The sequence below is a fragment of the Bufo bufo genome (genome assembly GCF_905171765.1).
Source record: "Bufo bufo chromosome 1 unlocalized genomic scaffold, aBufBuf1.1 SUPER_1_unloc_1, whole genome shotgun sequence".
NCBI classification, from domain to species: domain Eukaryota; kingdom Metazoa; phylum Chordata; class Amphibia; order Anura; family Bufonidae; genus Bufo; species Bufo bufo.
In genome coordinates this window covers 119,335-239,011 of record NW_024399963.1, presented here as the reverse complement: position 1 = coordinate 239,011, position 119,677 = coordinate 119,335, and the positions used below count along the sequence as shown (strand labels likewise).

General features: G+C 49.9%; 9 protein-coding genes across 9 annotated transcripts; 3 read left to right on the top strand and 6 right to left on the bottom strand.

Annotated features, from left to right (window-relative positions):
* Window positions 1-16,443: 16,443 nt before the first annotated feature.
* Window positions 16,444-82,923, top strand: LOC120982704. The gene is made up of 4 exons (XM_040412961.1): window positions 16,444-16,743; window positions 18,778-19,308; window positions 21,919-22,302; window positions 82,609-82,923. Exons 1-4 carry the CDS (start codon window positions 16,444-16,446, stop codon window positions 82,921-82,923), a joined length of 1,530 nt encoding a protein of 509 aa, XP_040268895.1.
* Window positions 17,444-17,845, bottom strand: LOC120982684 (histone H2B 1.1). The gene has a single exon (XM_040412941.1). The coding sequence runs from the start codon at window positions 17,824-17,826 to the stop codon at window positions 17,446-17,448; it is 381 nt and encodes a 126-aa protein (XP_040268875.1). The 5' UTR covers window positions 17,827-17,845; the 3' UTR covers window positions 17,444-17,445.
* Window positions 23,705-24,343, bottom strand: LOC120982658 (histone H1B-like). Its single transcript, XM_040412915.1, has one exon. It carries the CDS (start codon window positions 24,341-24,343, stop codon window positions 23,705-23,707), a length of 639 nt encoding a protein of 212 aa, XP_040268849.1.
* Window positions 82,924-83,623: 700 nt separating the features above from the next.
* On the bottom strand, window positions 83,624-84,006 carry LOC120982694 (histone H2B 1.1). The gene has a single exon (XM_040412950.1). It carries the CDS (start codon window positions 84,004-84,006, stop codon window positions 83,626-83,628), a length of 381 nt encoding a protein of 126 aa, XP_040268884.1. The 3' UTR covers window positions 83,624-83,625.
* Window positions 84,007-89,387: 5,381 nt separating this feature from the next.
* Window positions 89,388-89,811, top strand: LOC120982670 (histone H2A type 1-like). The gene has a single exon (XM_040412927.1). The coding sequence runs from the start codon at window positions 89,413-89,415 to the stop codon at window positions 89,803-89,805; it is 393 nt and encodes a 130-aa protein (XP_040268861.1). The 5' UTR covers window positions 89,388-89,412; the 3' UTR covers window positions 89,806-89,811.
* Window positions 89,812-90,483: 672 nt separating this feature from the next.
* Window positions 90,484-91,140, bottom strand: LOC120982664 (histone H3). The gene has a single exon (XM_040412922.1). It carries the CDS (start codon window positions 91,001-91,003, stop codon window positions 90,593-90,595), a length of 411 nt encoding a protein of 136 aa, XP_040268856.1. The 5' UTR covers window positions 91,004-91,140; the 3' UTR covers window positions 90,484-90,592.
* A 1,627-nt stretch (window positions 91,141-92,767) lies between these two features.
* Window positions 92,768-93,200, top strand: LOC120982693 (histone H2B 1.1). Its single transcript, XM_040412949.1, has one exon. It carries the CDS (start codon window positions 92,787-92,789, stop codon window positions 93,165-93,167), a length of 381 nt encoding a protein of 126 aa, XP_040268883.1. The 5' UTR covers window positions 92,768-92,786; the 3' UTR covers window positions 93,168-93,200.
* Window positions 93,201-93,809: 609 nt separating this feature from the next.
* Window positions 93,810-94,148, bottom strand: LOC120982699 (histone H4). Its single transcript, XM_040412956.1, has one exon. The coding sequence runs from the start codon at window positions 94,134-94,136 to the stop codon at window positions 93,825-93,827; it is 312 nt and encodes a 103-aa protein (XP_040268890.1). The 5' UTR covers window positions 94,137-94,148; the 3' UTR covers window positions 93,810-93,824.
* Window positions 94,149-107,881: 13,733 nt separating this feature from the next.
* On the bottom strand, window positions 107,882-108,280 carry LOC120982680 (histone H2A type 1-like). Its single transcript, XM_040412937.1, has one exon. The coding sequence runs from the start codon at window positions 108,278-108,280 to the stop codon at window positions 107,888-107,890; it is 393 nt and encodes a 130-aa protein (XP_040268871.1). The 3' UTR covers window positions 107,882-107,887.
* Window positions 108,281-119,677: the final 11,397 nt, after the last annotated feature.

Genomic DNA, 119,677 nt, shown 5'->3' with positions numbered 1-119,677 from the left:
AGCCTGACATCAATAGTGGGGAAACTAATGGAAACCATACTTAAGGAGAGGATTGTGGAACATCTAAAATCCCATGGATTGAAAGATGAAAAATAGCCTGGGTTTACTTCAGGGAGATCATGTCAAACTAATCTTATTGCTTTTTTTGATTGGGTGACTAAAACAATAGATGGCGGAGGTGCAGTAGACATCGCTTATCTAGACTTCAGTAAGGCTTTTGATACCGTCCCACATAGAAGGCTTATCAATAAATTGCAGTCTTTGGGCTTGGACTCCCATATTGTTGAATGGATTAGGCAGTGGCTGAGGGACAGACAGCAGAGGGTTGTAGTCAATGGAGTATATTCAGACCAAGGTCTTGTTACCAGTGGGGTACCTCAGGGGTCTGTTCTGGGACCCATATTGTTTAATATCTTTATCAGAAAAATTGCAGAAGGCCTCGATGGTAAGGTGTGTCTTTTTGCTGATGACACAAAGATTTGTAACAGGGTTGATGTTCCTGGAGGAATACACCAAATGGAAAAGGATTTAGGAAAACTAGAGGAATGGTCAAAAATCTGGCAACTAAAATGTAATGTTGATAAGTGCAAGATAATGCACCTGGGGCGTAAAAACCCAAGAGCAGAATATACAATCAGTGATACAGTCCTAACCTCAGTATCTGAGGAAAGGGTTTTAGGGGTCATTATTTCAGAAGACTTAAAGGAAGGCAGACAATGTCATAAAGCAGCAGGAAATGCTAGCAGAATGCTGGGTGTATAGGGAGAGGCATTACCAGTAGACAGAGGGGGGGCGCTCATGCCGCTCTACAGAGCACTAGTCAGACCTCATCTGGAGTATTGTGCTCAGTACTGGAGACCATATCTCCAGAAGGATATTGATACTTTGGAGAGAGTTCAGAGAAGAGCTACTAAACTGGTCCATGGATTGCAGGATAAAATTTACCAGGAAAGGTTAAAGGACCTTAACATGTATAGCTTGGAAGAAAGACGAGACAGAGGGGAGATGAGAAAAACTGCTAAATACATAAAGGGAATCAACAAGGTAAAAGAGGAGAGAAGATTTACAAGAAGAAAAACTGCTACAAGGGGATATAGTGTTAAATTAGAGGGGCAAAGGTTTAACAGTAATATCAGGAAGTATTACTTTACTGAGAGAGTAGTGGATGCATGGAATAGCCTTCCGGCAGAAGTGGTAGCTGCAAATACAGTGAAGCAGGTTAAGCATGCATGGGATAGGCATAAGGCCATCCTTCATATAAGATAGGGCCGGGGGCTATCCATAGTATTCAGTATATTGGGCAGACTAGATGGGCCAAATGGTTCTTATCTGCCGACACATTCTAGGTTTCTGTTTCTATCCTAGTTGCCCCCTCCCGCGGCAGTCCCCTCAACTTCCCGCTGCCCCTCTCCAGGTAGGGTTCTCAGCACCCCCTATAGTTCCCCCGCACACTTCATCCCTGAGAACATCAGGAAGGACATTTTGGCAGGGAAAGACATAAATCTGGCCTCCATACTTATCACCACTCATAATACTACAGAGAACAAGACCATCACCTGCGGCGACGTGTCCGTAGTCCTTAAATCTAAGGACGCCCATCTCAACAAGAAGCTTTCTATCCTAGAAATTGTCCTGGTTTTTAGCCTTTTCCGGGACATCATCTGTTCCGGCCAGCCGGGGAGACGGGAGGAGCTGGACACGTAGATCTATAGGGTCACCGACCTGGGCTATAAGTATGGCGGCTTCGCCTTTTACGATTACCATCGCTCCTTCTCAGCGAAAGGCGCCGCAGCAACCGCACAGTTCAATCATGTCACCAACTCGGCTGTGCTAGACATGGAACTCTTTTGCCGGCATTTCGCAGGTCTTAAAGCCCCTTCCTGTGCTTCCTGCCAGTCTATACTCCATACATCTGACTGGTGTCCTAATTTAGCCTCCACTTTCTCGGCCACTCCTGTTCCTGGCCGGTCAGGCCTCCCAGGCAGGTACCAAATTTAGATAAGCTGGGTAGACCCATAGTCCTGCTGGGCAGGAATCAGATATGTAATAATTACAATCTGTCAGCTTCCAACTACAATAAGTGCCGAGCCCTCCATATTTGTACAATCTGTTTCAGGGCCCACCCCAAAACTACCTGCCCCCAGAGATCCAAGCAGTCCTGACTAGGCAGGGTTAACGTAGAGTTGCTCGCAACTCTACTGCAGGACCACCACGAGCCCTCCTGTAATGTAACGCCTAGCACCCCGACCAGGTACCTCCGTCGATAGATGCTCCTAGTGCTTTCCGAGGACTACAAGCACTCCCCTTGACACCGTCAGCACTGCAGACCCCACGAACCGCCGAAGCTTGGTGGAGGTCTCGCCGTCTCCTACCCACCCTGGACCTACGACAAGGCTCCAGGCTCCAGTGGGTGAACCTCTCCTAAATCCAGAGACAGGAACCAGGAGCAAGCTCTTACAAGAGCTTATACTCAGGGGAGTATTGTGATATAGCAATCCCCAAGAGTGTTGTTATTCCATCCCCCAAACATGAGCCAAGACTTCATGAAGGTATAAAACAGGAACACTTAATTGAGGGCTACCCACCCGTATTTATGCAGGTCCACATCTGGTGGACACGCCCCTAGTGGACCAGAAGGAAGACTGTGACACAGGACAGATATGCAGCAACTCAGGATACACAGACACAACACATCCCCACAATGCATCATGGTTTCCTCCTCTCTGCCCTGGAGACACCCGAGGAGTAATCCAATCATCTCTCAAGACAAAGGGAAATCGCCAATACACATGTGGGGACAACCGGACAGAAATCACCACCCAAACACACAATGTCACACCCCCACAGCAAACACAGACATTTAACATATCCCAGATAGCTCAAGTCTGAGTGCATATCATTAGGTGAATGGCACTCAGAATACACAAATACAATAAAATTAGCTATCTGGGTACCCTCACATAACAAAATACAATTGCAAAGACAGATTTAAGCTGTGCGGCCGGTCTGTCTGCTCCTTTAAAGTTAGTATGGGCCATAATCCTGAGGCAAGAGGCTGATAAACAGGACTCTCCGAAACCCAGTGGCGAGGTTGGTTTCGCCACACCTCCTTCATCCAGTTCCTCATTTCTGGCTTCACAGAAGGGTTCCACACAGGGCTAGTAGCTTTGCCCCAGTCTACTTGGGAAGGGGACAACCTCTTATCCGCAGTTAGGGATCCCGACTCTGTAACTTCCTTGCTCCAATCCGAGCTTCAAAAAGGTTTCCTGATCGTCCCTTTTTCCTCAGTGCCTTTCGATTACTGGAGAGTCAGTCCCATCGGGAAAAATTTACAAATAAAAAGCGTTTAATCTACGACCTGTCCGCTCCTGATGGTTCTCATATACCCAGCCTCAACTCCCTAATTCCATCCGAGGAGTTTTCTATGCGTTATTCCTCAGTGGATGAAGCCATTCAGCTGATCCTGCTGGCAGGCAGGGGAGCTTGGTTAACAAAAGTCGATATCGCTGATGCCTTCAAGCTGCTGCCTGTCCAGGCTCAGCTCTGGAAATTTTACGGTATCAAGTGGCAGGATAAGTATTATTTCGCCAACAGGTTGACCTTCGGTTCCAAGAGCAGTCCTTGGTTGTTCGACCAGTTCGCCCAAGCGCTGCACTGGATGTTGGTTAACCATTGCCACTGCCCAATGGTTATCCACTATCTGGATGATTTTCTCTTAGTCGAAGCACTGGGTCGTCTACCTGACAGGCTAGCGTTCCTTTTACAATGAATTTCAAATCTAAATGTCCCAGTTGCAACTTCAAAAACAGAGGGCCCCGCCACGGCTGTAACCATCCTAGGCATCTTCCTGGACTCCATAAAAATGGAGGCACGGCTGCCAGAGGAGAAACTCACAAAAATCAAAGATGACATCTCCAAATCGCTAGTTTCTAATACCCTCACTAAAACAGAGTTACAATCCTTGCTAGGCATGCTAAACTTTGCCACAAGAGTTATGCCCCAAGGTAGGGCCTTCATCTCCAGGTTGCTTCAGCTATTGCCCACGGCCATAGATCAGGGCTCCCCAGTGCACTTGGACTCCCAGGCCCTAGCCGACCTGTCCATGTGGGACGAATTCTTGTCCCAATGGAAAGGTGTTTCCCTGTTTGTGCCACAATGAAATCCCGCCTTTCCTACTGTCTTTTCGGACGCGCAGCTTCCAGCGGTTTCGCCGCAATTTTCAACAAACATTAGTTCACAGGTCCATGGCCGTCCGAAATCCTGTCAGACAAGGAAGCCCTTAGATCTTCGCCCCTCTTGGAAATTTACCTCATATTTGCAACCGCTCAGCTATGGGGCAGTTGTTGGGCCAATTCCCCAGTTGTTTTTGTGACTGATAATCAGTCCTTAGTAGAAATCCTCGCCAAAGGTACGTCCAAATCCCCCAGACCAGTTTGTATGCAAACTGGTCTGGCTTTCCATGTGTCACAACTTCCATTTCCTCTGTCAACATATTCAGGGTTCCAAGAATCTAGCAGCCGATGCTCTGTCACGATTCAACTTTCCCGCTTTCTTTCAGGTGGTGCCAGAAGCAGACCGAATAGGATTAACCCCGCCAGCCTTCTACACACTGACAATGGACTGAGCATGCACCCCGCAGCCGCCAAGGCCCTCATCCACAAATCGGGAGTACAGCATTATTCCATGCTCGAGTGTCCTGGTAGTGCGTCAATATTCTCTTCCCACGCAGTTAAAGCTACCCTCAGGGGTATTCAGAAATCTACTAAGGAGACCGCCCCCGTCAGGCAGCCGGTATCAGGTGACCTTTTCAGGAAATTGTCCACCTCACTAGACGGGAATCCTTTTGGGCCATACCCTAGCATCATCATCAAAGCCACCATATATTTAAGTTTTTACGGCTTCCTGAGACCAGGAGAGTTTACCAGCACCTCCTCTAGAAACAGGGGTCCATCAAAGGGCCAGCTAGAATGGCAGCACAACCACTTTATCTTCCGTCTCCCGTCTTCAAAAGCCTCCCAAACAGGTCCTCCAGTGATCATTAAGTATTTCGAAACTCTCAACACTTGGTGCCCAGTCCAAGTCCTCAGAAAACTTCTTACGGTATTGGGCGACGCTCCGGCCGACAGTCCCATGCTTCCTTTCAAGAACAGTCCTTTAACCTCTTCCCAATTCATTTTCCACGTACGGTCCTTAGCCTCCGGCCTAGGCTTTGATCCTGCCGCCATATCCGGGCATTCCTTCAGAATCGGAGCTGCCTCCACGGCTTCGAAGCACGGGGTGCCCGGACATGTCATTAATAGAGTTCAGCGAACCAGAACTGTAAAGTTCAGGTTCGTACCGAACTTTAGGTTTTTCGGCACCCGGACCCGAACCCGAACATTTACGTAAAAGTTCGGTGTTCGGCGATTTTTATGGCGCTTTTTGAAAGGCTGAAAAGCAGCCAATCAACAAGCGTCATACTACTTGCCCCAAAAGGCCATCACAGCCATGCCTACTATTGGCATGGCTGTGATTGGCCAAATGCAGCATGTGACCCAGCCTCTATTTAAGCTGGAGTCACGTAGCGCCGCCCGTCACTCTGCTCGGATTAGTGTAGGGAGAGGCTGCAGCTGCTGTGAGGGAGAGATCAGGGAGAAATCAAGAACTGGTTTATGTACTCAGCGATCTACAGAAAAAGTGTTTTGTGGGTGCAGTGCACTATTTTTTTAAGCCTGCCCTGAGCCAACTACAGCTGAAAACGGACTTTTTTTTCTTCATTTCATCAATATCAATACCTGATCGGCAGCCATTTTATGCAACGATAGTGCACCAGCTTAGGCTATCTGCAAGTCCAGAAATACAGCTTTGGCATACTGGGGTGAAAAAACCCTCTAATATATTGCACATCTGGGATAAGACGTGCATAAGTGACTGTCACATTTAGGCCACAAATACCGCTGTCGTATTGAGTTAAAAAAAAAATTTTTTAGTGCAATAACCTACATCAAGGTTTTTATTGGCGGTAATTTTTTTTTAACAGACTTAACCACTTTTTACTTTGCTTGGTAAACGCTAACGATGAGGCAAACATCTAATAAGGGACGCGGTCATGGTCGTAGTGGTGGTGGAGCCTCTGGTGCAGAGAGAGGACGTGGCCGTTCTGCCACAGCTACACGTCCTATTGAACCTACTATTTCAGGTCCCAGTAGCCGCCAGAATCTACAGCGATATTTGGTCAGGCCCAATGCCGTTCTAAGGATGGTAAGGCCTGAGCAGGTACAGGCGCTAGTCAATTGGGTGGCAGACAGTGGATCCAGCACGTTCACATTATCTCCCACCCAGTTTTCTGCAGAAAGCACACAGGTGGCGCCTGAAACCCTATGCCCATCAGTCTGTCACATCACCCCCATGCATATCGGGGAACCTGTCTGAGCCTCAAGTCATGCAGCAGTCTCTTATGCTGTTTGAAGAGTCTGCTGGCAGGGTTTCCCAAGGGCATCCACCTAGCCCTTCCCCAGGGGTGGAAGACATAGAATGCACTGACGCACAACCACTTATGTTTCCTGATAAGGACATGGGAATACCACCTCAGCACGTCTCTGATGATGATGAAACACAGGTGCCAACTGCTGCGTCTTTCTGCAGTGTGCAGACCGAAAAGGAGGTCAGGGAGGAAGACTGGGTGGAAGACGATGAGGTCCTAGACCCCACATGGAATGAAGGTCGTGCCACTGACTTTCAGAGTTCGGAGGAAGAGGCAGTGGTGAGACCGAGCCAACAGCGTAGCAAAAGCGGGAGCAGTGGGCAAAAGCAGAGCAGCCTTCGCCAAAACAGTTCGCCTGCTACTGGCCACCGCCACCAGGGACCGAGCACCCCAAAGGCAGCTTCAAGGAGTTCCCTGGCGTGGCAGTTCTTCAAACAATGTGCTGACGACAAGACCCGAGTGGTTTGCACGCTGTGCCATCAGAGCCTGAAGCGAGGCATTAACGTTCTGAACCTTAGCACAACCTGCATGACCAGGCATCTACATGCAAAGCATGAACTGCAGTGGAGTAAACACCTTAAAAACAAGGAAGTCACTCAGGCTCCCCCTGCTACCTCTTCTGCTGCTGCCGCCTCGGCCTCTTCTGCTGCTGCCGCCGCCTCGGCCTCTTCTGCTGCTGCCGCCTCGGCCTCTTCTGCTGCTGCCGCCTCGGCCTCTTCTGCTGCTGCCGCCGCCTCGGCCTCTTCTGCTGCTGCCGCCTCGGCCTCTTCTGCTGCTGCCGCCTCGGCCTCTTCCTCCGCCTCTGGAGGAACGTGGCACCTGCCGCCCAGCAAACATGGGATGTACCACCAACACCACCACCTGCGTCACCAAGCATCTCAACCATGTCACACGGCAGCGTTCAGCTCTCCATCTCACAAACATTTGAGAGAAAGCGTAAATTCCCACCTAGCCACCCTCGATCCCTGGCCCTGAATGCCAGCATTTCTAAACTACTGGCCTATGAAATGCTGTCATTTAGGCTGGTGGACACAGACAGCTTCAAACAGCTCATGTCACTTTCTGTCCCACAGTATGTTGTTCCCAGCCGCCACTACTTCTCCAGGAGAGCCGTGCCTTCCCTGCACAACCAAGTGTCCGATAAAATCAAGTGTGCACTGCGCAACGCCATCTGTGGCAAGGTCCACCTAACCACAGATACGTGGACCAGTAAGCACGGCCAGAGACGCTATATCTCCCTGTGGCGAAACCAACCTCGCCACTGGGTTTTGGAGGGGCCTGGCTACTAGCCTATTGCCCCAGGATTATGGGCCCTCTCATCAGCCAGGCCTCATTTGTTCACAAAGGACTAAGACTAACTTGAACCCTGGTCTAATTCGTGCCATTTTGGGATGTTGAATGTCTATGTGTATTGAAAAGGGTGGGACATTGTATACGTTGAGTAGGGAGGTCTGTTCCATTGTCTCTCTGTGTGTATTGGCGATGTCCTTTGTCCTGAGAGATAATTGAATTACTTCTCGGTTGTCTCCAGGACAGAGGATATTGTGTATTCGCCTGCCTGTGATGATGGCATCAACCCAGAGTGAGGTAATTCTATCACTGGCAGAGGGGAGGATTTTGTGTGGGAGTGTCTGAGTGTATTGTACGTGGTTATTGGCTGTTTTTACAAAACCCTGTGGGTGGTAACATTGTTGGGAAATGTGTATAAAATGCTTGTGTGTTAAAATAAAGAGAGTTCCTGTTTTATACCTTCATGAAGTCTTGGCTCATGTTTGGGGAATGGGATAACTACACTCTTGGGGATTGCTATATCATAATACTCCCCTGAGTATAAGCTCTTGTAAGAGCTTGTTCATGGTTCCTGCTCTCTGCAATTAGGAGAGGTTCACCCACTGGAGCCTGGAGCCTTGTCGTAGGTCAAGGGTGGGTAGGAGACGGCGAGACCTCCACCAAGGGCCTACAGGTGAGCAGACCATATGAAACATTGGAGGTGAGGGCCTACAGCTGAGCAGACCATATGAAACATTGGAGGTGAGGGCCTACAGGTGAGTAGACCGTGTGAAACATTGGAGGTGAGGGCCTACAGGTGAGTAGACCGTGTGAAACATTGGAGGTGAGGACCTACAGGTGAGCAGAACGTATAAAACATTGGAGGTGAGGGCCTACAGGTGAGTAGACCGTGTGAAACATTGGAGGTGAGGGCCTACAGGTGAGCAGACCGTAGTAAACATTGGAGGTGAGGACCTACAGGTGAGCAGAACGTATAAAACATTGGAGGTGAGGGCCTACAGGTGAGCAGAACGTATAAAACATTGTACTGAGGGCCTACAGCTGAGCAGACCGTATGAAACATTGTACTGAGGGCATATATACTGTATGGAACAGGAGGAGAAGGAGGAGTAAACAAGATTCAAACATATACCCTTTTTTTGGAGGTGAAAAAGTGCATCTGAATCTTGTGGATTGAGTACATTGTAAAGCATACATTTCAATTGCGTGTTTGTTCCTCCATTAGCTCAGCGTTCCTCTGGTGGAGTGGAGAAGTCAGGGGCAATCCAGGCCACGTTTATTTTTATCTGAGTCAACCTGTCAGCATTGCCAGTGGACAAGCGGATACGCTTACCTGTTATGATGCCACCAGCAGCACTAAATACCCGCTCAGACAAAACGCTAGCGGCAGGGCAGGCCAGCACCTCCAAGGCGTAGAGCGCAAGTTCGTGCCACATGTCCAGCTTGGACACCCAGTAGTTGTAAGGCACTGAGGGATCATTTTGGACGCTGACACGGTCTGCTATGTATTCCTTCACCATTTTCCAAAACTTTTCCCTCCTTGTACCACTAGGCCGTGCTTCAGGGTGAGGGTGCTGGCGGGGTGTCCTGAAAGTGTCCCAGGCCTTGGAGAGTGTTGCCCTGCCTTTGTTGGAACTGCTGTGTGTTCCCCTGAGGGTGGTCCGGGTATCACCCTGTGAGATGTCCTCCCCCAGTTCCTCGTCTGCCACATTCAGAGCGTCGTCCTTAATTGTGGGCAGCGATCGTTTGAGTAGACACAGCAGTGGGATGGTGACGCTGATAATAGCGTTAGCGCCGCTCACCATCTGTGTTGATTCCTCAAAGTTTCTTAAAACCTCACACAGGTCAGACGTCCATGCCCACTCCTCGCTTGTGAATAGTGGCAGTTGACTTGAAAGGCGACGACCGTGTTGCAGCTGGTATTCCACAACTGCCCTCTGCTGCTCACAAAGCCTGGCCAACATGTGGAACGTGGAGTTCCAGCGCGTGCTCACGTGGCACAACAGTCGGTGAGCTGGAAGCCGCAAGCGCTACAGCAGCGTTGACAGGCCATCTGAAGCTGTGGACGACTTGCGGAAATGGGCACACACGTGGCGCACTCTCCTTCCTATGATCCTCTCAGTATCTCGGATATTTAGATCGAGTAGGTATTAAACTGTATCCTGAGAGTCCAGTGAATAGATACTTAGACTGTCCAGATGATACGTTGATCCAATGTCCAGATTCCTGAGTCCCATTTCCGCAAACAGACAATAAAATAACTTATGGAGGAGTGTTCCCACTATTCTCGTGGGGCTCTTGCGTTTCTTCCTCTTCCATCCAACCAGTTAGTGGCTTCCTCAGGGCTGTTGAAGAACCGGCTCACATCGCCATCCGCTACTCTTAGGCGAGCAGGATATACCATAGAATACGGCAAATTCTTCTCACGTAGCCTCCTTTTCACGACGCTGAACGTGGCTCTGCGCTTTTGTAGCTCGGATGAGAAATCCGGAAAGATGATTACAGTGCTGTTTCCATATTTAAGCTCTTGTTTTGTACGCGCCATCTGCAATATATGATCTCTGTCCATAGAGTTCAATAACCTTGCAAGCAAGGGTCTTGGAGGAGCCCCCGGTAGAGGAGGTTTGGCGGGAACGCGATGTGCTCGTTCAATAATAAATGCTGCCGAAAATGCCGCATCCGGGAAGGAATCTCGGAGCCAGGTAGTGACAAACGCACATGGGTTATTACCCTCAGCTTTCTCCGGCATGCCGATAATCCGCAAGTTGTTGCGTCTTGTGCGATTCTCATAATCGTCACATTTCTGCTGCCAAAAGTTTATTTTTTGCTCCAATTCCTGTACCTTATCGGGAAGCGGTTGCAGGCGGTCTTCCACATCAGAAATCCTGTTTTCAGTCTCCTTAACGCGGTCTCGGATGGCCTGCATATCATGGCGGAGTAGGCCGATATCCACCTTCACCTCCTCTAGCTTGCCCACCATGGACGTGCGGCATACAGAAATCGCCTGTAACAGCTGTTCAGTTACTTGCTTGAGAGAGGGTTCACTGGCTGCGGCTCCCGTCTCCTCAGACACCGCATCCTCCTTCGTCCTCTCCACTGGCAATGCACTTGATCCCGCGCCATCTTGGTCTTCCACACGTGCAAACTCGCGGAGCCTGTCCACTGCAGATTGCGCCTTATTACGAGCCATACTCGGGTCGCGGGTCTTTCCCGACCTCCTGCCGGTTCTAGATGGAATGTTTGATGAATTAACAGGATAATGTGGAAGTTAGGTAAACTGGGCCCGGAGCTCTTCTACATGCGTCCTCACATACCAGCTTCCGGCCACGCCCCCCCGCTGGGTACGGTTTTATTACTTCTTTTTGGTGCCCGGCAGCGGGCACAGTGTCATTGCGCCCAGTGCCACGACCTCTGCCTGACCCATCAGCATAACGCCCACTCCCCTGTCCCTTAGTGCTGGCCTTCTTCATACTGACGGACTTTTTACTGCCCACAACAGACCGTCCTCAGGTGCAGGGCGGTATATGACACGGCACAGATCCGGGACAGTATTACTGTCATCTGCAGACACTGCTGTATGATGGCGGTTATATCTAGGACTATGTTACTCCCAATATATGGCCTGAAGCGCTCAGACGGGGCAGAGATGCAATGCGCGGCCATTAACGGTTTCTGGCGCAGACAAGAAAACTGGGTGCAGATTCAGTGGAATTTGTGTCTATGCTGATCCTCACTTTCTCCCAATATATGGCCTGAAGCGCTCAGACGGTATTCTAATGCAGAGCACGGAGATGAATGGGTTAAACAGCTGACAGCAGCAATGTGGTCAGATTCTGGGGCACAACCGGCTGTTTTCAGGGCTCTTCTTCCGCTCTCTGCCGGATACACAGAAGGTGCTGCACAGACGGCAGAAGTCAGACGCCTTCTAGTAGGAGAGACAATGGAGAGGGGTTTGTGTCAATTAGAAATATATAAAAAGTGCAAATCTGCCCTTGAAATTGCTGCCAATTAAAAGGACTTTTGGGTCTTGGAAAGGTCTTGAGAAGAGTAATGTGCGACCCCGATCTCCCTGACCGGCAATGAGCCGACCCCGTGACCGGGGGCCATATAGCAGGACGCGCTCCGGCCAGCCAATCACTGTGATGCCAGGAGAGAACATGGCTGATGGCGATACTTACCTGCATGGTTATTGGCTGCTAAGAAGGCGCCAGACGTGCGGGGAGGAGACTGGAGCATGGCGCTACTCGGCCGAGCGCTCGCTCATCACTGCGCGGCTCGCGGCTTCTGATGCTTTGTCTCCATGAGCAGAGAAGGAAGGCTTCACAGACGTAGAGATGGCAGCAGAATGGCAGCGGGGCAGCTGTGAGCGGTGGAGGCTGCCGCCAGGGATGGTGGGTCTCCTGCTGGACTGCTGGGATCTGACAGTCTCTCTGCCTATGGAGATCAGCTATCCTCTGGCCGCGGCTTTGTCTGCTTCCCATACTACTGGTGCCGGGATATCAGGGGACCGTTCTGTTGGAGGAGGACTTCTAGAGGTCAGCGCTCTGGGCTAGCCTTACAGACACAGAAGGCATCGTCCTCCAATAATGCCGTAAAGAGACATCTCAGCCTCCTCCTCAATAGGCAGCACGGGGTCCTCCACCGGCAGCGCACGCGCTAATCCACATCTGTCCACCACTGGTATGAATGTGCGCCATGGAACGTCGCCCTGGCAGCCATCCTCCAGTAGATGAAGGCCACAAACGGTGACCCCCCATCTCAATGGGCAGGGGATTGGCAAAATATGCATTACATGGAGACTGTAATGTAGAGGCCGGTAATACGGAGGCTGTAATATAATGTGGAGGCTGGTGATGTAACATGGAGGCTGGTAATATAGAGGCTGTAATATATTGTGGAGGCCGGTAATGTAATGTAGAGGCTGTAATATGTTGTTGAGGTTGATAATATACTATGGAGGCTGTGATTTAATGTGGAGGCTGGTAATATGGAGGCTGTAATATAATGTAGAGGCTGTAATGTAATGTTTAGGATGTAATGTAGAGGACGGTAATATGGAGTCTGTAATATAATGTGGAGGCCGGTAATGTAACATGGAGACTGTAATGTAGAGGCCGGTAATACGGAGGCTGTAATATAATGTGGAGGCTGGTGATGTAACATGGAGGCTGGTAATATAGAGGCTGTAATATAATGTGGAGGCCGGTAATGTAATGTAGAGGCTGTAATATGTTGTTGAGGTTGATAATATACTATGGAGGCTGTGATTTAATGTGGAGGCTGGTAATATGGAGGCTGTAATATAATGCATAGGCTGGAAATATGAAGGCTGTAATATAATGTAGAGGCTGTAATGTAATGTTTAGGATGTAATGTAGAGGACGGTAATATGGAGTCTGTAATATAATGTGGAGGCCGGTAATGTAACATGGAGACTGTAATGTAGAGGCCGGTAATACGGAGGCTGTAATATAATGTGGAGGCCGGTGATGTAACATGGAGGCTGGTAATATAGAGGCTGTAATATAATGTGGAGGCCGGTGATGTAACATGGAGGCTGGTAATATTTAGGCTGTAATATAATGTGGAGGCTATAATGTAATGTAGAGGCTGATAATATACTATGCAGGCTGTGATGTAATGTGGAGGCTGGTAATATGAAGGCTGTAATATAATGTAGAGGCTGTGATGTAATGTGGAGGCTGTTAGTATGGAGGCTGTAATGTAATGTTTAGGATGTGAAGTAATGTAGAGGACGGTAATATGGAGTCTGTAATATAATGTGGAGGCCAGTGATGTAACATGGAGGCTGGTAATATAGAGGCTGTAATATAATGTGGAGGCCGGTAATGTAACATGGAGGCTGGTAATATAGAGGCTGTAATATAATGTGGAGGCCCGTGATGTAACATGGAGGCTGTAATATAATGTGGAGGCTATAATGTAATGTAGAGGCTGTAATATGTTGTTGAGGTTGATAATATACTATGGAGGCTGTTAATATGGAGGCTTTAATATAATGCATAGGCTGGAAATATGAAGGCTGTAATATAATGTAGAGGCTGTGATGTAATGTGGAGGCTGGTAGTATGGAGGCTGTAATGTTTAGGATGTGATGTAATGTAGAGGACGGTAATATGGAGTCTGTAACATAATGTGGAGGCCGGTAATGTAACATGGAGACTGTAATGTAGAGGCCGGTAATATGGAGGCTGTAATATAATATGGAGGCCGGTAATGTAACATGGAGGCTGTAATGTATTGTGGAGGCTGGTAATATTTAGGCTGTAATATAATGTGGAGGCTATAATGTAATGTAGAGGCTGTAATATGTTGTTGAGGTTGATAATATAATATGGAGGCTGTGATGTAATGTAGAGGCCGTTAATATAGAGGCTGTAATTTAATATAGATGCTGTAAATATGGAGGCTGTAATATAATGTTGAGGTTGATAATATAGAGGCTGTGATGTAATGTGGAGGCTATAATGTAATGTTGAGGCTTTAAATATGGAGGCTGTAATATAATATGGAGGCTGTAATGTAATATAGAGGCTGTAATATCATGTGAAGGCTGGAAAATAATGTGGAAGCTGTAATATTATGTGTAGGCTGTAATATAATGTGGAGCCTGATAATGTAATGTGGAGGCTGTAATGTAATGTGGAGGCTGGTAGTATGGAGGCTGTAATGTAATGTAGAGGCTGGTAATATTGAGGCTGTAATATAATGTGGAGGAAGGTAATGTAATATGGAGGCTGTAATAGAAACATAGATGTAATGTGGAGGCTGTAATGTAAGGTGGAGGCTATAATGTAATGCAGAGGCTGGTAATATAGAGGCTGTAATATAATGTAGAGGCTGTGATGTAATGTGGAGGCTTGTAGTATGGAGGCTGTAATGTAATGTTTAGGATGTGATGTAATTTAGAGGACGATAATATGGAGTCTGTAATATAATGTGGAGGCCGATAATACGAAGGCTGTAATATAATGTGGAGGCCGGTAATGTAACATGGAGGCTGGCAATATTTAGCCTGTAATATAATGTGGAGGCTATAATGTAATGTAGAGGCTGTAATATGTTGTTGAGGTTGACAATATACTATGGAGGCTGTGATGTAATGTGGAGGCTGGTAAAATGGAAGCTGTAATATAATTTGGAGGCTATAATGTAATACATAGGCTGGTAATATGAAGGCTGTAATATAATGTGATGTAATGTGGAGGCTGGTAGTATGGAGGCTGTAATGTAATTTTTAGGATGTGATGTAATGTAGAGGACGGTAATATGAAGACTGTAATATAATGTGGAGGCCGGTAATGTAACATGGAGGCTGTAATATAATGTGGAGGCTGGTAATGTAACATGGAGGCTGTAATGTAATGTGGAGGCTGGTAATGTAACATGGAGGCTGTAATGTAATGTGGAGGCTGGTAATATTTAGGCTATAATGTAATGTAGAGGCTGTAATATGTTGTTGAGGTTGATAATATAATATGGAGGCTGTGATGTAATGTGGAGGCTGTTAATATGGAGGCTGTAATATAATGAAGATGCTGTAAATATGGAGTCTGTAATATAATGTTGAAGTTGATAATATAGAGGCTGTGATGCAATGTGGAGGCTATAATGTAATATGGAGGCTGTAATATAATGTTGAAGTTGATAATATAATATGGAGACTGTAATATCATGTGTATGCTGTAATAGAATGTGGGGGCTGTAATGTAATATGGAGGCTGTAATAGAAACATAGATGTAATGTGGAGGCTGTAATGTAAGGTGGAGGCTACAATGTAATGCAGAGGCTGGTAGTATGGAGGCTGTAATAGAATGTAAAGGCTATAATGTAATATGGAGGCTGTACTATAATGTTGAGGTTGATAATATAATATAGAGCCTTTAATATAATGTAATTTACAGGCTGGTAATATGGAGGCTGTAATATAAGGTGGAGGCTATAATGTAATGCAGAGGCTGTAATAGAATGTGGAGGCTGGTAGTATGGAGGCTGTAATGTAAGGTGGAGGCTATAATGCAGAGGCTGTAATAGAATGTGGAGGCTGGTAGTATGGAGGCTGTAATATTATGTGGAGCCTGGTAATGTAATGTGGAGGCTGTAATGTAATGTAGAGGCTAGTAGTATGGAGGCTGTAATGTAATGTAGAGGCTGTAATATAATGTGGAGGAAGATAATGTAATATGGAGGCTGTAATAGAAACATAGATGTAATATGGAGGCTGTAATGTAAGGTGGAGGCTATAATGTAATGCAGAGGCTGTAATAGAATGTGAAGGCTGGTAGTATGGAGGCTGGAATATAATGTGGAGGCTGTGATGTAATGCGGAGGCTGTAATATAAGGTGGAGGCTGTGATGTAATGTAGAGGCTGTAATAGAATGTGGAGGCTGGTAGTATGGAGGCTGTAATATAATGTGGAGGTTGATAATATAATATAGAGACTTTATTTTAATGCAAAGGATATGATGTAATTTACAGGCTGGTAACATGGAGGCTGGAAAATGAAAACCACCAGCACTTCTGAGCTCAGCCAATCAGAGGTGGAGGGCGGGGCCTGGAGTTCAGGAACAGCCCCGCCCCCAGTTCTCTTTCAGGTCCGCCCATGCTCCATATAAAGGAGGGCTCTGGGCTGAGCAGTCACTGCTCTCTGCTCCTCACACCTAGAAGATGTCTGGTCGCGGTAAAGGAGGGAAAGGGCTCGGGAAAGGCGGCGCCAAGCGGCACAGGAAGGTGCTCCGTGATAACATCCAGGGCATCACCAAGCCTGCCATCCGCCGCCTAGCTCGCAGGGGAGGCGTCAAGCGCATCTCCGGCCTCATCTATGAGGAGACTCGCGGGGTGCTGAAAGTCTTCCTGGAGAACGTCATCCGGGACGCCGTCACCTACACCGAGCACGCCAAGAGGAAGACCGTCACCGCCATGGACGTGGTCTACGCGCTCAAGCGCCAGGGCCGCACTCTCTACGGCTTCGGGGGTTAATGCTGCCGCCGCCTCCTCCGTCCTCACAGCACAAAGGCTCTTCTCAGAGCCGCCCACATCTTCCCGGGGAGGAGCTACAATTCCACTGAGGGGTTAACACCGCCCGCCCATCAGGAGATCAGCGGCGCCCTGTGCTCAGTACAGCCGGAGGTCTACATTACAGAAACCCCCCAATAATCTGTAAATCCCGAGCCCCGGGTGTTCTCCACCGCAGCTACGAGCCGAGCTGTGCTCGGAGACTGAGGGGTTAATCCGTCCCGCCAATGAGCGGCGCTGGTACAGGTCACATGACCGGCTCCACCGGTAAATCAGCAGCTCAACTATAGGCGGGAAATTCAAACGAGGGACGAGATCCTGATCTCTCCCAGCCAATAGGAGCAGAGCTCGGAGACCCCGCAGCCGTTATGTGCCCGTAGGAGCCTCGTCCTCCTGTCCTGCACTGAGCAGCCGCACAGCCTCTCCCCAGGGAGCGCCACACTGAGGAGGATGATGGGAGTAGTGATCGGGCATGGAGGAGGAGGAGGATGAGGGGAGCTTGTATTGTAACTTCCGATAGCGTTACCGCATCTCATCTAGCTGACAGGGAGGAAAACCGCAGCCACTGTGAGAACAACGGGGAGACCCGGGAGCAGCTCCGCTGGAGACAGGGTGGGGGCTCTGAGAAGAGCCTTTGGGTGCGGGGGGCGGCGCTCACTTGGCGCTGGTGTACTTGGTGACGGCCTTGGTGCCCTCGGAGACGGCGTGCTTGGCCAGCTCTCCGGGCAGCAGCAGGCGCACGGCGGTCTGGATCTCCCGGGAGGTGATGGTGGAGCGCTTGTTGTAGTGAGCCAGGCGGGAGGCTTCCCCTGCGATGCGCTCGAAGATGTCGTTGACGAAGGAGTTCATGATGCCCATGGCCTTGGAGGAGATGCCGGTGTCGGGGTGGACCTGCTTCAGCACCTTGTAGACGTAGATGGCATAGCTCTCCTTCCTGCTCTTCCTCCGCTTCTTGCCGTCCTTCTTCTGGACCTTGGTGACGGCTTTCTTGGAGCCCTTCTTGGGCGCTGGGGCGGACTTGGCTGGCTCGGGCATTCTGACTGAAGACAAAATCTCGTCTGTTCTCCACCTGCCACCGCGGCGGTATTTATACAAGGGCCATGCAAATGAGCTGCTGCTGACTGCGCGCCGATCTACTGGAGGAGAGGGTCACGTGGTGTCTCCACTGCTCCTAATTGGCAGCCTCACATCCATCCGGCTGAGCCGGGGGCGGAGCAAACAGAGGGGCGGGGCTCACATACATCCATTCAGAAGAGCCGGGGGCGGAGCAACAGGAGAGGCGTGGCTCACATACATCCATTCAGCGGAGCAACAGGAGAGGCGGGGCTCACATACATCCATTCAGAAGAGCCGGGGGCGGAGCAACAGGAGAGGCGTGGCTCCAGGAGAGGCGTGTCTCACATCCATCCATTCAGCAGAGCTGGGGGCGGAGCAACAGGAGAGGCGGGGCTCACATACATCCTTTCAGCTGAGCCGGGGGACGGAGCAGCAAGAAGGGAGGGGCTCACATCCATTCATGATTTGAGTCGGAGGGCGGAGCAGCAGGAGGGGCTGGGCTCATAGCCATCTATTCTGCTAAACCGGGGGGCGGAGCAGAACTCACATCCATCCATTCAGATGAGCCGGGGGCGGAGCAGTAGGGCGGGCAGGGCTCGCATACATCCATTCAGCTGAGCCGGGGGGCGGGGCTAACATCTCTCTTCAGTCTATCAGGGCCTCGCTGCTCGGCTGATAACCGCCCCGCCCCTCACTAGCGGGAGAAGGCGACCACTGACGGGTTAATACTGAGCAGGCTATGGGGGCGGAGCTACAGAACAAGTACATTACAGTGATTGGCTGATCTCTGGCTTTTGAAATTCCCGTTCTGCGGCCGTGGAGGAGCAGTCCATTACACACAGGGGACGAACCCTCTACAGCAGCAATGTCTGCCCGTACTCGCAGCAGGTCAGGAGCGGTAAGTGGCCCTGTGTGACGCCTCCTCCACAGCGGAGATCAGCGGCATCGCCAGCTCAGTCGTACAGACCATGTGGGCGGCTCTTAGAAGAGCCTTTGGTTCCGGGGGGCACAGCAGCAGCAGCAGAGCCGGGCTCACTTGCTCTTGGCCGACTTGGTGCTCTCGGTCTTCTTGGGCAGCAGCACGGCCTGGATGTTGGGCAGGACGCCTCCCTGGGCGATGGTGACGCCGCCCAGCAGCTTGTTGAGCTCCTCGTCGTTGCGCACGGCCAGCTGCAGGTGGCGGGGGATGATGCGGGTCTTCTTGTTGTCGCGGGCGGCATTGCCGGCCAGCTCCAGGATCTCGGCGGTGAGATACTCGAGCACAGCGGCCAAGTAGACGGGAGCGCCGGCGCCCACCCTCTGGGCGTAGTTGCCCTTGCGGAGGAGCCTGTGCACTCGGCCGACCGGGAACTGGAGCCCTGCCCGGGAGGAGCGGGTCTTGGCCTTAGCCCGGACTTTGCCTCCTTGTTTGCCGCGTCCAGACATCGTCCTCTACAGCAGAACAGCGAGGAAGACTCTGATGTGTGTGATCCGGAGGAGCCGCCTCCTGCCGCCTTTATAGGCTGCTGCTCCGCCCCCAGCGCCGCTCATTGGGTGGATTAGAAGCCTCCAACGGAGACAAGACTCGTGAAGAAGCCAATGAGCGGCGCTGGGCGTGGCTTATGACGCGGGTACAGGTCACATGACTGGCTCCTCCTGTAGATCAGCAGCTCATTTGCAGTTGGGGACTATAGGCGGGAAATTCAAATGAGCGACGAGATCCTGAGCTCTCCCAGCCAATAGGAGCAGAGCTCTGGACCCCGCAGCCGTTATGTGCCCGTAGGAGCGGAGCCTCGTCCTCCCGCCCTGCACTGAGCAGCTGCACAGCTCGCTGATCCGCAGCCATTCATAGCGGGAGCAGAGCTCAGCTGAAGTGTATAAGGGGAGCAGTGATCTGCCAGAGAGGAGGATGAGGGGAGTAGTGATCGGGCACTAAGTATGAGGGGAGTAGTGATCGGGCACTAAGGATGAGGGAAGTAGTTATATGCTATTGAGGATGATGAGGGGAGTAGTGATATGGTACTGAGGAGGATGAGGGGAGTAGTGATATGGTCCTGAGGAGGATGAGGGGAGTAGTGATCTGCCAGAGAGGAGGATGAGGGGAGTAGTGATCTGCCAGAGAGGATGATGAGGGGAGTAGTGATCGGGCACTAAGTATGAGGGGAGTAGTGATATGCCAGAGAGGAGGATGAGGGGAGTAGTGATCGGGCACTAAGTATGAGGGGAGTAGTTATATGCTTTTGAGGATGATGAGGGGAGTAGTGATCTGCCAGAGAGGAGGATGAGGGGAGTAGTGATCGGGCACTAAGTATGAGGGGAGTAGTTATATGGTACTGAGGAGGATGAGGGGAGTAGTGATTGGGCAATAAGGAGAATGAGTGAAGTAGTTATATGGTATTGAGGAGGATGAGGGGAGTAGTGATCTGCCAGAGAGGAGGATGAGGGGAGTAGTGATCTGCCAGAGAGGAGGATGAGGGGAGTAGTGATCTGCTATTGAGGATGATGAGGGGAGTAGTGGTCAGCCAGTGAGGAGAATGAGGGAAGTAGTGATCTGCTATTAATGAGGGGAGTGGTGATTGGGCACTGGGGAGGATAAGGGGAGTAGTGGTAATATAATGTGTAGGCTGTAATATAATATTGAGGCTATAATGTAATGTGGAGGCTGTTATATAATGTTAAGGTTGATAATATAGAGGCTTTAATATAATGCGGAGGATATAATGTAATTTACAGGCTGGTAATATGGAGGCTGTGATGTAATGTGGAGGTTGTAACATAATGTTTAAGCTGTGATGTAATGTAGAGGGCGGTAATACGGAGGCTGTAATATAATGTGCAGGCCGGTAATGTAATATAGAGGCTGTATTGTAATGCAGAGACTGTAATATAATTTTGAGCCTGTAATGCAGAGGCTGGTAATATGGAGGTAATGTAGAGGCCGGTAATATAATGTGGAGGCTGGTAATTTAACATGGAGACTAATGTAGAGGCCGTTAATACGGAGGCTGGTAATATTTAGGCTGTAAAATAATGTGGAGGCTATAATCTAATGTAGAGGCTGTAATATGTTGTTGAGGTTGATAATAGAATGTGGAGGCTGTGATGTTTAGGATGTGATGTAAGAATTCAGCGGCCATGGAGAAGCTCCGCCCCCGGCTCAGTGAATAAATGGATGATGTGAGCCCCGCCCCTCCTGCTGCTCCGCCCCCCGCTCTTCTCAGAGCCCCCACCTTCTCTAGGACGGAGCTGCCGCATTGTGTGAATACATGGAAGCCTCATGTCCGAGGCGGATTATTCCCTCATTATAGACCACTGATCGGGAGGATGAGGGGAGTAGTGATCGTATACTCGGGAGGATGAGGGGAGTAGTGATCGTATACTCGGGAGGATGAGGGGAGTAGTGATCGGCCAAAGAGAAGGATGGGAGAGTAGTGATCAGACAGTGAGGAGAATGAGGGGAGTAGTGATCAGACAGTGAGGATGGGGGGGAGGAATGATCGCCCAGAGAGAAGTTGGGCGATGAGGAGAATGAGTGAAGTAGTTATATGGTACTGAGGATGATTAGGGGAGTAGTGGTCAGCCAGTGAGGAGGATGGGGGAGTAGTGATCTGCTAATGGATGGATGTGAGCCCCGCCGTGCGCTCTATCCCCGGACACCAGCGCAGAGAAGGGGGCGGAGCTATAGAACAAGTGCTTTACAGTGATTGGCTGATCTCTGGCTTTTGAAATTCCCGCTCAATTACAGTCCGGTCAGAATCCAGCGGCCGTGGAGGAGCAGTCCATTACACACAGGGGCGCTGATGGTCCGGGCGTCACACAGGGGCACTTACCGCTCCTGACATGCTGCGAGAACGGGCAGACATTGGCTGATCTCAGGGGACGAACCCTCTACAGCAGCAATCACTATAACATACTTATTCTGTAGCTCCACCTCTTCTTCCGCTTGGGCTCCGCCTCTTGTGAACGATGATTGGTAACGGAAGTTTTGGCGGGCACATCACTGTACGAATAAACCAATAGGGATGTAGGGGTGTGGTTTACATGAGCCAATGAGGACGAGGCCTGGAGTATAAATGATCTGCACGGTCCGTTCCTCGCCTCATTCTCTTGCTGTGTACAGATCTCTGCAGAGCCATGGCCAGAACCAAGCAGACAGCCCGTAAGTCCACCGGCGGGAAAGCTCCCCGCAAGCAGCTGGCCACTAAGGCCGCCAGGAAGAGCGCCCCCGCCACTGGCGGAGTCAAGAAGCCTCACCGCTACCGGCCCGGGACCGTCGCTCTCCGGGAAATCCGGCGCTACCAGAAGTCCACCGAGCTGCTCATCCGGAAGCTGCCCTTCCAGCGCCTGGTGAGAGAGATCGCCCAGGACTTCAAGACCGACCTTCGCTTCCAGAGCTCGGCCGTCATGGCCCTGCAGGAGGCCAGCGAGGCTTACCTGGTCGGGCTCTTCGAGGACACCAACCTCTGCGCCATCCACGCCAAGCGGGTCACCATCATGCCCAAGGATATCCAGCTGGCCCGCAGGATCCGAGGGGAGAGGGCTTAGATCTGCGCCCCGCACCCAACAAAGGCTCTTCTCAGAGCCACCACCTCCTCCAGAGACGAGCTCCACTCCGCCCTCCATTCTCCACCTCTGCTCACAGGAGGCGGGTTAACCCTTTCAGCGCTCTAATTAGTAAGAGCAGTTCCTTTATTCTAAAAGCGCTCTCTGTATCTCCCCCCGTCTATCAGGGACTCGCTGAACGTGACCGATAACCGCCTCCATCCTCCCTGCCCCCCCGCCATCTCCACTCAGCGCTGCTGGGGGCGGGGCTATAGGACAAGTGCTTTACAGTGATTGGCTGATCTCCTGGCTTTTGAAATTCCCGCTCAATTACAGTCCGGGTAGAATTCAGCGGCCAAACCCTCTACAGCAGCAATGTCTGCCCGGACTTCCTGCTCTTCCCTTCCGTCTCTTTGTCACAGACGTCCCCGCATTCTCCGCCATGTCCTGAGCTGGGGGCCCCGGGCTCCAATCCTATCCCCGCCCCCTTAGCACCGGTGTATCCCCGAGTGCCCGGCTCTGTGGACCCATCCAGCCGCTCGTCCTTCACCACCTCCTGCTCCTCAAGTCTCCAATCACTACTCCCCCCATCCTTCTCTCTGGCCGATCACTACTCCCCTCATCCTCCCGATCAGTGGTCTATAATGAGGGAATAATCCGCCTCGGACATGAGGCTTCCATGTATTAACACAATGCGGCAGCTCCGTCCTAGAGAAGGTGGGGGCTCTGAGAAGAGCGGGGGGCGGGGCTCACAGCCATCTAATCAGCGGAGCAGCAGGGCTCATTTACATTCATTTGAGCCAGGGGGGGGCGGAGCAGGAGGGGCTCACATCATCCATTCAGATGAGACGGGGGCGGAGCTTCTTCACGGCCGCTGAATTCTAATTGAGCGGGAATTTCAAAAGCCTTGGTACTAGTTCTATAGCCCCGCCCCCATAGCCTGCTCAGTATTAACCCGTCAGTGGCCGTCTTCTCCCGCTCCCCACCGGAGAAGGGGAGAACAGTCCCGTAGTCACTGTGCGGAGAAGAGCGGCTCCATCGCTGCGCTGGTGTCCAGGGATAGAGCGCACGACACCCCTGCAGGCACAGTACACTCAGCGGCGGCATCACTACCAGCAGGGGGCGGGGCGCAGTGAGGGGCGGTTATCAGCCGAGCAGCGAGGCCCTGATAGACGGAAGAGAGCGGCGCTGACAGGGTTAACCCGCCCGCAGAGGAGCCGGAGCCCCCGCCCGCTGTGAGCGGAGAACGAGGGCAGAAGGGCGGAGTGGAGCTCGTCTGAGGAGGAGGTGGCGGCTCTGAGAAGAGCCTTTGGGGGAGAAGTGCGGGCGGCGCCGGTTACTTCTTGGCCGCGCTCTTCTTGGCTTTCGCCGCTTTCTTAGCCGGACTCTTGGCAGCCTTGGGTTTCGCCGCTTTCTTAGCCGGACTCTTGGCCAGCTTCTTGGGCTTGGGGGCAGCCTTCGGCTTCTTGGGGCTCTTGGCTGGTTTCTTAGCCTTTTTCGGGCTCTTGGCCGGAGCCTTCTTGGGCTTCTTCGGGGATTTAGCGGGTTTCTTGGCCGCAGTAGCTGCAGGTTTCTTGGCCGCCGCTGGCTTCTTCTTGGCCGCCGCCTTGTCCTTGGTCTCCTGCTGCTTCTTGTTGAGCTTGAAGGAGCCGGAGGCGCCGCTGCCCTTCACCTGGGTGAGGGTCCCCTTGGTGACCAGAGCCCTGATGGCCACCTTGATGCGGCTATTGTTCTTCTCTACATCGCATCCTCCGGCAGCCAGAGCCTTCTTCAGGGCGGCCAGAGACACCCCGCTGCGCTCCTTGGAGGCGGACACGGCTGTGACCAGGAGCTCGGACACGCTGGGACCGGACGGCTTCTTGCTTTTCTTGGCGCCCCCTGCTGCCGCGGCGGATTTCCTCGGCTGCTTCTTGGACTTGGCGGCCGCTTCGGCGGGAGGAGGAGGAGCGGCGGCTGCTGGCGCGGTCTCTGCCATCGTGTGAGACGTGGGGAGGAAACACAAAGACTTCTCCTGGAGAAAACACTGAGGCCGGAGCCGGGGCCGCCTCTTATATGTGCAGCGCTGCGCAGTGATTGGCTGCCGAGCTCCGCCCTCCTGCGCGTCTATTGGCTGACACTGGACACAGGCCCCGCCTTCACCCCTCTCAGCCCGGCTGCAGCTCCGCTCTGCCCTTGTGCTTCCCTGCCCGGGAGAAGAGCCCTTTAGCGGCTAGAACCGGACAGGAGAGGCCGCCTTCTCCGCGCCTTCCTCCTCCCGGACATCCCCCCTCACCGTGTGTCGCCGTCTGTGGCGGAGGAGGCCGGAGCAGGCCCCGGGATCTCCGCCACAGTCCTCCCGCTCTGCCTGCCGTTCTGCACATCCGGCTGGATCCGGCCCGATGGCTCCGCTGCGGGGGCTCGTTCCCTCTCTTCCCGGCCCTCGTCCCCATCCCAGGGCTCTTTCCCACAAGGTGGGGCCGCAGGAAGCTGCTTGGACGCTGCGGGGAGGAGCTGGAGCCGCGGAGAGCCCGGGAGGGTAACACAGGCGGCGGCCTCCGCTCCCTGCCGGCTCCAGTGCTCCGTGTCCCCGCACATTCCCCGCCGCAGTGATGCCGCCTCATGTGTGTACAGGGCTCTCAGGGAGCAGAGATGCGTCTTGTGGTCAGGGCTCCGCAGATGACAGAGGACTTCTCTCCTGGGCTCCTGGCTGCAGCAGAGGGGGTGCCGGTACAATGGGGCAGAGTATGGCCCCGCCCCCCAGAAGTGTGGACCCCGCTTTACTGACCCCCGGAAACATTCTGGGGAGTAAGAAAAGTAGAGAAAACTGCCCCTATAATCCCCCTCATTGCATCTCCGTAATCTCAGTACAATACGGCAAAGTATAGTATATTATAGTATAGTACAGTATAGGACAGTATATTATAGTATAGTGCAGTATATTATAATATAGTGCAGTATATTATAGTACAGTATAGTATAGTGCAGTATATTATAGTATAGTACAGTATATTATAGTATAGTGCAGTATAGTACAGTATATTATAGTATAGTACAGTATATTATAGTATAGTGCAGTATATTATAGTACAGTATATCATAGTATAGTACAGTATATAATAGTACAGTTTAGTATAGTATAGGACAGTGTAGTATAGTATAGCACAGTATAGTATAGTACAGTATATTATAGTGCAGGATAGTATAGTATAGTACAGGACAGTATTGTATAGTACAGTATATTATAGTACGGTATAGTACATTACAGTAGTACAGTACGGTATAGTACAGGACAGTATTGTTTAGTACAGTATATTATACTACAGTATATTATACTACAGTATAGTACAGCATAGTATATTATAATACAGTATATTACAGCACAAAATATTATAGTACAGCATAGTACAGTATATTATAGTACAGGACAGCACAGTATATTATAGTACAGCACAGTATATTATAGTACAGTATAGTATAGCACAGTATACTATAGTATAGCACAGTGTAGTACAGCACAGTATAGTATATTATAGCACAGCATAGTACAGTATATTATAGTACAGTTTAGTACAGTATATTATAGTTCAGTATAGTACAGTACAGTATATTATAGTACAGCACAGTATAGTATATTATAGTACAGTATATTATAGTACTGCATAGTACAGTATTGTATAGTACATTATATTATAGTACAGTATTGTACAGCACAGTATATTATAGTACAGCATAGTATAGTACAGCACAGTACAGTGTAGTACAGCATAGTATAGTACAGTATATTATAGTACAGTATATTACACCACAGTATATTATAGTACAGCATAGTACAGTATATTATAGTACAGGACAGTATATTATATTACAGCACAGGATAGTATAGGACAGTATAGCACAGTATACTATAGTATAGTACAGTGTAGTACAGCATAGTATAGTACAGTATAGTATAGTACAGTATAGTATATTATAGTACAGTACAGTATAGTATAGCACAGTATATTATAGCACAGTATATTATAGTACAGTATAGTATAGTACAGTATAGTACAGCATAGTATAGTACAGTATATTATAGTATAGTACATTACACCACAGTATATTATAGTACAGCATAGTACAGTATATTACAGTACAGGACAGTATATTATATTACAGCACAGGATAGTATAGGACAGTATAGCACAGTATACTATAGTATAGTACAGTGTAGTACAGCATAGTATAGTACAGTATATTTAGTACAGCACAGTATATTATAGTATAGTACAGTATATTATAGTTCAGTATAGTATAGTACAGTATATTATAGTACAGCACAGTATAGTATAGCACAGTATAGTACAGCACATTATTGTATATTATAGTACAGTATATTATAGTACTGCATAGTATAGTACAGTATCGTATAGTAAATTATATTATAGTACAGTATTGTATAGCACAGTATAATATAGTACAGCATAGTATAGTACAGCATAGTATATTACAGTATTGTATAGTATAGCACAGTATATTATAGTACTGTACAGTATAGTACAGCACAGTATATTATAGTACAGCACAGTATAGTACAGTATACTACAACACAGTACAGTATAGCACAGTATATTATGGTACAGCACAATAGAGTCCAGTATATTATAGTACAGTACAGTACAATATATTATAGTACAGTATTATACAGCATAGTATAGTACAGTATCAGTATACTACAACACAGTACAGTATAGCACAGTATATTATAGTACAGCACAGTTGAGTCCAGTATATTATAGTACAGTATAGTACAGCACAGTATAGTACAGTATATTATAGTACAGTACAATATATGATAGTACAGTATTATATAGTATAGTACAGTATATTATAGTACAGTATAGTATATTATAGTACATTATAATACAGCACAGTATAGTACAGTATATTATAGTATAGTATAGTATAGTACAGTATATTATATTATAGTACAGCACAGTATTGTATAGTACAGTACAGTATATTATAGTACAGTATATTATAATACAGTATAGTACAGTATATTATAGTATGGCACAGTATAGTACAGTATATTATAGTTTAGTACAGTATATTATAGTACAGTATAATACAGCATAGTATAGTACAGTAGAGTACAGTATATTATAGTACAGCATAGTACAGTACAGTATATTACAGCACAGTATATTATAGTATAGTACAGCATAATATAGTACAGTATATTATAGTACAGCATAGTACAGTACAGTATATTACAGCACAGTATATTATAGTATAGTACAGCATAATATAGTACAGTATATTATAGTACAGCACAGTATAGTACATTATATTATAGTACAGTATAGTACAGCACAGTATAGTACAGTATAGTATAGCACAGTATAGTACAGAGCATTATAGTATAGCATAGTATAGTACAGTATATTATAGTACAGTATAGTACAGCACAGTATAGTACAGCACAGCATAATATATTATAGTACAGCATAGTAAAGTATAGTATAGCACAGTATAGTACATTATAGTATGGTACAGTATAGTATAGCACAGTATAGTACAGCACAGTATAGTATGGTTCAGTATAGTACAGCACAGTATGGTACAGTATAGTACAGCACAGCATAGTACAGTATATTATAGTACAGTATAGTACAGTATATTATAGTACCGTATAGTACAGTATATTATAGTACAGCACAGTATATTATAGTACAGTATATTATAGTATAGTACAGTATAGTGCAGCATACAGGGAGTGCAATTTATTATTGAACAACAACCATGTTCTCAATGAACCCAAAAAACTCATTAATATCAAAGCTGAATATTTTTGGAAGTAGTTTTTAGTTTGTTTTTAGTTTTAGCTATTTTAGGGGGATATCTGTGTGTGCAGGTGACTATTACTGTGCATAATTATTAGGCAACTTAACAAAAAACAAATATATACCCATTTCAATTATTTATTTTTACCAGTGAAACCAATATAACATCTCAACATTCACAAATATACATTTCTGACATTCAAAAACAAAACAAAAACAAATCAGTGACCAATATAGCCACCTTTCTTTGCAAGGACACTCAAAAGCCTGCCATCCATGGATTCTGTCAGTGTTTTGATCTGTTCACCATCAACATTGCTTGCAGCAGCAACCACAGCCTCCCAGACACTGTTCAGAGAGGTGTACTGTTTTCCCTCCTTGTAAATCTCACATTTGATGATGGACCACAGGTTCTCAATGGGGTTCAGATCAGGTGAACAAGGAGGCCATGTCATTAGATTTTCTTCTTTTATACCCTTTCTTGCCAGCCACGCTGTGGTGTACTTGGACGCGTGTGATGGAGCATTGTCCTGCATGAAAATCATGTTTTTCTTGAAGGATGCAGACTTCTTCCTGTACCACTGCTTGAAGAAGGTGTCTTCCAGAAACTGGCAGTAGGACTGGGAGTTGAGCTTGACTCCATCCTCAACCCGAAAAGGCCCCACAAGCTCATCTTTGATGATACCAGCCCAAACCAGTACTCCACCTCCACCTTGCTGGCGTCTGAGTCGGACTGGAGCTCTCTGCCCTTTACCAATCCAACCACGGGCCCATCCATCTGGCCCATCAAGACTCACTCTCATTTCATCAGTCCATAAAACCTTAGAAAAATCAGTCTTGAGATATTTCTTGGCCCAGTCTTGACGTTTCAGCTTGTGTGTCTTGTTCAGTGGTGGTCGTCTTTCAGCCTTTCTTACCTTGGCCATGTCTCTGAGTATTGCACACCTTGTGCTTTTGGGCACTCCAGTGATGTTGCAGCTCTGAAATATGGCCAAACTGGTGGCAAGTGGCATCTTGGCAGCTGCACGCTTGACTTTTCTCAGTTCATGGGCAGTTATTTTGCGCCTTGGTTTTTCCACACGCTTATTGCGACCCTGTTGACTATTTTGAATGAAACGCTTGATTGTTCGATGATCACGCTTCAGAAGCTTTGCCATTTTAAGAGTGCTGCATCCCTCTGCAAGATATCTCACTATTTTTGACTTTTCTGAGCCTGTCAAGTCCTTCTTTTGACCCATTTTGCCAAAGGAAAGGAAGTTGCCTAATAATTATGCACACCTGATATAGGGTGTTGATGTCATTAGACCACACCCCTTCTCATTACAGAGATGCACATCACCTAATATGCTTAATTGGTAGTAGGCTTTCGAGCCTATACAGCTTGGAGTAAGACAACATGCATACAGAGGATGATGTGGTCAAAATACTCATTTGCCTAATAATTCTGTACAGGGTGTAGTATAATACAGTATAGTGCAGCATAGTACAGTATAGTACAACACATTATAGTACAGCACAGTATAGTACAGTACAGTATAGTACAACACATTATAGTACATCACAGTATAGTACAGCACAGAATAGTGTAGTACAGTATATTATAGTACAGTATAGTACAGCACAGTATAGTATAGTATAGTACAGTATATTATAGCACAGTATAGTACAGCATAGTATAGTATAGTACAGCACAGTATAGTACAGCACAGTATAGTACAGCACAGCATAGTACAGTATAGTACAGCACAGTATAGTACAGTATAGTACAGCACAGTATAGTACAGCACAGTATAGTACAGCACAGCATAGTACAGTATAGTACAGCACAGTATAGTACAGTATAGTACAGCACAGTATAGTACAGCACAGTATAGTACAGCACAGCATAGTACAGTATAGTACAGCACAGTATAGTACAGTACAGTATATTATAGTACAGTATAGTACAGTATATTATAGTACAGCATAGTACAGTATAGTATAGTACAGCACAGTATAGTATAGCACATTATAGTACAGCACAGCATAGTATAGTACAGTATAGTATAGTACAGCACAGTATAGTACAGCACAGTATAGTACAGCACAGCATAGTATAGTACAGTATAGTATAGTACAGCACAGTATAGTACAGCATAGTATAGTACAGCACAGTACAGTACAGCATAGTATAGTACAGAATAGTATTGTAACGGATCTCCTAGCACCCCGACTGGGTACCTCCGTTGATGGATGCTCCTGGTGCTTCCCGAGGGCTCCACATAATAAATGGAATAGGACAGCACCACTTCCTGGAACACATAGTCCGTGGTATGGCGGCGCTGCTCGTGGCGTCAGCTCCCGGCCTCAGGGACCCCTCAAACGTACAAAAAACTTCAGAAAAGTCGCGGCCCTCTTGTTCTTGAATCAAAGCTTAGCGTTTAATCACACTGAAAGGATACAGCAACGTCTGGACACCCAGGTCTTTCTCAGCTACATGTGGTTTACAAGTGAAGCTCAATACTTATATAGGTGTAACATTCAATCCGGATTGGTTGAGGGGTTGTCCCCCAGAAAGGTCACATCCCCCCCTTACATATTCACCCAATCGTGTTCTAAAGTGATAATAACATTCAGTAATAAAACTGCATAACCATCTCAGCTGTGTATATAAAATCGTTAATTTCTAACGATAATACTATAACGAGTACATTATATTATAGTACAGTATAGTACAGCATAGTATAGTACAGTACAGTATATTACAGCACAGTATATTATAGTATAGTACAGCACAGTATAGTACAGCATAATATAGTACAGTATATTATAGTACAGCACAGTATAGTACATCATATTATATTATAGTACAGTATAGTACAGCACAGTACAGTATAGTACAGTATAGTATAGCACAGTATAGTACAGAGCATTATAGTATAGTATAGTACAGTATATTATAGTACAGTATAGTACAGTATAGCACAGTATAGTACAGAGCATTATAGTATAGCATAGTATAGTACAGTATATTATAGTACAGCACAGTATAGTACAGCACAGCATAATATATTATAGTACAGTATAGCACAGTATAGTACATTATAGTATGGTACAGTATAGTATAGTACAGTATAGTACAGTATAGTATAGCACAGTATAGTACAGCACAGTATAGTACAGTATAGTACAGTATAGTATAGCACAGTATAGTACAGCACAGTATAGTATAGTACAGTATATTATAGTACAGTACAGCACAGTATAGTACAGCACAGTATAGTACAGCAGAAAATAGTACAGTATAGTACAGTATATTATAGTACAGTATAGTACAGTACAGTATATTATAGTACAGCACAGTATATTATAGTATAGGACAGTATATTATAGTACAGTATAGTACAGCACAGTATATTATAGTACAGTATAGTACAGTATAGTACAGCACAGCATAGTATAGTGCAGTATAGTACAGCACAGTATAGTGCAGTATAGTACAGCACAGTATAGTACAGTATAGTATTGTGCAGCATAGTATAGTATAGTATTGTAACGGATCTCCTAGCACCCCGACTGGGTACCTCCATTGATGGATGCTCCTAGTGCTTCCCGAGGGCTCCACATAATAAATGGAATAGGACAGCACCACTTCCTGGAACACATAGTCCGTGGTATGGCGGCGCTGCTCGTGGCGTCAGCTCCCGGCCTCAGGGACCCCTCAAACGTAGAAAAAACTTCAGAAAAGTCGCGGCCCTCTTGTTCTTGAATCAAAGCTTAGCGTTTAATCACACTGAAAGGATACAGCAACGTCTGGACACCCAGGTCTTTCTCAGCTACATGTGGTTTACAAGTGAAGTTCAATACTTATATAGGTGTAACATTCAATCCGGATTGGTTGAGGGGTTGTCCCCCAGAAAGGTCAAATCCCCCCCTTACATATTCACCCAATCGTGTTCTAAAGTGATAATAACATTCAGTAATAAAACAGCATAACCATCTCAGCTGTGTATATAAAATCGTTAATTTCTAACGATAATACTATAACGAGTACATTATATTATAGTACAGTATAGTACAGCATAGTATAGTACAGTACAGTATATTACAGCACAGTATATTATAGTACAGCACAGTATAGTACAGCATAATATAGTACAGTATATTATAGTACAGCACAGTATAGTACATTATATTATAGTACAGCACAGTACAGTATAGTACAGTATAGTATAGCACAGTATAGTACAGAGCATTATAGTATAGTATAGTACAGTATATTATAGTACAGTATAGTACAGTATAGCACAGTATAGTACAGAGCATTATAGTATAGCACAGTATAGTACAGAGCATTATAGTATAGTATAGTACAGTATATTATAGTACAGTATAGTACAGTATAGCACAGTATAGTACAGAGCATTATAGTATAGCATAGTATAGTACAGAGCATTATAGTATAGTATAGTACAGTATATTATAGTACAGTATAGTACAGTATAGCACAGTATAGTACAGAGCATTATAGTATAGCACAGTATAGTACAGAGCATTATAGTATAGTATAGTACAGTATATTATAGTACAGTATAGTACAGTATAGCACAGTATAGTACAGAGCATTATAGTATAGCATAGTATAGTACAGTATATTATAGTACAGCACAGTATAGTACAGCACAGAATAATATATTATAGTACAGTATAGCACAGTATAGTACATTATAGTATGGTACAGTATAGTATAGTACAGTATAGTACAGTATAGTATAGCACAGTATAGTACAGTATAGTATGGTTCAGTATAGTACAGCACAGTATGGTACAGTATAGTACAGCACAGTATAGTATAGTACAGTATATTATAGTACAGTACAGCACAGTATAGTACAGCACAGCATAGTACAGTATAGTACAGTATATTATAGTACAGTATAGTACAGTACAGTATATTATAGTACAGTATATTATAGTACAGCACAGTATATTATAGTATAGGACAGTATATTATAGTACAGTATAGTACAGCACAGTATATTATAGTACAGTATAGTACAGTATATTATAGTATAGTATAGTACAGCACAGTATAGTGCAGCATAGTATAGTACAGTATAGTATAACACATTATAGTACAGCACAGAATAGTGTAGTACAGTATATTATAGTACAGTATAGTACAGAAAAGCATAGTATAGTACAGTATAGTACGGTATAGTACAGCACAGTATAGTATAGTACAGTATATTATAGCACAGTATAGTACAGCATAGTATAGTATAGTACAGCACAGTATAGTACAGCACAGCACAGCATAGTATAGTACAGTATAGTATAGCACAGTATAGTACAGCATAGTATAGTATAGTACAGCACAGTATAATACAGCACAGCACAGTATAGTATAGTACAGTATAGTATAGTACAGTATAGTACAGTATAGTACAGTATAGTATAGTACAGCACAGTATAGTACAGCATAGTATAGTACAGCACAGTACAGTACAGCATAGTATAGTACAGAATAGTATTGTAACGGGTCTCCTAGCACCCCGACTGGGTACCTCCGTTGATGGATGCTCCTAGTGCTTCCCGAGGGCTCCACATAATAAATGGAATAGGACAGCACCACTTCCTGGAACACATAGTCCGTGGTATGGCGGCGCTGCTCGTGGCGTCAGCTCCCGGCCTCAGGGACCCCTCAAACGTAGAAAAAACTTCAGAAAAGTCGCGGCCCTCTTGTTCTTGAATCAAAGCTTAGCGTTTAATCACACTGAAAGGATACAGCAACGTCTGGACACCCAGGTCTTTCTCAGCTACATGTGGTTTACAAGTGAAGCTCAATACTTATATAGGTGTAACATTCAATCCGGATTGGTTGAGGGGTTGTCCCCCAGAAAGGTCACATCCCCCCCCCTTACATATTCACCCAATCGTGTTCTAAAGTGATAATAACATTCAGTAATAAAACTGCATAACCATCTCAGCTGTGTATATAAAATCGTTAATTTCTAACGATAATACTATAACGAGTACAGTATATTATAGTACAGTATAGTACAGCATAGTATAGTACAGTACAGTATATTATAGTATAGCACAGTTTATTATAGTACAGCACAGTATAGTACAGCATAGTATAGTACAGCACAGTATAGTACAGCACAGTATAGTACAGCACAGTAGAGTCCAGTATAGTACAGTATATTATATTATAGTACAGTATTATACAGCATAGTACAGTATTATAGTACAGCACAGTATAGTACAGTATATTATAGTACAGCACAGTATAGTACAGCACAGTATAGTACAGCACAGTATAGTACAGTATATTATAGTACAGCACAGTATAGTACAGTATAGTACAGTATATAATAGTACAGCACAGTATAGTACAGTATAGTACAGCATAGTATAGTACAGTATATTATAGTACAGTATATTATAGTACAGTATATTATAGTACAGCACAGCATAGTATAGTACAGCACAGTATAGTACAGTACAGCATAGTATAGTACAGTATATTATAGTACAGTATATTATAGCATAGTATAGTACAGTATCGTATAGTACAGCACAGTATAGTACAGCATAGTATAGTACAGTATATTATAGTACAGTATATTATAGCATAGTATAGTACAGTATCGTATAGTACAGCACAGTATAGTACAGCATAGTATAGTACAGCACAGTACAGTACAGCATAGTATAGTACAGAATAGTATTGTAACGGATCTCCTAGCACCCCGACTGGGTACCTCCGTTGATGGATGCTCCTGGTGCTTCCCGAGGGCTCCACATAATAAATGGAATAGGACAGCACCACTTCCTGGAACACATAGTCCGTGGTATGGCGGCGCTGCTCGTGGCGTCAGCTCCCGGCCTCAGGGACCCCTCAAACGTAGAAAAAACTTCAGAAAAGTCGCGGCCCTCTTGTTCTTGAATCAAAGCTTAGCGTTTAATCACACTGAAAGGATACAGCAACGTCTGGACACCCAGGTCTTTCTCAGCTACATGTGGTTTACAAGTGAAGCTCAATACTTATATAGGTGTAACATTCAATCCGGATTGGTTGAGGGGTTGTCCCCCAGAAAGGTCACATCCCCCCCCTTACATATTCACCCAATCGTGTTCTAAAGTGATAATAACATTCAGTAATAAAACAGCATAACAATCTCAGCTGTGTATATAAAATCGTTAATTTCTAACGATAATTTGTTTTCCCTAAGTCCTAACCAGTGGCACAGATGGGGTATTCTGCCCCTGTGGACTGGTTAGGACAGCTGGAAGTTTTAATGAAATAATAAAAAACTGACATATACACGCCCTCCCTGCCCCTAATAAAGAGGGGAGTGACCTTTAGGACATCGTGTAATTACAAGTAGACAATAATAACCACAATTACTAAAAAAAAGGGGGGGGGGGGAATTTGTGTGCCACTGTTAGGACTAAGGGAAAACAAATTATCGTTAGAAATTAATGATTCCCTTACATCCTAACTAGGGATGAGCGAACCCGAACTGGAGCTTTCTTGGTGCTTTTTGAAAGGCTGCAAAGCAGCCAATCAACAAGCGTCATACTACTTGCCCCAAGAGGCCATTACAGTCTTGCCTACTATTGGCATGGCTGTGATTGGCCAGTGCACCATGTGACCCAGCCTCTATATAAGCTTGGGTCACGTAGCGCCGCACATCACTCTGCTGATACAAGTGTAGGGAGAGGTTGCAGCTGCGACGTTAGGGCGAGATTAGGCAGATTAACTCCTCCAAAAGACTTAATTCAGTGATCGATCTACAGCTGTGGATCATTGAACTGCTGCTATTCAATTGCTCACTGTTTTTAGGCTGCCCAGAGCGTTTTTCAGTCACTTTTTTCTGGGGTGATCGGCAGCCATTTTGTGTCTTGTGGTGCGCCAGCACAAGCTACCACCAAGTACATTTAACCATCAATAGTGTGATTATTTTTTGCTATATCCTACATCAGGGGCAAGCTTTCATCAAGTGCATTTAACCATCAATAGTGTGGTTATTTTTTGGCTATATCCTACATCAGGGGCAAGCTGCCACAAAGTCCATTTAACCATCAATAGTGTGGTTATTTAAATCTATCCCTAAAAGGGTATATTAGATTCAAGGTGCTGATAGGGTCATTCTCAAGAACTTCACACACACGCTACTGTGCATATCCAAGTCTAATTCTGTCCGTAAACGTATACCTGTCACCCAGCGCCTAAATAATAGGCCTCAAATTTATATTCAGCTAAATCTGTGGCTATTGCTGTAGCTGGTCAAGTTATTTTGTGTCCGTCAAAGCACAGTTTTTGTTCTGGGTTGAAATACAATTGAAGATTATGCTAGCTTTAGTGTACTAATAATCTTAATTTTAATAAAGACAGGAGGCGAGTATTTTGCATTAACTCTCTTTACTAACTCCACAGCAGTAAAGAAAAAAAAAATGTAAAGAGTAACAAGTAGATCACTGCGCCGCATAGTATATAAGGGTCATGCTGCCTGTACACTTCCTCTTTCTAAAAGCGACATCAAAGTCCAGGTTGAGCTCGAACATCCAGAAATTCAACGAAAACTGTAACAGCGGTTTCTGGCGAGCAGAACTTGAGGAGACTTCTGGTAAACGAGGTTGGAGGTAAGACCGAACGAAGCTCTCATCTCATCCTATGGGGTCGTAAGGACCAGTGGAGGACCTGAAGAGGGTTACGCTGAAAGGAGAGTATAAAATAGGTTAGGTATAGAATCGTAACTATTCACGCTTATGGGCTTTAACGGAATAGTGTAGAATTAAATCATTACAAATAGCGTGCAAATTATCTAGTGGCTAAATGTATGGTAGGTGTAAGTATGTAATACAACTAAGAACTGCCCGTCAGGTAGGCAATACTTAGGGTGAGAAATTCTGAATATGTCCCAAAACAGAGAGATTATTAAAATCGAGCCCCATATCCGACACCTTGAGATTCACTCCCCCAAAGAGTCAGGGTAGGGAATAGAAGGAAGGGAAAATACTCGCCTCCTGTCTTTATTAAAATTAAGATTATTAGTACACTAAAGCTAGCATAATCTTCAATTTTAAAACATGACAGGAGGCTTCCTATTTTGCAATTTTAACGCTGAAGAAGAGATGTCCCAGCAGAAGGCGGAGTGCGAAAATAAAAGGTACGGAAAGTAGATTCCCTAGACCAGTCCGCCGTTCGGAGAATATCAGAATGGGACGCCCCTGCCATTAGGGCTGCTGAAGCCGCCGCTCCGCGAACGGAGTGGGCGCCGAAAGCGGGGTCTATACCTGTGAGGGAAAGGATCCAGCGGATCCAACAGGCCAGCGTGGTGACAGAGACTGGGGCGTAAGGGCGCACGTAGGAAACTAGGAGTTGACCCGACGTAGAGGAACGGAGTGAGGAGGTAACCGAAACATAACTGCGAAGGGTGGACACAACACAGAGCTGCGGGTCGTCTGGAAAAAAGGGATAAGAGACCGACGTCGAACCTGATTTAGTGCGACGAGAGATATGGAAAGTGACTCCTTCAGGGGTCACCTCAAAGGCATCGACATCGAAGGCCCGAACGTCCGACACCCGTCGGAAAGACACAAGACAGAGGAGAAAAGCGCACTTAGCGGATAGTTGGCGAAGGGAGAGGTGGTCATTCGGAGGCCAATCCCTGAAAAAATGGAGAACCAGTCCCACGTCCCATAGGTGATGGTATTTGGGGGCTGGGGGGCGGCGGAGCCGCATGCCGTGGAGTAGGCGACAGACCAGAGGATCTTTGCCGACCGGGAGGTCCCCGACGGGAGTATGGGCTGCCGAAATCGCGGAGCGAACGACGTTGATAGAGCGATAAGAGCGGCCAGAAGAAAACAAGGAGGAAAGAAAATTGAGAATCATGGGAACAGGTGCCGTAAATGGATCGGAGTCCCGTTCCATGCACCAAGTAGACCAGGAGGCCCAAGCTGAAAGGTAGCAGCGTCTAGTTCCCGGGGCCCATGAGTCCCATAAGAGGTCCCTAGCAGTCTGCGATAGTCCGCTGACTCGCCAGGAACCCCGGAAAGAGACCAAGCCACCAGGGGTAGTCGATCTTCCAGGATGAGCGGGTGGAGACATCCTTTGGGATCCGTGAGCAGGTCCTGGAAGGATGGAAGGAGGAGAGGATCCATGTAGGAGGAGGCCAGGAGGTCCGGGAACCATGGTTGACTCTGCCACAAGGGCGTTATGAGAACCAGTTTGATTTGCTGTGTCCGCATCTGGTGTAGTGTTCTCGCAATCATGGAGAATGGGGGAAAAGCGTAGGCTCCTGCCGCCGGCCATTGTTAGAGAAAAGCGTCTGTCGCCTTGCTCTCCGGGTCCGGAAGCCAGCTGAAGAACTCCGGGGTCTGGTGATTGTTGCGAGAGGCGAACAGATCCAGGTGAAAGGGACCCCTCCGGGCTGCCAGGGCCCTGAAGATTCTCGTGTTCAGCTTCCAGTCGCTGACGTCTCTCCAGTGGCGAGAGAACCAGTCGGCTGTGAGGTTGATTTCTCCCGGCAAGTATTCCGCTTGTAACGTGATGTTGCGAGGGAGGCAGTAGTCGAAGATGTTCCTCGTGATATCCGACAGTAGGCGTGAGCGAGCGCCTCCTAGGCGGTTGATGTACTGGACTGCGGAGATGTTGTCCATGCGAAGGAGGATGCAACAATTGGAGCTCTCCCGAGCCAGGCTGCGAATCGCGAAGGATCCTGCTAGGAGTTTGAGGCAATTGATATGCATGGAGAGCTCCTGCGTCGTCCATGCTCCTCCCGTGGAGATGGTTCCGTTGGTGGCACCCCATCCCCACAAGCTGGCGTCTGATTCTAAAACGAAATCTGGAGTGTCTCCGAATATGGCCTTGCCGTTCCAGGCTTGCATGCTGTCCAGCCACCATGACAGCTCTTCACGAACTTCTGTCGTCACCGGGATTGATCGTAGGTAGGTCTGTGGCGAAGGTATTTTGCCTTGAGTCGTTGCATGGCCCTGTAGTGGAGAGGACCCGGAAATATGGCTTGAATGGAAGCTGAGAGGAGTCCCACAATCCTGGCCAGGTTGCGTAGAGGGATGGAATCGAGTCGGAGAACTCTGCGAATCTCCTTGCGAATGGTTGCGATCTTTGAGGTTGGTAGCCTCAGAGTGCACGTCGTCGAGTCGATCTCTAAGCCGAGGAATTGTATCGTCTGGGTAGGGGTCAGCTCCGATTTCTGTTGGTTTACCACGAAGCCCAGAGATTCCAGTAGGGATACTGCCAGGTGAATGTGTTGGCGTAGTCTGCGTTCGTCGGAGCAGAACAGGAGGAGGTCGTCCAAGTAGATGATGCATCGAATGCCCCTGGACCTCAGGTGGGCCACCACCGGTTTTAGGAGTTTGGTGAAACACCATGGGGCTGAGCTGAGCCCGAAAGGGAGGCAAGTGAATTGCCAAGGGCGACCATGCCAGAGGAAACGTAGGAGTGCTCGACAGTCCGGGTGCACCGGGACTGACAGGTATGCATCTTTTAGATCGAGCCTGGCGAACCAGTCGTTGCTGCGAAGAAGGTCCCGCAGGAGGTGGATGCCCTCCATCTTGAAGTGGCGATAGACCACGTACGCGTTGAAGGCGCGAATATTGATAACTGGGCGGTATTCTCCCGACTTCTTCCGCACGAGGAAGATGTTGCTGAAGTAACCTCCCTGTTCGTGGACTGGTTGAATAGCCCCTTTGTCCCTAAGCTCGCGTAGCTCCGCGTTGACGAGGTTGTGGTCGAAAGACGACATGTGGATGGGGTGAGGGGGCTGAACCTGAAAGGGGGTTCCCACTAGGTCTATGATATATCCCTGCACTGTTTGTAGAATCCAAGCGTCTGAGCAAAGGGCGGCCCAATTGTGGAAAGAAAGGGAAATACGGCCCGCAGTGCGGGTACATGGTAACAACGGAGGAATATGGGTCCTTACCTGCAGTAAAGCGGGAACGTCCGCGGATTCCACGGCCTCTATCCGAGCCTCTGGAAAAGGGTCGTTGCTGATAATCCCTTGTCGGATAAAATGGTGTTGGTTGAGTACGGGGGCCTGAAGGCCAAAATCGGCAGGCGGCACGGCCCCGTTGCCGGCCAGCCCTTCCAAAAACCCCTCTGGTAGGGTTGCTCCTGAAGACACTGCGCATTGAGGATTGCGCCTTATTAAGGGAGGTGAACACGTTGACATGTTTGTTTAATTCCTTGAGGAATGGTTCACCGAAAAGTTTCCCTTGTGCCTGGGGCCCAATCTCTTTTGTGCCAAGGTCTGCCAATTTACCGTTAATACGGAATAATGCTGCTTTTCGTCTCTCCGAAGAGAGCGTAACATTGTCGTTTCCGATGAAACAAAAACAACGTTGTGCCCACTCACGAATGTCATGTGCCCATTCCCTGAAGTCCTCGGTGGATAAGGAATCGGCTTTGGCGTAGGCATCATCCGCCAGATACATAATGCGAGCCAGGGGGCCTACGGAATCCAGTAGGTTATCTTGGGCGCCCCATAGGCCTTTCTCTACCCCCTGTCGAGGGTCTCTGCCACTGCGCATCATAAAGGTCGTCATAACTTTGTCAAATTCTGGGGTCTGAGCGACCTTATCCGGCAGGGAAGGGCGTGGGCATTCAGACCTGAGTCGGTTGCGGACCTCTTTCTCCAGAGGTTTGCGGAGCCACAGGTGCATGAACCTGGAAAGGTGTTCCGGAGGCGACCATTCACCCGATCTGGGGTGTCGTATGTTGCGAGGATCGAACATCGCCTGACCTGAGGGGTCCATAATGGTGTCTGAGTCAAGAGGAGGTTCTGCGTCAGCAGTGTCTTCGATACCTCTTGCCTGGGCCGCACCCAGGAGGGTCTCCTGCATGAAAGCGGAAACAGACTTCTCGTCCGAGCCCCATGCGTCGTAATCCGACTCTGAAGCGTCAGCTTGCCACTCATCTAGCACTGACATGGAGTGGGTAGGGTCCTGTTCTTCTTCTGAAGAGTACTCCTGACGCGGGGCCGGAGTGTGAAGTTTGGCAGGTTTACGTTTGGCAGGTGCCTTACCCTTGGGTGGTTTGGGTGTATAGTCCTCGCCTTTGTCATGGCGTTTCGTAGGGCGGGATTCATCCCCTGTCTGATAGTCGGACAGGTCGGAGTCCGACTCGTGTCGTGGACGTCTGCGAGTTTTAGGTACGTCAGGAGCCGAAGCTCGGGCCTTGGAGAGTGCCTTCTCCACAGAGGCAGTGACAGCTGCGTTAATCATAGCCTGGAAGTCTACAGGGACATTCTGGGAATTCTCCATGATAAGGGTCGGCTGGTATGTCACTGAAAGGCACAGTAATAAACGGGCACCCAGGTCTTGAGAACAGGCGTATGGTCAGTTTTAATAGTATGGGAACAAAGCCCAGTATAAACCCCAGCAGGGTAAAGTAGTGACCTTATAAACTGGGGCTCACCCAGTTAGAGAGAACTGCAACAGCTAGTCTCCCAATAAGCAGCGTATTAATAGTGGGGGCTCACCCCGGTCGCACAGGGTTGAAACCCTTAAGTGCAGGTCACAATAATAAACAGGCAGCAGCACTGACCTGACTGACCCAGCCACATGAGGCACAGAGAGAACTGAATAGTAGTCTGAGATAGGCACAGGAGTGAAAACCAGTAATGAGGGAGTAACAGCTAATTACTACAGTCACACTGAATCCCCAATGAGATGTTATGAGGTAAAATTAAGATGGCTGCGAAATCCCGCGATGTCCGCAATCCAAAATGGCGGCCACGAGTGTAGGCCGTAAGCCGGGGACTACATTTTTTGGGGCCAGCCGTGATTTGGAAGCGGGCCGGCACGAAAACGGCGGGAAAACGGCCGCGAAAATGGCGGGAAAACGGCTGCGAAAATAACGGGAAAACGGCCGCGAAAATGAGGGAGCCAGGAGGCACTCCAGGCTAGAGGGGGACCTGAGGAACCCGAGGTAAATGATAATAATACGATATAGTAAGAAATAAATGCACAAGAAGTAATATAACTCCAGGGGAGCAAAAAGTCTGACCTGTCTGCTGATGGAGCAGTAAAGAAAGAGGAAGTGTACAGGCAGCATGACCCTTATATACTATGCGGCGCAGTGATCTACTTGTTACTCTTTACATTTTTTTTTTCTTTACTGCTGTGGAGTTAGTAAAGAGAGTTAATGCAAAATACTCGCCTCCTGTCATGTTTTAAAATTCCCAACCTAGCAATTTCCTAAATTAGCGGTTTCTGCTGTATCAGGCCTACTTTAAATCTATCCCTAAAAGGGTATATTAGATTCAAGGTGCTGATAGGGTCATTCTCAAGAACTTCACACACACGCTACTGTGCATATCCAAGTCTAATTCTGTGATTAAACGTATACCTGTCACCCAGCGCCTAAATAATAGGCCTCAAATTTATATTCAGCTAAATCTGTGGTTACTGGTGTGCCTGTATTAGTGTAATACGGTACCTAAATAGATAGCCAGACAGTGTTAGGTGTCTGTAAAAAAAGGCCTGAATTTGAATTCAATACATTGGCCCGAATAATTTTTTTCTTATTGTGGTGAACGGTAACAATGAGGAAAACATCTAATAAGGGACGCGGACGCGGACATGGTCGTGGTGGTGTTAGTGGACCCTCTGGTGCTGGGAGAGGACGTGGCCGTTCTGCCACAGCCACACGTCCTAGTGAACCAACTACCTCAGGTCCCAGTAGCCAGCAGAATTTACAGCGATATTTGGTGGGGCCCAATGCCGTTCTAAGGATGGTAAGGCCTGAGCAGGTACAGGCATTAGTCAATTGGGTGGCCAACAGTGGATCCAGCACGTTCACATTATCTCCCACCCAGTCTTCTGCAGAAAGCGCACAGGTGGCGCATGAAAACCAAGCCCATCAGTCTGTCACATTACCCCCATGCATATCAGGGAAACTGTCTGAGCCTCAAGTTATGCAGCAGTCTCTTATGCTGTTTGAAGACTCTGCTGGCAGGGTTTCCCAAGGGCATCCACCTAGCCCTTCGCCAGCGGTGGAAGACATAGAATGCACTAACGCACAACCACTTATGTTTCCTGATGATGAGGACATGGAAATACCACCTCAGCACGTCTCTGATGATGACGAAACACAGGTGCCAACTGCTGCGTCTTTCTGCAGTGTGCAGACTGAACAGGAGGTCAGGGATCAAGACTGGGTGGAAGACGATGCAGGGGACGATGAGGTCCTAGACCCCACATGGAATGAAGGTCGTGCCACTGACTTTCACAGTTCGGAGGAAGAGGCAGTGGTGAGACCGAGCCAACAGCGTAGCAAAAGACAAAGAGGGAGCAGTGGGCAAAAGCAGAACACCCGCCGCCAAGAGACTCCGCCTGCTACTGACCGCCGCCATCTGGGACCGAGCACCCCAAAGGCAGCTTCAAGGAGTTCCCTGGCGTGGCAGTTCTTCAAACAATGTGCTGACGACAAGACCCGAGTGGTTTGCACGCTGTGCCATCAGAGCCTGAAGCGAGGCATTAACGTTCTGAACCTTAGCACAACCTGCATGACCAGGCACCTGCATGCAAAGCATGAACTGCAGTGGAGTAAACACCTTAAAAACAAAGAAGTCACTCAGGCTCCCCCTGCTACCTCTTCTGCTGCTGCCACCTCGGCCTCTTCTGCTGCTGCTGCCTCGGCCTCTTCCTCCGCCTCTGGAGGAACGTTGGCACCTGCCGCCCAGCAAACATGGGATGTACCACCAACACCACCACCTGCGTCACCAAGCATCTCAACCATGTCACACGGCAGCGTTCAGCTCTCCATCTCACAAACATTTGAGAGAAAGCGTAAATTCCCACCTAGCCACCATCGATCCCTGGCCCTGAATGCCAGCATTTCTAAACTACTGGCCTATGAAATGCTGTCATTTAGGCTGGTGGACACAGACAGCTTCAAACAGCTCATGTCGCTTGCTGTCCCACAGTATGTTGTTCCCAGCCGCCACTACTTCTCCAAGAGAGCCGTGCCTTCCCTGCACAACCAAGAATCCGATAAAAACAAGTGTGCACTGCGCAACGCCATCTGTGGCAAGGTCCACCTAACCACAGATACGTGGACCAGTAAGCACGGCCAGGGACGCTATATCTCCCTAACTGCACACTGGGTAAATGTAGTGGCGGCTGGGCCCCAGGCGGAGAGCTGTTTGGCGCACGTCCTTCCGCCGCCAAGGATCGCAGGGCAACATTCTTTGCCTCCTGTCTCCTCCTCCTCCTACTCAGCTTCCTCCTCCTCTTCTTCCACCTGCTCATCCAGTCAGCCACACACCTTCACCACCAACTTCAGCACAGCCCGGGGTAAACCTCAGCAGGCCATTCTGAAACTCATATGTTTGGGGGACAGGCCCCACACCGCGCAGGAGTTGTGGGGGGGTATAGAACAACAGACCGACGAGTGGTTGCTGCCGGTGAGCCTCAAGCCCGGCCTGGTGGTGTGCGATAATGGGCGAAATCTCGTTGCAGCTCTGGGACTTGCCGGTTTGATGCACATCCCTTGCCTGGCGCATGTGCTGAATTTGGTGGTGCAGAAGTTCATTCGCAACTACCCCGACATGTCAGAGCTGCTGCATAAAGTGCGGGCCGTCTGTTCGCGCTTCCGGCGTTCACATCCTGCCGCTGCTCGCCTGTCTGCGCTACAGCGTAACTTCGGCCTTCCCGCTCACCGCCTTAAATGCGACGTGCCCACCAGGTGGAACTCCACCTTGCACATGCTGGACAGACTGTGCGAGCAGCAGCAGGCCATAGTGGAGTTTCAGCTGCAGCACGCACGGGTCAGTCGCACTGCGGATCAGCCCCACTTCACCACCAATGACTGGGCCTCCATGCGAGACCTGTGTGCCCTGTTGCGCTGTTTCGAGTACTCCACCAACATGGCCAGTGGCGATGACGCCGTTATCAGCGTTACAATACCACTTCTATGTCTCCTTGAGAAAACACTTAGGGCGATGATGGAAGAGGAGGTGGCCCAGGAGGAGGAGGAGGAAGAGGGGTCATTTTTAGCACTTTCAGGCCAGTCTCTTTGAAGTGACTCAGAGGGAGGTTTTTTGCAACAGCAGAGGCCAGGTACAAATGTGGCCAGACAGGGCCCACTACTGGAGGACCAGGAGGACGAGGATGAGGAGGAGGTGGAGGAGGATGAGGATGAAGCATGTTTACAGCGGGGTGGCACCCAAAGCAGCTCGGGCCCATCACTGGTGCGTGGCTGGGGGGAAACACAGGACGATGACGATACGCCTCCCACAGAGGACAGCTTGTCCTTACCTCTGGGCAGCCTGGCACACATGAGCGACTACATGCTGCAGTGCCTGCGCAACGACAGCAGAGTTGCCCACATTTTAACGTGTGCGGACTACTGGGTTGCCACCCTGCTGGATCCACGGTACAAAGACAATGTGCCCACCTTACTTCCTACACTGGGGCGTGATAGGAAGATGCGCGAGTACTAGCGCAAGTTGGTAGACGCGCTACTGAGAGCATTCCCAAATGTCACAGGGGAACAAGTGGAAGCCCAAGGCGAAGGCAGAGGAGGAGCAAGAGGTCGCCAACGCAGCTGTGTCACGGCCAGCTCCTCTGAGGGCAGGGTTAGCATGGCAGAGATGTGGAAAAGTTTTGTCACCACGCCACAGCTAAGTGCACCACCACCTGATACGGAACGTGTTAGCAGGAGGCAACATTTCACTAACATGGTGGAACAGTACCTGTGCACACCCCTCCACGTACTGACTGATGGTTCGGCCCCATTCAACTTCTGGGTCTCCAAATTGTCCACGTGGCCAGAGCTAGCCATTTATGCCTTGGAGGAGACGTTTTGTCTGAACGTGTATTCAGTACGGCAGGGGGCGTCATTACAGACAAACGCAGCCGCCTGTCTACAGCCAATGTGGACAAGCTGACGTTCATAAAAATGAACCAGGCATGGATCCCACAGGACCTGTCCATCCCTTGTGCAGATTAGATATTAACTACCTCCCCTTAACCATATATTATTCTACTCCAGGGCACTTCCTCATTCAATCCTATTTTTTTTTTTCATTTTACCATTATATTGAGGGGCAACCCAAAGTTGAATGAACCTTTCCTCTGCCTGGCCTAAAAATATGTGACAGTGGCCTGTTCCAGTGGTGGGTGACATGAAGCCTGATTCTCTGCTATGACATGAAGCCTGATTCTCTGCCATGAGACCTCTCTCCTCTGCCTGGGTGCCGGGGCCTAAATATCTGACAGTGGCCTGTTACAGTGGTGGGTGACGTGAAGCATGATTCTCTGCTATGACATGAAGACTGATTCTCTGCTGACATGAAGCCAGATTCTCAGCTATGGGTCCTCTCTCCTCTGCCTGGGTGCCTGGGCCTAAATATCTGACAATGGACTGTTCCAATGTTGGGTGACGTGAAGCCTGATTCTCTGCTGACATGAAGCCAGATTCTATGTTATGGGACCTCTCTCCTCTGTCTGGGTGCCTGGGACTAAATATATGACAATGGACTGTTACAGTGGTGGGTGACGTGAATCCTGATTCTCTGCTATGACATGAAGCCTGATTCTCTGCTATGGGACCTCTCTCCAATTGATATTGGTTAATTTTTATTTATTTTATTTTTTTTTTATTCATTTCCCTATCCACATTTGTCCAGACCGTCTTGAAGAAATTGGAGAATTATCGGGATGGAAGCTTCAGCGGATGTTTGCTGATGCCTTGTACACCAGGATGAAAAGATCTTCCAGATTCTGGAGTAGGCCTTATTTGTAGCTTCTGATCTGGAGTGCTCTAAGGTTCTCAAGACAGACCCTGATAGCCCTTCTATCCTTGGAAGGGACTGGTCAACCTCCAGGCCGTCAGGTTGAACATTTGAAGATTTGAGGAGATCTGGGTGTCCTCCGACACCAGTACTCTCTCTGGGGGAAGCCTCAGAAATTGACCCCGACTCATCTGTAAGAGTTGGGTAAACCAAGCTCTTTTCGGCTAGTATGGGATAATGGCGATAACTGACGCTTGGTCCTGCCTGATTTTCATCAAGACCCTAGGTATCAAGGAAATTGGAGGGAAGATGTAGGCCAGCCTGAACCTCCATGGGATTGACAGAGCATCTATAGCCACCGGGTTGTCCTCCCTGTAAAGGGAGCAATACCTCTCCACCTTGGTGTTGAACCTCGTTGCCATGAGATTGATCTCTGGCATGCCCCACCTGAGCGTTATCTCCTTGAAGACCTCTGGATGAAGTGACCATTCTCCGGTTGGAAGATCTCGGCTCAGGCGATCCGCAATCACATTGAGAACTCCGCGAATGTGAACGGCTGATAAGTGGGTGAGGTTCAGTTCTGCCCAATCCAATATCACCCCTATCTCTCTCAGGAGACTTTGTGACCTTGTGCCTCCCTGCTTGTTGATATACAGCACAGCGGTCATGCTGTCTGATTGTACCTTCACTGCCTTCCCTCGAATGAAGGGAGCAAAATGAAAAAGAGCTAGTCTGATTGCTCTGATCTCCAGGAGATTTGATGACAATAACCTCTCCTGAGGTGTCCAAGTTCCCTGGACTGTCATGTCCTGAAGATGCGCACCCCAGCCTACTAGGGATGCGTCTGAAGTAAGTATGATCCAAGAGGGCTTGATCAGGAACTTGCCGTCCTTGAGGTGGGACCACCACCTTAGAGAGGATCGGACTTTGTAAGGCAGGGAGAGCACGGAATTGAGTCCCACTGGACTGTGATTCCACTTGGCTAGTACTTCCGACTGGAGCGGACGTAGATGCCATAATGCCCAAGGTACCGCCTGAGCGGTTGAAGACATTAGTCCCAACATTTTCATCCATGTTCGAATCGTTACCTGTTATGGTACAGAAAGAGAACAGGCTGTCTGTTGCACGGATTGCCTTCTTTCGGGAGTGAGATGAATCGTCATCCTGACTGAATCCACCATAAACCCCAGGAACCTTACCGAGGTGGCTGGTTGAAGTTGGAATTTGTCCTAATTGATTATCCATCCCAACAGATGCAGGAATGTGACAGCCTGTTGGATGTGTTGGGACAGGATCGCTTGGGAAGGAGTTTTGAGGAGCCAGTCGTCCAGGTATGGAACTATACTCAGGCCCTGAAGCCTTAGCGTGGCCACCACAGAGACCACCACTTTGGTGAAAGTGTGTGGGGCTGAAGAAATCCCAAACTGGAGGGCCAGAAACTGAAAATGTTTTAGGACCCCCCCCTGATGTTTACCGCGATCCTTAAGAATCTTCTGAACCCAGGATGGATGGGAATATGGAGATAAGCATCCTTGAGGTCTAAGGTTGCCAAGAAATCTCCCGGCATAAGAAGATTGATCACTGTGGCGGGACCCACCTCGCCACTGGGCATTGGAGAGGCCTGGCTACCCGCCTCCTACCTACTGACTATGGCCCCTGGTGAATTTGTACGTGGAATGCAATTTGGGCATGTGGTATTTTGTATTGCTGTGTGTTGTGGACTGTATATATCTTGCCCTGGCTGTAAAGTTTGCTATGTTACAGGCATTGTTGTTCTGTGCCTCTTCTCCTCCCCCTTTTTCCTGTCCCATTGTTTCCCCAGCAAGGTGTTGTCGCAGGGACACCAGTTTAAACCAGCTGCTCTGTCCCTCCTCAATCTCCCATCAGCCCTTGCTATTGTCTGGCCCCCCACCCTTCCTTGTACCATAGTCCTAGGTACCCTATTGTATGTAAATGAGGCTGTTGGGGGGTTCAAAGTAGGTGTGCTGTGTCTAAATAAAGTCAGTTCCTGTTTTAACCCTCAAGGTGAAGTGTTGTCTCATTCTTGGGGGAGGATTTATTGTATGCTGTCCCAGTTTGACTGCTAGGAGTATAAACCTATTTCGAATGGTTTCTTATTCAACTGCCTACAGCATTCATATGCTTGAAGAGGATTTATAGGCTTCTTCGGTTCGGTGATTGTGGTGTCTGCCAGAGTGCTTGGAAACCTCAGGAAAACGCTAGGAGCAACCATCAACGGAGGTACTCAGTCGGGGTGCCAGGTGATCCGTTACATTGGTGGCAAGCAGTGGGATGGCGTCCTGGTGTGAGAGGAAAAACACCCTGGAGACACAGAAATTATTATGGAGCAGCATAGAACCAGCGAGTCCCTGGCCAACGCTCGAGGTAGAAAATGAATGTAACCGGAGGTTACAGAACCACTTGGCACCACTGGTCAAGCCAATAGGAGAGGCAACCAGGTTGGACTGCAGAGAGAGCGCCCGACAAGAGATGTGGGAAGAAACCCTAGAAGGTGTCCAGCGTTGGCGAGGTGAGCGTCTTCCCAGCAAGGAGCAGCGGTTACAAGCCAGAGTGGCCCTACGGATACCTATGCTGGGAGAACAGGCCCAGGAGGAATTGGTGATGCAACTTAATTCACTGGCATGGAGGGAACTGGGTCTCGATGATGCATACAAAGCGCTACGTTGGTAAGCGGTTCAGCGGGTTCCCGGAATGGCCAAATTTGACAAACCTGAGGGCAAGGATTATAATGGCCCTGGCTTATTATGGGGGGCCTTTGCAGAACCGGAATTTGGGAGTGCGGCAGAGTCACGGCTTTGGGACATATTTGACTACAGAGAGGCCGTGCTGGATCTCCCTATGGCCGAAGACCTAAGGCCAGACCTGATTGAACTGGCTGTCCAGGAATGGGAACTGGAGCAGGATTACCAGCACCTGGTCAGCTCCAGTCAGTCACCCTATACCCTGCAAGTACCACCAGAGCAGTGGGAGATCGAACAGAATTATGCAGACTTATATGATCAAGTGACACCGCCTGTCTCTAACCTGATGGGGCTTATGGACTGTACACCATTGGGAGCGTTGAGTTTCATTCCCCCTCCCCAAAAACTAAGCCCGTCATCAGGAGACCTGCATTCGGTACCTCCTACTCCCCAACCAGACCCAGAAATGAGGGACCTCACAGACTGGTCCTGGGAAGACCCACAGATGGCAGGTGGAGATGGGACCGAGATCTCTCTACTGGCCCTACAGAGATACTGGGCAGCCGGCCCAGATCTCCAACTCCAGATGGGGGTAATACAGGAAGAGAAGTGTGTCGTCCTTCCTTCCCAGCAGCAGAGTGCTTTACAGGGAGGGGAGACAGCCATTTTCACTCCCCAGCGGCAGTGTGAACTACAGGGAGGGGAGACAGCCGGTCTTACTCCACAGCGGCAGTGTGCTTTACAGGGAGGGGAGACAGCCGGTCTCACTCCACAGCGGCAGTGTGCTTTACAGGGAGGGGAGACAGTCGGTCTCTCTCCGCAACAGCAGCCATACCAGGAGGAGGAGGTAAGCAACCCCTCCCCTCCACAGCCAACTCCAAACCAGGTACTGGGGTCAGTAGAGGAGTCGTTAGCCCCCTCTGGCCCCCTCCCAGCAGAAGTGCTGGCATCAGTGCAGAACACCGCTGACCGCTGTTCCCCAAGTAGCCCCAGTGGTTTGCCTAGCACACCAAGGGGAGACAGTAAGCTCCACAACAGTGCAGATGGGACCGCAGTCTCTGTACCTGCACCACTGGAGATATGGACAGTCTGTCCTGGTCCACAACAACAGGACCATGTATTGGAAGGAGAGGCAGTCTGTTTTCCCCTACAACAAGGGAGGGTGTCGCAGAGAGAGGAGCCTGTTACCCCTTCCCCCCAGCAACAGCTTTGTTCAACCAGGGGAGAGGGCACCCTGGTTACCTTCCCCCCAAGCCATGGATCTACAACTGGGCACAAGCGGCTGGGGGCCATAGGGGCAACTACACCCTTTGACAAAAGCTGGCTGACTATCAGAGCCCCAGACCGCCTGGAGGTCTGGAGTCTGGATAGTCTCAATGGGAAAGGGGAGAAATGTGGCGGAACCCGCCTCGCCACTGGGCATTGGAGAGGCCTGGCTACCCGCCTCCTACCTACTGACTATGTCATCTGGTGAATTTGTACGTGGAATGCAATTTGGGCATGTGGTATTTTGTATTGCTGTGTGTTGTGGACTGTATATATCTTGCCCTGGCTGTAAAGTTTGCTATGTTACAGGCATTGTTGTTCTGTGCCTCTTCTCCTTCCCCTTTTTCCTGTCCCATTGTTTCCCCAGCAAGGTATTGTTGCAGGTACACCAGTTTAAACCAGCTGCTCTGTCCCTCCTCAATCTCCCATCAGCCCTTGCTATTGTCTGGCCCCACCCTTCCTTGTACCATAGTCCTAGGTACCCTATTGTATGTAAATGAGGCTGTTGGGGGGTTCAAAGTAGGTATGCTGTGTCTAAATAAAGTCAGTTCCTGTTTTAACCCTCAAGGTGAAGTGTTGTCTCATTCTTGGGGGAGGATTTATTGCATGCTGTCCCAGTTTGACTGCTAGGAGTGTAAACCTATTTCGTATGGTTTCCTATTCAACTGCCTACAGCATTCATATGCTTGAAGAGGATTTATATGCTTCTTCGGTTCGGTGATTGTGGTGTCTGCCAGAGTGCTTGGAAACCTCAGGAAAACGCTAGGAGCATCCATCAACGGAGGTACTCAGTCTAGGGGTGCCAGGTGATCCATTACAGTCACCGACTGGATAGTTTCTATACGGAACTTCTTTTGTTTTATGAAACGGTTGAAGAACCTCAAATCTATAATCATCCTCCAACCTCCGGTATTCTTGGGTACCAGGAAAACTGGGGAGTAGATACCTGTTCCCCTCTCTTGGAGAGGAACCTCTTCTAAGGCCCCCTTCTGGAAGTATTCTAGCACGTAATTTTCTAGATCTTTTGCTCGTTGCTGGGAAGAAGCCTTGTTTGGACGAACTTGTCCGGAGGCGGACTGCTCAAGTCCACAAGGTAGCCCTGAGAAATTACACGCAGGACCCAACTGTCCTGGATATGATCCTGCCAACAAGGTAGAAAGTGCTGTAGGCGACCGCCTACGGGAATGTGGGGAGAAGGGAGCCTGGGATTTCCAGTCAGACCGGCTAAATACCAAGAGCCTCGAGGAGGCCGGCAATCAGAGCGCCGAGGACTTCTTGGGGGGTCTAGAACCCCGAGAGGATTTTCCTCCTCTACGGGAGCCCCAATTCCTCTGGGCTCTGGGTTGAGGTTCCGCCCTGGAACCAAACCCCTTGCCCCAACCACGAAAGTACTGCTGGGGAAGGGACTTGCCCTTCTTGTCTGACAGCCCTTCCATTATTTGGTCAAGCTCTGCACCAAAGAGTTTGCCGGGTTCATATGCCATGGCACAAAGATTGTGCTTTGAGGTCGTATCGGCCTTCCAAGGTTTCAACCAAAGCGGACGCCTGCCCGCGGTTGAGAGAGCAATGGACTTAGATGCCAGCTTCAACTGTTGTGGAGCTGCGTCACACAGGAAGTCTATGGCAAGGCTGGCCGTCTTACATGAGGCCAGAATGTCGTCCCTAGAGACCCCTGGTCTAGGTCAGACTGAATCTGGGTGAATCTTGTTTTCAGAAAATTCGCCACTTCAGACGAAGAAATCGCTACCGAGGCGGAGGCCAAGGCTGAGGAATAAGCGCGCCTAAGGGCGCAATCCGCCTTCCGATCCATTGGGTCTTGCAAACTTGACCCGTCGTCTGATGGGATCAGGGTCCTACTCGATAGTTTTGCAATCGCCATGTCCACCTTGGGACAGGCCCCCAGGAAGATACTTGATCTTCTTTGACCGGAAACACTGCCTTGAATCTTTTGGTCAACACTGGACCCTTCTCCGGCTTTCTCCATTCCGTCTTCATCAGAGACAGGAGAGAACCATCTGCTTTAAAGGCCCTAGGCCCCCTAGAGGCAGAGGATGAGGCTTCCCCCGGATCAACGTCCTGGTCCCCCGATCGGACGGATTTTAGTAGCCGCTGGGCTTTCTCCAGCGGAAAAAAATATGAAAACCCGTCCTCCTCATCCGAGGAGGAAGAGGCTGAACTGTTTCTCGCCTCCTGACACCCCGATACCTCCATCGCCCGATGGGGGGAGGAGGGACGATGGCGTTTAGAAACTAGGGTATTCTTCAGCTCTTGTATGGAGGCGTTCACCTGGTTCATATTGGTCTCCATATAGCCCTTTACCCAATCGACAACGTCGTGGACCGATGGCTCCAGCTGGGGGAGTGTCTTGGCCCTACAGGGTGGGCACCGGGAAAAATCGTAGGAGTCCTCCAGCACGATCTGGCAGTCATGGCACTGCAGGTGACGTCTCTTGCCAGCGGACTTCCTGCTGGGCTCTCGCTCACCGTCCCCGGTAGAAGACATGACTGAAAAACAGAAGAGATACGAATTTAAGCATAATTCAAGAAAAAAAGACCTTTAACCGCAAGCTTCAGGATCTTTACCCAGAAGATCCTAGCAAGCTCTATTATAAAGGAAAAGTTTTTTCAGCAATACAGAGGTTTGCACGCAAACAACTCTAGCACCAACCACACGACTCAAGGTTAACAGAAAACTGCGCTCCAGGAGACTGAACCTGGAGCCTGACCATGTTTAAATAGGGTGTTTGGGCGCCAAACGGAAGCCCCGCCCAAAAAGGGGCGGGGTAAACCTCTAAAGCCTAATCCTTAGATCTGAGTAAAAAAAAAAAAAAAACATCTTCTGTGTGACGGTAGTAGAAAATATCCCCGTCAAGCATTCCCTTCTTCCCATAAAAGAAAATCACCCAATATTCCACTAGTAGGAATATCCCTGGAATCGCCGAATAATCCACACATGAGTCAAAACTTAATGCTGGAACAAGACTGATTTACTGGTACACAGAACTCACAATTTATGCAGCATAAAACTCCTCCTCTGGGCCAGGCTAGATAATTGAGTTTTAACAATACACACAGCTCAATTATCCTAAAACTCCTCTGTAACGGTCCTGTTTTAGCAGACAAGGGGTTAAAATCCGTTTAGGCGATAAGCCCCTTTCTGAGAGACAGGCCCAGCTACTGCAGAACACCAACTCCCGAACTGGATACAAAATAGCACTCCAAACTGGAACCTCACGAATAGCTGCTAGCAGACGAACAGGGATCAGCTTACACTTCTGGCAATCGGTCCTCTAACAGCATACAGTGAATCCCCCCAATAACGAGACAAGGCTCCGTGTTGAGGGTCAAACAGTGGTCTGACTGTACTTCACGTACAGCCTCTTTTATTCATAAACCACAAACATTGTACTGCCCACAGGGGTTTGAAATACAACCAATCAGTAATTTACAACACATACAATGTAACTACAGCAACCAATCGTTCACGCCCCCAGAGGACCAGAATGAAGACTGTGACATAGGACAACATATCCCCACAATGCATCATGGTCTCCTCCTCTCTGTCCCGGAGACAACCTGAGGAGCAATCCAATTATCTCTGAGGACAAAGGGAGATCGCCAATACACATGTGAGGACAACAGAACAGACATCACCATTTAAACACACAATGGGACAATGGCACAATAGAAACACACCCAGTATTTTCCTCCCAAGCTGACAAGTTACACTTTTTATAAATTGTTACAACTTTGTGAGTTTACATTGGCCATACATATAACTTACATCAATTTAAACAGTATAACTTGGGGACAAACCTATCCAAAATTCACTTGAATAGGTTCAGGGGTTTAAAAGTTAGTATATGGCCCATAATCCAGGGGCAAGAGGCCAGCAGCCAGTCCTCTCCAAAACCCAGTGGCGAGGTTGGTTTCGCCACACATCTCCCCCCCCCAGGGAAGACTAACCAGATACCTGACCTCACGCCGGTCGGTACCTGAGTTAGTCTGGCAGCCCACCCACAACCCAATACTGGACCTGTTGAATTTAGTAGCCTGTCTCTGTCCAGTGAGTCCACCAAGGTTATGTTGGAAGCTGGTACTCCCGGTCTCTGTGTTGCTCCCTGGCTTGGAGTGGAGGTTGCTTTGTGGGCAGGGATCAGCGGTACTCTGCCCTGGTGCCAGCGCTACCACGGAAGAAGCCTGGTTGGAGCCTGGTTGTTGGAGAGGGAGACCGACTGTCTCTACCCCCTGTGCTGTAAGTGCAGAGACCAAGGTCCCATCTGCACTGTTGTGGGGCTTACTGTCTCCCCCTGGTGCGTTCAGCTGCCACTGGGGAGAGGGGGTAACGAGCTCCTCTCCCATACATACTTCCAGCCGCTGGGGAGGGCGACCGACCGTCTCCGCTCCCAATACAGTGTCATGCTGCTGGGGAAAGGAGACTAGGCTCTCTATTCCCTGCTGGACACTCTGCCGCTGGGGGACAGGACCGACTGTCTCTGCCCCCTGTAACTCCGCCTGCCGCTGGGGAATGGAGACTGGGCTCCCAATTCTCAAAAAATCATGCTGCTGCTGGGGGGCAGGAACAACTACCTCTGCCCCCTGTAACTCAGCCTGCCGCTGAGGAGGGAGGACGCTGCTCTCCTCTCCCTGCATTTCACACTGCCTTCCCGGCATATCACTCTGCTGCTGGGGGGCAGGAACAACTACCTCTGCCCCCTGTACCTCAGCCTGCTGCTGGGGAGGGAGGACGCTGCTCTCCTCTCCCTGCACTTCACACTGCCGCTGGGGAATGGAGACTGGGTTTGTCACCTTACTGTCCTGCTGAGCCTTCTCACTGGCGTGGAACAGCTGCTGGTAGCCCTGTTCCAGCTCCATCTCCCGGGTCACCAGGTGGACCAGGTCCTGCTCAATCTCATAAGTGTCGTCCCAGTCATACCTGCTCTCCCTCCATTCCAAGAGATCATGGAACCGGGCTTGTGTAGGGCTCCCAAACTCCAGCTCTGAAGAAGTCTCCCATAACAAGCCAGGACCATCAAACTCCTCTCCCTCCGGCTTGTCATGCTCAGCTGTCCTGGGTAGGTACTGTGTCCCATACCACCAGAGCGCCTGGTAGGCATCTTCCAGCCACAGCTCCCGCCATGCTAGGAGTTCCAATTCCTTTACCCATTCCTCCCGGGGCTGCTCTCCCAGGAAGGGCATCCGCAGGGCTACTCGCTTCTGCAACCGCTGGTCTTCCGTGGGGAGTCTCTCGTCCTGCATATACTCCACAATACCCAGTACCTGGTACCAGATGCCTTTGCGGACTGCATCTCGGTCATCCATGACACCCTCATCGTACTCCACTGCTGTTTCCATTCTGGTGCTGTCAGGGTCGCTGTACTGGGACATGCGTTGCCCTCAAATTGTAATTCCAGGGAATGATGTTTCTTTGTAGCTGTCCTTCTGGCTGTAGGATCCCGCTGCTTGCCACCAATGTAACGGTCCTGTTTTAGCAGACAAGGGGTTAAAATCCGTTTAGGCGATAAGCCCCTTTCTGAGAGACAGGCACAGCTACTGCAGAACACCAACTCCCGAACTGGATACAAAATAGCACTCCAAACTGGAACCTCACGAATAGCTGCTAGCAGACGAACAGGGATCAGCTTACACTTCTGGCAATCGGTCCTCTAACAGCATACAGTGAATCCCCCCAATAACGAGACAAGGCTCCGTGTTGAGGGTCAAACAGTGGTCTGACTGTACTTCACGTACAGCCTCTTTTATTCATAAACCACAAACATAGTACTGCCCACAGGGGTTTGAAATACAACCAATCAGTAATTTACAACACATACAATGTAACTACAGCAACCAATCGTTCACGCCCCCAGAGGACCAGAATGAAGACTGTGACATAGGACAACATATCCCCACAATGCATCATGGTCTCCTCCTCTCTGTCCCGGAGACAACCTGAGGAGCAATCCAATTATCTCTGAGGACAAAGGGAGATCGCCAATACACATGTGAGGACAACAGAACAGACATCACCATTTAAACACACAATGGGACAATAGCACAATAGAAACACACCCAGTATTTTCCTCCCAAGCTGACAAGTTACACTTATTATAAATTGTTACAACTTTGTTACAACATTGGCCATACATATAACTTACATCAATTTAAACAGTATAACTTGGGGACAAACCTATCCAAAATTCACTTGAATAGGTTCAGGCGTTTAAAAGTTAGTATATGGCCCATAATCCAGGGGCAAGAGGCCAGCAGCCAGTCCTCTCCAAAACCCAGTGGCGAGGTTGGTTTCGCCACATCCTCCTCTGGGCCAGGCTAGATAATTGAGTTTTAACAATGCACACAGCTCAATTATCTGCTGGCCAGAACATTTACAATTTTTAACAATTTCAGAAAAGTACTTTCTATCCCTTATACAAACATAATCTCAACATCCCTGTTTGGTACACGAATACATTCATTCTTGACATTTGGAACCGAACAATATAGACCTTAAAATAGCAGGGAGAGAATTAAACTGAAGCATATAGGCAATTGCATAAAAGTCCTTCACAATGGCCCCCCTTTTTCTCCCTGCTCCGGCAACTCGGTTGGACCTTTCCTGGTCCAGTAGGGTTGACGGGTTCAGAGCTTTTAGTCCGAGGTTAAATCCGTTTGGCGTGACTGACAATCCATCGGCATTCCCGTTTTGCTTGCCTGGGCGATAATGAATCGTAAAGTCATAGGGCTGTAAGGACAAGCTCCAGCGTAGCAAACGGGCGTTGTCCCCTGAAACCCGGTTAAGCTACACCAAGGGGTTGTGATCGGTGATGAGAGTGAACGCCCGGCCATAAAGGTAAGGTGTGAGCTTTTTGAGTGCCCATACCAAGGCCAAACACTCTTTTTCAATGGTGGCATAACTGACCTCCCTTGGCAACAGCTTCCGACTCAGGTATGCCACCGGGTGCTCTCCTCCATCCTCCCCGATCTGGCTTAGTACTGCCCCCAGTCTAAACATTGAAGCGTCTGTGTGGACAATAAATCTTTTGTTAGGATCTGGGGTAACCAACACCGGAGCATTAACCAGAGCAGTCTTTAGTGCTTGGAAAGCCACCTCGCATTCCGGGGACCACAGGACTTGTCGGGGTAGCTTCTTTTTGGTCAAGTCGGTCAGGGGTTTGGCCAGGGCGCTATAGTCGGGTACAAAGCGTCTGTAATAGCCGGCTGTGCCTAAGAAAGCCATGACTTGTGTCTTGGTGTGGGGAGTGGGCCAATTGACAACGGCCTCGATCTTAGCCGGCTCCGGCCGTTGCTTACCACATCCTACTCGGTGGCCCAAATATTGTACCTCCGCCATACCCAAGTGACATTTGTCGGGTTTCAGGGTCAGCCCGGCCCCCCTGATCCTATCTAATACTACCCCTATGTGCTCTAGGTGTGCTTCCCAGGTATCGCTGTGGATGGCGATGTCATCCAGGTAAGCGCATGCAAAGCTCTGGAGACCCCTAAGTAACTGATCCACCATCCGTTGGAAGGTGGCCGGGGGGCTCTTCATCCCGAACGGCATAACCCGGAATTGGTATAGGCCGAACGGGGTGATGAAGGCCGACTTGGGTATGGCATCTTCTGCTAGGGGAATCTGCCAATATCCCTTGCATAGGTCTATTGTGGTCCGATACTTCCCTGCAGAGATACGGTCAAGCAGCTCGTCCATCCGTGGCATCGGATAGGCGTCCGTAACTGTCTTGTCGTTGAGGCGCCGGTAATCTACACAGAAGCGGGTTGTCCCATCCTTCTTTGGCACTAAGACTACCGGCAAGGCCCAAGGACTTTCTGAGGGTTCGATTACGCCTAGCCGAAGCATCTAATCTATTTCCTTCCGCATCCCTTCCCGGACTGCTTCGGGTATACGGTAGGGAGGCTGTCTCAGGGGTGCCTGTCCTGGAGTCTCTACCTTGTGTATGGCTAGGAGTGTGTATCCAGGCTCCTGAGAGAATGTGGCCTGTTTTGTTTCTAGTAAGCGGACAGCTTGAGCCCGCTCTTGCGGCTCCAACTGTTCACCTAGCTGGACTTTCTTTATCTGGGTCATCCCCTCGTTACTGCCCAATAGGTCGGGAAGGGGTAGGGTCTCTGTGTCTTCTCCTGCTGGTGCACAGATAGCGGCTACCTCCTCTGCCCGTTCCTGATAGGCCTTGAGCATGTTGATGTGAAAGGTTTGTTTCACATCTTCATCCTCGCAGCTGGCTATCGTGTAGGTAGTGTCGCATATCTGTCCTATAACTTTACAGGGGCCCTGCCAGGCAGCCTGGAGCTTGTCTGTTCACACCGGCCTTAATACCATGACCTTTTGGCCTATCTGAAAGCTCCGGTGCCTAGCCCGTCGGTCATACCATACCCTCTGGCATGTTGGGCCGCCTGGAGGTTCTCTCGCACTGTCTGGGCTAATTCCTCCATGCGGTCCCTCAGCTCCAGGACATAAGGTACAACCGGGGTCCCCTCAATCTCTGTCTGCCCCTCCCAGTGATCCTTGATGAGATCTAAGGGCCCCATCACCCGCCTCCCATAGAGAAGTTCGAAGGGTGAGAATCCGGTCGATTCCTGCGGCACCTCTCGGTAGGCAAAGAGAAGGTGTGGCAGGAATCGCTCCCAATCCTTGTATGCCCCCGTGAACGACTTCAACATTTGCTTTAGCGCTCCGTTGAAGCGCTCGCACAGGCCGTTAGTCTGGGGATGGTATGGGGAGCTAGTCAGGGATTTAACTCCACAGGTTTTCCATATCTGCTGGGTTACCTCGGCCGTGAATTGGGTACCTTGGTCGGACAGAACCTCCTTGGGAAAGCCTACTCGGGAAAATACTTTAACTAGGGCCTCTGCTACGGTCTCAGCCTGTATGTTAGAGAGAGCTACCGCTTCGGGGTAACGGGTGGCGTAGTCTACTATAGTGAGTATATACCGCTTGCCGGAACGGCTAGGTTGGGCCAGGGGCCCTATAATGTCCACGGCTACCCTTGTGAACGGTTCTTCAATAATGGGCATGGAGACTAGTTTAGCCTTTGGGTGGTCTCCCTTTTTACCTATACGTTGGCATACCTCGCACGTTTGACAATACGCCCTGACGTCGTCGGATACCCCAGGCCAGAAGGAGTTCTGGGTTATCCGATACCCTGTCTTGCGTATTCCCAAATGGCCTGCCAAGGGTACGTCGTGCCCAATCCTCAATAACTCCTGCCGGTATTTCGGGGGAACTACCAGCTGGCGTTTTTGCTTAGGCCCTGGTGTATTACCCCGGGTCTCGGTGAGCCTGTACAAGCGGCCTTTCTCCCAGATAAATTGCTCCTTCTCTAACCCCCCTTGGCCCCTCCTGGCTTTCTCTCGATACTTTCTGAGGGAAGGGTCTCCGGTCACCTCTCGCCCAAAGTCCTCTGGGGTGTCCCAGGGTAGGGGTTCTACAGTCAAGGGTAGGTTGGGTTGGCTTACCTGGGTCTCAGTAGGAAGCGGATGGCTCTCGGCAGCGCGACTTTGTGCTCTGGTGGTTACTGCGTGGGCCTCCTGAGCGGGGGTAGAGGCGAACGCCGAAGTCAGGGGGCCAATGTCGTTGCCCAAGATGACTTCAGAAGGTAAGTCTTTCATGACGCCCACATGAACATTGCCAGCTCCCGCACCCCAGTCTAGGTGTACCTGTGCAGTAGAAATACAGTATACTGCCCCCCCTGCCACTCTCACAGCAATTGATTTCCCCGGTTTCTCTGATGCCTTAATAAGTTGTCTTTGTACCAACGTGATGGTTGCCCCACTGTCTCTTAATCCCCGGGCGGTTTTTCCGTTAACCATGACCAGCTGACAATGGTGTTTCCTGTTGTCCGTAATAACAGATTGTACCATGAGGGCTTCGTAAAGGGTGCCCAATGGTTCTTCCTGACCCAGTTCCTGGGGATCCCAAGCCAAGTCTACACAATGGGCTGCTGCTGGTGGGCGGTACCCAGGTCGAGACCAATTTGACCTGGTGTTGTTGTCCATGGGGCAATTCTGCTTGTAGTGACCCAGCTGTTTGCACCGGAAGCAGCGTTGTTCATTGTCCTCCTGGTGTGGATAGCGAGGGCTAGATGTCACCGGTCTGTTAGGAGGTTGGTATCTAGCGGCTGGTGGGTGTGAGGGCACCGTTGGTCGTGGAGGTTGTACCCGTGGTGTGACCGGGTTCGTCTTGCGAGTATCCGCATATTCATCCGCCAACTTAGCGGCCTCTGGTAGAGTCATGGGCCTGCGATCTCTCACCCAGTCTTTGACATCCGTCTGGATGTGATCGTAAAATTGTTCCAGGAGCATTAGTTGCAAAATGTCCTCTGCGGTGGTGGCCTGGCTGCTGTTGAACCAGTTAGAGGCCGACAGGGATAACTGGCATGCCCATTCCACGTAAGAGTCTTTCGTGGTTTTGCGTGAGTCCCTGAACTTTTGTCGGTAGGACTCTGGGGTTACTGCATAACGAGCCAGGAGCACTTCTTTAACCCTGGCGTAGCTCTGGATCTCCTGCTCTGGCACGGTCCGGAAAGCATCAGAAGCTTTGCCTGACAGTTTGCCTGACAATATTGAGACCCACTCTCCTCTATCTATTCGGTGCAAGTTACATTGTCGCTCAAAATCTGCCAGGTAATTATCAATGTCACAGTCTTTTTCATCAAAAGCTTTAAAAGCGCTAAACGGAATCTTCCTTGTGTCTGCTGTACTGTACTCACTGTTTGGAGAATGTGCGGCGGCTTGTTGGACTGCTGCCAGTTTTAACTGTAGCTCTGCGTCTCTTATTTGTTTAGCCTCCTCCGCTAACAGGTTCATCACTTTCAGCACCACATCCGCCGTTGGGTTCGGACCGAACCATGCTAGCTTCTCTCTCATTGCCTTGTTGGCTGGTGATTCCTCCTCCTGAATCACTGGTGTCCCCAACTCTTGTACTGCTGGCGTTGCTGCAACCAAGTTCTCCTGGTCTAGCTCCATTAATTCTGCTATAATGACCCGCTTGGTTTTGTTGCTAGCAATCCTTCCACGGACTTCCAGTAGTTCTTTCAGTGTATTTCTTTTAAGCGGGGTGTACCAGCCTTCCATTCACTGTTCCCAGTGTCTGCTTGGAATCCTGGTGTAAAGGAAAGTAGAAGGGAAAATCCCGCTGCTGCCAACCAGTTGTGACGGTAGTAGAAAATATCCCCGTCAAGCATTCCCTTCTTCCCATAAAAGAAAATCACCCAATATTCCACGAGTAGGAATATCCCTGGAATCGCCGAATAATCCACACATGAGTCAACTTAATGCTGGAACAAGACTGATTTACTGGTACACAGAACTCACAATTTATGCAGCATAAAAGTCCTCCTCTGGGCCAGGCTAGATAATTGAGTTTTAACAATACACACAGCTCAATTATCCTAAAACTCCTCCTCTGGGCCAGGCTAGACAATTGAGTTTTACCAATACATACAGCTCAATTTTTAACAATTTCAGAAAAGTACTTTCTATTCCACATACAAACATAATCTCAACATCCCTGTTCGGTACACAAATACATTCATTCTTGACATTTGGAACCGAACAATATAGTCCTCAAAATTGCAGGGAGAGAATTAAACTGAAGCATATAGGCAATTGCATAAAAGTCCTTCACACTCTGGAACCCAGAGAGGGACCCCTGAATCATATAAAGGCACCCAACAGCCCTAAACAGAGAAATACTCCCCGGCCGACGCTACTGCGATCGGCCGGAGAAAAAAACGGAAGTGACGTCACCTGACGTCACTTCCGCAAGATGGCGGCGCCCAGACCGCGAATGAGGTAAGACTGAACTCCAGCTAAGGAATCCTAGATCTCAGGCGGCGTAGGAGGAGCGGAACCCGCTCCCAGAGGGGAAAAAGTAAAAAACACTCTCTCCACCGAAGGGATGGAGGAGTGAACCACCCGTCCTGTCTTGTCCGCAGGACAGAAAAAAACACGATGTCCGGAGGGTCACTCCCCTCTTTATTGGGGGCAGGGAGGGCGTGTATATGTCAGTTTTTTATTATTTCATTAAAACTTCCACCTGTCCTAACCAGTCCACAGGGGCAGAATACCCCATCTGTGCCACTGTTAGGACGTAAGGGAACCTACCCTGCACCTGAGCCGAGTATCCATCCGGCAGTATGCGTGTGGTGAGTGGCGTCTCCCGTCTGTCTCTGCGCATGCGCGAGTTGTAGAACGAGATTCCCGGAAATCACGTATTCGACATAGCGGTCACATGATCGGGAGTCCCGAAACCGCGCAAGCGCCCTCTATCACATGATGAGTCATGTGATAGAGCGTCCCAACCGTATCCCGGCAACCCAAGGTCCTAAACCAAAGCTAATGTGTTGTAATGGATACTATAGGGCTGAGGATAGGATCCATTATGGGAGCGAAATACGGTAAATATCAGTCGTGCCACTCATCTCACGCATCATGAAATCCAGAATATGAACTTAGACTGAATGCCAATAATCGCCCATGTGCCAGCAACACTGGAAGCAGCCAATAGTGGATGCCCCATAGACAGTGTAGCGCTGCAATGGCAATAGTTGTAACCTAGCAGGACTGTGTTCTGGGCGAAGTGTGGAATGGACCACAGTTAGTTACAGACCCCCTTCCATGCTGACGGAGCACCACTAAAGCCCTGGAAGGAGCCCAGAGACAGACGTTAGTCTGGCAGCCCACCCACAACCAAATACTGGACCAGTTGAATTCGGTAGCCTGTCTCTGTCCAGTGAGTCCACCAAGGTTGTGTTAGTAACTGGTACTCCCGGTCTCTGTGTTTCTCCCTGGCTTGGAGTGGATGTTGCTTTGTGGGCAGGGATCAGCGGTACTCTGCCCTGGTGCCAGCGCATCAGCTAGGCTAGCCTGTGGGGAGTCAGCCTCTGAACAAGAGGATAGGGGAGGGCAGAGGCCGACTGCGCTCTGCCCTGGTGCCAGCGCATCAGCTAGGCTAGCCTGTGGGGAGTCAGCCTCTGAACAAGAGGATAGGGGAGGACAGAGGCAGACTGCGCTCTGCCCAGATGCCAGCTCTTCCGCTGGGGTAGTCTGTGGGAATTCAGCCTCTGGACAAGAGGATAGGGGAGGGCAGAGGCAGACTGCGCTCTGCCCAGGTGCCAGCTCTTTCGCTGGGGTAGCCTGTGGGGAGTCTGGCTCTGGACAAGAGGATAGGGGAGGGCAGAGGCAGACTGCGCTCTGCCCAGATGCCAGCTCTTCCACTGGGATGTGGTCAGGGAATCCTACCCCCAGGACCTTGTTGCAGATCGGCTGTGGAGAGGAGGTATCGCTTACCTCCTCCTCCTGGCATTCCTGCGGGGTTGGTGGGGGATCTGTACCGGCCGTCCAGCATCTCGGTAGGTCTGGTGCAGAGACCGCGGTCCCATCTCCACCATCGGAGTTAGGGGTGCTGTCCCCCTGTGGTTGGGGAGAGAGACCGGTTGTCTCGTCTCCCTTTACAACCCACTGCTACTGGGGAGTCAGACCGACTGTCTCGACTCTCGGTAATGCTGCCTGGTGCTGGGTAGTGGGTGCGACCATCTCCACTCCTAGTAATGCTGGTTGCTGCAGGGACGGGGGACCGACAATCTCCTCTCCCTGTGATCCTGTCTGCCGCTGGGGAGAGAGACCGGCTGTCATCTCTCCCTGTAAGGTAAGTGTCACGGACAATTTATGTTGACCGTGACGCTGTTGCGTGCAGACTGATTTCCGGGGGCAACGTGTAGTTTTCTGTTTGCACGTACACTTTCCTTTATTTGGTGCATTCCCCGTTTTGGTGGTCACGGGGTTAATTTAGGTGTGTCTGCTAGGTGTGGTGGGTGTGACCTCAGGCCTCTTTATATGATGGTGTGTTGGAGCCTGTGGTCAGTCTTATTTAGTTGTCTGCCTGAGTAGGAGCTCTGCTCCCTGGCGGTATGTCTTTGTGTCTGTGTGAGTCACCCTTATTTATTATATTGATTCCTTGCCATGGCTGTGTGTCCCCTCCGGTGTGTCTCTGTTTTCCTCCCCCACCTGGTGTATGTTGTATTGGTGTGGTTGGTGTATGGAGGTTTTCTGGGCTCCGCAAGGGGCGTGCTTTCCCGAAGGGGTTTAAGCGAAGACAAGACTGTGGGTTTCCCAGCCTGGAGCCTGTAGTTGGGGATCTGGGCCGGCTGCCCAGCATCCCTGTAGGGCCGGTGGAGAGACTTCAGTCCTATCTCTACCTGCCATCGGGAGGTCTTCCCAGAACCAGTCGATGAAGTTCCCTACTTTGGGAGTTGATAGGAAAGCAGGGGGTATCGCCGTCAAGTCTTTCCAGTTGTAGGGGGGCAGATCTGGCTCTGCTTGTCGGGTAGGTTGGGGATGAATGGAGCTGAGCAGGTGTTGGTAGGTCTGCTCCAGCTCCCACTCCCTTGTTACCAGGTGGGTCATGTCTTTGCTCACCTCCCATCCGCCAGCATAAACATGCATGCCCATCCGGTAGTCGTAGATGTCCCAAAACCTAGACTCCTCCATGCTGCCGAGATCAATGTCCTCCTCCAAGGCCTCTCATAGTAACCCAGGTCCATCATAATCCTTCCCTTCATGAAAGTCGTGCTCGGCCGTCCAGGGGGGATGTTGAATGACATGCCACCTTAGGGCCCGGTAAGCGTCCTCTAGCCAAAGCTCCTTACATACCAGGCTCTGGAGTTCTGTTACCCACTCATCCAGGGGGTGCTCTCCCAAGAGACCCATCCGCATCGCCACACGCTTCTGTAGCCGCTGATCATAACTGAGGAGACTCTCACCTCGCCGCCACTGGGCATTTTCCAGGACATCATTGTGGCGAAACCAACCTCGCCACTGGGTTTTGGAGGGGCCTGGCTACTAGCCTCTTGCCCCAGGATTATGGGCCCTCTCATCAGCCAGGCCTCATTTGTTCACAAAGGACTTGGACTAACTTGAACTCTCACCCCCACGAATTAGACCAGGGTTCAAGTTAGTCTATTACGTTTGGTAATTGTATTTTGTGGATTGCGTCTCAGACAATACTCATTGTGTTAGTTAATTGCGTCTCAGACAATGCTCATTGTGTTAGTTAATTGCGTCTCAGACAATGCTCATTGTATTTTGTTTATTGCGTTACAGACAGAGGGAAGGGGATTTTGTGTACAATTGCTGGGAAGGTTGAATACTGTAAATACATGTGATTGGCTGTTTTTACAAAACCCTGTGGGTGGTAACATTGTTGGAGGATGTGTATAAATCAATGCTTGTGTTAAAATAAAGGGAGTTTCTGTTTTAACCCTCAAGGTGAAGTGTCGTCTCATTCTTGGGGAGGATTTATTGCATGCTGTCCCAGTTTGACTGCTAGGAGTGTAAACCTATTCGTATGGTTTCCTATTCAACTGTCTACAGCATTCATATGCTTAAGAGGATTTATATGCTTCTTCGGTTCAGTGATTGTGGTGTCTGCCAGAGTGCTTGGAAACCTCAGGAAAATGCTAGGAGCATCCATCAACGGAGGTACTCAGTCGGGGTGCCAGGTGATCCGCTACATTGGTGGCAAGCAGTGGGATGGCGTCCTAGTGCGAGGAGAAGCAGCTCAGAGACACCGGTAACGTGTGGAGTTACAAATTGAGGGCAAACGCTAGCACTCGTGCAGCGCCCCTGGGAGCAGAGGTATTCAGCGACTTGGAGCAGACAAGTATGGAAGGCTCTGAAGATGACTGGCTGGCCGAGGTGAGGCAGCGAGTGGCCCAGTATGGAGATAATGTGTCCATGGATATATGCCAGGCCATCTGTAACCAGGTCACAGCCAAGCGACACGCAAGGATGGAGCGAGAATTCCGACTGGTGAAAGAGAGAGAAATTGCCCAGCGGAAGGAGTGTTACAGCAGCTGAGCAGAGGCTGCATCCGAGGAGCTAAGCAGTCTCCCCTTGAGGCGGCCAGAGGAACCCGAAGTAGGGGTCCTCATAGACTGTTCCTGTGAGGAACCACAACAGGCAGGTGGAGACGGGACCGAGGTCTCTCCACCGGGATGCTGGGCAGCTGGCCCAGACCCTCAGCAGCAGCCGGAGTTGCCAGGTGTGGACGCAGGTGGTCCATACTCGCCAATGTTGAGGGACCTCACAGACTGGTCCTGGGAAGACCCACAGATGGCAGGTGGAGATGGGACCGAGATCTCTCTACCGGCCCTTCAGGGATACTGGGCAGCCGGCCCAGATCTCCAACTCCAGATGGGGGTAATACAGGGAGAGAAGTGTGTCGTCCTTCCTTCCCAGCAGCAGAGTGCTTTACAGGGAGGGGAGACAGCCGGTTTCACTCCCCAGCGGCAGTGTGAACTACAGGGAGTGGAGACAGCCGGTCTCACTCCACAGCGGCAGTGTGCTTTACAGGGAGGGGAGACAGTCGGTATCACTCCCCAGCTGCAATGTGTATCCATAGGAGAGGGGACAGTCGGTCCCTCTCTCAGACAGCTAAATGTGTTATGGGGAGAAGAGACAGTCGGTCTCTCTCCACAACAGCAGCAGTACCAGGAGGAGGAGGTAAGCAACCCCTCCCCTCCACAGCCAACTCCAAACCAGGTACTGGGGTCAGCAGAGGAGTCGTTAGCCCCCTCTTGCCCCCTCCCAGCAGAAGAGCTGGCATCTGGGCAGAGCGCCGCTGGCCTCTCCCCTACTTGTCCCCTTACTACCCAGCAGGACTGTACTCCAGTCCCTCCAGCAGAAGAGCTGGCATCCGGGCAGAGCGCCGCTAGCCTCTGCTCCACCGACCTCCTTGTTACAGGGCTGGCTTGCACCCCCCTTACCCCAGCAGAAGAGCTGGCATCAGAGCAGAGCGCTGCTGGCCTCTGCCCTAACCATTCAGTTACTACCCAGCAGCAGGGCTGGGACAAGGCCATTTGGTGCCCAGGGCGAAGATGGCAAACTGCGCCCCCCCCCCCCCGTTTTTAAGAAAGAATCAATGTTGTTTCAAAACAAGAATATACTTAAAGCAATAGAACAAAGGACTGTGGGACTTTGAAAGTCACAGACACTATAAAGTTCCCCCCCATCATCATGTGCCAGTATAAAGTCCCCCCCATCATCATGTGCCAGTTTTGTAATAAGCCCCCCCAATGTGCCAGTAACACTATTGTAAAAAAAAAACAAAAAAAAAACACTTATACTTACCTAAGTGTCAGCGATGCGATGCAGCCTCTTCCTGTGTCCCACGCTGTAATGTAAGGCTCAGGCGGCACGATGACGTCATTGCGCCGGCCTCTGATAGGCTGCCGGCCTAGTGCCTGCAGCCAGGGGCGTACATAAAAATCACTGGGCCCCATAGCAGGAATCTAAATTGGGCCCCCATTCCCCTTTTATAGCCCCTCCCTTTGTTCCATGAACTATTCTTGCTGCTGCGTTTTATAATTTATGCCATCAGGGCCGGAATGGGATTACAAAACAGCCCTGGCACACAAAAGAGGTATAATAGATGCAGATGTATATTATATACAGCAGTGTACAGTTATGTGAGGTACGCGGTATAATAGATGCAGTGTGTACAGGTATATAGTATATTCCCTAGTGTTCTGATAAGTGAGGTACAGGGTATAATAGATGCAGTGTGTACAGGTATATAGTATATACAGCAGTGTACTGATATGTGAGGTACGGGGTATAATATATGCAGTGTATACAGTATATACAGTAGTGTAATATGTGAGGTACGAGGTATAATAGATGCAGTGTGTACAGGTATATAGTAAATACAGCAGTGTATTGACACCTCGTACCTCACATATCAGTACACTGCTGTATATACTATATATCTGTACACACTGCATCTATTATACCTCGTACCTCACATATATAGTATATACAGAAGTGTACTGATATCTGTACACACAGCATCTATTATACCTCATACCTCACATATCAGTGCACTGCGGTATATACTATATATCTGTACATATTGCATGTATAATACTGTGTAATATATGCAGTGTGTGTGCATGTATGTGTGTGTATATATATATATATATACAGAGCAGTGTATTGATGTGACACATAGAAGGTATAATACTGTAGATGCAGTGTTTATAGAAATATGTGGTCAGTTATGCATTATAGTCACTGTGAGGTACATGAGGTAGTGGTACCTGTCTGAAGTAGTATACATGAGTGAGCAATGAGTAAAAACAGGGCATGGAGGGGGGGGGGGGGGTAAATGATGAAAAGTGGAGGACCTCCTCTTACCTCTCCATTCCAGTCTGTATGGATCAATACAGAGCTGCTTGTGAACTTTTAATACTTGCTGTTAGGGGTTGAAGGACCTGTGATGATGTCATCACAGGTCCTGGCAGATGTACCTTTGAAACCTAGGAACTACACCATTTTTGGTGCAGTTCCTTTGCTAGATTCTGCAGGACCTGTGATGTTGAAGATGATGTCATCACAGGTCCTGGCAGATGCACTGTTCTAACCTGGGAACTACACTTTACACTGTGCAGTTCCCTTACAGGACCTGTGATGACATCATCAAAGGTCCTTTAGCTTTAGAAAGGTAAACAGGAGTAATTAGGGGGCGGGGCCTCTCCTTCCACTTCGGTGCCTGCCTGCAGCCTATCAGAGGAAAGGGAAGGGACACGCCTCTCCCTCCCCTGCACCTCCGCTGGCACAGACAGTTTACAATGGAGATGAGCGCAATGGAAGCGCTCATCTCCCTGTGCCCGGCGGCGGCTGCTAACGGGGGGGGGGGGGGGGGGTCATTTTAGTTGGGGGGGCACAGCATGATGTAGGGGGGGCCGTGGCCCCCTCTGGCCCCCCCCTGGCGACGCCACTGCTGCTGGCACTTCACCTGCGCCCCCCTCCTGTCCGCAAATGGTAGCGCCCAGGGCACCCGCTCCTTCGGCCCCTGCCTTGTACCGGCCCTGCCCAGCAGGAGTTGGCACCATGCACCCCAGCTGAAGCGCTGGCATCAGGGCAGAGCGCCGCTGGCCTCTGCCCTTCCCTATCCTCTTCTCCAGAGCTGGACTTCCCACAGGCTACCCCAGCGGAAGAGCTGGCATCTGGGCAGAGCGCAGTTGGCCTCTGCCCTCCTCTAACCTCTTCTCTAGAGCCGAACTTCCCACAGGCTACCCCAGCGGAAGAGCTGGCATCTGTCCAGAGCGCAGTCGGCCTCTGCCCACCAAGTACCTACAGCTCCAAGGTAGAGAACCACAAGTAAGCAAGGAGTCGCAGATGCCCACTCAACAGCTGGGGACATACAGAACAGAGCCAGGCCCCAAAATTCAACAGGTCCAGTATTGGGTTGTGGGTGGACTGCCAGACTAACTCAGGTACTGACCGTGAGGTTAGGTATCTGGTTAGTCTTCCCTGGGAGGGGGAGATGTGTGGCAAAACCAACCTCGCCACTGGGTTTTGGAGGGGCCTGGCTACTAGCCTCTTGCCTCAGGATTATGGGCCCTCTCATCAGCCAGGCCTCATTTGTTCACAAAGGACTTGGACTAACTTGAACTCTTACCCCTACAAATTAGACCAGGGTACAAGTTAGTCCATTACGTTTGGTAATTGTATTTTGTGGATTGCGTCTCAGACAATGCTCATTGTGTTAGTTAATTGCGTCTCAGACAATGCTCATTGTATTTTGTTTATTGCGTTACAAACAGAGGGAAGGGGATTGTGTATAAATCAATGCTTGTGTTAAAATAAAGGGAGTTCCTGGTTTAACCCTCAATGTGAAGTGTCGTCTCATTCTTGGGGGAGGATTTATTGCATGCTGTCCCAGTTTGACTGCTAGGAGTGTAAGCCTATTCGTATGGTTTCCTATTCAACTGTCTACAGCATTCATATGCTTGAGAGGATTTATATGCTTCTTCTGTTCGGTGATTGTGGTGTCTGCCAGAGTGCTTGGAAACCTCAGGAAAACGCTAGGGGCATCCGTCAACGGAGGTACTCAGTCGGGGTGCCAGGTGATCTGTTACAATGATACCAGACTTCCTTTCTGTCTGCATCCCTGTAGTCCGCGGCCGCCTCCTCGCCATGGAACACTGTCGGAAGACTAGCTGATTCCATCCTGCTGTATCCAGGGGCGCTGTACGGATACTAGCGTTGCCCTCCATATACTCCACGAACTGTGTCTGTGTCTAAATTACTGGACTTTGAAATGCTGTCATTCCGTCTGGTGGAGACGGATAGTTTTAAAGGCCTTATGGCGGTGGCTGTCCCACAGTACATCGTGCCCAGCCGCCACTACTTTTCCAGGAGAGCCATCCCTTCCCTGCACAACCAAGTGGGGGACAAAATCAGGTGTGCACTGCGCAACGCCATCTGTGGCAAGGTGCACCTGACTACGGATACGTGGACCAGTAAGCACGGTCAGGGCCGCTATATCTCCATAACAGCACACTGGGTAAATGCAGTGGCGGCTGGGCCTGAGGCGGATAGCAGTTTGGCGCATGTCCTTCCACCACCGAGGATTGCAGGGTGCTTCAGTTTGCCTCCTGTTGCTTCCTCCTCCTACTCCGCTTCCTCATCCTCTACCGGCTCCTCATCCGGTCAGCGTAACCCCTTCACCACCAACTTCAGCACAGCCAGGGGGAAACGACAGCAGGCAGTTTTATAACGTATCTGTTTGGGGGATAAACCCCACACCGCGCAGGAGCTGTGGACGGGCTTTGAACAACAGACCGATGAGTGGTTGGTGCCAGTCAGCCTCAAGCCCAGCCTGGTAGTGTGCGATAATGGGCGAAATCTCGTAGCAGCTCTGGGACTAGCCGGTTTGACGCACATCCCTTGCCTGGCGCATGTGCTGAATTTGGTGGTGCAGAGATTCCTTAAACATTACCCCGACATGTCAGAGCTGCTGCATAAAGTGCGGGCCGTCTGTGCGCGCTTTCGGCGTTCTCACCCTGCTGCTGCTCGCCTGTCTGCACTGCAGCGCAACTTCGGCCTTCCCGCTCACCGCCTCATGTGCGAGGTGCCCACCAGGTGGAACTCCACCTTGCACATGCTGGACAGACTGTGCGAGCAGCAGCAGGCCATAGTGGAGGTTCAGCTGCAGCACGTACGGGTGAGTCGCTCTGCGGAACAGCACCACTTCACCACCAATGACTGGGCCTCCATGCGAGACCTGCGTTCCTCGTTGCACTGTTTCGAGTACTCCACCAACATGGCCAGTGCCGATAACGCCGTTCTTAGCGTTACTATCCCACTTCTATGCCTCCTTGAAAAAACGCTGCAGGCGATGATGGAAGAGGATGTGGTACAGGAGGAGGAGGAGGAGGAAGAGGGATCATTTCATAGGGCTTCCAGCTAGTCATTCCCAAGTGCCTCCGAGTGTGGGTTCCTGCACCCACAAACCCAAGGTACACAATTGTCTAGCCAGGGCACAGTTCTGGAGGATGAGGAAGTGGAGGATGAGGAGATGGAGGAGGAGGAACCATGTTCACAGCAGGGTGGCACCCAGACCAGCTCATGGCCATCACTGGTGCGTGGCTGGGGGGATACAGAGGACACAGACGATACGCCTCCCACAGAGGACAGCTTGTCGTTGTCTCTGGGCAGCCTGGCACACATGAGCGATTACATGCCGCAGTGTCTCCGCAACGACGCCGAGGTGCCCACATTCTAACTTGTGCTGATTCCTGGGTGGCCACGCTGCTGGATCCCCGTTACAAGGACAACGTACCGTCCTTAATTCCCTCACTGGAGCGTGATCGTAAGATGCGCGAGTACAAGCGCACGCTGGTAGACGCGCTGCTGGTGGCATTCATTGTCCCCATTGACTTCAATGGGGTTTGGGTTCGGGGTCAAGTTCGGGTCCCGAACACGAACTTTTTTGTGAAGTTCGGCCGAACTCGAACATCCAGGTGTCCACTCAACTCTATTTGTGGTCCTGGCTACGGTGGGAGCAGAGTGGACGAACTGAGTTGGGGAGGGGTGACTGATTGTCAACTATCAATGGCTGAGGTGTGCCGGAAGCCATGGCCGTGTGCGAGCTAAATGAGGGGCAAAAATCAATCGGGTAGGAAAGATTAATGCGGAACTCATAAAGCTAAGCTGGTGAAGGCTCCGGCAACCTCAACCTGCGGGTTCGGAACGTAGTGCGTGAAACGGGAAGATTGCCATCTGCCCATTTTCTGGATGACGTGCGCTGGGACCCCATGACTTGACGCTGCGGATGCCGCCCCTATGCGGAATGAATGTCCCGAAATGGCCTTGGCATCGAACCCTAGTCCGAAGCTAAGATTCTGATGTGGTGAACGAACTGTGACGCCGTGAGATGTTTGGAGTTGAAAGGGAAAAGAGGGCTGCCCGGCGCGGGATCTTTTGCAGTGGCGAATAGCTTTTTGAACACGGCAACCGGGCACCAGTCATTGAAGGTCTGGTAGTAGCGAATTTTGACTGGCGGTCCCACTTGAGAAGTTTTGGTGAAGTGGAGTGATAGGGTGCAATGCGTCTGCTGCCAGGCTAATTGATCTAAAGTGGGGCCTGCGTGTCCTGGAGAGCTGGTGAATTCCCCGGGCCGTAAGAACCCGTAAAGACAGAGGTACATAGCTGCTTTGATCACTATGCTTTTATATGGCCCGAAAGGATCATTGTCTAGGGAGGTGGAAAAGGCCCTGAACATTGCCCCGGTGACTGGTTTCCTGCGGGACTATGGCTTGCTGCTGTTCTTTTGAATCTGGCATTACCTGATGAGCTGACCTAGATTACCTGGACTTGGCGTACGAAACCGTGGAACAGGAACGACCTGGATGGAAAGGGCCCTGAGACTGGTACCTGGATGAAATCACCTAAGCGAAATTTGAACAAAATAGACCTCTGGGATGACCCTGGAAAAACATGGGATGAGGCTTGAGAGATGCTGGAGATAAAGTAGAACCTGACGTGGATCAGGGAGCGGGAGCGCGCGTTGTCAATTAACTTAACCGTGCCTGATACATGTGAGGCCAGAGAGCGAAACGAAAGACCTGATGCGTGTCAGGTGGTCGAGCTCGTGAACTAGCTGCGTGGCTAGTGGCAAGTGCCCCTGAGGCGCACCAGGGTCCAACCTGGCTGAAACGGCCTGATGCGTGTCAGACGACTGACGTACCTGCTGCGTGGCAGGACCGTGGAGAAGCACATGATGCGTGTCAGGAATATGAAATATGACATGAAAGAAAACCCTGTCCCTGATGCGTGTCAGGGCGGTAAATGAACCTGATGCGTGTCAGGAAAATAAAACATGAACTGCTGCGTGGCAGATATAAAGCGAATGAACCTGATGCGTGTCAGGAAAATAAAACATGAACTGCTGCGTGGCAGACAAGTGAATGACCCTGATGCGTGTCAGGAAAATAAAACACGAACTGCTGCGTGGCAGACCAAATATCGAATGAACCTGATGCGTGTCAGGAAAATAGAACATGAACTGCTGCGTGGCAGACCAAATATCGAATGAACCTGATGCGTGTCAGGAAAATAGAACATGAACTGCTGCGTGGCAGATATAAAGCGAATGAACCTGATGCGTGTCAGGAAAATAAAACACGAACTGCTGCGTGGCAGACAAAAGATCGAATGAACCTGATGCGTGTCAGGAAAAATAAAATGACATGAATCTGCTGCGTGGCAGACAAATGACCGGATAAGATCGATGCGTCTCTGGAAAATAAAATGACATGAATCCGCCGCGCGGCAGACAAACGACAGAACAAACCCAAGCGTCTTAGTAAATTAATGACGTGAATCTGCCGCGCGGCGGACAGACGACCGGACCCATCTTTTTTTTTTTTTTTGAACGGAAGTGACCTGGATGAAAAAGGGGGCCTAGGATTGGTACCTTGAGGACTTCGCCTAGCGAATTTTTGAACCTAGACGGACCTCCGGGGTGACCCTAAAAAACATGGGGTGAGGTTTGAGGGATGCAGAAGAAAGGTAGAACCTGACATGAATCAAGGAGCGGAAGCTGAGGGTCAAGCTTGACCGTGCCCGATACATGTGAGGCGCCCTTGAATGACCTGATGCCTTGCGGGCGGCCGGAACCCGTGAACTAGCTGCGTGGCTAGAGGCGAAGCCCCTGAGGCGCATCAGGGTCCAACCAGGTTAGAACGGGCCGAGTAGGGCGACCGATGCACCTGCTGCGTGGCAGGACCACGACAGCACCTGATGCGTGTCAGGAAGTGCAAACGAGACGTGAGAACCAGTCCCTGATGCGTGACAGGGCGGTGGATGAACCTGATGCGTGTCAGGAAACTAACATGGACTGCTGCGTGGCAGACCAAAACTGAAAACCGGATGCGTGTCAGGGAAAGAAACGAGACCGGAAAGGGCATCTGCTGCGTGGCAGACGATTACGTGGATGAAACATTAAATGAGATAGAAAATTGACATGAATCTGCTGCGTGGCAGACAATTGCGTGAATGAACCTAAAGCAAGAAATTAAATTGACATGAATCTGCTGCGTGGCAGACAATAGCGTGAACCTAAAGCAAGACAGAAAATTGACATGAATCTGCTGCGTGGCAGACAATAGCGTGCATGAACCTAAAGCAAGACAGAAAATTGACATGAATCTGCTGCGTGGCAGACAATAGCGTGCATGAAAACCTGAAAGCGAAACCGGAAAATTGACATGAATCTGCTGCGTGGCAGACAATAGCGTGCATGAAAACCTGAAAGCGAAACCGGAAAATTGACATGAATCTGCTGCGTGGCAGACAATAGCGTGCATGAAAACCTGAAAGCGAAACCGGAAAATCGACATAAATCTGCTGCGTGGCGGATGATTGTGTGAAACCTGAAAGAGCCAAGCTGGATGAGACCTGATGCGTGTCAGGAAAGGACGTGACTCTGCTGGGCGGCAGATGGAAGGATAGAATGGACTGAGGATTCCAGGAGTGAACGACGTGAATCCGCCATGCGGCAGACAAACGTCAGGGAACCCGAGCGTCCCGGTAAAATGAAGGTGACGTGAATCTGGCATGCGGCCGACATGAGCCCCCTTTTTTTTTTGACATTGCTGGGCATGGATTGCTGAATGAAGTGTGCCCAGACTGAGAGTATGGTATGTGAAGGGTTTGGCCATGTGACCTCAAGAGGGGTGACCAGGGTTGGTTGGATGCAGGTGCTGTGGCAGAGCCTGAATGTGCTGGATGATAAACCGTGCTGGGGACCTGAGCGTCGGCGTTGCCTGAAGACCAGTGTGGGAGCTGGGGCCAGCATGCAGACACGTGTAACGTTGAAGAGCGCGGCGCCGAGGCTCCCAGGATGGGGAGCAGCTCAAGGCGCCGCTTAGCTTACCAGGGGAGCGCGGTTCGGGAGGGCAGAGGAACTCAGACCGGAGGCAGGAACGAGCAGCAGCGAAGGTAGAGCGGCAGCGTCGGCACTGAACCCTGAAGTGAAGAGACGTCACGTGAGAGCGCGGCGTCCCGCAAGTGGTGACCTGAGCGTCTGGCGTTGCCCAGGAGACCAGTGCAGGAGAGTCGGGGCCCAGTCTCGCGAGAACACGTGCGGCTAGCTGGTTGTAGCTGGAAGCGCAGAAAGAACGGCGCCGAGGCTCCCAGGATGGGGAGCAGCTCAAGGCGCCGCTTAGCTTACCGGAGGAGAGAGGATCGAATCAGTGCGGTATAACCTTCAGAGCGGCGGCAGGTACGGAGCGGCAGCGTGTGAACCTGAAACCGGAAGTGATGGGACGTCACGGTAGAGCGCGGCGTCCATGATGGGAGAGCGAGGCGGCGCTATATAGGTCTCCTTCGCCCCTCCCACAAACACAGGCTGATCTTCAGCCTTGCTACTTGTCACTAAACATTTTGGAAGGAAAGGCGAGTTCTCTCAGGGGTATCTGTGCCCCCCGCCGCACCGAGCACCCGCTCTGGCCGGGCAGGAAAGCATGTCCATGGAAAACTCGCCCAGTTGGGGCCACACATGAAGTTTGCATGCCCTGAAGTCCAGGAGATCTTGGATCATGGGTTACAGGGTGGAGTCCAAGTATGTCACCGCCTGCTGGTTCAGGTTCTGCTGGATGTCCTGCTGCTGGAGCTGGGTGGTTTCTTCAGAGGGCGGCTGAAGAAAGCTGCTCATTATAGACGGAAGTTGATGCATATGATGCTGGTGATGCTTCTATCCCCCCCCCCTCCGCCCCACACACACAACAGCCCCCCCAGTAAGACCTTAATGAGGACCGCCTGGTAATATGGAGGCTGTACTATAGTGTGAAGGCTGAAATCTGTAGGCTGTAATATCATGTGGAGGCTGTAATATCATGTGGAGACTGTTAATATGGAGGCTTTAATATAATATGGAGGCTGTAATATAATATGGAGGCTATAATGTAATGTGAAGGCTATAATATAATATGGAGGCTGTAATATAATGTGGAGGCTGTAATATAATATGGAGGCTGTAATATCATGTGGAGGCTGTAATATCATGTGGAGACTGGTAATATGGAGGCATAATTTAATGTGGAGGCTGTAAAATAATGTGGAGCCTGGTAATATGGAGGCTGTAATATAATGTGGAGCCTGGTAATATGAAGGCTGTGATATAATGTGAAGCCTGGTAATATGGAGGCTGTAATGTAATGTGGAGCCTAGTAATATGGAGGCTGTAATATAATGTGGAAGCTGTAATATAATATGGAGGTTGTAATTTAATGTGGAGGCTGTAATGTAATGTGGAGCCTGGTAATATGGAGGCTGTAATATAATGTGGAGCCTGGTAATATGGAGGCTGTAATATAATGTGGAAGCTGTAATATAATATGGAGGCTATAATGTAAAGTGGAGGCTGTGATATAATGTGGAGGCTGTGATATAATGTGGAGGCTATAAAATAATATGAAGGCTATAATGTAATGTGGAGGCTTTAATATAATATGGAGGCTATAATGTAATGTGGAGGCTGTAATATAATGTGGAGCCTGGTAATAAGGAGGCTGTTATATTATTGTGGAGCCTGGTAATATGGAGGCTGTAATATAATGTGGAACCTGGTAATATGGAGGCTGTAATATAATGTGGAAGCTGTAATATAATATGGAGGCTATAATGTAAAGTGGAGGCTGTAATATAATGTGGAGGCTATAAAATATTATGAAGGCTATAATGTAATATGGAGGCTGTAATATAATATGGAGGCTATAATGTAATGTGGAGGCTGTAATATAATATGGAGGCTGTAATGTAATGTGGAGGCTGTAAAATAATGTGGAGGCTATAAAATATTATGAAGGCTATAATGTAATATCGAGGCTGTAATATAATATGGAGGCTATAATGTAATGTGGAGGCTTTAATATAATATGGAGGCTGTAATGTAATGTGGAGGCTGTAATATAATGTGGAGCCTGGTAATATGGAGGCTGTAATATAATATGGAGGCCGTAATGTAATGTGGAGGCTGTAATATAACGTGTAGGCTGTAATATAATATGGAGGCTATAATGTAATGTGGAGGCTGTAATGTAATTTGGAGGCTGTAATATAATGTGGAAGCAGTAATATAATATGGAGGCTGTGATGTGGAGGCTGTAATATAACATGTAGGCTGTAATATAATATGGAGGCTATAATGTAATGTGGAGAATATGATATAACATGGAGGCTATAATGTAATGTGAAGGCTGTAATGTAATATGGAGGCTATAATGTAATGTGGAGCCTGGTAATAGGGAGGCTGTAATATCTTGTGAAGCCTGGTAATATGGAGGCTGTAATATCTTGTGGAGGCTGTAATATCATGTGGAGCCTGATAATATGGAGGCTGTAATATGTTGTGGAGGCTGTAATAATGTGGAGGCTGGTAATGTCATGGCTTTAATATATTGTAAGGCCTGGTAATATGGAGTCTGTAATATTATGTGGAGGCTGTAATATAATATAGAGGCTGTAATGTAATATTAAGGCTGTAATATAATATTGAGGCTGTAATTATAATGTGGAGGCTGTAATGTAATGTGAAGGCTGTTATATAATGTGGACGCTTGTAATGTAATGTGGAGGTTGTAATATAATGTGGAGGTTGTAATATAATGTGGAGGCCGGTAATATGGAGGCTGCTATATAATGTGGAGTCTGTAAGATTAATGCTGTAATATAATGTGGAGGCTGGTAATATGGACGCTGTAATATTATGTGGAGGCTGTAATATAGTATGAAGTCTGTAATATAATGTGGAGGCTATAATGTAATGTGGAGGCTGTAAATAAGGAGGCTGTAATATAATGTTGAGGTTAATAATATAATATAGAGGCGTTAATATAATGCAGAGGATATAATGTAATTTACAGGCTGGTAATATGGAGGTTATCAATTAATGTGGAGGCTGTGATGTAATGTGGAGGCTGAAAATATGGAGGCTGTAACATAGTGTTTAAGCTGTCATGTGATGTAGATGTGATGTGGAGGCCGGTAATACAGAGGCTGTAATATAATGTGGAGGCCAGTAATGTAATATAATATGGAGACTGTAGTGTAGAGGCCGGTAATATGGAAGCTGTAATATAATGTGTAGGCCAGTAATGAAATATAGAGGCTGTAATGTAATGTAGAAGCTGGTAGTATGGAGGCTGTAATGTACTGTAGAGGCTAGTTATAAGGAGGCTGTGATATAATCTGGAGGCTGAATATATGGAGGCTGTAACATAATTTTTAGTCTGTAATGAAATGTAGAGGACGGTTATATGGAGTCTGCAATTTAATGTGGAGGCTGTAATGTAATGTGGAGGCTGTATTATAATTTGGAGTCTGTAATGTAATGCAGAGGCTAGTAATATTAAGGCTGTGATGTAATGTGGAGGCTGGTAGTATGGAGGCTGTAATATAATGTAATGTGGAGGCTGGTAGTATGGAGGCTGTCATATAATGTGGAGGCTGTGATGTAATGTTTAGGCCGTGATGTAATGTAGAGGCCGGTAATATGGAGTCTGTAATATAATGTGGAGGCCGGTAATTTACATGGAGACTGTAATGTAGAGGCCGTTAATACGGAGGCTGTAATATAACATGGAGGCTGGTAATATTTAGGCTGTAAAATAATGTGGAGGCTATAATCTAATGTAGAGGCTGTAATATGTTGTTGAGGTTGATAATATAATATGGAGGCTGTAATATAATATGGAGGCTATAATGTAATGTGGAGGCTGTAATATAATATGGAGGCTATAATGTAATGTGGAGGCTTTAATATAATATGGAGGCTGTAATGTAATGTGGAGGCTGTAATATAATGTGGAGCCTGGTAATATGGAGGCTGTAATATAATGTGGAAGCTGTAATATAATATGGAGGCCGTAATGTGGAGGCTGTAATATAACGTGTAGGCTGTAATATAATATGGAGGCTGTAAAATAATATGGAGGCTGTAATGTAATTTGGAGGCTGTAATATAATGTGCAAGCAGTAATATAATATGGAGGCTGTAATGTGGAGGCTGTAATATAACATGTAGGCTGTAATATAATATGGAGGCTATAATGTAATGTGGAGACTATGATATAACATGGAGGCTATAATGTAATGTGGAGGCTGTAATGTAATGTGAAGGCTGTAATATAATATGGAGGCTATAATGTAATGTGGAGCCTGGTAATAGGGAGGCTGTAATATCTTGTGAAGCCTGGTAATATGGAGGCTGTAATATCTTGTGGAGGCTGTAATATCATGTGGAGCCTGATAATATGGAGGCTGTAATATGTTGTGGAGGCTGTAATAATGTGGAGGCTGGTAATGTCATGGCTTTAATATATTGTGAGGCCTGGAAATATGGAGTCTGTTATATTATGTGGAGGCTGTAATATAATGTAATGTGGAGGCTGGTAGTATGGAGGCTGTCATATAATGTGGAGGCTGTGATGTAATGTTTAGGCCGGTAATATGGAGTCTGTAATATAATGTGGAGGCCGGTAATTTAACATGGAGACTGTAATGTAGAGGCCGTTAATACGGAGGCTGTAATATAACATGGAGGCTGGTAATATTTAGGCTGTAAAATAATGTGGAGGCTATAATCTAATGTAGAGGCTGTAATATGTTGTTGAGGTTGATAATATAATATGGAGGCTGGTAATATGGAGGCTGTAATATAATTAGAGGGCTGTAATGTAATGCAGAGGCTGGTAATATGAAGGCTGTAATATAATGTGGAGGCTGTTAGTATGGAGGCTGTAATGTAATGTTTAGGATGTGATGTAATGTAGAGAACGGTAATATGGAGGCTGTAATATAATGTGGAGGCTGGTAATGTAACATGGAGACTGTAATGTAGAGGATGGTGATACGGAGGCTGTAATATAACATGGAGGCTGTAATGTAATGTGGAGGCTGGTAATTATTAGGCTGTAATATAATGTGGAGGCTGATAATATAATATGGAGGCTGTGATGTAATGTGGAGGCCATTAATATGGGGGCTGTAATATAATGTAGATGCTGTAAATATGGAGGCTGTAATATAATGTTGAGGATGATAATATAGAGGCTGTGATGTAATGTGAAGACTATAATGTAATGTGGAGGCTTTAAATATGGAGGCTGTAATATAATGTTGAGGTTGATAATATAATATGGAGGCTGTAATATAATGTTGAGGTTGATAATATAATATGGAGGCTGTAATATATTGTGGAAGCTGTAATATAATATGGAGGCTGGAATATAATGTGGAAGCTGTAATATTATATGGAGGCTGTGATATTATGTGGAGCCTGGTAATGTAATGTGGAGGCTGTAATGTAATGTAGAGGCTGGTAGTATGGAGGCTGTAATGTAATGTAGAGGCTGGTAGTATGGAGGCTGTAATGTAATGGCTGGTAATATGGAGGCTGTAATATAAGGTGGAGGCTATAATGTAATGCAGAGGCTGTAATGTAATGCAGAGGCTGTAATGTAATGCAGAGGCTGTAATAGAATGTGGAGGCTGGTAGTATGGAGGCTGTGATATAATGAGAAGCCTGGTAATATGGAGGCTGTAATGTAATGTGGAGGCTAGTAATATGGAGGCTGTAATATAATGTGGAAGCTGTAATATAATATGGAGGCTGTAATGTAAGGTGGAGGCTATAATGTAATGCAGAGGCTGTAATAGAATGTGGAGGCTGTAAATAAGGAGGCTGTAATATAATGTTGAGGTTAATAATATAATATAGAGGCGTTAATATAATGCAGAGGATATAATGTAATTTACAGGTTGGTAATATGGAGGTTGTCAATTAATGTGGAGGCTGTGATGTAATGTGGAGGCTGAAAATATGGCGGCTGTAACATAATGTTTAAGCTGTGATGTAGATGTGATGTAGAGGCCGGTAATACAGAGGCTGTAATATAATGTGGAGGCCAGTTATGTAATATAATATGGAGACTGTAATGTAGAGGCCGGTAATATGGAGTCTGCAATATAATGTGGAGGCTGTAATATAATGTGGAGGAAGATAATGTAATATGGAGGCTGTAATGTAAGGTGGAGGCTATAATGTAATGCAGAGGCTGTAATAGAATGTGGAGGCTGGTAGTATGGAGGCTGTAATATAATGTTGAGGTTGATAATATAATATAGAGACTTTATTTTAATGCGAAGGATATGATGTAATTTACAGGCTGGTAACATGGAGGCTGGAAAATGAAAAGCACCGGCACTTCTGAGCTCAGCCAATCAGAGCTGGAGGGCGGGGCCTGGAGTTCAGGAACAGCCCCGCCCCCAGTTCTCTTTCAGGTCCGCCCATGCTCCATATAAAGGAGGGCTCTGGGCTGAGCAGTCACTGCTCTCTGCTCCTCACACCTAGAAGATGTCTGGTCGCGGTAAAGGAGGGAAAGGGCTCGGGAAAGGCGGCGCCAAGCGGCACAGGAAGGTGCTCCGTGATAACATCCAGGGCATCACCAAGCCTGCCATCCGCCGCCTAGCTCGCAGGGGAGGCGTCAAGCGCATCTCCGGCCTCATCTATGAGGAGACTCGCGGGGTGCTGAAAGTCTTCCTGGAGAACGTCATCCGGGACGCCGTCACCTACACCGAGCACGCCAAGAGGAAGACCGTCACCGCCATGGACGTGGTCTACGCGCTCAAGCGCCAGGGCCGCACTCTCTACGGCTTCGGGGGTTAATGCTGCCGCCGCCTCCTCCGTCCTCACAGCACAAAGGCTCTTCTCAGAGCCGCCCACATCTTCCCGGGGAGGAGCTACGATTCCACTGAGGGGTTAACACCGCCCGCCCATCAGGAGATCAGCGGCGCCCTGTGCTCAGTACAGCCGGAGGTCTACATTACAGAAACCCCCCAATAATCTATACCGAGCCCCGGGTGTTCACCGCTCCTCTCCCCCCCCCCGCAGCTACTATACGAGCTGTGCTCGGAGACTGAGGGGTTAATCTGTCCCGGAGCTGCAGAGACAAAGACGCCAATGAGCGGCTCCTCCTGTAAATCAGCAGTAACTATAGGCGGGAAATTCAAACGAGGGACGAGATCCTGAGCTCTCCCAGCCAATAGCAGAGCTCTGGACCCCGCAGCCGTTATGTGCCCGTAGGAGCCTCGTCCTCCTGTCCTGCACTGAGCGGCCGCACAGCCTCTCTCCAGGGAGCGCCACACTGAGGAGGATGATGGGAGTAGTGATCGGGCATGGAGGAGGAGGATGAGGGGTTAGGGTTAGGGTTAGCTTGTATTGTAACTTCCGATAGCGTTACCGCATCTCATCTAGCTGACAGGGAGGAAAACCGCAGCCACTGTGAGAACAACGGGGAGACCCGGGAGCAGCTCCGCTGGAGACAGGGTGGGGGCTCTGAGAAGAGCCTTTGGGTCCGGGGGGCGGCGCTCACTTGGCGCTGGTGTACTTGGTGACGGCCTTGGTGCCCTCGGAGACGGCGTGCTTGGCCAGCTCTCCGGGCAGCAGCAGGCGCACGGCGGTCTGGATCTCCCGGGAGGTGATGGTGGAGCGCTTGTTGTAGTGAGCCAGGCGGGAGGCTTCCCCTGCGATGCGCTCGAAGATGTCGTTGACGAAGGAGTTCATGATGCCCATGGCCTTGGAGGAGATGCCGGTGTCGGGGTGGACCTGCTTCAGCACCTTGTAGACGTAGATGGCATAGCTCTCCTTCCTGCTCTTCCTCCGCTTCTTGCCGTCCTTCTTCTGAACCTTGGTGACGGCTTTCTTGGAGCCCTTCTTGGGCGCTGGGGCGGACTTGGCTGGCTCGGGCATTCTGACTGAGGACAAAATCTCGTCTGTTCTCCTCCTGCCACCGCGGCGGTATTTATACACGGGCCATGCAAATGAGCTGCTGCTGACTGCGCGCCGATCTACTGGAGGAGAGGGTCACGTGGTGTCTCCGCTTCTCCTAATTGGCAGCCTCACATCCATCCAGCTGAGCCGGGGGCGGAGCAAATAGAGGGGCGGGGCTTACATACATCCATTCAGCGGAGCAACAGGAGAGGCGTGGCTCACATTCATCCATTCAGCAGAGCCAGGGGCGGAGCCGCAAGTAGGGAGGGGCTCACATCCATTCATAGAGCCGGGGGCGGGGCTAACATCCATCCATTCAGCTGAGCAGGGGGCGGGGCTAACATCTCTCTTCCGTCTATCAGGGCCTCTCTGCTCGGCTGATAACCGCCCCGCCCCCTGCTGGCCTGGTAGTGATGCCGCCGCTGAGTGTACTGTGCGTGCAGGGGGGTCGTGCGCTCTATCCCTGGACACCAGCGCAGCGATGGAGCCGCTCTTCTCCGCACAGTGAATACGGGACTGTTCTCCCCTTCTCCGGTGGGGAGCGGGAGAAGGCGGCCACTGACGGGTTAATACTGAGCAGGCTATGGGGGCGGGGCTATAGAACTAGTACCATGGCTTTTGAAATTCCCGCTCAATTACCGTCCGGTTAGAATTCAGCGGCCGTGGACTAGCTCCGCCCCCGGCTCAGAGAATGAATAGCTATGAGCCCCGCCCCTCCTGCTGTCTCCGCCCCCCGCTCTTCTCAGAGCCCCCCCCTTCTCTAGGATGGAGCTGCCGCATTGTGTGAATACATGGAAGCCTCATGTCCGAGGCGGATTATTCCCTCATTATAGACCACTGATCGGGAGGATGGGGAGAGTAGTGATCGTATACTCGGGAGGATGGGGGGAGTAGTGATCGTATACTCGGGAGGATGAGGGGAGTAGTGATCGGACACTGAGGAGGATGGGGGAGTAGTGATCAGACAGTGAGGATGAGGGGAGTAGTGATCAGACAGTGAGGAGGATGGGGGGAGTAGTGATCAGACAGTGAGGATGAGGGGAGTAGTGATCAGACAGTGAGGATGGGGGGAGTAGTGATCAGACAGTGAGGATGGGGGGAGTAGTGATCAGACAGTGAGGAGGATGGGGGAGTAGTGATCAGACAGTGAGGATGGGGGAGTAGTGATCAGACAGTGAGGAGGATGGGGGGAGTAGTGATCAGACAGTGAGGATGATGGGGGAGTAGTGATCAGACAGTGAGGATGGGGGGAGTAGTGATCAGACAGTGAGGATGGGGGGAGTAGTGATCAGACAGTGAGGAGGATGGGGGAGTAGTGATCAGACAGTGAGGATGGGGGGAGTAGTGATTGGGCAATAAGGAGAATGAGTGAAGTAGTTATATGGTATTGAGGATGATGAGGGGAGTAGTGGTCAGCCAGTGAGGAGAATGAGGGCAGTAGTGATCTGCTGAGGGGAGTGGTGGTAATATAATATGGAGGCTGCAATGTAATGTGGAGGCTGTAATATAATATTGAGGCTATAATGTAATGTGGAGGTTGATAATATATTATAGAGGCTTCAATATAATGCGGAGGATATAATGTAATTTACAGGCTGGTAATATGGAGGCTGTGATGTAATGTGGAGGCTGTAACACAATGTTTAAGCTGTGATGTAATGTAGAGGCCGGTAATACGGAGGCTGTAATATAATGTGGAGACTAATGTAGAGGCCGGTAATGTAATATGGAGACTGTAATGTAGAGGCCGGTAATACGGAGGTTGTAATATAATGTGCAGGCCGGTAATGTAATATAGAGGCTGTAATGTAATGCAGAGGCTGGTAATATGAAGGCTGTAATATAATGTGGAGGCTGGTAGTATGGAGGCTGTCATATAATGTGGAGGCTGTGATGTAATCTTGATGCTGAAAATATGGAGGCTGTAACATAATGTTTAGGCTGTAATGTAATGTAGAGGCTGAAATTATGGAGGTTGTAACATAATGTTTATGCTGTGATGTAATTTAGATTACGGTAATATGGAGTCTGTAATATAATGTAGAGGCTGGTAATATAAAGGCTGCAATATAATATGGAGTCTATAATGTAATGTAGAGGCTGAAAATATGAAGGCTGTAATATAATGTTGAGATTGATTATACAAAATGGAGGCTGGTAGTAGGGAGGCTGTAATGTAGAGGCTGGTAATACGGAGGCTGTCAATTAATATGGAGGCTGTAACAATGTTTAAGCTGTGATGTAATGTAGAGGCCGCTAATATGGAGGCTGTAATATAATATGGAGGCTGTAATGTAGAGGCTAGTTATATGGAGGCTGTGATGTAATCTGGAGACTGAATATATGGAGGCTGTAACATAATGTTTAGGCTGTGATGTAATGTAGAGGGCGGTAATATGGAGTCTGCAATATAATGTGGAGTCTGGTAATGTAATATGGAGGCTGTAATGCAGAGGCTGGTAATATTAAGGCTGTGATGTAATGTGGAGGCTGGTAGTATGGAGGCTGTAATATAATGTAGTATGGAGGCTGTAATGTAGAGGCTGTAATATAATGTTATGTAAAGGCTGTAATGTAATGTAGAGGCTAGTAATGTGGAGGCTGTCATATAATGTGGAGGCTGTGATGTAATATGGAGGCTGTCATATAGTGTGGAGGCTGTGATGTTATATGGAGGCTGTAATGTTTAGGCCCTGATGTAATGTAGAGGCCGGTAATATGGAGGCTGTAATATAATGTGTAGGCCAGTAATGAAATATAGAGGCTGTAATGTAATGTGTAAGCTGGTAATATGAAGGCTGTAATATAATGTGGAGGAGGCTGGTAGTATGGAGGCTGCAATGTAATGTAGAGGCTAGTTATATGGAGGCTGTGATGTTATCTGGAGACTGAATATATGGAGGCTGTAACATAATGTTTAGGCTGTGATGTAATGTAGAGGACGGTAATATGGAGTCTGCAATATAATGTGGAGGCTGGTAATGTAATATGGAGGCTGTAATGTTATGTGGAGGCTGTAATGTAATGTGGAGGCTGTAATATAATTTGTAGTCTGTAATGTAAAGCAGAGGCTGGTAATATTAAGGCTGTAATGTGGAGGCTGGTAGTATGTATGGAGGCTGTAATATAATGTAATGTGGAGGCTGGTAGTATGGAGGCTGTAATATAATGTAGAGGCTGTGATGTAATATGGAGGCTGTAATGTAATGTTTAGGCCCTGATGTAATGTAGAGGCCGGTAATATGGAGTCTGTAATATAATGTGGAGACTAATGTAGAGGCCATTAATACGGAGGCTGTAATATAACATGGAGGCTGGTAATATTTAGGCTGTAAAAAAATATGGAGGCTGTAATATGTTGTTGAAGTTGATAATATAATATGGAGGCTGTGATGTAATGTGGAGGCCATTAATATGGAGGCTGTAATATGTTGTTGAAGTTGATAATATAATGTGGAGGCTGTAATGTTTAGGATGTGATGTAAGAATTCAGCGGCCATGGAGAAGCTCCGCCCCCGGCTCAGCTGAATGGATGATGTGAGCCCCGCCGTGCGCTCTATCCCCGGACACCAGCGCAGAGCTGGAGAAGGGGGCGGAGCTATAGAAGAAGTGCTTTACAGTGATTGGCTGATCTCTGGCTTTTGAAATTCCCGCTCAATTACAGTCCAGTTAGAATTCAGCGGCCGTGGAGGAGCAGTCCATTACACACAGGGGCTCTTGCCGCTCCTGACCTGCTGCGAGAACGGGCAGACATTGCTTCTGTAGAGGGTTCGTCCCCTGAGATCAGCCAATCACTATAACATACTTATTCTGTAGCTCCACCTCTTCTTCCGCTTGGGCTCCGCCTCTTGTGAACGATGATTGGTAACGGAAGTTTTGGCGGGCACATCATTGTACGAATAAACCAATAGTGATGTAGGGGTGTGGTTTACATGAGCCAATGATCTGCACGGTCCGTTCCTCACCTCACTCTCTTGCTGTGTACAGATCTCTGCAGAGCCATGGCCAGAACCAAGCAGACAGCCCGTAAGTCCACCGGCGGGAAAGCTCCCCGCAAGCAGCTGGCCACTAAGGCCGCCAGGAAGAGCGCCCCCGCCACTGGCGGAGTCAAGAAGCCTCACCGCTACCGGCCCGGGACCGTCGCTCTCCGGGAGATCCGGCGCTACCAGAAGTCCACCGAGCTGCTCATCCGGAAGCTGCCCTTCCAGCGCCTGGTGAGAGAGATCGCCCAGGACTTCAAGACCGACCTTCGCTTCCAGAGCTCGGCCGTCATGGCCCTGCAGGAGGCCAGCGAGGCTTACCTGGTCGGGCTCTTCGAGGACACCAACCTCTGCGCCATCCACGCCAAGCGGGTCACCATCATGCCCAAGGATATCCAGCTGGCCCGCAGGATCCGAGGGGAGAGGGCTTAGGTCTGCGCCCCGCACCCAACAAAGGCTCTTCTCAGAGCCACCACCTCCTCCAGAGACGAGCTCCACTCCGCCCTTCATTCTCCACCTCTGCTCACAGGAGGCGGGTTAACCCTTTCAGCGCTCTAATTAGTAAGAGCAGTTCCTTTATTCTAAAAGCGCTCTCTGTACCTCCCCCCGTCTATCAGGGACTCGCTGAACGTGACCGATAACCGCCTCCATCCTCCCTGCCCCCCGCCATCTCCACTCAGCGCTGCTGGGGGCGTGGCTATAGGACAAGTGCTTTACAGTGATTGGCTGATCTCCTGGCTTTTGAAATTCCCGCTCAATTACCGCCCGGTTAGAATTCAGCGGCCGTGGACAAGCTCCGCCCCCGACTCTTCTGAATGAATAGATGTGAGCCCCGCCCCTCCTGTTGCTCCGCCCCTCCTGTTGCTCCGCCCCCGCCTCGCTGAATGGATGATGTGAGCCCCGCCCCTCCTGCTGCTCCGTCCCCCGGCTCAGTGAATGAATAGCTATGAGCCCCGCCCCCCGCTCTTCTCAGAGCCCCCACCTTCTCTAGGACGGAGCTGCCGCATTGTGTGAATACATGGAAGCCTCATGTCCGAGGCGGATTATTCCCTCCTTATAGACCACTGATCCGGAGGATGGGGGGAGTAGTGATCGGCCAAAGAGAGTAGTGATCGGACACTTGAGGAGGAGGAGGTAGTGAAGGACGAGCGGCTGGATGGGTCCACAGAGCCGGGCACTCGGGGATACACCGGTGCTAAGGGGGCGGCTGGCAATTGGTGGAGAAAAGGGGGCGTGTCCTCACAAGCCTTTCCAGGTTATCTGCTCCCTCATTGGCTGCAGGATTTGGCGCTGAAAACCGGGTTTGGATTCGGCCAATCACAGAGGAGTTCTCCTGCGCCATCCGGGTATAAGAAGTGACGGGCGGAGCGGGGCTGTCAGTCTCATCTGTACAGAGAAGAGGACGATGTCTGGACGCGGCAAACAAGGAGGCAAAGTCCGGGCTAAGGCCAAGACCCGCTCCTCCCGGGCAGGGCTCCAGTTCCCGGTCGGCCGAGTGCACAGGCTCCTCCGCAAGGGCAACTACGCCCAGAGGGTGGGCGCCGGCGCTCCCGTCTACTTGGCCGCTGTGCTCGAGTATCTCACCGCCGAGATCCTGGAGCTGGCCGGCAATGCCGCCCGCGACAACAAGAAGACCCGCATCATCCCCCGCCACCTGCAGCTGGCCGTGCGCAACGACGAGGAGCTCAACAAGCTGCTGGGCGGCGTCACCATCGCCCAGGGAGGCGTCCTGCCCAACATCCAGGCCGTGCTGCTGCCCAAGAAGACCGAGAGCACCAAGTCGGCCAAGAGCAAGTGAGCCCGGCTCTGCTGCTGCTGCTGTGCCCCCCGGAACCAAAGGCTCTTCTAAGAGCCACCCACATGGTCTGCACGACTGAGCTGGCGATGCCGCTGATCTCCGCTGTGGAGGAGGCGTCACACAGGGGCACTTACCGCTCCTGACTAGAGGTGGGGAGTTTGGATCTTTTACAGGAAGAGAATCTTTGGCTTCAGTTGCGGACTAGGGAGCCGGATAGGTAATAAGTGTTCGATCAGTGGTGACCGGACTGAGGGCACTGATCTGGGGATTATACTGAGTGGGGGGCACTGCGAGGGCTTTATACTGCTGCAGCCCGGTCAGAGACTCCGTGTATTGTTCTAGTGACTCAGAGAATAGAAGGAGTCGGATTATTGGATTCTTAGACTCACTGCTCCTGACCTGCTGCGAGTCCGGGCAGACATTGCTGCTGTAGAGGGTTTGGCCGCTGAATTCTACCCGGACTGTAATTGGGCGGGAATTTCAAAAGCCAGAAGATCAGCCAATCACTGTAAAGCACTTGTCCTATAGCTCCGCCCCCAGCAGCGCTGAGTGGAGATGGCGGGGGGCAGGGAGGATGGAGGCGGTTATCGGTCAGCGAGTCCCTGATAGACGGGGGGAGATACAGAGAGCGCTTTTAGAATAAAGGAACTGCTCTTACTAATTAGAGCGCTGAAAGGGTTAACCCGCCTCCTGTGAGCAGAGGTGGAGGATGAAGGGCGGAGTGGAGCTCGTCTCTGGAGGAGGTGGTGGCTCTGAGAAGAGCCTTTGTTGGGTGCGGGGCGCAGATCTAAGCCCTCTCCCCTCGGATCCTGCGGGCCAGCTGGATATCCTTGGGCATGATGGTGACCCGCTTGGCGTGGATGGCGCAGAGGTTGGTGTCCTCGAAGAGCCCGACCAGGTAAGCCTCGCTGGCCTCCTGCAGGGCCATGACGGCCGAGCTCTGGAAGCGAAGGTCGGTCTTGAAGTCCTGGGCGATCTCTCTCACCAGGCGCTGGAAGGGCAGCTTCCGGATGAGCAGCTCGGTGGACTTCTGGTAGCGCCGGATCTCCCGGAGAGCGACGGTCCCGGGCCGGTAGCGGTGAGGCTTCTTGACTCCGCCAGTGGCGGGGGCGCTCTTCCTGGCGGCCTTAGTGGCCAGCTGCTTGCGGGGAGCTTTCCCGCCGGTGGACTTACGGGCTGTCTGCTTGGTTCTGGCCATGGCTCTGCAGAGATCTGTACACAGCAAGAGAATGAGGTGAGGAGCGGACCGTGCAGATCATTTATACTCCCGGCCTCGTCCTCATTGGCTCATGTAAACCACACCCCTACATCCCTATTGGTTTATTCGTACAATGATGTGCCGCCAAAACTTCGGTTACCAATCATCGTTCACAAGAGGCGGAGCCCATCCTATCGGCCAGTCCCAGCTGATGGGCGTGTCTCCAGGTAATAAGCCCCTCCTACATAAAGCGGGAGGTCAGTCTCTTCCCACCGCCTCCTCCTCAGACGAGCTCCACTCCGCCCTTCTGCCCTCGTTCTCCGCTCACAGCGGGCGGGGGCTCACTGTCTGATCACTACTCCCCCCCCCATCCTCCTCACTGTCCAATCACTACTCCCCTCATCCTCCTCAGTGTCCAATCACTACTCCCCTCATCCTCCTCAGTGTCCAATCACTACTCCCCTCATCCTCCTCAGTGTCCAATCACTACTCCCCTCATCCTCCTCAGTGTCCAATCACTACTCCCCCCATCCTCCTCAGTGTCCAATCACTACTCCCCCCATCCTCCTCAGTGTCCAATCACTACTCCCCTCATCCTCCTCAGTGTCCAATCACTACTCCCCCCATCCTCCTCAGTGTCCGATCACTACTCCCCTCATCCTCCCGATCAGTGGTCTATAATGAGGGAATAATCCGCCTCGGACATGAGGCTTCCATGTATTCACACAATGCGGCAGCTCCGTCCTAGAGAAGGTGGGGGCTCTGAGAAGAGCGGGGGGCGGAGCAGCAGGAGGGGGCGGGGCTCATATCTATTCATTCAGATGAGCCGGGGGCGGAGCAGCAGGAGGGGCGGGGCTCATAGCTATTCATTCTCTGAGCCGGGGGGCGGAGCTTCTCCACGGCCGCTGAATTCTTACCGGACGGTAATTGAGCGGGAATTTCAAAAGCCAAGGTACTAGTTCTATAGCCCCGCCCCCATAGCCTGCTCAGTATTAACCCGTCAGTGGCCGCCTTCTCCCGCTCCCCACCGGAGAAGGGGAGAACAGTCCCGTATTCACTGTGCGGAGAAGAGCGGCTCCATCGCTGCGCTGGTGTCCAGGGATAGAGCGCACGACCCCCCTGCAGGCACAGTACACTCAGCGGCGGCATCACTACCAGCAGGGGGCGGGGCGCAGTGAGGGGCGGTTATCAGCCGAGCAGCGAGGCCCTGATAGACGGAAGAGAGATGTTAGCCCCGCCCCCGGCTCAGCTGAATGGATGGATGCGAGCCCTGCCCCTCCTGCTGCTCCTCCCCCCGGCTCATCTGAATGGATGGATGTGAGTTCTGCTCCGCACCCCGGTTTAGCAGAATGGATGGCTATGAGCCCAGCCCCTCCTGCTGCTCCGCCCTCTGACTCAAATCTATGAATGGATGTGAGCCCCTCCTTTCTTGCTGCCCCGACCCCCCCCCCCCCCGTCTCTGATGAATAAGTGTATGTGAACCACGCCTCTCCTGTTACTCCGCCCCCGGCTCTGCTGAATAGATGGATGTGAGCCACGCCTCTCCTGTTACTCCGCCCCCGGCTCTTCTGAATGGATGTATGTGAGCCCCGCCCCTCTATTTGCTCCTCCCCCGGCTCAGCTGGATGGATGTGAGGCTGCCAATTGGGAGCAGTGGAGACACCACGTGACCCTCTCCTCCAGTAGATCGGCGCGCAGTCAGCAGCAGCTCATTTGCATGGCCGTGTATAAATACCGCCGCGGTGGCAGGAGGAGAACAGACGAGATTTTGTCTTCAGTCAGAATGCCCGAGCCAGCCAAGTCCGCCCCAGCGCCCAAGAAGGGCTCCAAGAAAGCCGTCACCAAGGTTCAGAAGAAGGACGGCAAGAAGCGGAGGAAGAGCAGGAAGGAGAGCTATGCCATCTACGTCTACAAGGTGCTGAAGCAGGTCCACCCCGACACCGGCATCTCCTCCAAGGCCATGGGCATCATGAACTCCTTCGTCAACGACATCTTCGAGCGCATCGCAGGGGAAGCCTCCCGCCTGGCTCACTACAACAAGCGCTCCACCATCACCTCCCGGGAGATCCAGACCGCCGTGCGCCTGCTGCTGCCCGGAGAGCTGGCCAAGCACGCCGTCTCCGAGGGCACCAAGGCCGTCACCAAGTACACCAGCGCCAAGTGAGCGCCGCTCTCCGGACCCAAAGGCTCTTCTCAGAGCCCCCACCCTGTCTCCAGCGGAGCTGCTCCCGGGTCTCCCCGTTGTTCTCACAGTGGCTGCGGTTTTCCTCCCTGTCAGCTAGATGAGATGCGGTAACGCTATCGGAAGTTACAGTACAAGCTCCCCTCATCCTCCTCCTCCATGCCCGATCACTACTCCCATCATCCTTCTCCTCAGTGTGGCGCTCCCTGGAGAGAGGCTGTGCGGCCGCTCAGTGCAGGACAGGAGGACGAGGCTCCTACGGGCACATAACGGCTGCGGGGTCCAGAGCTCTGCTATTGGCTGGGAGAGCTCAGGATCTCGTCCCTCATTTGAATTTCCCGCCTATAGTTGAGCTGCTGATTTACAGGAGGAGCCGGTCATGTGACCTGTACCAGCGCCGCTCATTGGCGGGACGGATTAACCCCTCAGTCTCCGAGCACAGCTCGTCTCGTAGCTGCGGTGGAGAACACCCGGGGATCGGGATTTACAGATTATTGGGGGGTTTCTGTAATGTAGACCTCCGGCTGTACTGAGCACAGGGCGCCGCTGATCTCCTGATGGGCGGGCGGTGTTAACCCCTCAGTGGAATCGTAGCTCCTCCCCGGGAAGATGTGGGCGGCTCTGAGGACGGAGGCGGCATTAACCCCCGAAGCCGTAGAGAGTGCGGCCCTGGCGCTTGAGCGCGTAGACCACGTCCATGGCGGTGACGGTCTTCCTCTTGGCGTGCTCGGTGTAGGTGACGGCGTCCCGGATGACGTTCTCCAGGAAGACTTTCAGCACCCCGCGAGTCTCCTCATAGATGAGGCCGGAGATGCGCTTGACGCCTCCCCTGCGAGCTAGGCGGCGGATGGCAGGCTTGGTGATGCCCTGGATGTTATCACGGAGCACCTTCCTGTGCCGCTTGGCGCCGCCTTTCCCGAGCCCTTTCCCTCCTTTACCGCGACCAGACATCTTCTAGGTGTGAGGAGCAGAGAGCAGTGACTGCTCAGCCCAGAGCCCTCCTATATATGGAGCATGGGCGGACCTGAAAGAGAACTGGGGGCGGGGCTGTTCCTGAACTCCAGGCCCCGCCCTCCAGCTCTGATTGGCTGAGCTCAGAAGTGCTGGTGGTTTTCATTTTCCAGCCTCCATGTTACCAGCCTGTAAATTACATCCTATCCTTCGCATTAAAATAAAGTCTCTATATTATATTATCAACCTCCACATTATATTACAGCCTCCATACTACCAGCCTCCACATTCTATTACAGCCTCTGCATTACATTGTAGCCTCCACCTTACATTACAGCCTCCATACTACCAGCCTCCACATTCTATTACAGCCTCTGCATTACATTACAGCCTCCACCTTACATTACAGCCTCAATATTACATCTATGTTTCTATTCCAGCCTCTGCATTACATTATCTTCCTCCACATTATATTACAGCCTCCATACTACCAGCCTCCACATTCTATTACAGCCTCCGCATTACATCACAGTCTCCACATTACATCTATGTTTCTATTACAGCCTCCATATTACATTATCTTTCTCCACATTATATTACAGCCTCCATATTACCAGCCTCTACATTACAGCCTCCATACTACCAGCCTCCAAATTACATTACATCCTCCACATTACATTACCAGCCTCCAAATTACATTACAGCCTCCACATTACATTGCCAGCCTCCACATAATATCACAGCCTCCACATAATATAACAGCCTCCACATTACATTACAGCCTCCATATTATATTACAGCTTCCACAATATATTACAGCCTCCATATTACCAGGCTCCACATTTTATTACAGCCTCCATACTACCAGGCTACACATTATATTACAGCCTCCACATTAAATTACAGCCTCCATATTACCAGTCTCCACATTATATTACAGCCTCCACATTATATTACAGCCTCCATATTATATTATAGCCTTCACATTACATTATAGCCTCCATATTATATTACAGCCTCCACATTACATCTATGTTTCTATTACAGCCTCCATATTACATTATCTTCCTCCACATTATATTACAGCCTCCATACTACCAGCCTCCACATTCTATTACAGCCTCCACATTATATTACAGCCTCCATATTATATTATAGCCTTCACATTACATTATAGCCTCCATATTATATTACAGCCTCCACATTATATTACAGCCTCCACATTACATTACAGCCTCCATATGACCAGTCTCCACATGATATTACAGCCTCCACATGATATTACAGCCTCCACATTATATTACAGCCTCCATATTACCAGTCTCCACATGATATTACAGCCTCCACATTATATTACAGCCTCCATATTACCAGTCTCCACATGATATTATAGCCTCCATATTATATTACAGCCTCCACATTACAGCCTCCATATTACCAGTCTCCACATTACATTACAGCCTCCACATGATATTACAGCCTCCACATGATATTACAGCCTACAGATTTCAGCCTTCACACTATAGTACAGCCTCCATATTACCAGGCGGTCCTCATTAAGGTCTTACTGGGGGGGCTGTTGTGTGTGGGGGGGATGTGGGGGGATAGAAGCATCACCAGCATCATATGCATCAACTTCCGTCTATAATGAGCAGCTTTCTTCAGCCGCCCTCTGAAGAAACCGCCCAGCTCCAGCGGCAGGACATCCAGCAGAACCTGAACCAGCAGGCGGTGACATACTTGGACTGCACCCTGTAACCCATGATCCAAGATCTCCTGGACTTCTGGGCATGCAAACTTCATGTGTGGCCCCAACTGGGCGAGTTTTCCATGGACATGCTTTCCTGCCCGGCCAGAGCGGGTGCTCGGTGCGGCGGGGGGCACAGATACCCCTGAGAGAACTCGCCTTTCCTTCCAAAATGTTTAGTGACAAATAGAGTTGAGCGGACACCTGGATGTTCGAGTTCGGCCGAACTTCACAAAAATGCTTGAGTTCGGGACCCGAACTTGACCCCGAACCCAAACCCCATTGAAGTCAATGGGGACAATGAATGCCACCAGCAGCGCGTCTACCAGCGTGCGCTTGTACTCGCGCATCTTACGATCACGCTCCAGTGAGGGAATTAAGGACGGTACGTTGTCCGTGTAACGTGGATCCAGCAGCGTGGCCACCCAGGAATCAGCACAAGTTAGAATGTGGGCACCTCGGCGCTCGTTGCGGAGACACTGCGGCATGTAATCGCTCATGTGTGCCAGGCTGCCCAGAGGCAACGACAAGCTGTCCTCTGTGGGAGGTGTATCGTCTGTGTCCTCTGTATCCCCCCAGCCACGCACCAGTGATGGCCATGAGCTGGTCTGGGTGCCACCCTGCTGTGAACATGGTTCCTCCTCCATCTCCTCATCCTCCACCTCCTCATCCTCCAGAACTGTGCCCTGGCTGGACAATTGTGTACCTTGGGGTTGTGGGTGCAGGAACCCACCCTCGGAGGCACTTGGGAATGACTGGCTGGAAACCCTACGAAATGATCAGCCCCTGCAACTTCTTGGTCTCCAAATTGGGCACATGGCCTGAGCTTGCCCTTTACCCCTTGGAGGTGCTGGCCTGCCCTGCAGCCGGTGTATTGTCTGAACGTGTGTTTAGCACGGCTGGAGGCGTCATCACAGGTTATATTTCCCAATGTTTTGGGGTGTACCCTAATTAAAAAAATATACACTGCTCAAAAAAATAAAGGGAACACAAAAATAACACATCCTAGATCTGAGTTAATTAAATATTCTTCTGAAATACTTTGTTCTTTACATAGTTGAATGTGCTGACAACAAAATCACACAAAAATTAAAAAATGGAAATCAAATTTTTCAACCCATGGAGGTCTGGATTTGGAGTCACCCTCAAAATTAAAGTGGAAAAACACACTACAGGCTGATCCAACTTTGATGTAATGTCCTTAAAACAAGTCAAAATGAGGCTCAGTAGTGTGTGTGGCCTCCACGTGCCTGTATGACCTCCCTACAACGCCTGTGCATGCTCCTGATGAGGTGGCGGACGGTCTCCTGAGGGATCTCCTCCCAGACCTGGACTAAAGCATCTGCCAACTCCTGGACAGTCTGTGGTGCAACGTGACGTTGGTGGATAGAGCGAGACATGATGTCCCAGATGTGCTCAATTGGATTCAGGTCTGGGGAACGGGCGGGCCAGTCCATGGCATCAATGCCTTCGTCTTGCAGGAACTGCTGACACACTCCAGCCACATGAGGTCTAGCATTGTCTTGCATTAGGAGGAACCCAGGGCCAACCGCACCAGCATATGGTCTCACAAGGGGTCTGAGGATCTCATCTCAGTACCTAATGGCAGTCAGGCTACCTCTGGCGAGCACATGGAGGGCTGTGCGGCCCTCCAAAGAAATGCCACTTCACACCATTACTGACCCAATGCCAAACCGGTCATGCTGGAGGATGTTGCAGGCAGCAGAACGTTCTCCACGGCGTCTCCAGACTCTGTCACGTCTGCTATTCAATTGCTCAGTGTTTTTAGGCTGCCCAGAGCGTTTTTAGATCACTTTTTTTCTGGGGTGATCGGCGGCCATTTTGTGGCTTGTGGTGCGCCAGCACAAGCTGCCACCAAGTCCATTTAACCATCAATAGTCTGGTTATTTAAATCTATCCCTAAAAGGGTATATTAGATTGAAGGTGCTGATAGGGTCATTCTCAATAACTTCACACACACGCTACCGTGTATTTCCAAGTCTAATTCTGTCCGTAAACGTATACCTGTCACCCAGCGCCTAAATACTAGGCCTCACATTTATATTCAGCTAAATCTGTCATTACTGCTGTACCTGTATTAGTGTAATACGGTACCTAAATAGATAGCCAGATAGTGTTAGGTGTCTGTAAAAAAAGGCCTGAATTTGAATTCAATACATTGGGCCAAATAATATTTTTCTTATTGTGGTGAACGGGAACAATGAGGAAAACATCTAGTAAGGGACGCGGACATGGACATGGTCGTGGTGGTGTTAGTGGACCCTCTGGTGCTGGGAGAGGACGTGGCCGTTCTGCCACAGCCACACGTCCTAGTGAACCAACTACCTCAGGTCCCAGTAGCCGCCAGAATTTACAGCGATATTTGGTGGGGCCCAATGCCGTTCTAAGGATGGTAAGGCCTGAGCAGGTACAGGCATTAGTCAATTGGGTGGCCGACAGTGCATCCAGCACGTTCACATTATCTTCCACCCAGTCTTCTGCAGAAAGCGCACAGATGGCGCATGAAAACCAAGCCCATCAGTCTGTCACATCACCCCCATGCATATCAGGGAAACTGTCTGAGCCTCAAGTTATGCAGCAGTCTCTTATGCTGTTTGAAGACTCTGCTGCCAGGGTTTCCCAAGGGCATCCACCTAGCCCTTCCCCAGCGGTGGAAGACATAGAATGCACTGACGCACAACCACTTATGTTTCCTGATGATGAGGACATGGGAATACCACCTCAACACGTCTCTGATGATGACGAAACACAGGTGCCAACTGCTGCGTCTTTCTGCAGTGTGCAGACTGAACAGGAGGTCAGGGATCAAGACTGGGTGGAAGACGATGCAGGGGACGATGAGGTCCTAGACCCCACATGGAATGAAGGTCGTGCCACTGACTTTCAGAGTTCGGAGGAAGAGGCAGTGGTGAGACCGAGCCAACAGCGTAGCAAAAGAGGGAGCAGTGGGCAAAATCAGAACACCCGCCGCCAAGAGACTCCGCCTGCTACTGACCGCCGCCATCTGGGACCGAGCACCCCAAAGGCAGCTTCAAGGAGTTCCCTGGCATGGCACTTCTTCAAACAATGTGCTGACGACAAGACCCGAGTGGTTTGCACGCTGTGCCATCAGAGCCTGAAGCGAGGCATTAACGTTCTGAACCTTAGCACAACCTGCATGACCAGGCACCTGCATGCAAAGCATGAACTGCAGTGGAGTAAACACCTTAAAAACAAGGAAGTCACTCAGGCTCCCCCTGCTACCTCTTCTGCTGCTGCCGCCTCGGCCTCTTCTGCTGCTGCTGCCGCCGCCTCGGCCTCTTCCTCCGCCTCTGGAGGAACGTTGGCACCTGCCGCCCAGCAAACAGAGGATGTGCCACCAACACCACCACCTGCGTCACCAAGCATCTCAACCATGTCACACGGCAGCGTTCAGCTCTCCATCTCACAAACATTTGAGAGAAAGCGTAAATTCCCACCTAGCCACCCTCGATCCCTGGCCCTGAATGCCAGCATTTCTAAACTACTGGCCTATGAAATGCTGTCATTTAGGCTGGTGGACACAGACAGCTTCAAACAGCTCATGTCACTTGCTGTCCCACAGTATGTTGTTCCCAGCCGCCACTACTTCTCTAAGAGAGCCGTGCCTTCCCTGCACAACCAAGTATCCAATAAAATCAAGTGTGCACTGCGCAACGCCATCTGTGGCAAGGTCCACCTAACCACAGATACGTGGACCAGTAAGCACGGCCAGGGACGCTATATCTCCCTAACTGCACACTGGGTAAATGTAGTGGCGGCTGGGCCCCAGGCGGAGAGCTGTTTGGCGCACGTCCTTCCGCCGCCAAGGATCGCAGGGCAACATTCTTTGCCTCCTGTCTCCTCCTCCTCCTCCTCGGCTTCCTCCTCCTCTTCTTCCACCTGCTCATCCAGTCAGCCACACACCTTCACCACCAACTTCAGCACAGCCCGGGGTAAACGTCAGCAGGCCATTCTGAAACTCATATGTTTGGGGGACAGGCCCCACACCGCACAGGAGTTGTGGCGGGTATAGAACAACAGACCGACGAGTGGTTGCTGCCGGTGAGCCTCAAGCCCGGCCTGGGGGTGTGCGATAATGGGCGAAATCTCGTTGCAGCTCTGGGACTAGCCGGTTTGACGCACATCCCTTGCCTGGCGCATGTGCTGAATTTGGTGGTGCAGAAGTTCATTCACAACTGCGGACTACTGGGTTGCCACCCTGCTGGATCCCCGGTACAAAGACAATGTGCCCACCTTACTTCCTACACTGGAGCGTGATAGGAAGATGCGCGAGTACAAGCGCACGTTGGTAGACGCGCTACTGAGAGCATTCCCAAAAGTCACAGGGGAATCAGTGGAAGCCCAAGGCGAAGGCAGAGGAGGAGCAAGAGGTCGCCAACGCAGCTGTGTCACGGCCAGCTCCTCTGAGGGCAGGGTTAGCATGGCAGAGATGTGGAAAAGTTTTATCACCACGCCACAGCTAACTGCACCACCACCTGATACGGAACGTGTTAGCAGGAGGCAACATTTCACTAACATGGTGGAACAGTACCTGTGCACACCCCTCCACGTACTGACTGATGGTTCGGCCCCATTCAACTTCTGGGTCTCCAAATTGTCCACGTGGCCAGAGCTAGCCTTTTATGCCTTGGAGGTGCTGGCCTGCCCGGCGGCCAGCGTTTTGTCTGAACGTGTATTCAGCACGGCAGGGGGCGTCATTACAGACAAACGCAGCCGCCTGTCTACAGCCAATGTGAAATCCAGAATATGAAGACTAAATGCCAATAATCGCCCATGTGCCAGCAACACTGGAAGCAGCCAATAGTGGATGCCCCATAGACAGTGTAGCGCTGCAATGGCAATAGTTGTAACCTAGCAGGACTGTGTTCTGGGCGAAGTGTGGAATGGACCATAGTTAGTTACAGACCCCCTTCCATGCTGACGGAGCACCACTAAAGCCCTGGAAGGAGGTCTATCGAGTGCATCCCAGAGGAAAAGGGGCAATATTAGGCTAAATAAAGTCGCAAGGTTCAAACAATGCAGCCCCATAGCTAAAGCCATGTAGTCATGAGCATCCCCCGCACAACTCCCTATGGTCTCCACCACCAGGATGTGCTGGGGAAACACGCACACGTACACTTTTGGAAGGGGAATACTAGGGCCGACATACCCCCCACCCCGGTCAAGGGGAGGTGAAATATATAGGCACCTGCCTGGTCTGGGCCAACTCCAAATGAAGAGCACCCCTACCCTGCTTATTGCCAACGATATCCTGTAAATGGCTTGGGTTCAGGGCCAGTCAAATCCTGTGGAATAGCGTAAAATTGCCCCCATGGCGTCCCACAATGCCCTCCATCAATATCAAATGTGTCGCTCCTCGGGAAGAGGGGATCATAAAATTGGCAAAAGATGCCTAATAACACGACAACAAAGCCCTCCCAGTACACACATCCAGCACAGGCAAAAAACATGGAAGTACAACTGGTATAAGGAAGGAACCCAACTGGCCGGCTCTCTGGTCGCTCATAAATGGGGCAGCATATAGTCCTCCGCTCAGGTTACATATGGTAGCACAAGCTAAAAGTGAAAAAAAGAGAAGAAGAACAATAAATCAATGAATATATTATCACAATGGTACATCGGGCACTAAAACTTACATCGCACTAAAATATCACAATCCCACATCTCGGGTGGCGAATAGGAAAGGGAGCTCTGAGATGCACTCGATAGACCTCCTTCCAGGGCTTTAGTGGAGCTCCGTCAGCATGGAAGGGGGTCTGTAACTAACTGTGGTCCATTCCACACTTCGCCCAGAACACAGTCCTGCTAGGTTACAACTATTGCCATTGCAGCGCTACACTGTCTATGGGGCATCCACTATTGGCTGCTTCCAGTGTTGCTGGCACATGGGCGATTATTGGCATTCAGTCTAAGTTCATATTCGGGATTTCATGATGCGTGAGATGAGTGGCACGACTGATATTTACCGTATTTCGCTCCCATAATGGATCCTATCCTCAGCCCTATAGTATCCTTTACAACACATTAGCTTTGGTTTAGGACCTTGGGTTGCCGGGATACGGCTGGGACGCTCTATCACATGACCCGTCATGTGATTGAGGGCGCTTGCACGGTTTCGGGACTCCCGATCATGTGACCGCTATGTCGAATACGTGATTTCCGGGAATCTCGTTCTACATCTGGCGCATGCGCAGAGACAGACGTTAGACGCCACTCGCCGCACGCATACTGCCGGATGGATACTCGGCTCAGGTGCAGGGTAGGTTTTATATACACAGCTGAGATGGTTATGCTGTTTTATTACTGAATGTTATTATCACTTTAGAACACGATTGGGTGAATATGTAAGGGGGGGATTTGACCTTTCTGGGGGACAACCCCTCAACCAATCCGGATTGAATGTTACACCTATATAAGTATTGAGCTCCACTTGTAAACCACATGTAGCTGAGAAAGACCTGTGTGTCCAGACGTTGCTGTATCCTTTCAGTGTGATTAAACGCTAAGCTTTGATTCAAGAACAAGAGGGCCGCGACTTTTCTGAAGTTTTTTCCCGAGGGCTCCAAGCACTCCGCTCGACACCATAACCACCACAGGAACAAGGACCAGGAACAGCTCTTACAAGAGCTAGGGGTTATAGCCCGGGGAGTATACAGCGTATAGCAATCCCCCACACATGAGACGAGGCTCTATGGGGAATGTAAAACAGGAACTCTTTAATGGGTTATTTCTCAGCCTTTTATGCAGGTCTTCCAGCAAGGGACACTCCCTGGGGACCTTGTAGAAGACTGTGACAGTTTATATATTAGCCAATCACATGCATTTACAGTATTGAAACCTTCCCAGCAATTGTACACAAAAGCCCCTTCCCTCTGTCTGTAACGCAATCAACAAAATACAATTACCAAACATAATGGGCTAACCCTAACTCACAGGCAGAAAACACACATTTTTCCCAAAACACAGAAAACACCTCAAAACCCTACATATCCCCATTATTTATACATCTATAGATATCTCTGATCTGGGCAAACAACATATCCAAAAATCACCCAGATCCGAGCAGGGGTTCCCGAATTCCATGGAAGTCACATTTGGCCGACCGCAAGCATGGCTTTCCTGCCCACAACAGTTCCATAGATTTAGGGTGTGCGGCCGGTCTGTCTTCTCCTTCAAAGTTAATATATGGGACATAATCCTGAGGCAAGAGGCCCCTCCAAAACCCAGTGGCGAGGTTATTTTTGCCACACATCTCCCCCTCCCAGGGAAGACTAACCAGACACCTGACCTCACGCCGGTCGGTACCTGAGTTAGTCTGGCAGCCCACCCACAACCAAATACTGGACCAGTTGAATTCGGTAGCCTGTCTTTGTCCAGTGAGTCCACCAAGGTTGTGTTAGTAACTGGTACTCCCGGTCTCTGTGTTGCTCCCTGGCTTGGAGTGGAGGTTGCTTTGTGGGCAGGGATCAGCGGTACTCTGCCCTGGTGCCAGCGCATCAGCTAGGCTAGCCTGTGGGGAGTCAGCCTCTGAACAAGAGGATAGGGGAGGACAGAGGCAGACTGCGCTCTGCCCAGATGCCAGCTCTTCCGCTGGGGTAGCCTGTGGGGAGTCAGCCTCTGAACAAGAGGATAGGGGAGGCCAGAGGCAGACTGCACTCTGCCCAGATGCCAGCTCTTCCGCTGGGGTAGCCTGTGGGGAGTCAGCCTCTGAACAAGAGGATAGGGGAGGGCAGAGGCAGACTGTGCTCTGCCCAGATGCCAGCTCTTCTGCTGGGGTAGCCTGTGGGGAGTCAGCCTCTGAACAAGAGGATAGGGGAGGACAGAGGCAGACTGCGCTCTGCCCAGATGCCAGCTCTTCCGCTGGGGTAGCCTGTGGGGAGTCAGCCTCTGAACAAGAGGATAGGGGAGGACAGAGGCAGACTGCGCTCTGCCCAGATGCCAGCTCTTCCGCTGGGGTAGCCTGTGGGGAGTCTGGCTCAGGACAAAAGGATAGGGGAGGGCAGAGGCAGACTGCGCTCTGCCCAGATGCCAGCTCTTCCGCTGGGGTAGCCTGTGGGGAGTCAGCCTCTGAACAAGAGGATAGGGGAGGGCAGAGGCCGACTGCGCTCTGCCCAGATGCCAGCTCTTCCGCTGGGGTAGCCTGTGGGGAGTCAGCCTCTGAACAAGAGGATAGGGGAGGGCAGAGGCCGACTGCGCTCTGCCCAGATGCCAGCTCTTCCGCTGGGGTAGCCTGTGGGGAGTCAGCCTCTGAACAAGAGTATAGGGGAGGGCAGAGGCCGACTGCGCTCTGCCCAGATGCCAGCTCTTCCGCTGGGGTAGCCTGTGGGGAGTCAGGCTCTGAACAAGAGGATAGGGGAGGGCAGAGGCAGACTGCGCTCTGCCCAGATGCCAGCTCTTCCGCTGGGGTAGCCTGTGGGGAGTCAGGCTCTGAACAAGAGGGTAGGGGAGGGCAGAGGCAGACTGCGCTCTGCCCAGATGCCAGCTCTTCCGCTGGGGTAGTCTGTGGGGAGTCAGGCTCTGAACAAGAGGATAGGGGAGGGCAGAGGCAGACTGCGCTCTGCCCAGATGCCAGCTCTTCCGCTGCGGTAGCCTGTGGGGAGTCAGCCTCTGGACAAGAGGGTAGGGCAGAGGCAGACTGCGCTCTGCCCAGATGCCATCTCTTCCGCTGGGGTAGCCTGTGGGGAGTCTGGCTCTGGACAAGAGGGTAGGGGAGGGCAGAGGCAGATTGCGCTCTGCCCAGATGCCAGCTCTTCCGCTGGGGTAGCCTGTGGGGAGTCAGGCTCTGGACAAGAGGGTAGGGGAGGGCAGGGAATCCTACCCCCAGGACCTTGTTGCAGATGGGCTGTGGAGAGGAGGAATCGCTTACCTCCTCCTCCTGGCATTCCTGCGGGGTTGGTGGGGGATCTGTACCGGCCGTCCAGCATCTCGGTAGGTCTAGTGCAGAGACCGTGGTCCCATCTGCACCATCGGAGTTAGGGGTGCTGTCCCCCTGTGGTTGGGGAGAGAGACCGGTTGTCTCGTCTTCCTTTACAACCCACTGCTACTGGGGAGTCAGACCGACTGTCTCGACTCTCGGTAACGCTGCCTGGTGCTGGGTAGTGGGTGCGACCATCTCCACTCCTAGTAATGCTGGTTGCTGCAGGGACGGGGGACCGACAATCTCCTCTCCCTGTGATCCTGTCTGCCGCTGGGGAGAGAGACCGGCTGTCATCTCTCCCTGTAAGGTAAGTGTCACGGCCAATTTATTTTGACCGTGACGCTGTTGCGTGCAGACTGGTTGCCGGGGACAACGTGTAGTTTTCTGTTTGCACGTACACTTTAGTAGTGATCAGACACTGAGGATGGGGGGGGAGTAGTGATCGGCCAGAGAGCAGTTGGGCAATGAGGAGAATGAGTGAAGTAGTTATATGGTACTGAGGATGATGAGGGGAGTAGTGGTCAGCCAGTGAGGAGGATGAGGGCAGTAGTGATCCGCTAATGGTTGGATGTGAGCCCCGCCGTGCGCTCTATCCCCGGACACCAGCGCAGAGAGCAGGAGAAGGGGCGGAGCTATAGAACAAGTGCTTTACAGTGATTGGCTGATCTCTGGCTTTTGAAATTCCCGCTCAATTACAGTCCGGTCAGAATCCAGCGGCCGTGGAGGAGCAGTCCATTACACACAGGGGCACTTGCCGCTCCTGACCTGCTGCGAGAAAGGGCAGACATTGCTGCTGTAGAGGGTTCGTCCCCTGTGTGTAATGGACTGCTCCTCCACGGCCGCTAAGCGGGAATTTCAAAAGCCAGAGATCAGCCAATCACTGTAACGTACTTGTTCTGTAGCTCCGCCCCCATAGCCTGCTCAGTATTAACCCGTCAGTGGCCGCCTTCTCCCGCCCCCCACCGGAGAAGGGGAGAACAGTCCCGTATTCACTGTGCGGAGAAGAGCGGCTCCATCGCTGCGCTGGTGTCCAGGGATAGAGCGCACGACCCCCCTGCAGGCACAGTACACTCAGCGGCGGCATCACTACCAGCAGGGGGCGGGGCGCAGTGAGGGGCGGTTATCAGCCGAGCAGCGAGGCCCTGATAGACGGAAGAGAGCGGCGCTTACAGGGTTAACCCGCCCCCTATTCCTGCCCGCAGAGGAGCCGGAGCCCCCGCCCGCTGTGAGCGGAGAACGAGGGCAGAAGGGCGGAGTGGAGCTCGTCTGAGGAGGAGGCGGTGGGAAGAGACTGACCTCCCGCTTCATGTAGGAGGGGCTTATTACCTGGAGACACGCCCATCAGCTGGGACTGGCCGATAGGATGGGCTCCGCCTCTTGTGAACGATGATTGGTAACGGAAGTTTTGGCGGGCACATCACTGTACGAATAAACTAATAGTGATGTAGGGGTGTGGTTTACATGAGCCAATGAGGACGAGGCCGGGAGTATAAATGATCTGCACGGTCCGTTCCTCACCTCACTCTCTTGCTGTGTACAGATCTCTGCAGAGCCATGGCCAGAACCAAGCAGACAGCCCGTAAGTCCACCGGCGGGAAAGCTCCCCGCAAGCAGCTGGCCACTAAGGCCGCCAGGAAGAGCGCCCCCGCCACTGGCGGAGTCAAGAAGCCTCACCGCTACCGGCCCGGGACCGTCGCTCTCCGGGAGATCCGGCGCTACCAGAAGTCCACCGAGCTGCTCATCCGGAAGCTGCCCTTCCAGCGCCTGGTGAGAGAGATCGCCCAGGACTTCAAGACCGACCTTCGCTTCCAGAGCTCGGCCGTCATGGCCCTGCAGGAGGCCAGCGAGGCTTACCTGGTCGGGCTCTTCGAGGACACCAACCTCTGCGCCATCCACGCCAAGCGGGTCACCATCATGCCCAAGGATATCCAGCTGGCCCGCAGGATCCGAGGGGAGAGGGCTTAGATCTGCGCCCCGCACCCAACAAAGGCTCTTCTCAGAGCCACCACCTCCTCCAGAGACGAGCTCCACTCCGCCCTTCATCCTCCACCTCTGCTCACAGGAGGCGGGTTAACCCTTTCAGCACTAATTAGTAAGAGCAGTTCCTTTATTCTAAAAGCGCTCTCTGTACCTCCCCCCGTCTATCAGGGACTCGCTGAACGTGACCGATAACCGCCTCCATCCTCCCTGCCCCCCGCCATCTCCACTCAGCGCTGCTGGGGGCGGAGCTATAGGACAAGTGCTTTACAGTGATTGGCTGGTCTCTGGCTTTTGAAATTCCCGCTCAATTACAGTGCGGTCAGAATCCAGCGGCCAAACCCTCTACAGCAGCAATGTCTGCCCGGACTCGCAGCAGGTCAGGAGCGGTGATGTCCGATTCATGTCGGAGGAGGGGAGGCCAGCAGCCAATCAGAGCGGAGGCGCACACGGTCCAGGGAGTCGTGCACTGAGGCTAAGAATCCAATGATCCGACTCCTAGAACAATACACGGAGTCTCTGACCGGCTGCAGCAGTATAAAGCCCCCGCAGTGCTGTCCATAGAATAGAGCGCCTCCAGCAGCGCCCCCCACTCAGTATAATGCCCAGATCAGGGCCCCCAGCCCCCCACTCAGTATAATGCCCAGATCAGGGCCCCCAGCCCCCCACTCAGTATAATGCCCAGATCAGGGCCCCCAGCCCCCCACTCAGTATAATGCCCAGATCAGGGCCCCCAGCCCCCCACTCAGTATAATGCCCAGATCAGGGCCCCAGCCCCCCACTCAGTATAATGCCCAGATCAGGGCCCCCAGCCCCCCCTTCCTAGTCCTCAGTCCGGTCACCACTGATCGAACACTTATTACCTATCCGGCTCCGGGTCACTTGTCAGCAACTGAAGCCAAAGATCCAAACTCCCCACCTCTAGTCAGGAGCGGTAAGTGGCCCTGTGTGACGCCTCCTCCACAGCGGAGATCAGCGGCATCGCCAGCTCAGTCGTGCAGACCATGTGGGGGGCTCTTAGAAGAGCCTTTGGTTCCGGGGGGCACAGCAGCAGCAGCAGAGCCGGGCTCACTTGCTCTTGGCCGACTTGGTGCTCTCGGTCTTCTTGGGCAGCAGCACGGCCTGGATGTTGGGCAGGACGCCTCCCTGGGCGATGGTGACGCCGCCCAGCAGCTTGTTGAGCTCCTCGTCGTTGCGCACGGCCAGCTGCAGGTGGCGGGGGATGATGCGGGTCTTCTTGTTGTCGCGGGCGGCATTGCCGGCCAGCTCCAGGATCTCGGCGGTGAGATACTCGAGCACAGCGGCCAAGTAGACGGGAGCGCCGGCGCCCACCCTCTGGCCGTAGTTGCCCTTGCGGAGGAGCCTGTGCACTCGGCCGACCGGGAACTGGAGCCCTGCCCGGGAGGAGCGGGTCTTGGCCTTAGCCCGGACTTTGCCTCCTTGTTTGCCGCGTCCAGACATCGTCCTCTTCTCTGTACAGATGAGACTGACAGCCCCGCTCCGCCCGTCACTTCTTATACCGGATGGCGCAGGAGAACTCCTCTGTGATTGGCCGAATCCAAACCCAGTTTTCAGCGCCAAATCCTGCAGCCAATGAGGGAGCAGATAAACTGGAAAGGCATGTGAGGACACGCCCCCTTTTCTCCACCAATTGCCAGCCGCCCCCTTAGCACCGGTGTATCCCCGAGTGCCCGGCTCTGTGGATCCATCCAGCCGCTCGTCCTTCACTACCTCCTCCTCCTCAAGTGTCCAATCACTACTCCCCCCTCCCATCCTCCTCACTGGCCGATCACTACTCCCCCCATCCTTCTCTTTGGCCGATCACTACTCCCCCCTCCCATCCTCCTCACTGGCCGATCACTACTCCCCCCTCCCATCCTCCTCACTGGCCGATCACTACTCCCCCCTCCCATCCTCCTCACTGTCTGATCACTACTCCCCCATCCTTCTCTCTGGCCGATCACTACTCCCCTCATCCTCCCGAGTGTCCAATCACTACTCCCCTCATCCTCCCGAGTGTCCAATCACTACTCCCCCCATCCTTCTCTCTGGCCGATCACTACTCCCCTCATCCTCCCGAGTATACGATCACTACTCCCCTCATCCTCCCGATCAGTGGTCTATAATGAGGGAATAATCCGCCTCGGACATGAGGCTTCCATGTATTCACACAATGCGGCAGCTCCGTCCTAGAGAAGGTGGGGGCTCTGAGAAGAGCGGGGGGCGGAGCAGCAGGAGGGGCGGGGCTCACATACATCCATTCAGCGATGCGGGGGCGGAGCAACAGGAGGGGCGGGGCTCACATCTATTCATTCAGAAGAGTCGGTGGGCGGAGCTTGTCCACGGCCGCTGAATTCTAACCGGGCGGTAATTGAGCGGGAATTTCAAAAGCCAAGGTACAAGTTCACTTTTTATACCCGGATGGCGCAGGAGAACTCCTCTGTGATTGGCCGAATCCAAACCCGGTTTTCAGAGCCAAATCCTGCAGCCAATGAGGGAGCAGATAACCTGGAAAGGCATGTGAGGACACGCCCCCTTTTCTCCACCAATTGCCGGCCGCCCCCATAGCGCCGGTGTATCCCCGAGTGCCCGGCTCTGTGGACCCATCCAGCCGCTCGTCCTTCACTACCTCCTCCTCCTCAAGTGTATAATCACTACTCCCCTCATTCTACAGTATAGTATAGTACAGTATATTACAGTATAGTACAGTATATTATAGTACAGTATAGTATATAATAGTACAGTATAGTATAGGACAGTGTAGTATAGTACAGTATATTATAGTACAGTATAGTACAGGACTGTATAGTATAGTATAGTACAGTATAGTACAGGACAGTATTGTATAGTACAGTATATTATAGTATAGTGCAGCACGGTATAGTACAGTATATTATAGAACAGTATATTATAGTACAGCATAGTACAGTATATTATAGTACAGTATATTATAGTATAGTATAGTACAGGACTGTATAGTACAGTATAGTACAGTATAGTACAGGACAGTATTGTATAGTACAGTATATTATAGTATAGTGCAGCACGGTATAGTACAGTATATTATAGAACAGTATATTATAGTACAGCATAGTACAGTATATTATAGTACAGTATATTATAGTATAGTATAGCACAGTATACTATAGTGTAGTACAGCACAGTATAGTACAGTATATTATAGCACAGTACAGTATATTATAGTACAGTATAGTGCAGTATATTATAGTTCAGTATAGTACAGTATATTATAGTATAGCACAGTATATTATAGTACAGTATATTATAGTACAGTATAGTGCAGTATATTATAGTTCAGTATAGTACAGTATATTATAGTATAGCACAGTATAGTACAGCACATTATTGTATATTATAGTACAGTACATTATATTATAGTACAGTATTGTATAGCACAGCATAGTATAGTACAGTATAGTATAGCACAGTATATTATAGTACAGCACAGTATAGTACAGTATAGTACAGCATAGTATAGTACAACACAGTATAGTACAGTATATTATAGTACAGGACAGTACAGTATCGTATAGTACAGCACAGTATATTATAGTACAGCACAGTATAGTACAGTATATTATAGTACAGTATAGTACAGCACAGTATATTATAGTATAGTACAGCATAGTACAGCATAGTATAGCACAGTATAGTACAGTACAGTACAGTATAGTACAGCACAGTATAGTACAGCACAGCATAGTACAGCATAGTATAGTACAGCATAGTATAGTACAGTACAGCACAGAATAGTACAGCACAGCACAGTATAGTACAGTATAGTATAGTACAGTATAGTACAGTATAGTACAGTACAGTATAGTATAGTACAGCACAGTATAGTACAGTATAGTACAGCACAGTATAGTACAGCACAGTATAGTACAGCACAGTATAGTACAGTATAGCACAGTATAGTATAGTATATTATAGTACAGTATAGTATAGTACAGCACAGTATAGTACAGCATAGTATAGTACAGCACAGTATAGTACAGTACAGCATAGTATAGTACAGAATAGTATTGTAACGGATCTCCTAGCACCCCGACTGGGTACCTCCGTTGATGGATGCTCCTAGTACTTCCCGAGGGCTCCACATAATAAATGGAATAGGACAGCACCACTTCCTGGAACACATAGTCCGTGGTATGGCGGCGCTGCTCGTGGCGTCAGCTCCCGGCCTCAGGGACCCCTCAAACGTACAAAAAACTTCAGAAAAGTCACGGCCCTCTTGTTCATGAATCTTGAAGCTTAGCGTTTAATCACACTGAAAGGATACAGCAACGTCTGGACACACAGGTCTTTCTCAGCTACATGTGGTTTACAAGTGAAGTTCAATACTTATATAGGTGTAACATTCAATCCGGATTGGTTGAGGGGTTGTCCCCCAGAAAGGTCACATCCCCCCCCTTACATATTCACCCAATCGTGTTCTAAAGTGATAATAACATTCAGTAATAAAACAGCATAACCATCTCAGCTGTGTATATAAAACCGCTAATTTCTAACGATAATTTGTTTTCCCTTAGTCCTAACAGTGGCACAGATGGGGTATTCTGCCCCTGTGGACTGGTTAGGACAGCTGGAAGTTTTAATGAAATAATAAAAAACTGACATATACACGCCCTGCCCTCCCTGCCCCCAATAAAGAGGGGAGTGACCCTCCGGACATCGTGTAATTACAAGTAGACAAAAATAACCACAATTACTAAAAAAGGGGGGGAAATTTGTGTGCCACTGTTAGGACTAAGGGAAAACAAATTATCGTTAGAAATTAACGATTCCCTTACGTTCTAACTAGGGATGAGCGAACCCGAACTGTATAGTTCGGGTTCGTACCGAATTTTGGGGTGTCCGTGACACGGACCCGAACATTTTCGTAAAAGTTCGGGTTCGGTGTTCGGCGCTTTCTTGGTGCTTTTTGAAAGGTTGCACAGCAGCCAATCAACAAGCGTCATCCTACTTGCCCCAAGAGGCCATCACAGCCATGACTACTATTGGCATGGCTGTGATTGGCCAGTGCAGCATGTGACCCAGCCTCTATATAAGCTTGGGTCACGTAGCGCCGCACGTCACTCTGCTGATACAAGTGTAGGGAGAGGTTGCAGCTGTGACGTTAGGGCGAGATTAGGCAGATTAACTCCTCCAAAAGACTTCATTCTGTGATCGATCTACAGCTGTGGATCATTGAACTGCTGCTATTCAATTGCTCAGTGTTTTTAGGCTGCCCAGAGCGTTTTTCAGTCACTTTTTTTCTGGGGTGATCGGCGGCCATTTTGTGGCTTGTGGTGCGCCAGCACAAGCTGCCACCAAGTCCATTTAACCATCAATAGTGTGGATATTTAAATCTATCCATAGAACTTCACACACACGCTACCGTGTATTTCCAAGTCTAATTCTGTCCGTAAACGTATACCTGTCACCCAGCGCCTAAATAATAGGCCTCACATTTATATTCAGCTAAATCTGTCGTTACTGCTGTGCCTGTATTAGTGTAATACGGTACCTAAATAGATAGCCAGACAGTGTTAGGTGTCTGTAAAAAAAGGCCTGAATTTGAATTCAATACATTGGGCCAAATAATATTTTTCTTATTGTGGTGAACGGGAACAATGAGGAAAACATCTAATAAGGGACGTGGACATGGTCGTGGTGGTGTTAGTGGACCCTCTGGTGCTGGGAGAGGACGTGGCCGTTCTGCCACAGCCACATGTCCTAGTGAACCAACTACCTCAGGTCCCAGTAGCCGCCAGAATTTACAGGGATATTTGGTGGGGCCCAATGCCGTTCTAAGGATGGTAAGGCCTGAGCAGGTACAGGCATTAGTCAATTGGGTGGCCGACAGTGCATCCAGCACGTTCACATTATCTCCCACCCAGTCTTCTGCAGAAAGTGCACAGGTGGTGCCTGAAAACCAAGCCCATCGGTCTGTCACATCACCCCGATGCATATCAGGGAAACTGTCTGAGCCTCAAGTTATGCAGCAGTCTCTTATGCTGTTTGAAGACTCTGCTGCCAGGGTTTCCCAAGGGCATCCATCTAGCCCTTCCCCAGGGGTGGAAGAGATAGAACGCACAACCACTTATGTTTACTGATGATGAGGACATGGGAATACCGCCTCAGCACGTCTCTGATGATAACGAAACACAGGTGCCAACTGCTGCGTCTTTCTGCAGTGTGCAGACTGAACAGGAGGTCAGGGATCAAGACTGGGTGGAAGACGATGCAGGGGACGATGAGGTCCTAGACCCCACATGGAATGAAGGTCGTGCCACTGACTTTCAGAGTTCGGAGGAAGAGGCAGTGGTGAGACCGAGCCAACAGCGTAGCAAAAGAGGGAGCAGTGGGCAAAATCAGAACACCCGCCGCCAAGAGACTCCGCCTGCTACTGACCGCCGCCATCTGGGACCGAGCACCCCAAAGGCAGCTTCAAGGAGTTCCCTGGCATGGCACTTCTTCAAACAATGTGCTGACGACAAGACCCGAGTGGTTTGCACGCTGTGCCATCAGAGCCTGAAGCGAGGCATTAACGTTCTGAACCTTTGAGAGAAAGCGTTTGAGAGAAAGCGTAAATTCCCACCTAGCCACCCTCGATCCCTGGCCCTGAATGCCAGCATTTCTAAACTACTGGCCTATGAAATGCTGTCATTTAGGCTGGTGGACACAGACAGCTTCAAACAGCTCATGTCGCTTGCTGTCCCACAGTATGTTGTTCCCAGCCGCCACTACTTCTCCAAGAGAGCCGTGCCTTCCCTGCACAACCAAGTATCCGATAAAATCAAGTGTGCACTGCGCAACGCCATCTGTGGCAAGGTCCACCTAACCACAGATACGTGGACCAGTAAGCACGGCCAGGGACGCTATATCTCCCTAACTGCACACTGGGTAAATGTAGTGGCGGCTGGGCCCCAGGCGGAGAGCTGTTTGGCGCACGTCCTTCCGCCGCCAAGGATCGCAGGGCAACATTCTTTGCCTCCTGTCTCCTCCTCCTCCTACTCAGCTTCCTCCTCCTCTTCTTCCACCTGCTCATCCAGTCAGCCACACACCTTCACCACCAACTTCAGCACAGCCCGGGGTAAACGTCAGCAGGCCATTCTGAAACTCATATGTTTGGGGGACAGGCCCCACACCACACAGGAGTTGTGGGGGGGTATAGAACAACAGACCGACGAGTGGTTGCTGCCGGTGAGCCTCAAGCCCGGCCTGGTGGTGTGCGATAATGGGCGAAATCTCGTTGCAGCTCTGGGACTAGCCGGTTTGACGCACATCCCTTGCCTGGCGCATGTGCTGAATTTGGTGGTGCAGAAGTTCATTCACAACTACCCCGACATGTCAGAGCTGCTGCATAAAGTGCGGGCCGTCTGTTCGTGCTTCCGGCGTTCTCACCCTGCTGCTGCTCGCCTGTCTGCGCTACAGCTTAACTTCGGCCTTCCCGCTCACCGCCTCATATGCGACGTGCCCACCAGGTGGAACTCCACCTTGCACATGCTGGACAGACTGTGCGAGCAGCAGCAGGCCATAGTGGAGTTTCAGCTGCAGCACGCACGGGTCAGTCGCACTGCGGAACAGCACCACTTCACCACCAATGACTGGGCCTCCATGCGAGACCTGTGTTCCTCGTTGCGCTGTTTCGAGTACTCCACCAACATGGCCAGTGGCGATGACGCCGTTATCAGCATTACTATCCCACTTCTATGTCTCCTTGAGAAAACACTTAGGGCGATGATGGAAGAGGAGGTGGCCCAGGAGGAAGAGGAGGAAGAGGGGTCATTTTTAGCACTTTCAGGCCAGTCTCTTCGAAGTGACTCAGAGGGAGGTTTTTTGCGACAGCAGAGGCCAGGTACAAATGTGGCCAGACAGGGCCCACTACTGGAGGACGAGGATGAGGAGGATGAGGAGGAGGTGGAGGAGGATGAGGATGAAGCATGTTCACAGCGGGGTGGCACCCAAAGCAGCTCGGGCCCATCACTGGTGCGTGGCTGGGGGGAAACGCAGGACGATGACGATACGCCTCCCACAGAGGACAGCTTGTCCTTACCTCTGGGCAGCCTGGCACACATGAGCGACTACATGCTGCAGTGTCTGCGCAACGACAGCAGAGTTGCCCACATTTTAACGTGTGCGGACTACTGGGTTGCCACCCTGCTGGATCCCCGGTACAAAGACAATGTGCCCACCTTACTTCCTGCACTGGAGCGTAATAGGAAGATGCGCGAGTACAAGCGCACGTTGGTAGACGCGCTACTGAGAGCATTCCCAAATGTCACAGGGGAACCAGTGGAAGCCCATGGCGAAGGCAGAGGAGGAGCAAGAGGTCGCCAACGCAGCTGTGTCACGGCCAGCTCCTCTGAGGGCAGGGTTAGCATGGCAGAGATGTGGAAAAGTTTTGTCACCACGCCACAGCTAACTGCACCACCACCTGATACGGAACGTGTTAGCAGGAGGCAACATTTCACTAACATGGTGGAACAGTACCTGTGCACACCCCTCCACGTACTGACTGATGGTTCGGCCCCATTCAACTTCTGGGTCTCCAAATTGTCCACGTGGCCAGAGCTAGCCTTTTATGCCTTGGAGGTGCTGGCCTGCCCGGCGGCCAGCGTTTTGTCTGAACGTGTATTCAGCACGGCAGGGGGCGTCATTACAGACAAACGCAGCCGCCTGTCTACAGCCAATGTGGACAAGCTGACGTTCATAAAAATGAACCAGGCATGGATCCCACAGGACCTGTCCATCCCTTGTGCAGATTAGACATTTATAACTACCTCCCCTTAACCATATATTATGGGGGATGAGGTAGTGATCAAAACACTGAAGAAAGGAAAATCCCAAGGTGACTTCGCATATGGCCTACCCACTGCCGTGGTTGCAGTAACCAGAACAGCCGTGCTGACTGAACAGTCTCCAACTTGGATCCACGTCACCCGAGTGAAGCTTGTGAGAACAAGAGAGGAGGCAGGAACGGAGGCAGACAGCCTTGGCCTTGAAGAAGGACAAGAGTGGCCTGTTCCAGTGTTGGGTGACATGAAGCCTGATTCTCTGCTATGACATGAAGCCAGATTCTCTGCTATGGGACCTCTCTCCTCTGCCTGGGTGTCGGGGCCTAAATATGTGACAGTGCCCTGTTCCAAGGGTGGGTGACGTGAAGCCTGATTCTCTGCTATGACATGAAGACTGATTCTCTGCTGACCTGAAGCCAGATTCTCTGTTATGGGACCTCTCTCCTCTGCCTGGGCCTAAATGTGTGACAGTGGCCTGTTCCAGTGGTGGGTGACGTGAAGCCTGATTCTGCGCTGACATAAGGCCAGATTCTCTGCTATGGGACCTCTCTCCTCTGTCTGGGTGCTGGGGCCTAAATGTGTGACAGTGGCCTGTTCCAAGGGTGGGTGACGTGAAGCCTGATTCTCTGCTATGACATGAAGACTGATTCTCTGCTGACGTGAAGCCAGATTCACTGTTATGGGACCTCTCTCCTCTGCCTGGGCCTAAATGTGTGACAGTGGCCTGTTCCAGTGGTGGGTGACGTGAAGCCTGATTCTCTGCTATGACATGAAGACAGATTCTGCGCTGACATAAGGCCAGATTCTCTGCTATGGGACCTCTCTCCTCTGCCTGGGTGCCGGGGCCTAAATATGTGACAGTGGCCTGTTCCAGTGGTGGGTGACGTGAAGCCTGATTCTCTGCTATGACATGAAGACTGATTCTGCGCTGACATAAGGCCAGATTCTCTGTTACGGGACCTCTCTCCTCTGCCTGGGTGCCTGGGCCTAAATGTGTGACAGTGGCCTGTTCCAGTGGTGGGTGACGTGAAGCCTGATTCTCTGCTATGAGATGAAGACTGATTCTGTGCTGACATGAAGCCAGATTCTCTGCTATGGGACCTCTCTCCAATTGATATTGGTAAATTTTTATTTATTTTATTTTTATTTTAATTCATTTCCCTATCCACATTTGTTTGCAGGGGATTTAACTACATTTTGCTGCCTTTTGCAGCCCTCTAGCCCTTTTCTGGGCTGTTTTACAGCCTTTTTAGTGCCAAAAAGTTCGGGTCCCCATTGACTTCAATGGGGTTCGGGTTCGGGACGAAGTTCGGGTCGGGTTCGGATCCCGAACCCGAACATTTTCGGGAAGTTCGGCCGAACTTCTCGAACCCGAACATCCAGGTGTTCGCTCAACTCTACTCGTCACAGTCACAGTCCTGGGGATAAATAGATGATGGGAGTGATCTCTGTACTGACCCCTGATATATTTATACATAGATTCACTTCTTACATGTTTGTAAATATTGACAGAGTATAGGGTTAACATAAACATGTCAAAGCTTTTAGTTAAGGCAATGTTTATAAATGCGGCATACATTTCTCTAGCTGCTTTGTCTAGTCTTACAGCATCTCAAGTCTAGCATTTAACTTCGTATGATGATTGACAGGCAGTAAGAGGTGTTTAACATCACACACAAAACAAACAATAAGTACCCCACAGAGGGTTAGGAAATCCTCCGAGTGGTACAAAACTTAACACAAAAGTGTAAATAAGTAACATAGGTTGTTCTCAGTACAGCTCGTCATATCTTACTAAAGTATAGTTTTTATGTTTAAAGGTTAAAGGTTAGAGGCAACTCCGTCAATTTTATAGTTATTCAAGTTTTCTTATATTTAATCCAGGGTTTCCATAAGTCTAGGAATTTAGAATGGGACCTATTAGCCCAGCTACTTAGCTCTTCCATGAGATATAGTTGGTCTACTTTTAGTTCCCATTGGTGGACGGAAGGAGGGGTTGGGTCAAGCCAATGCAGTGGGATTAAGGACCTAGCTGCTTGAACAAACCAAGTGGGAAGGTCAAAAGGTTTAGGAGACCAGCTTTTGGATGGTAGCCATAATAGAACTGAGGTAGGGGTGAGTTGGAGGGAGGTACCACATATTTGGTTTATTTTGGCTTCAATAGAGGACCAGAAATTGGTAATCAATGGGCAGAACCAGAATATGTGGCCTAGAGTGCCCGTATCTCTTGAACAGCGCCAGCATGTATTTGTTATTGATAAGCCCATCATATGGAGTTTGCTGGGATCATTGTACCATCTGACCATCGTTTTGTAGGAATGTTCTTGTATTTTTGCGCATCTAGAGAATCCATGGGATCTTAGATGAATCTGGTCAATCTCCGCTGCATTAAATGTTGTCCCCAGTTCCTTCTCCCATTGAGAGATGTATGCAGGTTTACTAACTTTCTGTAAACTCAACAAGTTCCTATAAATATTAGAAACCGCACGTTTAGTTGAAGTTTGTCCTTGAATAAGTTTTTCGAACCAGGTACTTTCTTTATTTGTTCTATATTTATCTCGTAGTTTTGAACATGTGTCTTTGAATATCTTTAAGTCCAGGAAACTGGCTTGTTTTAGGCGGATATCACAGAATGTGTCTATTGCTAAATTTGTATCCGTCTGAGACATTAGTTCCTCTGTATTTAGGTCTTGGAATGCATTCCAGAAGTCAGGGGGATTGTGGATGTTGGGGTAAATCAAAAATGGGCTTAATGTGGAAGGTAACAGTTTTGGGGGATCAGAGAGTAAGTGCTCACTTTTGGATAGGGTGTTAAACACCAAATAAATCCCTCTAGTTAGTCCTTCTATTGGGGGTTTAGGCTTCCCAATGGCCCATAAGCCGGTTAATTGGCGCTTAGATAGAGTGAGAAGCTCAATGTCTGAGCCTAATATTCTTAAATGTGGGATGCATAGTTGTAGCCATCTTCTCAGTTGGATCGCTCTATAATAGGTTTGTGCATCTGGGAGGCCCATACCTCCATGTGGCCGGGCTCTAATTAATTTATCATATGCTAACCGTGGCTTTTTCCCTTTCCAGAGGAAGGATGAAAATATATAGAGCGTATGTTCTTAAAAAAGGATTGTGGAAGGTAGATGGGTATCATTTGTAGAAGGTATAATAGTTTAGGCATGATGTATGTTTGCAGGAGGTTCTTTCTACCGAGCCAAGATATATATGGGAGGGATAGTGAGGTTAATTGGTCTCTAATTCTCTTCAGCAGGGGAATGTAGTTCATATGATATAGGTTAGTTAGTGTGTTTGTTAAGGAAATACCTAGGTATTTAATTTTTTCCTGTTGCCATGTGAAAGGGTAGGAAGATTTTAGGTTTTGGATTTGTGTCGTTGGGACCGAGATGTTGAGCGCTTCAGATTTTGAGTAATTAATTTTAAAATTTGATAAAGAGCCGAATTGTTCGAATAATGACATTAACGGTGGGAAAGCTTGAATTGGATTTGTGATCAGGAGTAAAAGATCGTCCGCAAAAGCGGCGCATTTATGCTCATTTAGGTTAGTTTTTATCCCCTTTATCAGTGGATCATCTCTTATCGCTTGTAGCAGAGTTTCCATGGTGATGATGAAAAGGGTGGGGGATAGTGGACAGCCCTGACGAGTGCCATTACTTATGTTGAAGGGATTAGATAATATGCCATTAACCCTTACTCTAGCACTTGGAAGTTGATAAAGGGTCATAATCGCACCGATGAAGGAGGGTGGAATTCCAAACCTATGCAGAGCTCTTTGCATATACAACCAGTTCACACGATCAAATGCCTTCTCTGCATCTGTACTGAGGAGAATGAGAGGGCCTTTCTTTTCTTTAGCTAATTTGATCGCGTGAATAACTCTGCAGGAGTGAAAGTTGCCTTCTCTACCTGTCACAAATCCAGCTTGGTCTGGGTGGATTATTTTTGGACAATTTTATTTAATCTGTTCGCTAAAATCTTTGCCCAAATCTTTACGTCCAGGTTAAGGAGAGAAATGGGTCTGTAACTGCCGCATTCTGTTACATTT

What these genes read in the sequence shown, in the direction of transcription:
- LOC120982684 (XM_040412941.1), bottom strand. Translation starts at nt 17,826, where the DNA reads ATGCCCGAGCCAGCCAAGTCCGCCCCAGCGCCCAAGAAGGGCTCCAAG.
- LOC120982664 (XM_040412922.1), bottom strand. Translation starts at nt 91,003, where the DNA reads ATGGCCAGAACCAAGCAGACAGCCCGTAAGTCCACCGGCGGGAAAGCT.
- LOC120982699 (XM_040412956.1), bottom strand. Translation starts at nt 94,136, where the DNA reads ATGTCTGGTCGCGGTAAAGGAGGGAAAGGGCTCGGGAAAGGCGGCGCC.
- LOC120982670 (XM_040412927.1), top strand. Translation starts at nt 89,413, where the DNA reads ATGTCTGGACGCGGCAAACAAGGAGGCAAAGTCCGGGCTAAGGCCAAG.
- LOC120982680 (XM_040412937.1), bottom strand. Translation starts at nt 108,280, where the DNA reads ATGTCTGGACGCGGCAAACAAGGAGGCAAAGTCCGGGCTAAGGCCAAG.
- LOC120982658 (XM_040412915.1), bottom strand. Translation starts at nt 24,343, where the DNA reads ATGGCAGAGACCGCGCCAGCAGCCGCCGCTCCTCCTCCTCCCGCCGAA.
- LOC120982693 (XM_040412949.1), top strand. Translation starts at nt 92,787, where the DNA reads ATGCCCGAGCCAGCCAAGTCCGCCCCAGCGCCCAAGAAGGGCTCCAAG.
- LOC120982694 (XM_040412950.1), bottom strand. Translation starts at nt 84,006, where the DNA reads ATGCCCGAGCCAGCCAAGTCCGCCCCAGCGCCCAAGAAGGGCTCCAAG.
- LOC120982704 (XM_040412961.1), top strand. Translation starts at nt 16,444, where the DNA reads ATGTCTGGTCGCGGTAAAGGAGGGAAAGGGCTCGGGAAAGGCGGCGCC. An exon ending in ACAGCGAGGAAGACTCTGAT is followed by an intron (nt 19,309 to 21,918) that starts GTGTGTGATCCG and finishes GCACGGTCCGTT; the next exon opens with CCTCGCCTCATTCTCTTGCT. An exon ending in CCAACCTCTGCGCCATCCAC is followed by an intron (nt 22,303 to 82,608) that starts GCCAAGCGGGTC and finishes CCTCACACCTAG; the next exon opens with AAGATGTCTGGTCGCGGTAA.